This window comes from Chrysoperla carnea, chromosome 2 (genome assembly GCF_905475395.1).
Source record: "Chrysoperla carnea chromosome 2, inChrCarn1.1, whole genome shotgun sequence".
Taxonomy (NCBI): Eukaryota; Metazoa; Arthropoda; class Insecta; order Neuroptera; family Chrysopidae; genus Chrysoperla; species Chrysoperla carnea.
In genome coordinates, this window is record NC_058338.1 from 66,216,246 (window position 1) to 66,355,165 (window position 138,920).

Below are 138,920 nucleotides of genomic sequence, written 5' to 3' on the forward strand. Positions count from 1 at the left end.
CAGTTTAGTCCCAAGTTTGTAACGCTTAAAAATATTGATGCTATGAACAAAATTTTGGTATAGGCCTTTATAAAATGACCTAATTAGTCCATTTTCGGTTGTCTATCCGTCTGTCTGCCAACACGATAATCCAAAAACGAAAAAGATATCAAGTTGAAATTTTTACAGCGTACTCAGGACATAAAAAGTGAGGTCGAGTTCGTAAATTAGCAACATAGGTCAATTGGGTCTTGGGTACGTAGGACCCATCTTGTAAGCCGTTAGAGACAGAACAAAAATTTAAATGTAAAAAATATTCCTCATAAAAAAATAACCAACTTTTGTTTGAAACATTTTTTCTTAAACATCACTGTTTACCCGTGGCGGCGCAAATAATTATTGGGAATATCAGTTATGTATGTGTGACATGCATAGGTATACGTGTAATGTGATAGAGTAATCAACACTGTCTATGAATGGTATTTCAACAATTAACTCATTTAATTGTTTGTTTTCACTTGTTTTTTTCTTCAGTTCAAATTGTAAATGTATTTTATTATTTCAGAACTAGCTGTAGAGACTTCGGGCAACATTTTTTGCCATTGTCCAAGGGTGACACTTTGTGTAAATCCGGGTCTGCTTGATACTCAATAAAAACGCTACGGAAAAGATACAATATTTCACTCGCAATGCTAAATTGGCGGAAAAATTAATCCAGTCTTTTTTGACTAATTATTCCGAAAATTAGTTAATATGAAAAAGCTAATATACTGTCTCTCGACTAATTCCTAGATCACGTAAGAAAAAGGATAAAAAAAATGCTAATGATTAAAAAGTTTTTGATCTTTTGTGTGAAATTTTGTCACGTGATTTAAGTAAAGTCTATTAGTAACAAGTTTTATTTGCAAAAATGATGAAATCTATTTTTATAGCCACGAGTTGTCTATAATTTGCTTTAAAATTGATAATAATATACTTATAAAATTTACATAATCAAACAAAAAAAACCCAATCTAAATATTGCAACATTGTTTAAGCCAAAATGAAAATTATTACAACAAAGGAACTGGACTGGATATCATAATTTTGCATGTATTTTTGAGAATATACAGTACAGCCTTTAACCCTTTAGCTCTCGACGATACTCATACGTACTGATTTCCTATTTTTCCAGGCAACCGAAGCTAGTATGCATAAAACATTTCATACTTATTGTTAAAGAAAATTGCGTACACAATTGGGGGAAAGGGGTTAAATGATGATTAAATTCGGTGATACGAATAAGTACCGTCAGAAGCCAAATAGTTCTGGTATTTAGTATTAAACGCCTATAAACCCTGTTGACATTCCTTGAATAAAGTTTCATAAAAAGGCAATAAATTTCGTGGAAATTTTATATACTAAGACATCTAGCCGCTTGTTGGGGAAAAATACTCAAACATTCCACTTAACCGTTGGTCTGTAAGCATGGATAGAGGTTTATTTCCAAATTGTTCCCAAACGAAAAAAACCAAACCAAGATCATTCAAATTTCGCAATTATTTCGGAACGGAGCTTAAAATTCTTCTTTTTATTATCATGAAAGGGCGTCGCCAGCCAATTGACCAGAGAGGAGCAGGATGGTGGACAGGTAAAATTTATAGTTGTTAAGTTTAGAATATAATTTTAAAATTAAAAAAATCAAATTTGAGGGATTTGTGAAGGCGAAAAATGATACCGCAGTCTAAAAAAATTAAATATTCGGGCGAAACTTATTAGGACCTTGGAAAAAAAGACAGTATTGGACTCTTTTGAACGAAAATTTGCTTTTCCTTATTTATAGTCTTCGTGAATCTACCTGCGACTCTTTTTTCGTATAAGGGCCCTTTTCTTGAAAACTTGTTCACATCACATTTATACTGCTAGTTCCAGTCCTAAAAAAGTATTGGCAAAAATTGAGTTTTGGGGGATCATGACTTCCACGCCCCCCTAAACCCGCGCTTGATACTTGGGATTATTAATGCATTTGGTGCATAATATCAGGAGTTACATAAAATATTTGTTTAATCTTAAGCAGCCAACTTATTGATTGCGATAAAAACTTGGAAAAGTGAACAATGTTTTATAATTGCAATATTACGTGTATAACGTGTTAACGTGTATCATAAGAGATTTTTAGTACATTCAGTGCATTTAGTACAATTTAAAAAAAAATTCCTCGCTAAGATATCGATGTGACAATGGAGAGAAATTTTTGTTATTGTTCTCAAATCAAGACGAATATGCCTGTCAATTTTAAAAGTTTTTTAATATAAATTTTATTTTTAGGTTTTTTAATAACAATTCAATATTTTGTAATTTTTAGTTTAAATTTTAATATTGCCTGATGATTGCCTGTTTTGTTAATTTCTTAAAAACTATATTTTTTAAGAATATCTTCTTTAAACTATATATTTGGTATTGATTGGATCGATACTTGATGAAAATCCATTTTAAACGTAAAATAAAAAACAATTTTCAATTTTTCTTAAAATTATTATTGTTTCGTAAAATTTGATTTAATTTTTTTATAATTTGATTCGATAGAACATTCCTTATAGTTTTTAGGGTGCTGAATTCGAATTCAGAATTTGTCTAATGCATAATGGATTTGAAATATTTTATCTAAAAATGGGAAAAATCCGTTTTTCGGTTAATATATTTAAAATTTTGTAATATTACTAGATAATGTTTTTCTCATATTGAAATTGGAAACCTTCATTTTTCTTCCCTCTCCCTTTAAAATACTTTTTGAATTTTTCCAATATCTTTATTGCTTTTCGAGAAATCATATGATTTTTATTATAATTAAAAATTAAAATATGCATTGTATTACTACTAATATAAATATTTAGGTACAATTAATTAATTCTACTTATAGATTTGTATATTATCTATTTATTCTATTTCCTGGAAAAATATTTTGGTAAAATTTGTAAATTTGGCGTAAATTTTTTTGTGAAAAAAAATTATTTACATGATATTCAATTTAGAGGGAAAACAAGTTTTCTCCATATTAAAGGCGAATCTCTCGAAAACGTAACGTGTTGAAGCAAGTTTGCGCTCAACTTCGTATTTAGCATGTCAAAATCCAGTCAAAAACTCTGGGACAAAATTTGTGTTGACTAGTGTTATTTTTTTGTGGCAATTGGATATTTCATAATTTTACCATGACTGTGGTCTCGAAACAACTGTGTCGCAAATAAATAATTTTTACGAAAGAATAAAAATTATTTTTATTATACCACCAAACATAAAGAAAGAAACATATATTACCATATATGTTTCTTTCCATTACCTTCATTATCATTATGGCTCAAATTTATAATCTACTAGCTGGGAACTACCCGCTTTGCTGGGCAACATCCCCACTTGCACCCCTCCCTCCACATTTCCTTGCGTTGGATAACAGTTTTGTAATGTAAACGTCATGCTCTTTTATTTGATACCCCACTTAGGTATATTTGTAAATATTCGATATTTCCTTCCCACTTTCTCGCTACACCTTTCTACCCTCCGAAGGTTAAAAAAATTTCTAAATGTAATTTAAAACATTCTGACCAAGTTTTGAACTATTAAAAGCCATAATTGAAAAATATGAATTTTTTATTCATGAACACCCCCGCAACCCCCCTTGTGGGTGGAATTTCGTAAAATCCGTTCTTAGCTGACCTCTACTTGGCAAAAGGAATATTCCTGCCAAATTTCAAGTCTCTAGGTCTTATAGTTCCAGAGATATCGTGATGAGTGACTATCTATATCTATAGAAAGTCTCCTATATATTTATAGAAGATTCGTGACGTATTATCGAATTTCGCTATGAAATTCTGGTAGATGCTACACGCATCATAATTTATTACCTTATTATCAGATTTAAATATTTGTATATCGCAGTCAATCAAACTGATGCGATAATTAGGGCTGAGTGAAAAATGATTTGCTTACAATATCAATGGGCTACAATCGAAACTAATTTTTTATAACAAGGTAATAAATAAAATTCAATATTATTTAACATATTTTGATTGAAAAAAATTATCCTTGCCACGAACTAATCCGGACATTATTTAGACCAATAAAAAGTAATTAAGCAATCAAAACATTCATTTAAGTTTTAATTGCAATAATTATATATAAGTTGTAAAAAAAATCAAAAAAAAAAAAGGTTATCAATTTTCATTTTAATCCAAAAAGAAAAAAAAAACTACTGAATTGATTAAATAAAATTTTAAAAATATGTTTATAAATAATTCCACACAAAAAAAAAAATAAAATAAAAATTAATCTTTTTACTGATAAAACTGCGTTTAATTTGTGTACTTTGTTATCAAAGTCAGTCAAGATATTTACAGTGGCTATTAACCCTGTCACTCGGTCAGAATTATGGCACTTTTTTTTCTAAATTAAAACTTCCTACTTCCTGGTTACATTGCGAAATTGTATTTTATGTAATTTGACTGTAAATCGATCTAATAGAATAAAATCATATTGTCGCATATTATCCCTAGGTATAAAAATTCAGACCCTTTAGAATTAACAAAGGAAAATACATAAAACTAAATAAATATTTCGAAATACCTAACACAGAATTTATCGACAAACTTGTCTATTGTTTAAATTTTTAAATAATTAAGAAATTATAAAAAATGAAATTAATAACTTCTACGTTTCAAATCAGGGATCTAAAATTGTACAACTTTATTCTTGACATCGTATGTGTGAACAAAATGGCATATTTTAGATACCGGGTCAGAATTCTGATATATAAATATTTTCTCAGAATTCTATTGAAGAATTTATAAAGCAGAAAAAAATTTTTTAAGAAGATTTTTAAGATTTTCATAATTTTTCGAAATATTTTTATCAATATCCTAGCCAAGATTAAAATTCTCATAACATTTTCAGAATCGCAGAAGTCTTCGTATTTAGGTTTTCAAAGTTTTCAATTCACTTGAAACTCTTTGTCATTTATATTGAGCCAAATATTTTCAACTAGACCGCCAACACTTCAAAAAATTTTTAATTACATGACATATTTTTTTACTTCCTGGTTTTTATATTGTTAAACTAATCAATTACAATCAATATTAAATTAAAAAAAGATAATTTTGAAAAGAAATTTATCAGTTTAGAAACACTGGTTTAATCCTAGAAATAAATTTTAGATTATTTTAATCATTTTTATTTGTTTGTTTTAAGAACATTTTGAATATGGTATGCCTTCACCCGTAAATGAATGTTATCTTCTATAATGAATACCTTATGAATAGCACCAAAGTATATACAGTTGCCTAACCAATACAAAAATAATAAAAGCTTGGTTATCAAAAATTTGTTTATCCCATAAATGAAATACATCAGAGTATATTTAGTTTAGTCCCAAGGTGTTCATAAAATCACCTAATTAGCCCATTTCCGTTTGTCAACCTGTCTGCTCGTGAGAATAATAACTCAAAAATGAAAAGAATTATCGAACTGAAGTTCTTATAGAGTGCTCATGACGTAAAAAGTGAGTTTGAGTTCGCAAATGAATAACACACGTCAATTGGATCTGATATCAGTAGGCCATCTTGTGAACCGTACGAGATAGAACAAAAGTTTAAATGTTAAAAATGTCCCTTATAAAAAATAAACAACTTTTGTTTGAAACATTTTCCCGCAAATTAGGACAAAACTTTGGTTTTTATTTCCTCCAAAAACCAAAGAAGAGGGAGTTGAAAATTTGCAGATAAATTCCAAAAGTGGGTCTGTTCATTCTATTTTCATACTAAATCTATCCGATAATATTAAAGTGATCAAAGATGTCAATTTTCGGGAAATTATTTTTCAAAATGGCTTCCATTTCATATCCTACGTAAATCTTTTTACTTATTTTTTTAACTTAAAATAATCCAAGCACTGATATTCAACACTATCTAAATAAAGTATTTCAACAATTAACTCAGTCAATTGTTTATTATCACTTGTATTTATTATATTTATTAAAAACAAAAATTAAATGTAAAATTAATTTTTAGTCTTAAATTAGAAAAAATTATTTAAATTTTATTAACGCCCAGAATGGTCAGAATTTAGATTGCCAAGTGTACCTTAGTTGATTGGTCTCGATACGTCCTTGATCGAGACGGTAATTGTCCCATTTATAACGAATCGATAAATTATAAATGATAGCCATAACTTTGTTGTTATATTAATTGAAATTCAAAATTTAATTTTAGTAAATAATTATCATTTTACAACTTTTATATTATATGAAAAAATAATATGGTTTTATACCAGGAAAATTGTGATTAAAAGAAGTATTTCCATACTCCTTGATCATAGATTAAAATAGGGAAATCCCGATTTTTAAACTAGTCGCTATTATTATCGTACGCTCAATTTTATTATATAATTGCCCTTTTTGTGCATTTAATACTTTATTCATTATAATATTACGTAGTTTCTTTGCAATTTTGATTTATTTATATTTGTGAAATTAACACTACAAATAATTCGGTTAAAATATTTTTACTTCTTTCCATTATCGAAAATAACCATCATTAGTAATGACTCATTAACTAAATTGTTCATCGCACAATTAATAAAGTTCCCCAAGAGCTATGTTCTATGTGATTGTGGACCTAAACAAAAGAAATTTAAAAAAAAATAATTCAAAACATACCCTTAATAATTAATCAAAATTGAGTCAAATCAATAAATTATGTATCCAAAAATCACTAAAAACCCGTTTTTTTTTTGTTTTGTTTTAAAAAATAAATTGAGGGCAGCAATCTTCACAAGTCACAATACAACTATTTAGCTGTGAATAAAAATCCTGAAAGTTTGACACTTCTGTGTCGTCTTTTTGAAATATATTTTTTTAATATAAATTCTTAAAAAAATATATATACATAAGAATATCGTCCAACAGAATAAAAGGCCATCATTATGTCATAGCGTGTTGAATAACGACCGCAAATAATTTGATGGCCAACTATAAATTTATTATAACAGACCCCATACAAAGACCTACGTGGTTTTTGGGAATACCTGCTTATTCAACAGAAATGTGACCTCTCTCTTTCCGTTTTATTGCATTTTACGTTTTTGAAATTATTTCTTTGATACAGGATGTGCCATCATTTATTATAATTTAGCTACTATACCTACATGTTTTTAAAGGACTGCAACAATGAAGAATAGTCGATCTAGTTGCCTGTTAGATCGTAGTATGTTGATAAATAATATAAGTGCCACATATTTACCACTTTCTCATTTTCCTCGGAAAGGAATGAAAAGTATACTAGTATGTATTCTAATGTGGGCCAAAAATTGAGAAATAAAAGGCTAACATATGAAAAATTTTTATCTTTTCTTGAAAAAAATTCTTAAAAAAGTACTTTTTCCATATACTAAAAATGAATTTTTCAAAAAGTAATGAATTCAACTTTTTAAGTAATTAGTACTATTTTTGGGTCTTCTAACCCAAAAATTTTTCTGCGCTGGGTCCGCGGTGCCTCTTATTACGAGGTGCGTGTATGCTTGTCGAATAATTTTTTCTCATAAATCCCTTATTTTCGCTACTGTAGACACCTTTCTATTCTCACAAATCCTCTTCTTAATTTCACTATACTGTAAACCCGATTCGCCTTGAAATCGATCCCAAGGAATTGATGTAGATCACCTTGGGAATGGCAGCTCTAGAGTAATTTTGACGCAAAAAATATAAAAAAAACTGGTTCATTTGAGGAATGTACGTGTAGTTTTTGAGATTTCTTCAAAAAACGTGTACGGAAGGGGATATCTCGGAGCATTTTCGATATATCAAACTCACTTTTACTGAATATCTTTTTTTTGTTTTCGAGCTATCGTGTTCACGGACAGGCGGACAAACGAATACCAAATATAAAGTTAATATGGGTTTTTGACTAGCATAATGTCTGTGAGAAAAAAATTTGAAAAAATAAAAGATGGGACATCCAATACAATATATATTTAATAATTGAATTTCAAAATATGCCCCCAGCAACGAAAGAATTAAGTGACGCCTTTCATATACATGTATCATGTATGGTAGGTAGGTATATTTATGGTGTGTGGTATGCGCCCTAATGCCTATGCATCTCAAAGAATTGACAATAGCATTATAAAATAATCATTTTAGCATAATTAACGTATACAGAAAAAAATTAAAACAATGGTTTTTCAAATAATCTTTTTATACCATGTATATTTGAAATGAGTATAATAAATTTAGTCCCATACATACTAATTAAAAACTACTGTTTTTTTCATAATTATCCCGTTGAAAATTCGGACGGGAGAATTTATTTTAAAATCTGAGGTGTTTTCCTTCGTATATTTGCTAATTAAATGATTTTATCAATGGCAGATGTTAGTTAGGAGAGAGCCATTAGGTTTGCCCAAAGGTAAATATCGAGGTTTGCCTAAAAGTAAATATTCGAGTTTCTAAAAACGCCAGCCATAACTACAAACCCTTCTCGCCTTTTATTTGCCCTACCCTATTATTATGACATGTTCTGTACAAAAAAATAATTAATAATATTTGAATTGAAGACATTTTTTAGTGTTAACAGTTTATAAAATTAATAGTACAATTAAAAGTTGCTAGATGTCCACAGTTTTTGATAATAAGTTTGACATTTCATTTTGACATAAAAGATTCGCACATGAAATTGATATTTTTAAGACATAACCGCTGTAAATAAAGTTATTATTGATTACATTTGATTAAAACCAAATTAAAAACGAATCTTTAATTGCCAAACAAAGAATAATAAAAAAATTAATTACACTGTATCATTAAATGTCGTTTAGTCTATAATAAATATGGCAAATGATCGTGAAATATTACGAGAAATATGGGAAGGAAAAATTCCTGTATGTTTTCAATTATTTTCCGATGAAGTGTTCGAACTTCAACAACCCGATCCATTTTATTTAATGGTACCTAGATTAAGTTATTTTCCATTAGTTACTGATAAGGTACGAGTATTTGTTTAAATTAATAATCCGAAATAACTTTATACTTTACCTAACAATATCCCGAGAGTTTATAGTGAGTCTTTCTAGCTAAATATTGTCTTATTTTGAAAAGTTTTAGAAGTTGGTACCTAAATTTAAAAGTGGTAATTCTGTTCTGGTTAGAGATTTTAGCCGTAAAGTATAGTATTAGTCGTATTAGGATAATTACCACAGACCCAGATTAGAAAATTTGAACAATCTAATTCAATTTGAGACAATCTGGACACACGATTGTGTGCGAATAGCTCTACTATACAATCAAACCCAAACGTCCATTTTCTCGAGATTTATTGTTAGGTATAAAATTTCGTTACTACATCACTACTATTGCAATTTTTTTTTTGTAGGTTCGAAAACATTTCATACGATTTATTGATCCAGAGAAAAATGATCTCGAAATGTGGCTAGAATACAATGGTTTACCATTAAAATGGCATTATCCAATTGGTGTCTTGTTTGATTTACATATGGCGTCTGATGTTCAATTACCTTGGCAAATAATTGTACATTTTGATAAATTTCCAGATAATGTTTTAATGCGATGCCCTAACAAGTACGAAGATTTAAATTTTCAAAGTTTTTATCCTTTGAATCTTGAACCATTTCCATCATCAAAATTTTTGTGAAAAATGCTTTTTGTAAAACAGAATCCACTGATTCGTTTACAAATTTGTAGCGGATTATTTTTGTGATCATTGTGACGATAACCCAGAGGGGAAAAAATTTTTTTTGTAATATTTCGTATGCATGTATTTAAATTCCAGTACCAAAAATCAAAAAAGCAACCTAATGTGGCTTACAGCAACTTTCGACTTACTTAATAGGGAATATTCATGAAAATTAAATTTGGTTCAAATATTTTTCTTCCGTAACTTTAATGACTGGACATTTTAACTAAACCATTATTTTAGTAATTAATATGTTTTTAATTACTTAAAATTAATTAATAAATGTACAAATTCAGTGAGGACAATTAAAAATTTCTAAAACGGAAATCAAATTTTTATGCGGACGTGACATCAAAGTACGGGCTTGTCAAATTTTTTGACATACTGTATGATATTACTTACATTTTATATGGTATTTCATTAAATTATACTATTCTACGGCTTTTTATTAGAAAACTTAATAATAATGAGAATAACTGCGTTTAAATATCTCAAAATTATATTGTATTTTAAATATTTTTCTACACTTAAATACAGCATTTTTAAGCAGTATTTATATTTTTTACTTAGTTATAACGGTGTAAACAATGAATTAAAAATATAAAAAAATACATGAATATTCCCTATTTGGGCTTTTATTTTGGGCTTAAAGCCCTCGCAATTAACACCATGTTTATAACAAAGTAAAAGTAAAATCATTAGGCTCTAGTTTTGTTTTGTCAAATTTATCCAAACTCATATTTAAAATTATAATAATTTGAAAAATAAGTTTTTTTCACTAGAAAAAAGGAAATTATTCAAAAGAAAAGGTTCTTAAAAGGTTTCGAATTAAGATTTATTCTGTCAACTTGATTTTAGGGAAGTTGTTGAGGCACATTTTATGTGTTGTATAAAAGAGGCAGATGTACTGAAACATCGAGGACAAATTGTTAGTGGAATGCAAAAAAAGGATCATAATCAATTGTGGATGGGCTTACATAATGGTTTGTTTTTTCGATATATTTTTTTAATTGAATAGATTATAGATTAAAGCTTTGGAAAAAGTTCTGAATATCTTATAAATTTAAATTCTCTCAAGGCATATTGTCATAAGGTATAAAATATAGTCGAATTCCTTAAACCGTTTAAAATTATTTAAAAAACAAACTAAGCTAAATATGAAAAGAGACTGACGAAGAAAAGCCGCTGTGTATGCGGAATTTAATTTTTTCCCTTAATTTTGGAAATTACGTTCTTTGGAAAATCCCATATTTTGAAGAGAGATTAAATTTTTTCACTGATTCATAAATACTTAGTATTTTACACCAAAGCTTATCAAAATTCATTAATATTTTTTATTTTTCAATCTGGCAATCGCGATTCAATTGTAAAATTCCAAGACATTTAATATTTAAACGTTCCTTTAAAACAATAAGGTTCGATTATAATTTACATCCCATTTTCTGTGTTTCTAATAAATATTTTTTTTTTGCTGATTGTAATAAATTAATTTAGATATTTGTACTTAACACAGATAAATTTGATCAATTTTGGGCTGTAAATCGTAAACTAATGGAAGCCTCTGGCGAACAAGATCATTTTAAACACATTCCATTTAGATTATATAAAGATGATAGTTATCGGCAGAAACTTGTGAAACCAGTCAATGATCAAGGACAACGGAAAACTTTGGGTGATTTATTAAAAGAAATGTACCCGGATAAAGAAGACAGTAAATATTTTCATTATATTTTATTTTATTTATTTTAACTCAAAAGAATGAATTATTAATAATCAGAAACTTTTATAATCTATTACAATAAGTGGGTTTTTCTAAAATTCAGTCAAGTTAAACATTGAACGCTTTATCAAATCAGGTATTTCTTCGGTCTGTCAATCACGGCAGACAACCGGTTCATTCTCACAAAAAAATTCAACCTTATTTCAGTTTTCGTCGATTTTGACTGGAAGGACTGGTTTTACATTATTGCTCAAATGGTTTGAGTTTGCAACAATTTGATACCAGAACAGTTTTTATAGGACCGATAGTTTCGAAGTTACAGCTTTTCTAAAATCTAATCAATTTTTCAAGCTACACGATTATTTATCCACAGATGATAAGCCAAGCAATGCTGGAGTAAACGAAGTATTTGCGGTACCCGATTGAAACCCCCCCCCCCCCACAGAAAATATCAAAAGACGACGTCTTGAACCAACCAGGTCCATCAAAGAGGGCAAAGTTTGATTAAAATAAACTCAGTCTCTAAATTGATGCAGATTTTTCGATTTTTTTATCGATTTGTTTACACATGTATTTCTTTGTTAAAGTAATTTAGCAATTTAAAAAAATTGTATTCACACCATTCAAGTTTCAGAAGACCTAATATTTCCATGGACACCTCCCTTTCTCTCAATTGACTCTCACCGAAATAAAGTTTTAAAAAAATTTTATTTTTGAGAATGATTCGGTCGACTGTCAATGTTGATAACTTTGATTTAACATTGCCTTTACATTACAAACAATATATATTTAAAAAAAAAAATCTGATTTGATATAGCGTTCACTTTTCATGTTAAATTTGACTGAATTATAGGGTATTCCACTATTTTTGAAAAAGTACTTCAAAATGTTGATTTTGCTAATAAAAAGCCACCAAAAATTTATTTCGGAAATACACTCGCTTTCTTGCCAAAAACTTAAATTAAATTTTAAACCTTTTTTAAACTGTCAAAAACGCGGGCATTCAATTTGATGATGTAATATCGGTATCACTATACGAAATAACACAAATAAGTTTGACTATCATAGACATCTGATTATAACAAATATAAATACTTATTATCTATGTATATATTATACCCAGCTGTTTACACTAAACTAACTGATGGTCTATTACTCATACCGCTATGAAATCACAGCAGGGCTTACCCGCGTTTTAGGTCCCGTGATATACAGTTTAAAAATTACTATTTTTAATTTCAATATTTTAAAAGAAAAATGTGCTTTTATGACTCGAAATCAGAATATTTAAGTATATTTTTACATAAATTTTAACTTTTTTCAAATTTCATAATTTATTTTTGACTAACGATAATACCCTATTGTTAAGTATAAAATCGACAACAGTCGAAACCTCGCCCACTATATACCTAATAAAAATATTGTCGAATTAAAGTTAATTGATTTAATTACTCTTTTTCTAGTAACAGTACGAACACATGGCGTAAGCCCACCGTTAGATACACCTCTACAATGGATGTCTGAGCATCTAAGCTATCCGGATAATTTTTTACATTTATGTATTATTGGTTAGTTGTTATTTTGTAAAATATTTTTTTATATATTATTTGTAAGTTACAGATCTAAGCCAATTTTATAATCAATTTTTTTAAATGTCTCCCTCAATTAAAATTAAGACAGTTCTATACACATTTTTGATTGGCGTGAAATCACTCTTTGATTGAAGTGGAACTTTATTATTTTTTTAAAGAATTTTCTTAAATATTCATTGGTGGAAAAACAATTTTATAAAGAAATGCTATTTTCCAGATAAGATTGGTTAAAGTTACAATTGAATTTCAAGAAAGACTGCGGTTATACCACCCTTTACTCTACAGATTTGAAATTTGGATATGTTATAGATACTCATATTGTACCTGCTCTGATTACTTTTATTTTTCGAAAATCCTGTTAATTTCCCCAATTTTTATTGTTCACATACTGGTATAGTGGAATAAGAAAAAGTACCTGGGTGTGAACAATGAAAATTGGGAAAATTATTTTCGAAAAATAAAGTAACCAGGGCAGGTAGTATATAAATACCTATATCCAAATTTCAAATCGATAAAGTAAAGGGAATAATCGCAATGCTTAAAATTCAATTGTAACTTTAACCATTCTTTTCTGGAATACCAATTTCTTTATAAATTTTTTTTTCCATCAATGAATATTTAAGAGGCGTCTTGAAAAAATTATAAAGTTTCGCGTCAATCAAAAATGTGTATAGAACAGTCTTAAGTCCCGAAACTTAAGACATTATTTTATTAAGAAATAATTTTTCATCTTGAAGTTTTTAATATTCATTTAAAAGGAAATAAAGCACAATTTCTGTAATAAAATATCATTGAAAAACAACTTATCGTGTATCTCAAATAAGGTTTATGTTTTTTATAATAGTGTAATCAGTTTTTGCCAAGTGCTTATCGAGGGCAATATCGATTATTCACGATATTACTTCAAGATATGTTTTATTCACATTTTTTGACAAGTCTTATCAATGTACTGTCATAGTTCGTTGAGAATGATGCTGTGAGACTCACAATGTGAATAGTCGGGAATGCTCATTGTTACCACTGGCAAACATCTGGATCTGATCAAAACCGAACAGGATTACAGATAAATACGATTTTTGACTCGATTTATGTTCCTGTATGATATGGCTAAAGAAACTAGCAATATTAATTTTGTAAATATTTTCTTATATAATCTAGTCATAATTTCTTGCTTTCTGTATTCAAACTCTTAACGATATCGGGATACACAAACTTATCCGAACGTAATTTTATCACATATTATTAAAAATATCTAAAAAAGTATATATTTTCTTTTACAATTTTTCCTATCGTAGTAAGAAAAATGTCACAACTTCGTTTCTACTAAATATATTGGATAATTCATAATAATTCTTATAATATTTTTTGTGATAATGCAATTTTCATTTAAAATATATTGTGCAATCAGAAACTCTTGAATTTAAATCTCTGAAAAATTACTATTTAATATTTTATTTTTTACTGCTAATAATATAAAATAAAAATAATATAATAATATTTATCGAGTATTTTACCTTATTTTTGTTTTTCTACGATTAATTTTACACAATTGTAAAGATAGGCAATGACTATTACATATCGATAGTATCAACTATAAAATATCTTCTTATTTTTTTGAAGTGCGATAGAAAAATGAAAATATACTTTTCTATTTTACATTTAAATACACATTTCCAATTTGTTTAATCAATCCACATATTATACAATTACAAGATTTAAATTAAGAACAATACAATTGTTGAGATTTTTCATGTATTGTTCTTAGTTTAACTCTTGATATTGTATAATTTGTAGATTGCCTGAAAAAATTGAAAATAATCAATGAAACGTTGCAACTTTTGAAAATTAACATTAGTTATTTATTTTGTCCAAGTTCTCAAATAATAAGTTAGTAGTATATATATATAAACGGTTTTTGGCTAATATAAGGGGTCTTAAACAAAATGTAAAAACCCGTCCGTTTTTTTTTTTCTTTGAATAAGTTCACGAAAAACCATTCTTAAGAGCGGGCTAATGACACATTTAACAAAAGGTTCGTTTTCACGTGCAATTAATTTCAGGAATTATTCATATTAGCGTGCAAACACTCACTTTTATAAATGTCATCGTAAAAAAATTCCATACAAATGGAATTGAACGAAACTCCTAAATTATTTTACAAATATGTATTATACAATGTAGAATTCTAATTGAATTGTCAAGAAATTATATTATTCGTTAAAAAACTTTATTCGTTCATCTGGCAAACATATTCTTACACCTAAAAATATGGGGTATCAAAATATGGATTAATCCATATATGGTAATTACCACTTCGTTAATAATTATTTTTATTAGCTTATATAATGAGGTAATGATGATTATGCTTTATAGAACACAATTTTTACTCAAATTTATAATCTGCATTTGAATACGAAAAGTCGTCAGGGGAGCCAAACAATTGCAATATCTTAATAAAAAGGAAATTAAGTTCATCCCTATATAAAATGGAATTTCAGTCTCAAGTTGAGAAGGACGAAGATGAAGACGCCGTAGCTATTAACATTAAAGCAGAACCTAGTAGGTTAGAAGCTAGATATTTAAAAAGATATCCATCAGCAGAAGATACTGATGAAAAGGAAGTGTCTGGTAAAAAATGTAATTCAGATATGGCATGCGTATGTTATCGATTAAATCGATCCAGATCAGCAGATGATTTTTTATTTGGCAAAGCTGTAGGTGATTTTTAAATATTGGATAATTCTATTTATTTCAGAAATACCCGTGTAGGTACCTACATACACATTTACGCTGTCAGCGCAGAGAAACATAAAAAAATTCAATCCTTATAGAAGGTACACCTTTTCACTTAAACTCATACACTCAAGTGTTTCTTTTGTACTCATACGAAATACCTTCGGTCGCACTTCATTTTATTCAGTTACCCAAACGCAAACACTGGTATCGAGTTATTTACCTTCTCTGGAAGCAGTTTAGTCCCAGACCACAGTACGGCTCAGTTACAGCTGATACGTTTCAACCAATTTTTCTAGATAAATTATTTATAGAAAATAGAAAAATTAAAATTTATCATAGAGATGATTTAAAAAGCAAAATTTTAACGTTCAGGTGTAAAGTCTCATTCGATAACCTTCTCTTCCCCCTAAAATGTTGACATTTTAACCTAGGCGCTAAAATTTTTATTTGTAGGTATCTTAAATTTGAGATAGGCAAAAATTCTGTTTTAGGACCTTGATTGCTTTCACCGTTATCGAAAATGTGGACAATAATATTTTTCCGTATCAATTCCAACTCCAAAAGAGCTCAAATTTTCAATTTTGTTATGTTCAAGAGTACTCTCTTAAAAAATTGTTCAAAATTGGGTATTTCGACCACAAAAATGATAAAATCCAGCTCAGATTGTTCACCTTTTAAAATTGCATCGCTTGTGAAATTTTGATTGTGTCAATTCTGTCGCCTCTCAAATTGTGTCGTTATATGTAATTCGTCGCACGTGCCTATAAGACTAAATCAAGCTCTGATGAAGACTTAATTAATTGAATTATTTTGTTGAAGGACTTGTATGATAAAAGAACAGTTGAATTGAAAGAAGATCATTATAAACTAATTAAATTACATGAAGAAATAGCCAAAATGCGAGAAAAAATTCAGCACGATGATGATGATAATGATAGAAATATTTTGATAATGAATATGTAAAGAAAACATTTTTATGTAGAATTCTGCATTTATTAATAAAATAATGATTCATCTCGTAAGTGTGCTGGCAAAATTAACTAAGTCAGAAAAAATGAGATAAAGTGTTTAAGATTCTACTAAGTGTCTTAAGCACGTTTAGAAATTTAGCAAGTCTCAACCTTTTATGACCTGGATCAATTTTGCTAGTACATCGACGGTCTATCAAATTTAATCACCGCAGTAATAAAATTATACCAATGTTAGGTAAACGTGTTTGTTTGAATGGGAATTAAAACTATGATAAAAATTTTTTTTTAAATCTATCAAGCCAGAAGTTTTAAAGGATGTGGAATTGCTGACATTCTACTTTCTGAATTAATTTATAATGAATTAAATTTTTGTGAGCTCTTTACAAATTAGATTCTTCTCAAACATTATAGGCATTATGTATTACATTCACGTGCAGTTCTGTGCATATAGTTATGGACATATAGCGTGTAGTTTTAGTATTTTATAGTAGTCATGTTTTAGAAAGATTGAGTTAATTGTTGAAATACCCTGTATAAAGGTTGTCGAATACCAGACCTTATATTTTTTTGTACATTAGACAACTTTACATAAACATTTATATAGAATAAAATGGCAACCTTCTGGCTCCATTTAGATATTTTGAAAATTATTTGACGGACCCCTTAATATTATTCGATAAGTTTGGTATATGCTTTTTTTATACAATAAGAATCAATGTACTATTTGAAATTGCCTACAAATTTTCAACATTCTCTCTTGTTAATAGTTTTGGATAAAATGGAAACTTATGTTCTGTCCTAATTTGCGTCTTCACGGGTAAACAAAGATATTCACCAAAAAAAGTTTCAAATTTTTTTTTATGTTTTACGCTTTACAAGATAGGATCTACGAATCCTTGGACCAATTGTCCTAGGTTTTTCATTTGCGAACTCAAAATCACATTTTACGTCTTGAACACGATCTAAAGATTTCAGCTTGATATCTCTTCGTATTTGAGTCAAATTAAATCAAACAGCTAGGCAATTGACTTGGATCGATATCGTTTAACTACTTACCTAGCCTAGTCATTTAAATTTAGTTCCACTTTCTGTTACCTGGAGCTGAAACCACATACTGTCAATATTACGTCAGCAGAGAACAATATTGTTGGTGTTAGTATACAGTTTGATTGCGTTTACGCCAAAAGAAAGTGCAATGGAAGTGTGTAGTGACAAAAAGTTGGAAGTAAGTATGGTACAATTAAAATCTGTGTAGGTACTTATAATTGTCTCTCTCATTTTTAAGTGGTAACATCTTTTTTGTCAAAATGCGATTAACGTGGCTACATCTTATTGAACAACTCTGTATTTCAGCATCATTGATACGGAATGTTACTAAATGCTAATAAATTTTCAACTGAACTTTTATCATATTATTTCACTCATTTCTAGTGTTACATATGATGTGATAACCGTCACGTATGTACGTACTAGAATCTGAATATGTACTTAAAGGCATACAAAAATTTAGACACACACTTATTTGGCTAGGTAAAATTTGAATCCCACAAATTTGCTGTAGTCACCCTCCCGAGTATCCTTACCTTGCCCATTTCAACATCGATAAAAAAGGGTTTTTTTTACCTGTACCGTTTATACTCCAGTTTAGAAGTATCGGTGTAGTACAAAACTAATGTTGCTCATTTACAAATTTAGCCTCACTTTTTATGTCCTGAGCACGCTATAAAAATTTCAGCTTGATATATCATTTCGTTTTGAGTTATCGTGACGACAGACGGACAGACGACAGACAGACAGACAGACAACCGGAAATGGACTAATGAAGTGATTTTATAAACAATCATAGAAAAATTTTATTCGTAGCATCAATATTTTTAAGCGTTACAAACTTAGGACTAAACTTAATATACCTTGATATATTTCATATATACATGGTATAAAACCAGAAACATATATGTCCATCCATACAAGTATATTAATAAAGTAATTTATGGTAACCCATGGAAACATAGTCTGAAATAAAACTCATGAACGGTACCAATACTTGAAACTTTTACCACTTGATAGTTATTTGAACTTAAACTTTAAAAAAAAAAAATTATAATTTTCTATTCGGTTAAAATTTACATACTATTTCCCTTTGGACGCATATAGCAAAAACAGGATATTGAGCGAACGTCTTTAATTTTAAATAGTTGAAAACCAGATATCGTTCTCTAAATATATAATTAAGGGTAGACGATCGTTTTGTATTCGAGATGCAAAAACAAGCTATGATATTTTATACGATTAGCAATCAGAAAATAACTTATACAAACCTAAAGAAAAGTTTCTATTTTTTTTAAGATGAAATAGATTCTACATATGATAAAAGTTTTCATGAAATTTTATTTACAAAAATTTTTCCTATTCTAATTCCAAAAAAATATTCCATTTTCATCAAAATAATGTTGATAATTGGGAAGAATTGCTCTGAGTACTAATCACAATACTATTTTCCCAAATTTATTACGTCGTACATTTACACCATTGAAAATAAACCTACCACCTTCTTAGAGAAATTTAAGAAAAATTAAAATAAAAAATTAAGTAGCTTCACACATAATATATATTGAAAAGTCTATATTTTTGGGAAAAATTAACAACTAAAAATAAACAAAACTTGCTAATAAACATAGACAGCTAATTGGTTTACTCCAAGCCAGCTTTTTACTGCCTTACAAGATGCCTTATAAAAAATCGGCCTCGCCTTTTCCGAGTTTAATCGCATAAAAATTGTTGTGATAAAATATGAAAAAACTTTTCTACCCGGAATTCCGCAATGCAATACCCGTGGCTAAAAATAGGCTAGAGAAATAATATTTAAGTGATAAAAAATATCAACAGTAATTTCTTTCTTTTTATCGTGTATAGGCAATTTCATTACAGTTATGATAAACAAATTAGCTCCTAATAACAAAATTATATTTTAATAACCAAATTGATGTGGTATATTTTTAGACCGTGGTTTATTTTAGACCAACACGATAAGCTTTAAAATGAAAGATAAATCATGGAATTTGATAAAAGAATAAGAAAGATCTGGCGGACCCACAGAAAAAGGCTAGAGAAATAATATATTCACAAAGAGGTGTTAGCTTCTCTGCCTCTCAGAAATTGAATTCTGAACGTGAGTCAAATAGTACACGGCTTGTTTATAATTTCAAAACGATTATATCACGCTAATAATAGTTCCGTTTTAATTCAATTCGATTACATTCATTCTTACCCGTCTAACGGCTGAAGCTAGACATATTTTTATTAGTAATTTCAAATATTTTCTTGTCTTTAAATAAAATTTCGTTTTATGAATGAATTCGATTTAGGATCTGAAATTTTGTTTAAGAACAAAATAATTATTATACATTTATTTTAATTAAAATTATTATATTTAAAATGTGATGCAATTAGAAAATAAAATCTTAATCTTTGTTTATTTTAATATAAGGCCATAGGTCTAATATAAATTTTTAAGTTACAATATTATAAAATATATACAACGTGTCTCAAAAGTCATGAATTGCAAATAAATAAGGGGTAGTCAAAATAAACGAAGGGGCCTAAGTCAAAATAAACGTAAAACTTAAACCATTCTAAGTGTAATTACTACAACAATATGTACGCTATGCGATTCACATATAATGACGGTAAAATGATAGGTATAACTTAAAAATAATACTTTAAATGTAATATTTAATTTAGTGATTTTTCAGGATCCCGTTTAAAAATTCTTCCTGAACATAAAAGTGCTGGTTGTCGGTAGGTAACTCGATAGGATATTGTTTAGACTTATGTATAATGTTGACCGAATCGCTTCGGAATAAATTTAATCATATAATTGGGGTCAAAATTAACAAAAAGTGTTCTTAGATTATTCTTTAAATCCTGCAGTTTTCGAATAAAAAATGCATAAAATTTGAAAAAAAAGCGATTATTACGATTTTCATCCCTCAAAAATTGTAAGAAAAATCAGATTTTTAATATGTATTTCTTATTTGTAGTGTAAAGCTTACTCAACAACATACCGCAAAAATTTTTGGCCTAACTGCTTTTTAAGTGCTTGATTGTTAATTGTAAAGAGAGCACCTGAAAAACCACCCAAAATAACGATTTTCTGTACTATACATGCTAGAAAGATAGGATTTTCACCAATCGACTCCAAAATGAAGCCAAATTAATAAATGAAAAAACGTATTTTGCGATTTTCCGGGGGGGTTGCGTTGTGGAAAATGCAATTTTTCGAACTTTTATGTTAATTTGACTTTATTTTGAGTCAATTGATGAAAATTCCACCTTTCTAACATGTATAGAACAAAAAATCGTTATTTTGGGTTTATTTTCGCGCACTCTCTTAACAATGATAATCAACTGCTTAAAATGCAATTAGGGCAAAAATTTTTGCAGTATGTTGTTGAGTAAGCTTTGTACTACAAATAAAAATTTTAATATATGTTAAAAATCTGATATTTTCGTAGACTTTTTGAGGGATGAAAATTGTAAAAATCACGTTTTTTCAAATGTTACAATTTTTTATTTGAAAATTGGAGAGCTTAGACGAAATGTCTCAGAAAATTTGTTCTTAATTTTGACCCCAATTATATGATAAATTTTTTTCCGAAGCGCTTGGGCCAATATTATTTATTTGTTTAAAAAAAAAATTAGTTTAAACAATACCCTACCGGGTTTCCCCCCGACAACCTGCACTTTTACGTTCAGGGGTACGTTTTAAACGGGATCCTACAAAAATTATTCATGCTCAATGACGAATTTTAACTACCGGGGCTATTAGATATACACCGTTTATTTATTCAAATCATTTGAGTGGGTAAACTAGTATATCTAATAACCTTTTTTTTCTACTATACAGAGTGCTCTATAATTGACTGCAGAACTTTCTCTTGAATAAGCTGAGACAAAAAAGAAGAAAATGTTCTTTACCAATTTTGAATCTGAGGCCTAATAAAGGAGATAATTAACCTACTCTTATATTAATCAATTAATAAAAAATACATTCCTCAAAATAAAATTCATCCAATAAAACACTACTTAAACAGAGGATGTGTTTTATCATAATGGAAGAAATGACCTAAATGCAATACCAAGTTTTATTACAATCCTTTTCTTTGTAAATTAAGTTTTGTTAAGCATGTGTTTTATCAAAATGGACCACAGTCCGTTTATCATTGTATATTGTGTTGGAATTGTCAGTTTCTACGATGTATAAGATTTTGTTTTGCAGTTTTTTTTTTTTTTTGTTATTTTGTAGTAATTTTGCATTTAGACACTCCTTCCATTATGATAAAACACATCCTCTGTTTAAGTAGTGTTTTATTGGATGAATTTTATTTTGAGGAATGTATTTTTTATTAATTGATTAATATAAAATTAGGCCAATTATCTCGTAAATTAGGCCTCAGATCCAAATTTGATAAAGAACATTTTCTTCTTTTTCTTTCTCATCTTATTCAGGAAGCGAAAGTTCTACAGTCAATTACAGAACACCCTGTTTATCATATTTAAAAGCTGCTGGTTTTTTAAATAATAAAAGCAAAACAACCATGTTAAAAGTAAAAAATATCGGTAAAAAAAAACGAATAGTAAATTTTCCTCTCCAACTCAAGAATAATGATACAAATAAACTGAATGCGATGATGTAATATACGAATATATTATGATATCAGATATAAAAATGAAACACACAGGTGTACACCAAACAAACTAGTTTTGATTTCAAAGTTAGTTTTTGTTTATGTTTTATTTTTTTTTAAACAAAAGAACATTACTTTATGTAATGGACTAATAATAATAATAATAGCCCTAGAGCCCGTGGCGGTAAAATATACGTAGAAAATAGGATAGGTACAATATGAACTAGGTGAGCCAGGATTAATCTTGACAGAAATATTTTTTTATTTTCTACTGGTGTGACAGATATTTTGATCAAATTTTGAGCTGTCACACCGAGATATTTCGAATGTAGAGCACAAAACGAACAAATTTAAAAGTAATTCCTCGATAAGGGTAAAGTTTAATTGGCTTTATATAATAAAAATCGATGTGACAGACCTTTCTGCCACGATAAAAGCTGTCACAACAAATTTTCCTGAAAATAGAAAAAATTTACAATAAAATGGTCTCTTACAAATCAATTTCAATGAAAGTGTAAAATACTTCTAATTATTGAAAATATAAAAAATATTTCTGCCAGGATAAACTCTGGCACACCTAGTACATATTGTACTTATCGTTAAATAGCATTCATTCATATGCAAAATTTCGAAATCCATGTAAATGCAACTTTACTGTCACGGGCTCCCCGCTTATAATATATGGTGGTGTGATAACATTCATATATGACTCACAAAATAAATTTAACCTTGTTTAAAACGACAAAAAAAAATTCAAATCATATGTGAACGCCACTCGACTTCTATACACAGACTGTACAGTGAATGTAAGAAACATAATCAATTTTGGTTTTCTGATTTTTCACTTCCTCATAAAAGCAAACAAATACTATATTTGTACATATAGATTTTTCCGCTTTAAATCTGACTGGTGAAACATATGCAGGACGGTTCAAGTTATAAAATAGCAGTTCAAGTTTGGCCGAGAATACAATCTCTTACTACCGCACCACACTGTACTAAATATATAGAAGTCTAAATATATATATAGATGTCTTTTTTATGTTGACATATGCTTGAAACTCGGTAAATAAATTTTGTTAGTTTCAAAGGCACACATCTTATACCGACATCGAATTCGATCTAAGTTCTCGGGTTTAACTAAATTCAATTTGGGCACACTCGGTACAACTATCTTATAAGCTAGGTACTTCTGATATGATTTTATATGTAATATTTTAATGGTGTCACCCAATATGCATTTACACTATATCTACAGAGATGGGAAAAAGTTCAGCAACCCTTAAAATTTTTCAAACGGTTCCAGATAAAGAGATGAGTTCAAGAGGGGATTATAATACGGATCGTTTAACGATAATATTACGCAGTCCACTTATGTGAATTTTGTATTTTTAAATGGAACGGAGTATCAATTGAAGGCTAATTTGAAAGGGTTATTAAAGTCGCATTCTACGGATTTTGAAAAAATTCGTTGCGAATTTTGCGAATTTTTCTTATATATGATCTTTCCATTTTTGTCAAAAAATAAATAAAAATATTTTTTTGTTCAAAATCCCAATTCCCTTGAACTCATACAATTTTCATCCTTTTATCTTGAACTGTTTAAAAGTAATTTGAGGGTTGCCGAACTTTTTTCCATCACGCTGTATATACAATTAAATTGTATAACAGTAATTAACGTATCAAACTAATTTAAAATAGATAGGAACACAGCTGCGAGTCAAACAAGCATTGTGAATATCATGTAATAATTATTTATTATAAATCTATTATTCAGTGTGGAAAAATTTATTTTTCTATATAGAACATTAAGAATATGACGTCAACTGAAAATTTAACGTCCAAATATAATATATATAAGCTTTATTAGTACCGAGGTTAAATGCCATTGTGAATCGTGTGTTTAAACCAACTCATCATCGCGTGAACGATGAAATAAGTACAAAGAGCCCAGTTACTTTACTCTAAATAGATGAAATATCACTGATTTTCATAATTTAATTTTATTGAAATGGGTTTTTTGTCAAAAATATGAAACATCTTCAAACAAAAATAAATGTTTTGTTCAATAAAAAAAGGAGAAAGTTGGATGAAAAGTTGACACCCTTCACCAAAAGGATCATCATTGACGCATATCAGTATTCTACCCCCACTAACTCAGTTTGTAAGGGATATGTGAGGGTCTGCAAAGCCTTAAACGTCTTGAAAAAATGTGATTTTCTACTCTCTAACAGAATTTGGAGAAACTGTATAGGTCGTTCAAATCAAAGTGGCATCGACCAAGAGAGAGTGCAGATGTATATGCATGTGCACTTATATCCACACTCTCTCTTGTTCGGCGCCACTTTGGTTTGAGCGACCTATACAAATCTGCACATAAATTTAGGATTCCGTTGCATAAGTACGTATATATGAATTTGAATTGTTACGTTCAAGTAATCAAACTCTGGAGTAGTTTTCAGCAAGTATTAAAATATTGAATAAGGGATCGTAAATGATTTTTCACCTAGGGTGAATATTTTTCGAGATATAAGCTTGCAAAATTATTAATTAAATATGGCTGCTCTCTAACATCCAACGTCAAGAAGAAGGAAAAGGAAGAAAATTATTAAAGACTTTTCTTGAATTATTAGTTATTTAATTATTTTTATTTTCAATATAAAATTTAATCATAAAAAGCAGTTTTAGCAAATATTAGCGCCGAACCTCTGGAATAATTAATACTAACATAGCAACAAAAACCCAACAGTGGCGTCTATCCAACTTTTTTTATAATAAGTAATTAGAAATTTGTAGAAAGACACCTGCAATAATTTATTTTTGACAACGAACGTCATTTTGAGCGCTTACAAATTCCTAAATTGAAAAATATATCTATTAAAAGCCACAAAGTTTTTTTATAGTGTATCATACACCATAGCCTGGCTCCAATGGAAAATTATTTTTATCAACACTAAACTAGCTAACGTAATTTGAACCCCACAAAATTTTTTTTCGGGTTTATTAATTATAAATCTTTTTTAATCCATTGTTCGTCGTTGGTTCTTAATTGTTGATTATTAAAATTATTTTCGATCGTTGTTTATTTATTATATTTATTAAACAATTATTTGTCATTAAGTTAGCCCCCATACTATTGATTTACACTTTTTACTTCCTTAATCAATGTATTTTAAGAAATTATTGATTGTTCGTTTATAATTAGTAATTGTTGGATTATAAATATTTCACATTAATTAATTATTTATTTTTTTTCATTAATTCAATTGCAGACGCTTTTTCTATTTTATTGCGCATAATATCACCACACACTATTTCCCCTTGCCCTTGGAACCTCCGTAAGGCCAACCATATCTAATTGGTTAATTTTAAAATCCTTAGCTTAGTTTTAAAAATTGGGCCAACAAACAAGATCTAAAATATAAGGAAGGGTTCCGTTAATTTAAAATTTCTGCAAAAACATTTTTCTATAGAAAAGTTTATTAGAGGAACTTATCGTTTTTGGGCATAAATTAGAGATGTTGGTGGATAAATTATACTTGGAAGTAATTTTTTATATCGTTTAAAATCAGTGACCTTTCAGAGGGGGAAATAATCTAAGGGGCAAAAGGCAATGCCTCAATAGAAGTTTGAAATTTCGAGAGGATATTGACTGTAGTATGTCATTTAATTTATCAAATTTGTACGAAAATATTTACCAACCGTCATTTTCAAAAGCTTTTATTTAACTTGCAATGTATGTATGTATGTTACGGTGGATTCTTTGAACTCAATTTTGAAGTATAATTTCAAACGATTGAGCTGAAATTTTGCATGCACATTTAGTTTGGATGACAATCTCTTCCACCATATTTTATATAATAAATTTTTTCAGTCTTAAATTAAAAATTTTAATAAAAAATGCAAAAAGCTCTGAAATAAAAACTTTGGATATAAAAATAAAACAAATTTTTTTTACAATATATATATTTTTTAATTTTCAAAAAATTTCCGTTTTCAAACGTTAAATATACATTTTTATTTTATCACCTGAAAGAATATATAATAGAAAAAAATTTCCCTGTAATATATAAATATTTTCTTTTTGTTTTAAATATATATATAAATTTTTCTAACGATTAAAATAAAAATAAAAAAAACACTAAGACTAAAACTGCCTTTAGTTTTTTAAATTTTTTAATATTTTTTTGGCACATATTGATTGAGTTTTAATTAATTTTAATTAATTAAATATTATTATATATCGCAATATTGAAGGCACATTTATTTTACAATTGTTTTTATGAGCAATATCAAAAAAAACAAACATATTTTGCATCACAAATTTTGAAGCTTTCAAAACAAAAAAGGGAATAAATTACCAGCAATATTTTTAATTATATTAAATATTTTGATTGTCTTTTTTAAAATCTTAAAATATCCCCTTTTTTCATACAATTAATTTCCAAATATAAATTTTTTTTTAATTTGACCTATGGAATAATGACCTTATGTGATATATTTGAAAATTAAAAGTATTACAACTTGTTTCAAACATAAAAACACGAATTTATTTAACTTAATAATATTTTTAAGTATTACACACTATTATAATTACTATTTGTCAAAGTCTAAAATAGACTTTCCCATTTAGATGATGACAAACGATATTTTTTTGATTTGTTATAATTATTTCGAGAACACTTGCGTCTGTTTTATTTATAGAAATTTTATAATTATTTCGAACTTAACAAATATACATTATGTATACTATAAAATATATTTACTAAAAAATTGTACGTACAAATTTAAAAAATAATTTTATATTTTTATTAATATTATTTACAATTAAATTTTATTTACAAAAAATTTATCCTTTAGGATCCTGCCCTAAATACTTGTTTATTAAACTATAATTAAAATATTACACTTACAAAATATATTGCAGTGTATGAAGGCAAATTTTTCATTAAACATTATATGTATACCTATATAGGGTGTTGCATTTTAAACGAATGCATTTATTTTGTAGAGTAAATTATTTTTATAGCTTCTTCCAAAAATTGCTCAATTTGAAGGAGGAAAGTTTTGAATGATATCAATTTTTTCACAAGATGAAAAGTGGCACAAGTTTTTTTAGTGTAAACCTAAATTTTTCAAATCAAATTTTTTCTTTGGTAAAAATGTATCTTTCGATTTTAATTTCTTGAATGAATAAACTAACAAATTAATAATTTTTTTATTGAATCTTTCAAAATTCTTGATAAGTTGGAATCTACTATTCTCCTTGAAATATTTGATATCCCTAATATTTTTTACCCTTCAAATAACGTTGGTAAATTTTCTTCTATTGGTAAATTTTATTCTCATTTAAAATTAAACACCCTGTATAAAACATTATTTTAAATTAGTATTACAAACCGGATTGTCTTTCGTTTTTATTAAAAAAATGTTTCTAAGAATTAAAAAAATATGTACATATGTTATTTTTTTTAAAGTTGCACATAGCATACATAGATGGCATGTTATTAAAAAAACCATAGAGTATGACAATTAAAAAGACGCCATCTTAAAAAACAAAACAAAATGGTGATCTTAAAATAAAAAACGTTTAGCTAACTTGAATTTCATTAGCTGATTGAAAACGATCACGTAATTCTTGTTCCTGTTTCAACCATTTTTGTACTTGTCGACGATGTATTTTATATTTACTGGCAACAGCCCGTTGATTACCACGACATGTGTCATCGTTGTAATAACATTCAATGGCACTTAACTTAAAATTCAGACTATAACTTTGACGCTGTTTAATTGTGCTACCAACGTTATTTGTGGTGTTCACATGTTCTGGTACAGCGGAGGGGGGTGGTGGTGGAGATGAAGTTTGTACAATAATGTTATCATTATAATTATGATTACTCTTGATATTTAAGTTATTGTTATTAAAATATTCGATATCACTGGTTCTGGGTAAATATTCGTAGCTATGGTAATACTCAACGTTGTTATTAACGTAACGATAATCGTAAATAATCTCACCTTCTTTTTTCAACATTGCCTCATATGGTATTTCATTTTTCATGATTGTTGATGAAATCGACGAACGTCCCTCCGAACTACTACTTGACGAACAATAATCATCATCGTCCAAATAGGGTTTAAATAATTTAACAGGTTTTTTCGCTGGAGGTGGAACTGTATTTTTATCATCATTCGAACTCGTTACTACCTCATCAATTTTACGCTTTAGACTTGGTTTATTCTTCATTGATAAATCCCATATTTCATATTCGGAGTCCGTACGTAAATGATGTAGTTCAGCTCCAGGCGATACTTGCGTATAGTATGTGGGAGTGGGTAGACTTGGTGGAGCTGGATATGGTGGATACAAATATTGGGATGTAGGTGACGGACATGAACAACATTTTTTCACACTTAGGTCAATTGGATGATAGCGGGGGGGTTCATACATATATGATTCTTCATCCAAATATTCTTGACGATAGTGACTTAACGCATGCGTTGAAAAATCTAACGCTGTCGTATTTGTATCAGGTAAACATCGTGTTTGTGATTCGTCTATTAAGACATGATGATTGTATGGTGTTGTAGCTGCCAGAGAGAGGCATGGCGGGGATCCAGTTGAACTCGGTACACGATGCACCTCAGGGCTGATACAAACGGGCACGGGTGCGGTGGACACCACTAATGTTGTTGTAGTATTCACACTTGTTGGTTGTTGCGAATAGACAATTGGACTCCGTGCTTGTGGAATGTTTATATATGGTACACGTTGTTCGTGCATATGCGGTATATGTCGTGTATGCTCGCTACTGTTATTCATATGTTGTTGTGAATATACAATTGGACTTGTGTCGTCCTGCAGTCTGTGAACGCTCAAGGCCACATCGGACACACATTTCATATTATTTACATCAGGATTCACTTTTAAAACTTGTTGACTTGCTACTGATGTTGATGATATAATCCCATTTGATGTCGTTGATGATGTGGGTGGACTTGTAGCATTAGTCGAGCCCGATGAATTTTTAATTTTTAGGACACTATTTCGTAAATTTGTCTCAACTTGTAACCATTTTTGTATTTGACGACGATGTATACCATATTTTCTTGCTGTAGCCCGTTGATTCCCTTTACAATCAGCATCATTACGATATGAATCCAAAACTTGTAACTTAAATTGAGGTGCAAATATTCGACGTGATCCAATACCTTTCGTACTCCCTCCTTCCGTTTTTGGATGTTGATTATTATTACGCTTAATCACAACTGTATTTAAACCATGAGCCATGGTGATGAACTTTTTTGATAAAATATATTCTTGATAACACAACAAAACGATTATTTTCAAAATAATAATTTACAATACATTATTTGTTTTAAAAAAACTCAAAAAGTTTAATGAAAAAATAATAAAAACACTATAGCAAAACTATAATAACTCATTCGTCACAAACTCACTCACAATTCATTAGAAAAGCCCCCACTATCTTGTTGACTAAACTGTGAATTCTCATTTCTTGGCGTCAAAAAGGCTTTGAGTGGGAGCAGCCGCTCCTTTAACTGATTTTGTAACGACGTACGTTTAGTGGCGCTTAAAATATAAACTCTATTGTGTGAACACATATAAACATATGAAACATATGTCGATACTTAGTACAATGATTATGAGGCACCGACATCCGTTTTTGAAACAAGTTTAGATACATAGTTGCTAAATTTACCACTTATTTTCATTACATGATTTTCAACTGTTTTCGATCAAGATTTTCATTTTTTTATACATTATATCAAAGTACAAACTTAAAATTTATGATTTATGTCGAAAAAATGTTGAAAATCATGTAAAATTGAAAATTTTGAACAAAAGATTTATGTTTTATATGGTCAATTTGACAACATGGCGTGTGATCACACCAGACAAGCTGTCGCCAAGCTAGCAAGTCCAGACAACGCGTCTCTTCGATGCAGTTCATCCGCGCACATACAGATGGCTCACTTGCACATGATATTAAAATAATTGCGGGATTTATATTTAAATGTTCCATTTATTTCCTAAAAAATTTATTTGAAATAAAACAAAAATATATAAATTATTTTATGAATTGTTTTAATTAGCTTAACTTTTTATCAAACTTTTTTTTTAATCACTCATTTGTTTTTAATTATTTATAGATTCGTGAATTAATTCAACCAAAAATAATCCATTTTTATTTCAGTGAAAGGTGTATGCTCCAAAAAAATAACCGTTATGTAAAATACATTTCTTTCTGATCAATGATTCATTTAACTAGAGTTAACCCAAAATAAATGAAAAAAATACCAATACATAAAATAAACCTTGTATAAAAACGTACAAACTTTAGGATTCGAAGATCACGTAAATCCAGTTAATTTGACTATTAGATAAATATTTTCTAAAACTATCGATCCAAGAAATCACCCTACGTATCACACGAAACCATGCATGAAGATCTATATTTTGTAGATGGAATTATATAATTAAAATCCTATAAACATAAAAATAAACTCTTGATTGTTGGATAATTTCAAAAACTTTTTGATACTCTTTAAGTTTTTATAATAATTCCCTATCAATCATATTTCCTGAATGAAAATGGGTCAAAGATAGCGATACAGCTGAAATATCTAGTGATACAACACAATATTCTATAGAAAGGCCAGCCCCATAAAAAATTTCAGAATTCTAATATACAAAATTAAAAATATATATGGGTCGAACTAGAATATGGTCAAACCACGTTCTGTGGTAGACATAGAAGCCATTTGGCTCTTGATGAAATTACATTTTACATACTATTACAGAAATAATAATAACCGTAAATAATGAAGAAAACCCAAAATAATAAGAAAAAAAAACCTTTGAGTTGGCTTTAAGGAGAAATTTAATAAAATAAATTTTTAAGTTTAAAAGAAAAAATTACCTAAAATATTTTCAGAAAATGGCGACATACTGGCAATTTTTTGGAGTTTCTGAAGTCGACGAAAGTTATGAAAATGATGACGCAGAAAGAAAAACTCCACTAAAATTTTAATAATTTAGAATGGTTATAAATCGTTTGTCTGTTTTTGAAATGTATAGAAAAGAATTCTTCTTTAATCGTTTCGCATAGTTCAGTGAAAAACTAAATATTAACTTTTAAAACGATTTAAAATTATTGAAAATCATTAGGAAATGATTGAACGATTTAAAATGATTTTTCTTAACCTAGAAGAAAAATAAAGTGAAACAGCATGGATGGAATGATTTGAAGGGAAAATTAATAATATTTTTGTATAATAAAACTGGTTTTTTTAATAAGCTTACAATAATTATAAAACAAGTATATTGTACAATAGCAAAAACATTGTATAAAATTTGTTAAAAAAATTTCGACCAGATAGATTTAGGACCGCATGTGTAGATTTAGGACAAATTTTAGAACTATTGGAAATTTGACATACTGTTTTCAAATTCTTATAACGGTGTAATTTTCATTACCAGTAAAATTTCTTTTAAGGTGCTGGGAAATTTTAATTGCGCGAAAAGCTTAAAATTGACGAATAATTCATTAAGAACGACATTCAAATAATTATATAATTGAACAAGCATGTTTGCAATACATAATAATTCTTCAGTGTACTGCATTTAAGACGAAGACACCCTCAATTTCACACAGTCGTACAGACTGATGGGTCAAATTATTTAAGATATTTGATCGAAATCTGAACATTAAGCCTACTGAAAATTGACACAGAAAGATTGTAACAGAAAGCTTGTCTAGCAACTTTTTCTAATAGTTTTTTGCTACCATCTCTGACGCTAGATAAAATATTAAGAATTGTCCCTATTTGTCAATTTATAGTAGGCTGAGATTAAAATTCTGATTTCGGCTAAGTATCTTAAAAAATGTGACTCGTCACTCTGTATGACTTTGCAAAATTTCAAATCAACATACTTAAAAAGAACGAAAATATGAGAGTGTCTTCATCTTTAATGCGACACACTGTTTAATGCAAAAATCATTTTGGCAATCACTCAACAAAGCAAATTTTCCAGCAGTAATTTCCAATCGTTCTGCAATATTTATTAAATAACAACGCTTGACCCTAGATCTAACTAATCAGACATAATAATATTTACTCAACCAAAATTAAATTAAAACAATATAAATTATATTAATTAATAAGTACCTAATTAATAAGATATATCCGTTCGACAAATCGTTCATATTCTATATGCGATTTCTTCAATTTCAGTTAGAAAATAAACTCATTACTTTTATCTCTGTTTATTTACTAATACGAAATAGTCCGAAATTGAAGAAATAGCACATTAAAAATAAGAATTTATTCAATCCAGCAGAATAAATTAATGACATTTAGTCTTATAGTGGTGTATTATTACCTTGCAAAAGGTTACATGATTTCGATTTTTTAGTATGTTGTATATTTTGAGATTCTAATCTAAATGATTATTTAGATTTATACAGATTTTAGATTTTACTTTAGATTTTTGCTACTTTAGTATTCAAGACTTTTTTTTCGGCAAAAATTTGCGAGCTACTGCACCTCAAATGTTGAAGAAATAATAAAGTTTCATTTTTATTCACATCAATTCCTAGCTTTTAAGCTGGACTTTTGACACAAATTTCAGTAATTACTCGAAACTCAACGAGATAAAAAATTTCTTCAAATTTAATATGCTGTAGTTCGAAAAATATTCGTTGAACACTTTTTTTTTCTGTCCTAATAGTTTGTTAACTACGCCACGCTAAGTAATTTTTATTGGTCAAGTAAAATTTAAATTCTGAGATATTAAAAAAATTATTTGACAAAATAATGAATAATTTCAAAATGTAGGATTAGGCAATTAATACACAATTTATTAAAAAAATTTAAGGCAAAATATATAATTTATTAAAAAAATTTAAGGCAAAATATACAATTTATTAAAAAATTAAGGCTGTTAGACCTTTCGCAAAATAAAACCATTGCAGTGGACCCCCGGTAATCCGAAACAAAACGTTTTGTAAAGTGGTGTCGAATTATCTAATTTGACGGACTATAGAGTACTGCACCAACCCTCTGTAGTAAGGAACTTTTTGAAAAAGAAAACTTTGTAATTCGAAAAATTACATATCAAAGTGATAAGATTTCAATCATTTTCTAATTTCAGCCACGAAGAATTCATGTATTTATAATAAATCTGCATTGTAATTACCGTTATAGTGATGTCGAATTACAAGGGCCGGCGGATTACTGCGGGTCTACTTTATTTTATATTACAATTCAAATACTGTCTTTGAAAAGTTTTTAAAGCTGCATATTTTAACTTTACACATAACAGTGGTACGCCTTTACACAGACTTTATTAAAACGACGTATTTAAAGTGACTAGAGACTTGTTTACGAAGATATTTCTCAAATACATTCGAATTTTTAATTGTAAGTCAAATTTTAGAGAGCTTTTTTTTACATGTATAAATAAATAAATAATAAAAAGCCTCTCCACCTTATAATCGAGGTATTAAAACGGAAAAATGTTACGGAACGCTGTTATCTTTAAAGGGTTATATCCAGTTAGAATTTTCAAATTAGCGATTTTTTGCATTTTTGGAATGTACATATATTTCAGTATATTCTCTGAAAATTTCAAGTTGATCCGATAAATATTCACAAATGTCGAAACAGCTTTTTCTAAGCCGATGAGCACGATTTCTCCGAAACGGCTCGACCGATCGATTTCGAATTTTTACACAATCTTCTTAGATATTTTCTACAGATACTAATCGAAGGAATAAAATTTCTGAAAATTATTTGAATATTTTAGACAACGTTTAAAATTGGAAATTTTTTGAATAATTTTGATTTTTTTTTCTGTTTTTTTTTTTTAATGGATAATCCAAACCAGAGATGGTGCTCACCACCTGGAGGAGCAGAATTGTATCAAATTTTTGAAATCGAGATCTTAAAATTAAAGAAATGTTCCATAGTTATGCGTTTTTTATTAAAAAAAACTCATAAAAAACGTGCTTTATTGCGTTCGCAACTGGATAAAACCCCTTCAAATATTGAAAGAAAAAAAATTTTTTTTTGAGATAACAATCAGCAATAGTAAAAAGAACCAGGCTTTTGGACGAATTCGATTTTGTATTCATAACTGCAAAATTCGATTGAATTTAAAAAATAAATTAAAATTCATGCTTAGATTTAAAACATTCATCAAAGACTCGGTATTGTGTAAAGGAACCAAATAAATATTACGCATTTATGTTCTGTCAAATAAGCAGTGAGAATTTGAATAATAATAAACTAAAAAAATTAGCACCCTTCAGAAGTGCATTACGTTTTTGGAAATGAAAGAGATAATTAATTTGAAATTTTATTTTAAGAAACCTTCTGGTGAATTAGTTATCAAAAATATAGAGAGAGTTCAAAGAAAGCCGTAAAAAAATATACCAAAAAGTCTATAAAAAGGCGACTAATTTTGGAAGAGTTATATTAAAAATAAAATAATAACTTTTGAACATTTTAAAGTGTTTGCGTAACAAAACGCTTCGATCAAAAATAGCAAGAATAGGCTTTTGTCCACTAAGAATAAACGGGTTGGATAAAAGTTTCTAATGATTAATCATGATATGTAGATAGCAAAACACAAAATTATTTTTCATAAAAAATAAGGATTATTATTATTTCTATAAAATAATTTTAGTAAAATTAAGCATTCAGGCACGTGACGGCAAACACCAATCAGAAAGTCTTGGAAGTATTACATCATGCTATGACGAACGCTATGTAAATAAACAACATTACGTTTTAATAGAACGAAGCAAGTTATTTGATTACAACTGCTTAAAATTGCATACGCAAACATGCTTGTATGCCAAATCGTGATGTCATTCAAGGCGCCATGACATTCTACTTTGTTTTCGAAGTTTTTGAAAATGCAAAATAGATAACGCAAATAGTGTTTTTTTTTTAAATAACACTATTTTGGTGTAAATCAGATGCTAATGTAACGTATAAACCAATTTTTCAAATTTCAGACAAAAGCCTATTATAGAACTACAATTCAACAATTTAGTACATGAAAACTTACTAAAAACAAACTATTGTTTTCACCGGACTTCGTTTTCTTCTTGAAATTACTTTTGAGAGGGATAAATTCCATAAAATACTATTCGTTGAAAGTGCTGAACTATAAGAATTAATTCGATGACTGGAAAACTGGACTAACTATATTCCGTGAAATGGACTCTATCTTAAGGGCGGAAATTAAATGTTAGTGATTTAACGAAAATTTTGTTTTATTTAAAAATTCCCAGTACTTTTTTGACAAAGGAATATAATAAAATAGAAGAGTCATATATAAATTTAAGGTTTTCGTAGATACCAGAATTAAAAATAATTTTATTTCATAATGCGGAATGTAAAAGGGTAGGAATTTCATATAAACAATTTTGTGTTCGCTACGTTCCACCAACTCTTTAAAAATATGAGGCACAATTAGTTTTTTCAATTCCTAATTTTAATTTCAATCACAATTCACCCGCAGACGGTCTAGAAAATCGTCGAATTACAGAACCCACTTTAGCACTAATACGTTTACATCCAGCCGATGCAAATTGTCCATCAAAATCAACATATTCCATAATTTCTTTGATTTGATCACTTGTTGGACGATATACACCACGTAATTGAAATTCGTCTTTGATACATAATTCTACATGTTTTCGATCTAATGGTAAAAATGGTATATAATGATCGATTAAATGTGATTCCACGATATCGGCAAATAAAAATCCACCTAAAATAATAACCAGAATATATATTACCTGTGTAAAGCAATCCCTAACTTTATTTTGAGTGTTATGGATGGGGGATAAGTAAGAGCAAGAGAGGTTGAGGCTATAACCCGGTGCTAGTCAAGTATATATCAAGCTAGTAGAGTATATATGTAAATCTGTGCGTTTTTTTGTTACAGAGAGATACATAAATACAATAAACATACAGACGGGACCAACTGACCAAAATAGTAGAGCTAACAAACAGTATAACTAGAGTAACAAACAGTATCTACTGAATACTGAGTAATGAGTATGCCATGTAGTACCGAGTACTGAAACGTTACTCACGAATTTACCTCGTTACTCGGATTTTTCGTTAGTAAAATTTTTTATTCATAATATATACACTTTGACTTATACAGTTGAATTATAACTGACATAAAATCTTACCAATTGTAATTTTATTAGGTATAATATGAATATGTATCAAAAGTAACGGACAAATATATATCAAAAGTAACGGAAGTCAAGACCCAATTGATCTATGTTGCTCATTTACGAACTTGATCTCACTGTTTACGTCCTGAGTACGCTGTAAAAATTTCAGCTTTTTATATATTTTCGTTTTTGAGTTATCCTGTTGGCAGACAGACGGACAGACAACCGAAAATGGACTAATTAGGTGATTTTATAAACACCACTACCAAAATTTTGTTCATAGCATTAATATTTTTAAGCATTACAAACTTGGGACTAAACTTAGTATATCTTTCATATTACATATATACACATTGTATAAAAATAACAAGTGAAAACAAACAATTGACTGAGTTAATTGTTGAAATACCATGTATAGGCAGTGTTGATAACTCTGTCACATTTCACATACATACATATCTGACATATTTAACTGATATTCTCATATAATGCGCAAGTGTTGATGCGCAATCGTTTGTTTTTTTTGACGTCATGTAAATAACAAAAGATATTCACTTTGATATTCCTATATTAATACATACTATAAAATTTGTATCTAATTAACGCCCTCGTGGGTAAACAGTGATGTTTACAAAAAAATGTTTCAAACAAAAGTTGTTTATTTTTTTGTAAGGAACATTTTTTACATTTAAACTTTTATTCTATCTCTAACGGTTTACAAGATGGGTACTACGGACCCATGACCCAATTGACCCATGTTGCTCATTTACGAACTTGACCTCACTTTTTACGTCCTAAGCACGCTGTAAAGCTTGATATCTCTTTTCGTTTTTGAGTAATCGTGACCACAGACGGACGGACGGCCGGACGGACGGACAACCGGAAATGGATTAATTAGGTGATTTTATGAACACCTATACCAATTTTTTTTTGTTGCATCAATATTTTTAGGCGTTACAAACTTGGGACTAAACTTATAATACTATGTATATTTCATATATACATGGTATAAAAACACATGTTCTATAATTTATATATGATATTGGTTTAAAATTCCAATTGAACAAGTGAAAACAAACAATTGACTGAGTTAATTGTTGAAATACCATGTATAGACAGTGTTGATGCGCAATCGTATAGACAGTGTTGATGCACAATCCTTTTGTTTTTTTTGACGTCACGTAAATAACAAAAGATATTCACTTTTAAATACACAACACACACACAACTGATATTCCTATATTAATACATACTATAAAATTTGCACCTATTTAACGCCCTCGTGGGTAAACAGTGATGTTTACAAAAAAATGTTTCAAACAAAAGTTTTTTATTTTTTTATAAGGAACATTTTTTACATTTTTTAACTTTTGTTCCATCTCTAATGGTTTACAAGATGGGTCCTACGGACCCAAGACCCAATTGACCTATGATGCTCATTTACGAACTTGACCTTACTTTTTACGTCTTGAGTACGCTGTAAAAATTTCAGCTCGATATCTTTTTTCGTTTTTGAGTTATCGTGTCCACAGACGGACGGACGGACAACCGGAAATGGACTAATTAGGTGATTCTATGAACACCTATACCAAAATTTTTTTCGTAGCATCAATATTTTTAAGCGTTACAAACTTGGGACGAAACTTAATATACTATGTATATTTCATATATACATGGTATAAAAATGATATCATTTAACAAAATGAAATTTTTGCTTCGAAAAAGAGGACATTAAGAGTTGATTTATTGAAAAATAAATCATTACATTAAACCACTTTTATTGCTAAAAATCTGTAGAAAAAATATTCGATATTCGATAATAGAGCATCACTCGGGGACCAGGTGTGCAATAATCTTATGGTTTATTAAAGTCATTGGCATTAGTTTTTTTTTAATTACACCTTATAGGAACAAGTAGAAAAAATAACTAACAGAGACAATTGCTTAAAAATTAGATATTTTTAGTTGGACATGAACTATTAATTTTTAAACTGATTAGTCTTGTTTTGAGTTTATAGTAAAACAGGTTCGATTGCAGTGATTTGCCTACACTTTCGTAAAGGGTAAATTTATTATGATATAAAATTCATATTGTTATTCCTGATGATATAAATTATTTTTAAAAGTCAGCATAATTATAAGTAATTTTCAGCAAGGAATCTTATGATGGCGTCGTAATTTTGTCTTTGGAGTTGACCTTAAGGATTGAAAATCAACTTTTATAAATACTCTTCGATACCTTCACATGGCGATCGAATAAATAAAAATTTTTGGATCTTAGTACTTTTCTACAGTATGTTTTAAGAATAATAGCGAACTATTGAATCATTCCGTTTCTTTTGTTTGACTTACCAGCTTTGTTAAAAGATTCAATAAATAAATCACGTTCAAAATGATATAATTTTAATTGCTCTCGATGAAAACCAGCATTTTTCTTATCTTCATAAATTCGTACAATGTCACTGCCTCCCGTATTTAAAATAAATATAAATATTGCACGTCGTACATCAGCTTGCTCAATAAATTTATGTGTATCCAAAAAAACTTTTAACGCATCCAATACACCACGCGGCATTTTATCGATTTCATCAAATATAAATATTTGATTCGGACAATTTTTTAATGCCGTTATTATTTCTCTGTATAATTCCATCTAGAAATTATTAACAAAACATTTATTAATTCTACGGAAATTTTTTAATTTAAAATAAATATTCAAATTTTTAATCTGAATTTTAAATTCTTTACATTTGGTATTTAGACACATGGAAATTAAACAATACATTTAGGAGTAAATCATGGAATTTGATAAAGAAATGAGGAAGATATAGCGTACCCACGAAAAAACACTCTAGAGGTATAAAATGTAAGATAAATTTTGCGAATTTTAACGATACCCCATCAATTCAATGCACGTAAGGTGAAAATTGTGACCGAATAATTGATAAAATAATACCTACTATTTCTTGGTTCCATTTTAGCCAAAGCATAGATTTAATTTTCCTACTTATATACTAGATTATTACCCTATACCTTCCTCGTACCTATTTCATTTAACATCCTTTCGAGATATCTTTTTTAATTTCGGTGACAATGCCTGAGCTTACGAATAATCACAAACAATACATAAAATACATTGTGAGTAAATTCTGCTAGTTCAAGTATCTTTCAATCCGTATTATCCATAATTTTTAGTACCTTTTTGTGCCAATAGGGAATATTCATGAAATTTAAATTTGGTTCAAATGTTTTTTTCCCGTAACTTTATTGGCTGGGCATTTCAACTAAACCATTATTTTAGTAATTAATATCTTTTTAATTACTTAAAGTAATAAAAGTACAAATCCAGTGAGATAAATTAAAATTTCTAAAACGGGTATGACGTCATAGTATGTTGACAGACTGTATGGCATTAATTACTTATATTTTGTATGGTATTACCATAGATATATATATAATTACTACATCAGTCATTACAGCTCACATATTAATACGTCATGGACACAGAGCGCCAAAAGGACTGAGTTTAAACATCTCAAAATTGTTCTCTATTTTAAATATTTTTTTACACTAAATTAAGCATATGAACAGCATATTTGAACAGTATTTATATTTTTTACTATGTTATAAACAATGAATTAAAAATATAAAAAAAAAATATATGAATCTTCCCTATTGTATTGTTAGTGAATTTTCTCGAGCCCTCGGACTGAATTTTTGTATACAGGCACGTATGATATTAAGCCAATAACAATCTAAAACTGAATATATAATAATAACAATATATAGATAATGATAGTTGATTGAAATCTAGTAGCCAAGGGTCGATAATACTCTGATTACAACAAAAATTTTTACAATTTCCTTTACTATTTTATAAAAACAAATCCTGAAGTTCAATTTGAATTACTCGTTCAATAAAATTTTATGATAATTTATCTTCTCTTTATATTTACCTGATAAATTTTAACCCTTTCCTTTTCGGGGAATCTACTGGGTCCATAATAAAAATGTACATATTTACTTTTAAAACCAAGTTTATAAAAACTTTCAACAATAAATTTCGTTACATAATTTTTCCCAATACCTGGTGCACCATGAAAACTAATTGCTAACGCTTTTTGTGGATCATCATTCGTAATATGATCATGCAGAGCATTAAATAAAATTTCTTGGACTATATGTTGACCGTAAAGCGAAACCTTCAAGTTATCTCTAAGCTCTGAAACAAAATTTATTAATAGTGCCATTTTATGAAAAATAGGTTGTGTTTAAGATGCTACATTGAGTTAGAATGTTGTTCTTTATAAAATAAAGAACTTTTTTTGGAAATATTTGTTCGTAAACTGAATAAAATCGAATGCAAGAGTCTGTCTGTACTTTTATGAACACGTGCTTATTTAATTTTTGGTAATAATGATAAGAGGTGGTTTTGTTTAAAAAACTAACAACTTTTATTCATACATTTTTTCGAAAGTTGAGTAGATTTGAGATGCAACAAAAAGCACAGATAGATTTTTGGAATCTTTTTCCCTTTTACTAAGTATACGATATATCAAGTTGAAATTTAGGACGTAAAAAGTGAGTTTGAGTTCGTAAATGAGCAACATATGTCAATTGGAACTTGTAAATTGTTAGAGATAGAAACTCTCTTTTTGTAAACTGTTAGAGATAGAACAAAAGTTCAGGTATAAAAAATGTTTCTTATTAAAAATTAAACAAATTTTGTTTGAAACAGTTATTCCTAAACATCATGGTTTACCCGTGCAGGCGCAAATTAGGGCAAAATTTCGGTGTCCATTTTCTTCAAAACTATAAAAGATATGGAGTTGAAACTAGTGGTCGAAGTGACCAAGATTATCGAAAAAAAGAAAAAAATTCTAGATATTACTTTCGAAATTCTCGAAAACCAAATTGTGTTGGTTTTTTAAATCATAATGCAAACGCTGACATTCAACACTGTCTACACAGGATATTTCATAAATTAACTCAGTCAATGTTTGTTTTTTTTTCCAAGTATTTTTTCCGATATTTTATCAAAAATTTTGAAGAATAATAGAACGCATGTATGTTTGTTTATTTTTACGATAAGATAATTTTAATACAAGGAAGAATATTTTACAAAGATATTAATCAAATGCCTGTTAACCTTACAATCGCAAAAACAAGCATATCAAGTTGTTTTTAACTTGATTACAGAACTTTCTAAATATGAGCTCAGTTGATGCGGTTAATTGCAGAAGCTAATAAATAAAATAAAAACTTTTAACGACTTTTGAAAGGATTTTTATAATAGTACAACACGATTCTAAATGAATATTAATAGGCTTAAGAAATCGAAGCAAACTAAATATAGACTGTCTTTTATTCGGAATTTTCACATATATGTTTTTTTTTCGCTACTTGTGCTATTTGATTTTTTTGTTGTCTGAATTTGAAAGTATTTCCTTATTTATATAATCATAAATTCAACATTTTCTTTACACCCTAATATTATATTCCTTCCAAAATATTATATTCAATAAATACAAGTTATATTTTTATACGTACTGTTCATATTTTGAGGAATATATTCGGAATTACAACATTCATGTAATTTACATGCCGTATTATCAACAAAAGTTTTTCCAATACTCGATAAAATACCACCAATAGTCCATGTATGTACATTGGCTATTAATAATAAAAATATACATATATTTACTGTAACAATCATTTTTAAATCTAAAAAAGAAAGTTTTTTGCTGTTAATAAATCGCTTTGGTATTAATATTGAATATAAAGTTTTTCGAACCTTATTCTATAAATGTTTACAAAAATACTATTAAATACTTTATAAATTATAATACAATTTAAAAATACTACAAATCAATGTATTATTTTAAAAGGAGTATGCTTATATGTGACATTCTATGACTTTTTTTTCAAAAGTCACATTTTGATAAGTAATGAAGTTTAATAAAAATTCAGTTTTTAAAACACTTAAATTCCCCCGAAGATAAGGTGTTATAACTTAAATCCAAGCTTACAACTTTACTGATACAAAACACACTAATATTCTTCTACTTGTATTATTATATATTTCGTGTAGCTTGAACAATTTTAACTAAAGAAATTAGACAAAATAGAATATACGTAAAAAGGGTTCTCAGTTGAAAAATTTTCAAGGTAAAGGATAAGATCATTATTTAGTTTAAAATACAACTTTTGTAGAGACGAATTTTTTATTTCGGTCCCGACTGGTGCTTATTAAGCACCGTTTATTTATTGTTAGCCAGTGTCCTTCAACAAAGCACGCCCTACTTATCTGAAATACACTATTAAATAAAAAACTTGATTAAAAAAATTATGTTTAAATTCAAATAGTTAAAATCTTTAATGGCATTAGAATATTTCTAATCGATAACCAATTCATAATTAAGTTATTATATTTTTCATACATCCGTGCACCAAAGTTGATTTTTTAAAATAAAACTTTAGTTAACGAATTTCCTCATAGTTAAATGTTGGTAGGAGTGATTGATAGGAAAATGTCATTTGAGACAAGTGCTGACGAATAATATTTTTTGAGTGTTTGTACGGTAAAAATTGATTGATCGAGTTTTCAAAGGAAATATTTTTCTAAAACATTTTTTCAATCACTTTTTGTTTTAAAGGTAACTGATTTTCATTTATTTGAATTTGATTTAATTGATTTATTCATTTGTTAATTATTTAATTAGCCACACCCGTGAGTGGCGATCGATGGATTGGCTTAACTTATTGATTCATTTCTATTTTTGGTACTTCAAATATTAGTATAACTTACTTATCTTAAATTTTTTCTAGAATTAAAACTAGGGGCTTAAATTTGACTCCCTAATCTATATTTTAATGTTAAAAGAGGTGGTAAAGTTCTTTGAGAAAAGATAATGGGACAATTTTTTCTTAAAAATTAACATTTTTTGTAATAAATAGCCGGCAACAATATTGACAATCCGATAAATTTTGGGGTTAAATAAAAAATTTGTTTGATGATTAATTATTTTGAGTATGTAAAAAAACTGATAAGAAATGTTTTTAATTTGATAAATTATCAATACATAAAAACTTAGCTAGTTACTCATTGAGCAATTATCAATTCACTGATTTAAATTGGTAATAATTTTTTTTATCTTTTAAATCCAGGAAATAATTTAGAGGTACACTCTATATTTATAATCGTAATGGTTGGCCAATTTAATCTAAATTTTTAACAACACTATTAATATATAAAATGAAATGGATCTATACATTTGACTTTTACTGTTTAAAATTTTCTTTTACATAAAATTGCTTTTGTAAAAAGCCAAAATAAAAATGTAAACTGTGAGAAATTCAGTTTATTTTTCTAGTTTCTCACAGACTTTGATGGGTAGATCAAAACTCTCTACCGGACTGTATGTTTCTAAAATAAGAATTCAGTTGATTAACACCAAAATATGCTATCAGCTAATTGGATTGATTTTAGGAACATTTACCAGTTTATTCGTTACAAATTAGGGCACCACCAAATTAGTTGAAATTTAATTCGTTAATATAAAATTCAGACAGGTATTTAATTTTTTGATAAAAGCTCAAGTTTTTACGATTTATAAATGTATATTTACGTTTATTTAAATATTTATAATTCAAAGAATGTAAAATTCGAATATGCAAAATATTCGATGTACATTGCCGTACAATAATTTTGTTTTCAGATATTTTATTTCGAAATTTTGAAATACAGAAAGTCATGAATTTGCGATTCCTTCTAGCTAATGATTTATTGTTTAGCGGTCTCAAACGGAGAGCCAAAAAGTACTTCATAAAAAATTATCGTAACGAGAGAAAATATAATCATCTCGATAATATCTCTGAGTACTATTTAAATTTTCATTTTCTTATGTCTTAGATATTTTGAGAAAATTGATGAAAAAGTATAGTTTTCAAAGTTTTTCTTCAGAAAATGTAAAAGAGTATTTCTTATAAAAAACTCTACAACTTTTGTACTAAAATAATTTTTCAAAAATCTAATGGAAATGATAGAAATTCGACATAGTATTTTTAACGTTTATAGCTCTGAAAGGTAGCGTTTAGGATGGAAATTTTATTGATTTATAAACACGCCTATGATAGCTCGTCTACAGAAAAGTGTTCATGGCTATTTTTAATTAAATTTTTTTATAACGGCTTTTTTCAAGTAAGCTTATACCGTTATTTAAATTATCTTTCTTCTGATATCAATTCCGATTGGCTAACAAATCGGTGTAGTTACTCATATTGACTTACCTGTTCATACGATATGAACAGATCTACACCGATATGTTAACCGATCGAAATTGGTACTAGAAGAAAGGTAATTTAATTGTAAAAATAAGGGTATAGGCTTGCCTGCAAAAAAAAAACCGTTAATGTTGATTAAAATTGGTGTGTTTATAAATGAAAAAGAAAATTTCATAAAAAAAATGTTCCATCTTTGTTGACTTTGGAATTGAGACATATTTATTGAAATAAATAGCACTATACTCGAAATAAAATGTCTCCTCTGGTTATCAGATGGATGAAAGTCGACCTTACCCCGTCTACTGTCCTATGATACATCCGGTATATTTCATATGTAATAATATTTTTTTTAAAATCTATTTAAGTAAATACTAATCTATATTATCATGTTTGCAAATAATTAGAGAAATTTTTATTTAATTTTATCAATAAAAAAACAATTAGAGAAAACTATTTAATGTGATTATTTGTCTAACCCTGGTATCTATTCACACACTCTAAAATATGTGAAATAGAAAACCCGTTGAAACGGTGTTGATAAAGAGACAATATTTTCATACTTGAAAATCGATGTAGGGGTAATAAATATGTCTCGTAATCGTTGTCTGAAAAGGTAAATAAAATTGTCATTGCAGTTCAAGTTCAAAATTATCTATTTCACTTCAGATTATAGAGAATTTTTTTCTGCGCTAAATTACAGGAGTTATTTTTTTATTTATTTAAATAGGTTCAGTATCACGTACTGAATGTAAATGCACAAAATCCTTACAAAAATAGGCGGTAGAAGTGCCTCCATTTTAAGGAAAATCGTTTTGTGCTATATCTCCATAACCGTGCAATTTTAAAATGGAATTTTTTTGCTCCTTCATCAATCAAATGAAAAAGTATCCATCTTGTAAATCGTTAGAGATAGAACAAAAGTTTAAAAGTAAAAGTTATTCCTTATAAAAAAATTACCGGAAGTATTTTCTGGAAAACTTTTTTGTTTTTCTTGAATGTTTCACATAACCACTAGTTGAAGTTAACCTGAAAACACCTTTTTTTTATAGTTTTGGAGAAAATGGACACCAAAGATTTTTCCTAAGTTGTGCTCTCACGGGTAAACAGTGATGTTTACGAAAGAATGATTCAAATAAAAATTGTTAATTTTTTTATAAAGAATAACTTTTACATTTAAACTTTTGTTCCGTCTCTAACGGTTTACAAGATGGATACTTTTTCATTTGATTGAATGAGCAAAAATATTCCATCTAAATTGGCATATCTCGGTCAATTTTGAAGTTGTAAAAAGAAAAAACGAAGCATAAATAGTTCAGCTAGAAATTTTTATACCATGTATACGAAATATACGAAGGTATACTAAGTTTAGTCCCAAGTTTTTAACGCTTGTCTGTTTGTCTGTCGTCTGTCCGTCTGTCATCACGATTACTCAAAAACGAAAGGAGATATCAAGCTGAAATAATATAGCGTGCTGAGGACGTTAAAAGTGAGGTCAAGTTCGTAAATGAGCAACATAGGTCAATTGGGTCTTCATCTTGTAAACCGTTAGAGATAGAACAAAAGTTTAAATGTTCCTTATAAAAAAATAAACAACTTTTGTTTGAAACATTTTTTCGTAAACATCACTGTTTACCCTTGAGAGCGCATATTATGCGAAAATTGTAGTATTATATGGGTATATCTAATGCATAGTTTTTTTTGTAATCAGTAAAAACCTGATTAAAAGCTCCCTTCTACCCACCAAAAATGGGGGTTTATTAAATTTAATATCGTTTGACTATATTATTTATATCGTAAGTTTACAAAGTAAAAATAAAAATACCTCTTAGAATCTTTAGTGTCTAGCCTAAACTTTTCCTACAGTACATAATCTTTTCAATTAAGTACATCGAAATATATTAACATTTTACGTCGTTTCTTAAATGGAAAAAAATCTCATATAAAAAAAACTTTGATATCGACATCAAATGGGAGACCTTTTAGATTAAAACGAATTCTGATAATTTTCTTTATTTTTTTTCATTCAGTGAGTAACTGAGTCACCTTTCGCCTTATGTATACATATTAATTTATAAAACTTGTTTTTTACTTTTAAGATCGTTTTTGGACAATATTTTTTTTTTTTTTTGAAATGTGAGTATATTGAACAGAGGATATTCAAGATAAATATATAGTATTATACAGAATATACATGTTAAATACCAGCAATGCAGCTAGTCTGCAGTGTATTCAACATACATTGAATTAACTCCAGCGAATATTTTAACTACAGACGATACCATTGATTTATTTGACCGACTTTTGGAGTCAACTACATAAGTATAATACTAACACGAACGTCTCCACTCTACTGTTTCCATTAAGTATAATAAAATCCTATCCATTTAAAAAACACAGTTATTTTAAAAATAGAAATTATTTTGCACTTGAATAGTTGAATTCATTGATATTTGTGTTATTTGTACACCCATGTTATAAAAATTATTTACAAAAATTACTTAATTGTTTAATTAAAAATGTTATAAGTGACCTCATCGACATAAAAATAAACTGAGATCATCACTCTGTTATTACTTAATAGTTAAGCGGAGGTGAATTGTGGAAGTGTTCTTGAATTTGTTTTTTTCGGTATAAAAATATTTTTAGTATTTTAATAATAAAGGGCGTTTCTTTATTATATTTTTTAAATCGAAATATTTTTTAAATAGTATCAAATGTGGTCAAGCGAAGATCTAAAAATTTTTTTTGATAGGAGCAATATGACCTTTTTTGATTTATTAAGGATGTACGAGCTCCAAAGCAATTTTAAATAAAAAGCTTGTTTTTTTTTTTATATGAAGTTGGACTAAGTTTAAATCAATTTTGAAATTTTTTAGGGAGGGGGGGGTTGCCCGATTATTTTAATAAATAAATTACTTCATATTAAAGGTAGTCATATTTAAAATTGGCCTTATGGAAAAACGGTACATGAATGATATGTTTTCATAGATTTCCCTAGAACTAGTCGGTGGAAATTAAAAAAAAAACTATTTAAATAAATAGTTAAAACCTTAATAAATTATTGAAAACAAAAAAAATCCGTTGTGCCCGACTAATTAAGGATGTATGAGCAGTGTAGTGGGAACAATAAATTTAAAAAAAAATATTTTTTCAATTTTGATGTTGAGTTATGTTATAACTAAACAATTTAAGACGAAAAGTAAGAGTAACATTTTTCGATATTTGGAGTAATTTTCAAAATATCGAAAATGGAAAATTTTGTTTAATTATTTAGCTTTCGATATTTCGAAAACCAGGGCAGATATCGAAAAATTTTATTATTAATTTTCGTCTATAATCATGAAGTTATAACAAAATAGAAAATAAGGTACAAATAATTTCAACCCTAAATCTAAAATTATCTTGGTGCTTGTTCTATCTTATAAAAATAATAAAAATAAAAAGAAAAGAAAAATTATAAAAATAAAAATTCTAAACAAGATTTTTATTTATTTATGGGAAAGTAACTTTCATTTTGAGACGACTATGAATGAATTCTAATTTATTAATTTGTTCATTTTTTTATATGAAAGTTTCATTGAAAAGTAGAAAAATAGTAATACAATTTTTTAATTTCAGATATTTATTTTTTAAACATTCGAATAATTTGTAATTACGAAAATTTATCATCATGGAGCAAATCACTCCAAAAGAAATTCGTATCCTTGAAACAGCTGAAGACATTCAAGAACGTCGTGTTCAAGTATTAACACGTTACGGGCATTTTAAAGCAGATGCTCGTGCAAAACGTGAGAAACTTGAAGATTCACGTCGTTTTCAATACTTCAAACGTGATGCGGATGAGTTAGAAGGATGGATCCATGAAAAATTACAAGCTGCATCCGATGAAAGTTACAAAGATCCAACCAATTTACAAGCTAAAATACAAAAACATCAAGCTTTTGAAGCGGAAGTTGCTGCCCATAGTAATGCAATTGTTGTTCTAGATAACACTGGCCAAGAAATGATTAATAACTCACATTTTGCTTCCGATACAATTCGACGTCGTCTTGAAGAATTACATCGTTTATGGGAATTGCTCTTATCGAAATTAGCTGAAAAAGGAATGAAATTACAACAAGCTCTTGTATTGGTCCAATTTATTCGTAAATGTGATGAAGTCATGTTTTGGATTAATGATAAAGGTACTTTTGTGACCACCGAAGAGTTTGGACATGATTTAGAACATGTAGAAGTACTACAACGTAAATTTGACGAATTCCAAAAAGATATGGCTTCACAAGAGTATCGTGTAAGCGAAGTTAACGAACTTGCCGATAAACTTTTATTAGAAGGTCATCCCGAACGTGATACTATTATTCAACGTAAAAATGATTTGAATGAGGCATGGTTACGTTTGAAACAAATGGCAACTATGCGTCAAGAGAAATTATTTGGTGCCCATGAAATACAACGCTTTAATCGCGACGCAGATGAAACTGTTGCATGGATTTCAGAGAAAGACGTTGTTTTATCGTCTGATGATTATGGACGTGATTTAGCTAGCGTCCAAACTTTACAACGTAAACATGAAGGTGTTGAACGTGATTTGGCAGCTTTGGAAGATAAAGTTTCAACATTAGGAGCAGAAGCGGATCGTTTATGTGGTATTCATGGCGATCACAGTGATCAAATCCAAGATAAACGAAATGAAATCGCTGCATACTGGGAAAAGTTAACTCTCAAAGCTAAGGTAGATACTAAATTTAAAAAAAAATTAAATTAACTTGATTTTTGTATTTTAACCAAAGATGTCCATAAATGTCCACTTATCGAAATAGTCTATTAAAATAATGACGTATTTTAAAGTCACTGAATCCATAACTGAGATAAAAAAATAAAATAGCTGGTTGAAAGAAAATTATTTCTGTTACTTTCAAAACTGTCAATTTAAGAAAGTCAACTTTAGAGAATTTTAATCATCGCAAATAAGTGTAGATAAACCCTCTGAGTTCTGAAAAACATTGCAACATTTTCTTTTTGAGATTCACTCAAAGAAAATTAGTAGCTTTAAAATAACTTAGACGAAGTTTTATCCCGAATTAAACAACACATATTGAATTGTTCTTACTCTAAATTTTCGAAGGGATTCACTGAATTAGATTAATATATTATAAATCGTTAATATTTATATTTTATTTATTACCAGGAACGCAAACAAAAATTGGATGAATCTTACTTCTTACATCGTTTTCTTGCTGATTATCGTGATTTAGTATCATGGATAAACGACATGAAAAACATAATATCCGCCGACGAACTCGCGAAAGATGTAGCTGGCGCTGAAGCACTGTTAGAACGTCACCAAGAACATCGTGGAGAAATTGATGCACGCGAAGACAGTTTTGTAGCAACAGCAAAAGCTGGTAAACAATTAGTTGATCGTGGACATTCAGCTGCTGATCAAGTTGAGGAGAAATTAAATAGTTTACACGAGGAGAAAGCATCATTGTTAAAAGTATGGGAAGAACGTAAAATTTTATATGAACAATGTATGGACTTGCAATTATTTTATCGTGATACGGAACAAGCTGATACATGGATGGCAAAACAAGAAGCATTCTTGGCTAATGAAGATTTAGGTGACTCATTAGATTCCGTGGAAGCATTAATTAAAAAACATGAAGATTTCGAAAAAAGTTTGGCTGCACAAGAAGAGAAAATTAACATTTTGGATGAATTTGCTACGAAGCTAATTGAAGGACAACATTATGCAGCCGATGATGTCGCTCAACGTCGTGCTATGGTAAGCTTCATCTTTACCAAGATTTTGTTGTATAATTCATTATTCTACTCTCAAAAACTAGTCTGATCGCCTTCAAAGGAGGTTAAATTTGTACTTCATATGTGACGTCAAATCACATAAAATCAAGTTTCGCAAGAAGTACGAAGTTAGATGGAGATTTCGATAGTTAATTTGGTGGTTAATCGACGTTATTTGTCGAACTTTGGTTTTAAATTCGTGCCCTTTGTAAAGATGTGGAGTTATTGTCATGTAAAATCTTCAAATTGTGTTTCCTATGAAAAATTTTTAATACAGTAAAACATCAATTTTTATTGGTCATTTCTTCATTTGTCTTTCCGGAATGAATTCAAGATGGTCAAAATCATGAATGTCGAAGAAAACAATGTTCTCCACCATTTGTAAGCTAGTTTTCGATTATTAAATAGACGAAATATCCTTCGTAATACTAAATGCAAACTCTTAGTTTAAACATTTTTTTTGAATTTACTGACAATTATTTTTTGAATTGTCGGGAATTTTTCAAGTTACAAATTCCGATACATTTCATTCCTCAATTTCAACTAATTTATTATATTAAAGCAACCGTTTTTTCTTTTAGCTATTGGAACGCCGTTCTGCGTTAAAAGAACGTTCATCCTTACGTCGTGCTACTTTAGAAGATTCCTATCGCTTACAACAATTCGAACGTGATTGTGACGAAACAAAAGGATGGATTAACGAAAAATTGAAATTCGCCACTGATGATAATTACTTAGATCCAACAAATTTAAATGGCAAAGTTCAAAAACATCAAAATTTCGAACAAGAATTGAATGCAAACAAAACACGTATTGATGATATTACTTCCACTGGACATGAGCTAATTGAAGCAAATCATTATGCTGCAGATCGAATTAAAACTCGCATGGATGAAATTACAACTTTATGGGACACTTTGGAACAAGCTTCGGATAAAAAAGGTAGTAAATTACAGGAAGCAAGTCAACAGCAACAATTTAATCGTACGGTTGAAGATGTTGAATTGTGGTTATCAGAAGTTGAAGGTCAACTTATGTCCGAAGATTATGGAAAAGTAAGTATTATTTTTTCTAGAACCTTAGACACTTTACTTCATTGCTACGCTCAACTTATAGGATTTAACATCTGTGCAAAATCTCCAAAAGAAACATGCACTATTAGAAGCTGATGTTGGCTCCCATGCAGATCGTATGGAAGGCATTAAAGGAAATGCACGCCAATTTGTTGAACGAGGACACTTTGATGCTGAATCAATTGAAGCTAAACAAAAGACATTAGAAGATCGATATGCAGCCTTACAAAAACCAATGGCTGTACGTAAACAACGTTTACTTGACTCCTTACAAGTTCAACAATTATTCCGTGATATTGAAGACGAAGAGGCATGGATCCGTGAAAAGGAACCTGTTGCTGCAAGTACTAATAGAGGTATACAATGTTAAACAAAATCATAACTTATATTATCACTATCACGCTTAGATCCAACGTACAGGGATGAGATTTAGGTTAAAAACCATTTGGGTACTAGAGGTTTGCAACCTAAAAGTTGAAATTTAGCATTGGCATGATCAAAGACACAGAGAATGGGCTGTAGAAAGAGACAAAGCTTTTCTATGGTCAATACCTGTTTCTTTTCTATAGGTCTGTAGAAATTTTGGAAAGAGACAACTACTGGCCGTACATTCGCTTTATTTCTCATAATTTTTTGCACGTATTTACTATACAGCTGGGGGACACTCAGTTGATGTCTTTGAGCATGATCGAAAGAATTATTAATAGAATCCTTTCTTATTTAAGAGAATTCATTTATTTTGCATATCCTAATCATTTAAAATTTTTTGCTCTGATGTATAATTGAATGAATCTCGTGAATTCTAATTTTAGCCTAATTTCTCCAATCTGAAGGAGGGAAAGTATTTTCAATGGACAATAGACTTTCACCCTTTTTGGAAATAATACATGTTTTCTATCCACATGGGACGATTAAATTGCTATAAACTTTATAAATTCGATTCTAGGTATACGTGAATTGATTAACCTTTCCAAATTCATCCTTTCTTAAACTTTTGCAGTCGTATTTTTATCATTCAGTTTCTTATTTCTCCAACCTAAGAAGATTTTGTAATTCGCAATATTTCTTAAGCATATTACTGCAAAAAATGTTAATTAAAATATTTTGATTTCAGGTCGTGACTTAATTGGTGTACAAAATTTAATGAAAAAACACAGTGCAGTATTAGCTGAAATTAATAACCATGAAGCACGTACTCAAGCTGTTGTACAAGCCGGTAATCAAATGGTTGATGATGAACATTTTGCATCTGATGAAATTAAAAATCGTACATCGAATTTACTTGCACATTGGAATCAACTAAAAGAGAAAGCATTACAACGTAAACAAGATTTAGAGGATTCACTTCAAGCACATCAATATTTCGCTGACGCAAACGAGGCTGAATCATGGATGAAAGAAAAAGAACCAATTGTTAGTAACACCGATTATGGTAAAGATGAAGATTCATCGGAAGCGTTATTAAAGAAACATGAGGCACTTATGAGTGATTTAGAAGCCTTTGGTAATACCATTCAATCGTTGAAAGAACAGGCACAAGCTTGTCGAGTAAGTAAAAATTTTTTTTAGTCTCAGTATGAGTCTAACGAAAAGAAATGAATTTTTTTAATTTAATTTTTTTTAACAGCAACAAGAAACTCCAGTAGTTGATGTTACTGGCAAAGAATGTGTGGTTGCTTTATATGATTACACAGAAAAATCACCTCGTGAAGTATCAATGAAGAAAGGAGATGTTCTCACATTATTAAACTCAAACAACAAGGTATGTTTTTTTTGAACTCGAATTTCTGATATTATATTGTGTTAAAAAATATAAATTTTCGCTTTGAAATATTTATATTTTTTATCAAAATTTCTTATTTTCCGAAACCTTTTTTATATTTTTTGAGAAAGTAGCTAAATTAAATAAGCTTTTATCCTGAAAAGAATCAGGCATAATGATTAAGATATTTTCAGAATGAATGCACTTGTAGGAAGATTTGGCCATCATAGACTCAGAATAATGTTAGCTGTGATATCCGAAGATGTCGAATTTTGGGTTGTTTAGATCGCAAGATAATCAGCATGTATAAAACTTTCTGTCCTCTCAGATATTTTATACGATATTTAAAAAATTCTCGCGACAGAATTAAAAAAAAAAAAATAGAAGAGTTGAAACTAATGTTTATAAATAAAATTAAAAAAAAAAATAGCACCACGTCGTTTTGTTTTCGAGATATTAATTTTGACGTAAATTAGCCAAAATTGGAAACGCAGATATAATAGGGAATAATCCTGATGTCGAATTTGCCATAACACTCATAAAAATGCAAAACTAGACTTGAAACCATAATAAAATTTGAAAGTGAAATTAAAATTGATTAAATCAGGAAGAAATTATAAGCAATCAAAGATTGCATTCAAAGGTTCTTCTTTTAACAAAACACAGTTTTATATGTAACCTCTATGCCGTATCTTCCTCTTTATTCAATTAAAATTACAACTTCACTTTCCATTTGTGAAATGAAAATTCTTCACCTGAAGTGATAAAAAAAATTTAGTCCGATCCCCTATTATCTCGTGTTTTAAACGGTCAAAATTTCTGAAACGTTTCGATTTAATAGTAAGCCCTATTAAGTTCTTAAATTTAATTTCTCGTTAAATTCTGTCGAAAAAACATTTTACCATAGCTTTAGCATTGAAACTGCAAATTCCTTAATTATCCGAGATAATTTGTTAATTTTCATTCATATTCTCACATTTTGTTCAGGATTGGTGGAAAGTGGAAGTAAATGATCGCCAAGGATTTGTACCTGCCGCATATGTTAAAAAATTGGAAGCTGGTTTATCAGCATCCCAACAAAGTTTAGCTGATGGAAGTAGTATTGCCGCTCGACAAGTTCAAATTCAAGCTGCCTATGAACGATTATTGGCATTAGCGCGTGATCGTCAAAATCGTTTGAATGAAACTGTTAAAGCTTATGTTCTTGTACGTGAAGCTGCTGAATTAGCAACATGGATTAAAGACAAAGTAAATATAATAAAATTGTTTCACAAATATAAAACTTGTTAAATATGAATGTTTTTCACCAGGAAAACCATGCTCAAGTACAAGATGTTGGTGAAGACTTAGAACAAGTTGAAGTAATGCAAAAGAAATTTGATGATTTCCAAGCTGATCTAAAAGCCAATGAAGTTCGTTTAGCTGAAATGAATGAAATTGCCATGCAACTTGTATCATTAGGTCAAACTGAAGCTGCTGTAAAAATTCAAACACAAATTGAAGATTTGAATCAAAAATGGACATCTTTACAACAATTAAGTGCTGAACGAGCAACACAATTAGGTTCTGCACATGAAGTACAACGTTTCCATCGCGATGTTGACGAAACCAAAGATTGGATTCAGGAGAAAGATGATGCATTAAATAATGATGATTTGGGTAAAGATTTACGTAGTGTCCAAGCGTTACAACGTAAACATGAAGGTTTAGAGCGTGATCTAGCTGCACTGGGTGATAAAATACGTCAACTGGATGATACAGCTAATCGTTTAATGCAAACACATCCAGAGAGTGCTGAACAAACTTATGCTAAACAGAAAGAAATTAATGAGGAATGGACACAATTAACAGCAAAAGCGAATGCACGCAAAGAGCGTTTGTTAGATTCCTATGATTTACAGCGATTCTTAAGCGATTATCGTGATTTAATGGCATGGATTAATTCAATGATGACATTAGTTAGTAGCGAAGAACTAGCTAATGATGTGACAGGTGCAGAAGCTTTACTAGAACGACATCAAGTAAGTTGTTTATTATTTTTGTTTATTTAGGTCTGTCTGTCTAGTGAGTGTCACTCGAATGTTTATTCGCTTGTAGCCCTGATAACAGGGTGACAGTCAGTTCTCAAGGAGGGCACTTTGGTCTAATTGCTAGGGACCTATTGCCAATACCCCTCTTTTTAGTATTATGATTATAAAATCTAAAATACAAACAACAATATTTTTCTCTTCGAAGGGAAACAAATCAAAACTTAATTTAAAATCATTTAGAAATTTAGTAAACACTATTCTTTCTTAAAAAGTGGGGTAAAAATTTTTTTTTTTTAGTTATAAAAATATTCAATTTTAGTAAAAACATATCCGAACGAATTCCACAGAAATTACATTCGATTTTTCAAGTTAACAATTTTGACCGCAGTTTTTTTAATAATTTTATTGACTTTTTTTCCAATAATTTTTAAAATTTTAGAATCAAAGATCAGAAATTGATGCACATTATGGAATAATTCCGCAGGTATTTAAAGCGTGTGAGGCATCAACATCGATTTATTTTGCTCTATTAATTGTAAAATTGGCTTTTTTTTATTAAGTAATTTTTGATAGAGTGTGGGCCTTAATAAATTATTGTAAAATTTTACTGCATTCAAAGATAAAATGTATTCAAGCCAAAAATGCATGCCCCTATATTCCTACGAATGAAGGAATGATCCAAAACACCTTCTTTTATCAACGCCGATTGACCGGCTTGTAAATAATCAACGAAATACGAAAATGCTTATTGTAAAAATTCTAAATTGCTTTTTGGTAAAAATTTATCGTGATTACAATCAGTTTGATGAAAGCTTAGCCAATTTTAATAGAGTTGGTACAAATTCTATCTTTATTTAAAGTTAACTCAAAATTTATATAACTGAAATTTAGTTTTGTAATATCCGTGCTTTTAATTAAGGCTGTCCTGACATAACATTTAGTTCAGTAATGGTACTATTAAGTCCTCCATTCAGTTTTCGTGTCAGGGTAACCTTAAGCTTTATTAACCCGACATGTGTATTTTTGCAAAGTTTATTTATAGGTGTTTTTGCTTTTTATTAACGAAAGTCCCGATTTGAATTCCTAAGAAATATTTTGAAGAGCTGTATATTTGTGTTATTCATTTATTTACTAACAGAAAAGCCAGTTTGTTTGTTCTTTTAATGTCAAAACTTTTTGGAATTATTTAAATAAACAATTTTTTCTCTAGGAACATCGAACAGAAATTGACGCACGCTCTGGTACATTCCAAGCATTTGAATTGTTTGGTAGCCAATTATTACAATCTGGACATTATGCTAGCGTTGAAATACAAGAAAAATTGGAATCAATGGCTGAAGCACGTCAAGAACTTGAAAAGTATGTAAAAAATATTTTTAAGTAGAATTTTGTGTTATTTAAAATGTGTATGTAAAATTTTTAGAGCATGGATAGCACGCCGTATGCAATTGGATCAAAATCTCGAATTACAATTATTCTATCGCGATTGCGAACAAGCTGAAAATTGGATGTCATCACGTGAAGCATTTTTGGCATCTGAGGAAGTTGATTCAAAGGGTGATAATGTTGAAGCTTTAATTAAGAAACATGAAGATTTTGATAAAGCTATTAATGCTCATGTAAGTTTATATTTTCATTAATTCAATGTTTACATCCAAATGCGATTTAAAAACATTAATTGAGTCCAATAACCAATACTCTACAACGAACAAAAATTGTGTAATGTAAGTCACTTTTCGAAAACATCTTAACATATATCTAATAATCGTTATATCTCCAAAAATTAATTATTTCCGAAATTAAAAACATATGATATACTGGAAATAAAAGTAATTTATATTTTACAAATTTAGGAAGAAAAAATTGCTGCTTTACAAACATTAGCGGATCAATTAATTGCTGCTGATCATTACGCAGCGAAACCAATTGATGATAAACGTAAACAAGTATTAGACAGATGGCGTCACTTAAAGGATGCACTCATTGAAAAACGTTCAAAATTGGGTGAATCACAAACTTTGCAACAATTTTCTCGAGATGCTGATGAAATGGAAAATTGGATTGCAGAAAAACTACAGCTAGCTACTGAAGAAAGCTACAAGGTAAATTTTAACATCTTGTTACATCCAAAATTTTATTCCTAATGCAAAAATATACGCGGATTTATGTTATTTGCTTTTTAGGATCCAGCAAATATTCAATCGAAACATCAAAAACATCAAGCGTTTGAAGCTGAATTGGCTGCAAATGCTGATCGTATACAATCTGTGCTAGCTATGGGCGGTAATTTAATTGATAAACATCAATGTGCTGGCTCTGAAGATGCTGTACAAGCTCGATTAGCTTCAATTGCTGATCAATGGGAATTCTTGACACAAAAAACAACTGAAAAATCATTAAAATTAAAGGAGGCAAATAAACAACGCACATATATTGCTGCTGTTAAAGATTTAGACTTTTGGTTGGGTGAAGTTGAAAGTTTATTAACAAGCGAAGATGCTGGTAAAGATTTAGCATCTGTACAAAATCTCATGAAGAAACATCAATTGGTTGAGGCTGATATTCAGGCACATGAAGATCGTATTAAAGGTTTGTATTTCAGCTTCAGTTTTAAAATTATTTAATCGAAAAATACCTTATATAGAAATTTTTCTCACTAAAGATGAGAAATGAGGAATACCGATCTGTAGTGTCGATCCATTTTAAATAAAATTCATGATTAGAGAGGGATTGGCGAATTACAGTATAATCTGGTTAAGTGAGACATTAAAGGGCTTGCAAATTTGTCTCACTTATACAGGTATTCCACTTACTCAGTGTCTCAGATTTCCATGTATAAATAAATATCTGTCTCATTAACAGAGGTTTAATAGCGTTGCTTTCTCCACAAATTGCTTTGAAAATTATACCGTTTCTTTTTTTAAACCCTTCCAACCAATCATTGCTGCTACAAAAATTATGAATACCGAGCCTTCGCGGGAAAATTTGTGCCTTTTTAATCATCGATCCACTTACCGGAACGTTTTTATTATGAAGTTGCTTGACCCATGTTAACAAACAGTGTTCAAATTCTGGATATTCTGATAAACGTACACGATTTTGTTTCCCTTGACCTTCAGTTTTGGCATTTTTCAAATAAACAACCGTATGATACTAAAGCAAAACTAAAACTTAAGATCATTGAGGCTCAAAATTAGTTTAGTGCGGAATTTGCTGGTTGACTAAGAATAAGTAAACAAACAAAACGATGTTATCTCAGTTCTCACTTACAGATGTTAATGCATGTAAAATTAACTCGCTGTCTCATTTATAGAGGTAAATATGACGATAAAATCTAAAGCACGAATTCCAGATATAGAGGTCCTACTAACAGAGATAATTCAGTGCCAAAGTGTTGGAACCTCAGCATGAATTCCAGTTATGGAGGTTTCTCACTTATCCAGGTCCCACTTAACCAAGTTCTACTGTATATCAATTTTTATATTTATTTTATTATAGATATGAACACTCAAGCCGATTCCTTGATTGAAAGTGGCCAATTCGATACAGCAAGTATTCAAGAGAAACGACAATCGATTAATGAACGCTATGAGCGTATTCGTAATTTGGCAGCTCACCGTCAAGCAAGATTAAATGAAGCGAACACTTTACATCAATTCTTCCGTGATATTGCTGATGAAGAATCGTGGATTAAGTAAGATATTTTCTTAAATAATTTATCTACATGATCATAAGCTTGTTCTTTTCAAGGATATATTAAATTTTTTTTTCAAACACAGGGAAAAGAAATTATTGGTTGGATCTGACGATTATGGACGTGATTTAACTGGCGTACAAAATTTGAAAAAGAAACACAAACGTTTAGAAGCTGAATTAGGTTCACATGAACCAGCTATTCAAGCGGTACAAGAAGCTGGTGAAAAATTAATGGATGTATCCAATTTAGGTGTACCAGAAATAGAACAACGTTTGAAAGCCTTGAATTTAGCGTGGGCTGAATTGAAACAATTGGCAGCTACACGTGGACAAAAATTAGATGAATCTTTAACATATCAACAATTTCTTGCTAAAGTTGAAGAGGAAGAGGCATGGATCAGTGAAAAACAACAATTATTATCTGTTGAGGATTATGGTGATACAATGGCAGCTGTACAAGGCCTATTGAAAAAACATGATGCATTTGAAACTGATTTTGCAGTTCATCGTGATCGTTGTACAGATATTTGTGATGCTGGATTGAAATTAATTAATGAAAAGAATCATCACTCTGATAGTATTTCACAGCGTTGTCAACAATTGCAGGTATGAAAAGATATAAATACAATTACAGGTATTGAAAAGATAATCTAATCACTTAGAAAAATTCTGCAAATTATGATAAAATTTCAAACTGCCTTTCAACTCGCGTAAACTCTTAATATTTCCTTCATCAAAAACTTAAAAGTGAACATATTTTACGATTACATTTATTAAAGAAAATCGCTCCATGAAAATGGTTCTGATGGAAAAAGTTTAGGAGCCCTGAGATTTGCAAAGAACTGCAACATTTAAAAAAAAATTAATCAATTTCCTATCAAGTTTATGAAGTGGAAATTTATCAAGAAATGTCCTAAAATAACTTAATTTTAATTTTCAGAATAAATTGGATAATTTAAGTTCATTGGCTGCACGTCGTAAATCACGGTTAATGGATAATTCAGCATATCTACAATTCATGTGGAAAGCAGATGTTGTTGAATCATGGATTGCTGATAAAGAAACTCATGTTCGTTCTGAAGAATTTGGACGTGATTTATCTACTGTTCAAACTCTATTGACTAAACAAGAAACATTCGACGCCGGTTAGTGTCACACAATTGAAATTTACAAAATTTATAAAATTCCTGACAAATTTTTCGGGTATGGAACCCTAAAGTCGCATTTGAAATATATCTTAGAACATCCTCCATTAACCTTTTCCTTAAAGTGTTTTTTAACACCTTTTTCTTTAGAGTGTTCTCCAAACTGAAAACAGATTTAGAGGATCATCGCCTTTTTCTTTTGTTTGTTCCGGGTACGGAACCCTAAACTCGCACTTAAGAAACATAGCTAAGAAAACTCTCCATTAAATTACCTTTCAAACGAAACAAAAAATATCAAAATTAATTCATCCATTTATACGCTACGATGCCGCAGATAGACACACGCATAGCGGCCAAACTTATGACACCCCCTTTTTTTGGTTCGGAAGTTAAAAAGTGTATATTTCTTTTGTATATTTTTTCAAATTTTGTTCTCATGAAATGATTTTTGATCCAAGTCCCTTAATTTTTGAAGATAGTTCAAAACATAATGATCATTCCAATTTTTTTTAAATAAAATTTTTTTACAGGTCTACATGCCTTTGAACATGAAGGTATTCAAAATATAACCACATTAAAAGATCAATTAATAGCTGCCAATCATGATCAAACACCAGCTATTCTTAAGCGTCACGCTGATGTTATTGCTAGATGGCAAAAATTATTAGCTGATTCAAATGCACGCAAACAACGTTTATTACGTATGCAAGAACAATTCCGTCAAATTGAAGAACTCTATTTAACATTCGCGAAAAAAGCATCAGCATTTAATTCATGGTTCGAGAATGCTGAAGAAGATTTAACTGATCCCGTACGTTGTAATTCAATTGAAGAAATTCGTGCTTTGCGTGAAGCACACGCACAATTCCAAGCATCTTTATCATCCGCACAAGCTGATTTTGATGCATTAGCATCATTGGATCATCAAATCAAATCATTTAATGTTGGTCCAAATCCGTATACATGGTTCACAATGGAAGCATTGGAAGATACATGGAGGAATTTACAAAAGATCATTGGAGAACGTGATATGGAATTGGCTAAAGAGGCACAACGTCAAGAAGAAAATGATAAATTACGTAAAGAGTTTGCGAAATATTCAAATGCATTCCATCAATGGCTCACTGAAACTCGGTAAGTTTGTAAATTTTTGTTATTTTTTATCACTTTTTAACAGGCTGGCAAAAGTAAAAGTTCCTGTAGGTATCTGTAAACAGGAAATAGAGTCTAAAATGCAAGTTGTTTTAAGTATCCGCCGGAACGACTGAACGGATCTGGATGAAATTTGGTACAGAGACAGATTATAGTCTGGAATAGCACAATAGGCTAATTTTTAATTGGTAAAATTTTCCCGTGGGATAGATTTGTTTTAATTTTTCATAGAGAAAAGGATCGACATGATTTTTTTTGCATAGGTATAGTGGTAGTTTAAGGATAAAAAAATGACAGTATTTTTAGAAGATTTTTAAAAGTTCGTGAAATAGATTTTTAGCGCATTTTTCTCAATAAGGCTTGATTGATTTTCACAGTACGATTAAAATTCTAGCAATCTCTTTAAATCGCGAATAACACTGCGGGACGCAGCTAGTATAGAATAAAAATTTCATGTTCAAGGAAATCACACGGATCAAATCTGAATGAAGGGTAGTTGACAGATAGTATTTATTGGATTTTTTTCTTACTATTAAAGTAGTTCGGTTGTTTGGCCAACTACGGTGAATGTTCATTTTTTTTTTTTTTTTGTGATAAATGATAGTCTAAAGTCTCTTGATCACAATAAACATAGTTTTGAGGCCTCTTGCAGGGCAAAATTGTGAATTATTTCATTTAAAAATTGTGATTTTTAACTCTTTTTATAATGTTAATTGTACAAAAATTAATCGGTGATTGAGTTTCAAAAAAGTTTCCACCATAAAGAAAATTTATCACAGATTCTGTTTATGAAAAAAAAAACAACACCTTACTGCGCTTTCCAAAAAAAATACATAAAAAACTTTGGTTTTTATACGGTTAAACGTCAAAAACTAGTCAAATTGACATATAAATTTTATCTTTTACGATATTTTTAAAGCACTAAAAAACATTTACGTGATACAAATATTGTTTTTATTCATAACATAAATTAGTTGCTAACTTGACTAGTCATGTGACGGCCGAACTACTTTAAGGCCAGTTTTCTGGATAGAGGTTTTTTTATTTAGAGGGGGCGTAATAAATATAAACAACGTAATTAATTTTTTGATAAATCAATTTTCTCAAAATATAATTTTTGGTTATTCTTTAATTAAAATTTCAGATACCGTATTCTTGGCTGGGATGGGTGATTATATTTTTACTTGTTTACTGAATATTGTTTTCAGCATGAAGATTTATAATTTACTAACTAAGTGTGTGATTTGTTTTACTAAAGATTCACAGTTTTGGAGTGACAACGTGATTATTAAAAGTTCATTTGCATGTAAAAGGCATCGCTACATAATTATTTTATACCAGCGTTTATTTTTGACATCGAGTAATTCATATATAAATAAATAGTACCTAATAAGAAAATGATTTTTATTAAGTAATTGCAAAGGAACTCTTATGCGAATGGACTTTAAAAAATCCCAAAAACCTAATCATATTATGTATAACAAATTTCCTTGATAATGTTTTTGTTTTGTTTTCCAATCAAAATGGAGATTGTTCGTGATTTTATTTTATTTTTTAATTTCAAAAATTAATATTATATTTTTGTATTGTGTAGTACATCTATGATGGAAGGTTCCGGTTCTTTGGAACAACAATTAGAAGCCACGAAACGTAAAGCTGCTGAGGTGCGTGCACGTCGTTCTGATTTGAAAAAGATTGAAGATTTGGGTGCAATATTGGAGGAACATTTAATTTTAGATAATCGTTACACAGAACATTCAACTGTTGGCTTAGCCCAACAATGGGATCAATTAGATCAATTGGGTATGCGTATGCAACATAATTTGGAACAACAAATACAAGCCAGAAATCAATCAGGTAAATATCTTGATCAAATTTATTTTTCAACAAGAAAATTAACCAAATTTTTTTTGTCTCCAGGTGTAAGTGAAGATGCTTTGAAAGAATTCTCAATGATGTTCAAACATTTCGACAAAGACAAGTCGGGTAAATTGAATCAACAAGAATTCAAATCATGTTTACGTGCGTTGGGTTATGATCTACCAATGGTGGAAGAAGGTCAACCTGATCCAGAATTTGAAGCCATATTAGATGTGGTGGATCCAAATCGTGATGGATATGTATCATTACAAGAATACATGGCATTTATGATTAGTAAAGAAACTGAAAATGTACAAAGTTCTGAGGAAATTGAAAATGCATTTAGAGCGATTACAGCTGGCGATCGTCCGTATGTTACAAAGGAAGAATTATATGCTGTAAGTATACGAAATTTTTATTTATTAATGAATTTCGTAATACTGTATACAAAAAATTATTATAGTATTATAGCACTTCGTTAATTAGGATCATGTGGGGCTAAATATCTTATCAAAAATTTTGGGATTGTGAAAACGTCCAAACTGCCTTATCAAAAAAGTATCGAATTTATTATCGATGATATTTTTCATATAATTTTGGCGTGGTAGTACAACCAATAAGATGGGATGCATAAATTTTGGTCCAAAAAAACGCCAAACTAATTATTTATCGTCCAAACTGTGCTCTGAAGGGTATTTTTGTTCGCTGATTACGAATCCATTGTCAGATTACACGGATTTTGTCACGTCTTCCAAAAATCTTGCCATTTTTTGACAAAGATAGACTCCGTTAATCTGACATCAGATTTGTCATCAGCGACCAAAAATAACTCCTAGGTAACAGTTTGGGAGATAGTTTTTTTCTTAGTTTTCCGTTTTTATGAAAAAAAGTGACATTTCGGGTCAAAAGTGGTATAATTTTTGGAATACGTGAAATAATTCGTGCAATCTGACATCGTATTCGTATTCAGTGACCAAAAAAAATTTGGCCTTCATACGTCTCCATCTGGGACCCTATGACCCTTTATGACTGGTTTGGTTGGCTGAATGTTTCTTGGGGTCCTATAAAAACGCTACAAAAAGTTTCATAAAAATCGGTTCTGTTTCCCCACAAAAAAGAATTTTCGACACTTTTTCCGATTTATTCATTGAATTATGGGACTTAATTTATTATTATTATCCACATATGAACATTTTTTTTTAAATAAAAAGTAAAGTTTTATCAATCCTCTCATTTAAAAAAATCAGAAATTTTTAAAAAATTATGTTTTCTTTCTTTTTCAGAATCTTACAAAGGAAATGGCCGATTATTGTGTAGCTCGTATGAAACCGTATATCGAACCGAAAACCGAACGTCCGATAGCTGGAGCACTCGATTATATTGAATTTACTCGTACACTATTTCAAAATTAATATTATAAAAATTTAAATCTATGTATTTAGCTTATAAAAAAACAAAAAATTATATGCTATATATTTATATTTAAAATATGTTTATAACTATTTCATTAAATTTTGCCTTAATTCTTAAAGAAAAGCTATGAGTTAGTAGCTAAAAGTTATTGACGAAAAATGAATGGTTAAAAAAATATTGTTTCGCTTTTACATAAAATAAAAATTAATATATACAAAAAATATTCTACGTAATTGTGCATTTATGAGTAAAATTATAAATTTATATAAATGGTTTTTAATTAAATAATTTTAACGCCAACAAGTAGATTTTTAGCTTCATATAATTTTATTTTTTAGCATATATTAAAAATTATATCAAAAATAAATAAATACATTGATTCCTGCTTAAAAACGAAAAACTTATTTATTTTATGTACAAAAAAATTTTTCCATTTAATTAACCCTAATTTCAATTTCAGCCTCTATATATTAATTATTTGTCAGCAGATGCTTTTTAAGGCGAGCACCAGGTGAAAACATTTTTTTAAAACTTTTTGAACACGTTTAACCTAATTAGCACGCTCATTCAATTTGCGTTAATTGATTTGTGCAAACTAATTTTGTGTTATCTGTATTGATCAGCAAAAAAAAAAAGTTAAGGTTCCGTATAGCCCACAGTTCAAGAATATAGAAATAATTTTTTTTCAGCGGGCTGCCGGTCAAAAATTTATAAAATTTTTCACTATCACAGACATATGTATTTTATAACACATACAGGATGCCCAAAATTAACGCAAGATTTAAAATTTACACCATTTGTACACTAGAGTGTTGACAAGGAAAAAGCAAAGACAGTTTAGGGGTTTTAAAAATGGAAGGAAGATACACGAAAAACGAACGTTAAAAAGGGAAAAGATAAATATTTTTAAATTAAAATAGTTTACAAATCATTCTCAAGTACATAAAACATGCTATTTATGACTAAACTCGATATACACACACAAATGCAAATTTACAAATGCAAGAACTCTTTTTTGTACGACAAAACACTTTCTTGGGTACACCATGAATGATGCCTTTTAACACATTTGAAATTTGAGGCTTGTGTTGAATAAATAAGCTTGCTATCGCTCAAATCTTGGAGAAAGGAGGAATTAAGCGTTTTACTAATAAAAAAAACCATGTTTTGTGCCAGCAAAGCCTTGGAATTGTACAAGTCTGACCATATGCTACAAATATTACGATCTTTAATTAAAAACCTATGTTTTCTATCAAAATTAATTCTTGCGTTAACTTTGGGATACTCTTAAGTCTGTGAGTAAAATTAACAAATCTCTTACAATCAATCAGAAAAATAACACACACTTATCATAGAATTCACATGTTTCTTTCATTCAAATTTCAACTCAATGCCGGTTTTTCACTAAACGGATAAACAAAAACAAAACTGAAACTCGTGTCGAAAAAAAACAAAACTGCAACTTTTTAAAAACAGTTTGAAGACTGGCAATGTATAAATGTCCATTACAGTTTTAGTTTTGTTTTTGTTTTCCAACAGAAACGCAACTGTTCGTTTAGTGGAAAATCGGTATTATACGTTCCGATATATTTTAAAATTTAAAATTAATTTGCTTTGTAAATAAATTTAATCACAGTTATTAAAACATACATAATTAACTTTTAAAAGTTCATCAACACTAGGTCGTTTTCGCATTTCAAATATTAAACATTTTTTTAATGTCGTTAATAATTTTGGTGGTATTCGTATTGTATTTGGATAATCAATAACGTGATTTTTATCTGTTAATACAGTAAATTTCGTCATTTTATGTGTAATATGTTGAAATGGTGTTTTACCATATAAAAATTTATATAATATACATCCAAGTGACCAAACATCAGATTTGTAGCTGATCTAAAAAAAATAAAATACAAGTTTCTTAGGAGTCATTCAAAAAATATATTTCGAAAATAGGGGCGAGATAATGCTTAGCATAACGAAATATGACAAGGAGGATAAGACCGATCTTCAGGAATTGTCGTATTCATCGCAGATATCGCTTTTTGTTAACTCTTCTCCAGTGTTTCCTCTACTTTCAATTAAAATCTGTTTGACAGCATCAGTCAATTCGATAGCCTCGCCGAAATTCAGATTTTTTGTTTGATGTAGTCGAAATAAAGACAAATTGAAATGATGAACCGAGTTTAAAATATGTATGGATATCTGACTATTCAGTGGAAATACGTCTCATAAATGAGTACGGGAGGGGTTTTGTCCCTCAAAACACCTCTCGTATTCACGGGCCTGAGAGTCAGTATAGAGTAAAATGCCACGGCCGGTAATTTCAACACACATTAAACTCCGTAACACTATATATCGAGGAAATAAAATATATTCTAAATCGCGATCTTTTACATAATTTCAGATTCTGAGTATAGAGTCTGAAATGATTCTTTTATACGATTTATTTCCAAAATCTAAAGAACTAGTATTTTTTGAAGAATTCACGCAAAATTTGAAAATGTTCTAAAGTTTCGAACCTGTTGAAGAGCATTTATAACAAAATCCACTATATACAATGTACAAAATGTGGGAACAAATACTGTCAAAATAAGTACTTCAATAATTTATACTTACGTTAATATTCATATCAGAATTAGCACTTGAAAAATCACGTGTATCAATTAAAGCTTCTGGACTAATATAATTTAATGTACCAGCTTGTGTATTTTTGATAATTGAAGTGCAATCGTCATGAACCACAGATGCAATACCGAAATCTATTAGTTTTAATCGGCCTTTTACCATTAAAAAATTTGCCGGTTTTAAATCTGAATGTATAACACCTGCAAAAAAAAATTGCAATATTAAGTATCATAAAAAATCAAACAATTATAAAACGAATCAACAAAATTGAAACTGTTCATTCGAAAAGTTTTGCTTCATTTTAATTGTTCATTGATTCAACTGAGAGTATAAAACTGAGGGACAAAAATATGTACACTCTAATAAAAAAAAAATTTCCTTAACATACCATTATCGTGTATACATTTAACAGCGGTCAACATTTCTATCCAATAGTATACAACCATTGCGATGTGTAAATTCTTAGAATTCTCAATTAATTGTCCCAAATCCATTTCACCTTTTTCCATAATTACATATAGTTTATCCTGAATTTGTTCACTAAAAAAATTTAATAATGAACAAATCAGTGATAGAATTTTAAATTTAGCCAAATATTTAGAGGTAAGAGGGGCTACTCTAATGAGACAGTTAGTAAGAAAAAAAATATTTTAAATATACGAAAAGGTTTTCCAAGCAAATGATAAAATATTTGAACGAAATAATTTAAAAAGAATTCGCGCGATTCTTACGAAAAATTTCTTTGTGACTAACTTTCTGAAACTATGTATCCACGGGCGATAAACTATTCTATTGTTAGCGCGTTTTTTTGAAATGTTAAGCCTTTCCAAAATTATCGTAAACACATTGATTTAGGAATGAAAAAAGTATTGAATTGCTTTCTATCACTTTGACAGCCTAATGCGCAGTACAAAACACGCAACGACCGATGGCTAGACCCCTCCCAGAGAAGCGCCATAAATACAGCCATGGGCGCTTATAGCTCGGCATAGAAGATTTCACGTCCTAATATAGATATGATATACAAATGACATAATTAACAAAATTAAACTTAATATTTTTTTAAGCCTGTTTTTTCATAAGTGGTATATTTTTAGACCGTAAGCCTATTTTCCTCAGTACCCAGTACATTAAGCTTGCGATCAAGGGGTTAATCATGGAATTTAGCTAAGGAATAAGGAAGATATCACCTGGCCAGGAAAAAAACAAACTAGAGAAATAATATATAAGATGAGGTCCTGTATAAGTAAGCGGTTCATCAGTTTTATTCACGGAGCTAAAAACCCTTGCTAGAGACCTAAAATTAAGAAATTTAAGAATTAAAAATATATACTTACTAAGCAAACATTTTAATAACATAATCACTACTTTGGAGTTTAGCTAACAATTGAATTTCAGACATATAACCTTTAGCAGTAATTGGATCAACGGCTAAATTCACACATTTAATTGCAAAATTTCTTGAATTTTCAACATTTGTACCTTCGTATACTTCGCAACTGCCACCTTCACCCAATTTCGATTTAATTAAATATTCAACATTCTGTATCTGTAATGTTCGACCAACTAATGTAGGCTTTACTGTACTTGTGAGTAACGGGAATTGTATACTCGGTTTTGGATTATTGTTGAATTGTTCTGGTTTTTTATTACTAGGAGTTGGAACTGAGTGCGGAACAGGTCTTTGTTTTTCATTTATTTGAGGGTAAGCGTTTCCTGGCAATATGTTTTTGGAGTTTTGAATTGGTTTGATATCTGGTTTTTTAAACTCATCACCGGAAATATAATTTTTATTACGATTCGATTCTTCTTGTTGTGGATAATTCTGACAACTTTTAGCTTCAGCAACAATACTTCTTGGTATCAAATCATTTTGTGGATAATTTCTTGTTTGCGGTACTTCATTCATACTAGCTTGAATTTGTCGTGAATTTTGTTGCGAATTTGAAAATTCATGTATTTTATCGATTTGATTATTTTGAGAACTTTTTGGCTCATTAAAATAATTACTATTATAACCATAGCTTTTAATACTGGATTTTGGCAATGTTTCATTTTGTGAAGAAGATTTTTTTGGTTGTATTTCATCCATACTTGCTTCAATTTGCCGTGAATTTTGTTGAGAATTTGATAATTCATTAATTTTACCAAAGTTATTATTTTGACCAATTTTTAATTCGTTAAAATAATTATCTTTTTTAATAATAGCTTTCGACACTGCTTCATTTTGTGGGGCGATATTTTTTGATGGTGCTTTATTTAAGCCGTGCTCAAACTGTCGTACATATTGTTGGGAATTCGGAAATTCATGTTTTTTATCGAATTGATTATTCTGATAAATTTTTTGTTCGTTATTATAATTATCGCTTTTAATACATTTTGGCACTGCGTCGTTTTGTGGGGAAGCTTTTTTTGTTGATAATTCATTCAAATTTCTATCAGATAAATCATTTCTACACCTTTTTGAATCGTTAGAATTATTTTGATCAGAGTCTGAAATTTTTTTAGATATATCATTTAATCTGGCATCAATTTGCCTTGAATTTTGTTCAAAGTTTAAAGATTCCTGATTTATATTGGTTCTTTGTTGAAGTTTTTGTAAATTTTCTTCAGTGCTTGATGAAGTTTGTTGTTTTTGATTTAATTTAAAATAAATTGAATCAAAATTTTCATTTTCTGGTGAATTTTTCCGATCATATTCTGACTGTTTAAAAATGCTCGCCTTTTTAATGACGTCATCAATTTTCTCATTACTTATATCAGTTAAAATCTTCATATTTGTTTTTGGCGGCGAATATTCAATTTCTTTGATAGAATCTAAATGATTTTCTGCATTATCTTTTATTTTCGTATTAAAATTTAATCCTTTTCTGAATTGCTGTGAACCTGATGATAATGGTTTCGAATCTTTTGGTGTTGAATACGAATTAAACCGATCCGAGTTTAATATTCTTTGTTGAGTTAATAAAATATTATCGTTTTTTTGTAATGAGGACATAATCGAATTTTTAACAGGGTTCTCGGCATCTTTTGTAGGTGTTTTATAATGTAAGGCTTTATACTTAATGGCACTAAATAATGAATTTCGAACTGGTTCCTGGCCATCTGTTTGGTTTTCGTTGGTCTTAGGTTTTTGTAGAGGTGTTTGAAATATTTGTTGTGACGAAGGTGGGAAAATTTTAACATCGGTTTTGTTGTGTGCGTTCGAATTGTCTTCAGGCGAAGATGAATAATCATTGTCATCTTCTAAACTATTATCGACACAAAATGAATCATTAAAAATACTTTTCGGCGTTGAGTTGTTTGAATTATTCTGTTCTGATCTTCGTTTGAGAAATTCGGAGACTGGTTGGGGAGAATCTGGTGGCTCTAACGTATATTGAACCAATTTCAAATCATAGCTGCAATTTATAAAAATTTTATATTAGTTTAAGGAATAGCGTGTATATTAAAGGGTAAAAATTTAACGTTTGCGAGTTAAAAATCGCAGAAGTTGTATAATTAAAAATTTTTTTTTCTGTCTAAAAATTTTTGCTATTGTGGGTGAATGAAGGGTATGCCCAAAACAAAATTATAAAAGTAAATTTTTAAGTAAAAATTTTTACTAATTCATTAATATCTAGGAAGTGGTTCTTCTAACGGATAGCCTCTTGATTTGTTTCGCTCTGTTGTCCTAAACAAATAATTAATCTATGGTGTCAAATTAGATTTATAAACAAATTAGATTTATAATACAATTATAAACTTCCGATAGAAATTTTTAATTTTAAGAATTTCTTAAGAACCAGCTCTTAATAAAATCATTATGATATATTATTTTGGATAGGTATTTAAAATATAAATTTTATTTTCCAGAAAATACATACATGCATAAAGCTGTATAATTAAATAATATAAAGTGAAATTTTTCAAGGACCTCTCTAACCTCCATGGGCCCCACATACAATTTTAGGATAAACAATGGGAGCTCTTTATTAACCCTGTTCGAATATAAACCCAAACTGTTTGGGGGTTTGTTACTCGAAAAAAATATAATTATTTACATTTAAATAATAAATACTACAATTTTTATTAATACTTACTTTGGATCCCAATTACCATTTCCAAACGATAATGGATATAATTCAAAGGTTTTATTTTTATCTAACGTTTGTTTCTCATTTTTGGCTGACATTTTAAAAATAAATCACATGCACTTATACAACAAAATTCAAATATCAGTTTATCTAACGAATATTACACATTTTGTTAAAAAAAAAAACAATTTTTATAGTTAAAATTTTTCACTCATTCACTTCTAAAAACTATACAAACTTTTAATAATAAATAACAACTCTAATAACGGCTTCTCTCATCAAATGTCAGTATTATTTTTAATTTGATTGGTTGATTTAAAATTATTTCTTGTTTATGTTCACAAGTCATAAGTAGATGGTACTAGGTATGCTATAAACAATTTAAAAATATCGTTAGTTGCATGGAGGTTATAAAGAAGGAGAACGAACGGTACGCGCTAAAGCATTAGCGCGTCTGTCCGTGAAAATTTGTAGAATTTATAGTTTATTTTTCAGCCACCAGTCGCGCTGTCGTCGGTAAGTAGTATCTGCGAAGTTAGCTGTTTATGAGTACAAGTAGATGAAGTTAGTACCATTCAAATTTATATAGTAGTATAGATTTATAAAGTAGAATACTAATAGATAATTTATAATTTATTCATTAGTAAATAATAATAGTAATTAATAATAATTTCATTATTTGCTTTTTTTTCCTTTGAATGATTTTATATACACGTATATTAAACGTTGATAGATCATTTGAAATTAGCACACAACAGCCCACTTTTAATGAGACAACTTAGCGATCCCGCCTCACTTATTTTGTCCATATTTTGGGGACAATATTTTCTATAGCGATCGTTCTCCTTCTTTATAACCTCCATGGTTAGTTGGATGCGTTCTACTTAGCGTGCATAACACTCAAAATATTTCTACAGCCGGTCTACATGGGTCTACAAGACGACGACAGTTGTTATTATATACTTTAATAGCGTCATTATTTTTGCTCACTTCAAGCTCACAACGATTCATCTGAAGAGGTGGGTCGAAGTGTACGTTTGTCGCCATTTGTAATGTTTACATTAACGCTCAGTTATTTCTTTGTAGCTCTCCAAACGAATCCGATTTTTTTGATACATAATTAAGAACACTCTCAATCAATTCACCTTTCAAACAAAAAAAATTAAATAAAAATTACTTCATTCGTTGGACGGATGGAAAAATAATATTGAGTTAGCACGAGTTGGCCCTTTTTTGGTAGCTTAATTTTTTATTTATATTGGTATAACTAAAATAACATTATATATGCTTTTGGCATTTTGTTTACGTCCAATATAAACATTAAATAATGTAGGTTAATGGGAATTTGGACAAAAAAATTATATTGTTTAAAATGGAACGTGTTTCGTCTCACTTAAACGCCTTAATTTAATTTTTTCATGTTTCGTCTGAATTCACATTAATCTGCATTATTTATTACATCTGCTGTCGTCGTCGACTTCGATTGTAATACGCTCAATCATAAGAGTATTATTTTGCCGAATGATTTTTACAAAAATATTTCATTTAGAATTTGAATATAAATTCAAGTTTTTGTCTGGAGTTATAAACTTCGGCATATTATCCCACGATTATAGGTATAGTGGCATTATTTTACGGATTTTTTTCATTTTTGACTTAGGATTTGATTCGGACATCTCGAAAATTATCTTGGAGTAGCATTATTTTCTGTTTTATCTTCTTTTTTGGAATATTCGATTAGTTTCTTCATTTCTGAAGAAAACGAAATAACTTACTATTACGTCGATACTAAGCCATATTAAAAACTTAAATCTCTTTAAATAGAAAAAATCAATAACAGATCAATACGCAAAATATCCCTCCTTATTGTCTTGGATAGGCAATGGTTCGAGGAATTTTTTGCAACAAGAATTCCATAGAATCCCGATAAAAAATACTATCAGTAATATTATTTTTCATATAAAACAAATATTATTAAATTTATTGAGTACTTTATTTTTAATTAAAATCTATATTAAATACTTATAAATAATAAATATATCAATTAAATTAAACAAACTAATCATCAAATGGATAACGTCTTTTATTTGCAATTGAAACATTTTGTAAACCATGTCGCCCTTTTAAATGTTTTATGAAATTTGAGTCGCATGTAAAGAAATGATTGCACTCTGTACAAGAATATGGACGTTCTCCTGTATGTTGACGTAAATGTACCTGAAAAAATTATTTTTTTCTATTTAAAAAATGGAGAAATTTATTTCCTTGTATAAAATCCATAAAATTACAAACAAGCCGTGAGTAGGGTCTGATGCGACTTTTGCGGTCCACACGATTAACTTAAAAAAATTTAAGATCATATTCCTGTGTCAATTTTATTAAGAAAAGTTCATAGTAACATATATCCGCAAACGCAACGTTTTTAAGATACAGAAATAGAAGTTTAGACTATCAGGGTTGCCTGTTATGAATGGATAACACTCGATCGAAATCCCGTGGTCTCAAAGGCACGAAGTGCTTCCCAGCTCAAGAAAAAACTAATCAAAGCTATCTTCAAAAATTTTTTACCTTAAGATAGTATTTTCTTCTGAATTGTTTCTTACAATAACTACATTCATATGGTAATTTACCAGAATGTATTGACGAATGTATTGTTAATTGCCCACGTCGGATAAATTTCTTACCACACACTTCACATTCATGAAATTTACCTGAATGCGTTAATTGATGCGCTTTCAATGCAGTATTACTTTTAAATCTACAAACAAACATATATATATATATATATTAAAATTACAGCACCGACTAGAGGATAATACATTCGTGTAAGAGCCTGAATGAACCTTTAAGATAACATATCCTAAAATAAAATTGTAAAACCTCCTAAAGATCGTACAGTACAAGTGCAAGCGCGGATCCACGGTCTATTGAGGTCGGTAGGCTGATGATATTATATCCAATGCGTTAATAAAATAAAAAAAAAAGTATTGAAACAATTATTTTCATAGACGACAGAGCAAGCAAAACAGTTGGATATTAGAGTAATTTCAGAAATCAATTTACATACCTTTTTTAAATTCGGTTATTAATGATTTGAAACAAAGATTGTCTTTGAAGGTACTCGACCTATTTCATTTGGGGGTATTTCTCCCTAACTTAAATATTAGTGTCAGAAATATTAATTAACGGTAGAGAAATTAACTGTTGCAAATGAATACCGACTATGGGTGGCAAAATAGAAAAGGGAATGTGAAAAAAATTCCGACATTCCAGAATCGGAAAAAGCTCATCTCATGGAAGCGTGCAACCAAGTTTTGTACCCTAACATAGAACTTTTCTTTACAAATACTGGAAACTCTCCCAGTCGTAGCGTAGCTACTGTAAAGATATCGTTTTATACTCTTCGCAGAGTAAAATCTTTGTTGTGTGTCTCAACGAAAGATTATCCGAGCTAGCTATTCTAAATATACACAAAGATGTGAACCTGGATATTAATTAAATGATCTATGTTTTCGCGAAAAAGAAACGTAAACTTGAATTTGTAATTTATGTACGCAACTAAACATGAAGTATATTAATAAATATTAAGTATACTAGCGTTTGATTTAATTCGATATATTTGAAGTTGTAAAAAATTTCATCAAAATCAGTTCAGTAGTTTAGAGTCTAATTGTGACACTATGAGTTGCAAACAAACATGCGTTTACTTTTGTAATTTTCTTGAGCAAAGAGTATATACAGTAAATACATTTTACAGATGTATTAAAAATCTTGACCAGGGCGTCATATATTTTGTAATTCTCATTTGTAGGAATGCATTATATCGATCATGAGCGAGTTTATACTCCGACTCGCACTTGATCGATTTTCTGGTGTCTACAACCTTTTTTGAGGGCTAGATCATTGCCTATACAAGTGTACAACGATCGATCATAAATTCGTAAACAAAAGGACTAATTATTCTAGAACAATCTTTTATTTATAGAATCGTATTAATTTGATGACTCACCGTTTAGAACATTCATCACAGGTATATGGTGTATCCTGCGTATGTGATATTAAATGAGAATTCAAATTACTCCTACTTTTAAATACTTTTCCACATTGGTCACAAATATAGTCTTTTTCATCTGAGAAAATTAATAAAATCAATTATTTTATATTAATAATAAACAGAAACGGATTAATCAATATGCCACTGTAGGCACATTCAAAATGGTAACACTGGAATGAACCATTTTGCCTATTTAACAAGAACTTGAGTTTACTAAGGGAGCGTCCATAAACTACGTGGCTCAATTTCAGACCCTTTGGAACCCCTAACTCCCTCGATGTAACATACCGTAGTCTTTACTAAGATTCCCCTCTCGGATGGAACGTAATTTTTTTTTTTATTATCATGTCAGGAAGATTGTACGTGCTAATTCCCTAGAAACCGTATAATATATGAATGCAAGTCACACCACAATATGGCATTGTAAAAATATAGCGCTCTTAAAATAATAAAGTTAACCAATGTTTGAAATTAAATATCCATACATCGCAACTTAAACTGCAAATTATCTGTGCGAAAAAAAATATATTAAGAAAATCACGTGATTTATGAACCATTTCTAGAAAATTGTTAAACGAAATGTATCTCGTTGCCACCTAATAAATTCTAACAAGGTCATATCTCGAAATAGATCGACAATACGATAAAAAAGCCTGCTTCTTTTGATTTTTTCCCAAAAGAGTATATTCTAGGATATACTCTAACCCTAACTTTCTAAGGCTTGGTTAATAAGTTCCTAGGTCAATGTGGCGCATTTTCTCTCATAGGACATGTATATGACAGAACGGTCATTTTCGAGATGGAGGGGATCTGGAAGCAACGGCAAGGCAAAGCATCCATTTTTTATAAACCGGGTAAAATAGTACCAGACAAAATTTTATGATGGTTTCCGAAGGGAATGATGTAGAAGTAAAGCGGAAAAAAGTAGATTTTAACCGGATAAACTCAAATACGATTTTGTTATTACAACATAAATTTTTCTGGATAAATAATGGCAGACACCGCAGACTGGCAGTATGACGGTAATTTCAAATCAACAGTATAAAATAAGAATAAACTGAAAAAAAATAACTACCAAAACGATCGCCCAAACGTTACACAATACGGGCAGACATTTACAACATTCGATAAACCAATATTTTCTGACAAAAAATCGGTTCCGAATTATGCTTAAATTAAAAATCGTGCGAATTGTATAGTTAAAATTTCTTTGGGATCTCAATTGCATGGTAGAAAAATAAACCTAATAATTTGGGACAGACAAATTTTGAACGGAAAATTTTTTAATCCGCTTCTGATCATTAATATTTATTTGTTTGAATTTTGGACTTCTATTGTAATAATTTGTGATTATGCCAATTTTTTTTTATCCTTAAAAAAATAATTTTTGAACATTACTTTCATGAGCAAGTTGATGACATTTATATTTCTCGATAGCAACAAATTTTCGATCACAAATTTCGCATTTATATTTATATTTTTCATCTGGCGGAATATGAGATTTCATATGACATTCTAGCAAATATTGGTTTTTACATCTAGAACAAAATTAAGATATATTTAAATATTTTCGAATAATATCGATTAGTGAAGGCTTGAAAAGTTCTAGCGCTCTATCGTATTACTCTTTTATTGATTGATTGATTTTGATTTCAAGTAATCGTTGTATTCGAGCTATTCGAAGGAATAACTCGAATACTTTTCAAGCAAACACTAATAATGACACTTTTATAAAATTACATTTTATCACACTGAGTACATTTGACTTCCAGTTCATCACTGCATTCTAAATGTCTACGTTTATGTCGTAGTAAATATTGTTTTAACCGAAATTGATGTCCACATTCCTTGCATTGAAATCGTTTTACACCTACAAATTATACATAAAACATTATTAACAGTGCCGTAGCAATTATGTTTTGTGAAGAGGGGGTGGCAAAAAAGAAATGTAAGAAGAAATGGAAAAGTACAAACTTTTTGCAGTAATCGAAACTTTCCCATCCGGCACAGTAGTGTGCGAATCATCCTTTTCGGTCTTGGCATGACTCATGTGGCCTCAACGTATTAGCATATCGACTGATAGATTGAATAATTTAGCGTTTCTGGCATTTGAGCAAAAGCGACTTGATTCTTTACACTTACGCACGGTTTTTTTCACGATTGAATACACTAAAATATTGCAAAGTGCAATTATATTAAAAAATGTGTGCAAGGGCAAAGCCCTTAACCCCTAGTCCCAGGTTGCTACGGGGCCGATTATTAACTTTTATTTGATCACGATATGACCCAACAGCAGTGTAAAATAAAATAATCTATCAGTTAAATGTTTGAGCAGGCAGAGGAACTATGCTGGTTGCTTGTAATTGGGAGGTTATAAGCCCAGTATCGGCAATAATTAATAAGCAGTTTGTATGAAAAAAGACGATGGAAAACGCCAGAAGAAAAAATTTTCGTAAAATATTGTGTGACGTAATAATTTTAATTGTGTATATATATATGTTTATAAAATAGGCTTTTGTGTTTTAACATTTGCTACTTCACGAACATAGCACACTGTGCCTAAATAACGTTTATAATCTTTGAATTCTTTTTTGTTTTTTATTTATTTTAATTAACGTATGTTTAATTATACGTAGCTTTTAAAAAAATTTTCGTAAAAAGGCAGAAGTTCAATATTATTTATGATAAAAAAATACAAAAATTGATTATTATGTTTTATTCAACAACCCAATTTCTTTTCGTTGCAAATTATAATTAAATAATTAAAATCAAATTTTCTAAGCAATAAAGTCAATATATCTAATTTTTATACTTCACTTAAAAAAATAGAATCATAGTTACGACACTCATTTTGAATCAGATTTATTTTTTTGTTAAATAATTTGATGCCTTTGAAATTAAAACTATCTTATAAAATATGTATATTCTTTTAAAATTTGGGTTTCCTAAGGTTAGTTATTTTGTAATTTAATATCGAATTTAAGTCCTTTTTTTTCTTGGATCAACGCTTATATAATCAAACTGGACTTCTGTATAATAAGTTTAGTGTAGATAGAGTAAAAATACCTGAATGAGCATCCTGATGTGCAATATAAAAAACTTTTCGGCTAAATTGTTTTCCACAAATTTCGCAGGTATAGACTTTTGATGATTTGTTTGTAAAATAATGCTCGTAGAAATGCGATTCAAATTCTGATAAATTTTCAAATAATGCGTTACATTCAAGACAAACGTATTCTGTTTTTGATTTATGTACATTTTCAAAATGATCTTGTAAACATTCATCGGTGCGAAACATTCCCTCGCATTTATAGCATTTAAACTGAATCTTTTTCAATTTATTTGGACTATTTGTAGGAATGGCAGGACTCTCCTCGGCTGAGTTCTCTAGCTTTGTTACATTTGGAGAACTTTTATCAAATGTGTTTTTAAATTCTGAATCAGATTCTTGTGTTTCATTTGCATAATCGTTTAAAAAATGATCAAAATTATCGTAGTCATCATCTAAAACATGCATGCAAAACATTTTTTATAATGTGTCTATTTACAAGTTAACGTTTAAATAATTTACACGTTAACGTTTAAAATATTTGTTTTATTGGTATAGGGTGGCGAAAAATGAACGTTAAGTATGTTTTGAAGTTTTTATAACTTTACTATAATATTCATTTTGCGAAACTCTCAGGAATTTTTTCTAATCAGAAAATATTTGATCGAAATTAAACAAAATAATTTTGTTTAAAGTAACTCTTAATTCAATTTTAATTTCTTAATTAATAAAGATAATTATGATGACATTTAAATTCAAAAATACATTTCGAATTATAGTGATAAGTAGCTTTTGTCATCAATTTAAATTTTTTGTAAAAACAAATAATCTGAAAGTGTTTAAAACAATATATTTCTACACTCAAGAAGAAAATGCAGATCACACTAATTTTATATCCGCTTAAATTCCTAGGAACGAAGTCTAGCTAAACTGTAGACATCAAATTAGCGACGAATCAAATATGACTTCAGAGAATAACTACGATTAGCCAATGCATACTGATGAAGATTGCATTTTAGCCGAAGTACGTGTTTCTAACCAAAAAAAATTGACCTAGAATTTGAAGAAGATTTGAAATTTTATGGTGTAAGCTCTTATAAAGTTTCGATTTTGTCGGTTCCCAGACCGACAAAATCTAACAATCGTTTCTTATAGAACTCGGCGGTATAAAATTTAAGAGACATCAAAATTAAAAAATTTAGTAGTTTTTACTATGGTGATTGTTTCCAGGACGGAAAATTTTAACGGGAAATCTTTATGTAACATAACGACATAGGCAAAAAGTAAAACTGTGAAAATTTATATAAAAATGCATGTATAAATGTGTACATCAAATTCGTAAACAACTATAGAAATGTAAGTGAATATAGGCCTCTGTGCATGAATATTTTACGGTTTTCCACTTCGTTTTTGACTAGATAAAATTCCTCAACTAAAAATAACTAGGACTGATCATACCCTCTAATTCAGTTTTAACATTATCCGATTCGACTTTGCTATCGACAATTTGTTCATCTGAATTCAGCGTCTTATTAAGGTCATTATTCTGTTGATGATCCTGTGAATCGTGTTCTAATTTAATATCTAAATTATTAATTGCAGGCAAAGAAAATATGTCACGTAACTTTTGTTGTGCATCTTTAACTTTGTTTAAAAATTGATTAAATTTTGTTAAAATTTTACAACATAATTTACAAGCATTTTTTGGAAACTCATCGTTATCAGTAATTTTTATTTCTAAATATTTAAATACGAATATAACTAGTTGATCATTTTTTAATTTATTTGAATTTTTTATTGATGATAATGAAAATTTTGTAGCGCAAAAACGGCAATACGTTTCCACTGACATGACTACTAAGCCACTGAATATTTATACAAATATGTCAGTTGTCAAAAATTAAATGCAACATATAATTTATTGGGTACGTTCACAAGAACTAGTTTAATCCATTCCCATTTCAAAAGTTCATTGATTTTTACTAGGTTTGGCCCTCACCAAGACTTAAGACAACGTAATTCGATCTTCAATTCGTTTTTGAGAGTGTCATATGCAATAAATAGCTTATTACACAGCCAATCTATATATTATTTATTTGAACGTGAGTGTGTACCATAAAATTACCTATGGTTGCCACCTGAAATTTCCTGGAAGTGGGGAGATAGAAATTAATCTAATTAAATCACCGAATTATAATAATGTCCAATATTTTTTGTTTGTTTTGTGTACCGAGTTTTTTCATAATTAAATAAATATGCTTCAAGAAATTTAAAATAAAAAGCTGCTCAGAACTGTCAAATTTACCTGAATGTAAAACAAATAATCAAAAAATATCTTTTTTTAACGAAGTCTATAGAATTTATGCTGATATCGGGAGTAGGGAGAGATTACATGATTTCGGGAGTCTCCCGATCAAATCTGGACAGAGGCAATCGTAACATTAGCGATGAAATTTTTTATCAACTGTACACGAATGTACTTGTTTTCGATATTACTCTTTGGTCATCGAAACCACTAAAGCTCTTATCAGTTTTGAATAAATCCCCTTTAACAGATTATGTTCAAGCTGACGCTAACCTCATAGCCCGATCCTAGCCTCATAACCCAATCCTAACCTTATAATCCAATTAAGATAGAAACAAGGCTACTGGTTGGGTTAGTTTGGAGGACTTTGATTTTGACTCATGAAAACAGTCGACACGCAAGTTTTACAATCGGTTTCAAAATTCATTTTAACGATAATTTTAAAAATAAATTTATATTCCAAAAATACATACCGTTATTTTCTGCACTTACCTATTACTGTTGCATTAAACACATATTTTTTTATTTACGATATTTTTTTTAAAAAGATTGTGTCCTTTTTATTGCAAATATGGTTAATCAATCATATGTTTCGAGTATTGGTTGATCATTGATACACTAACCAAAAATTATATATTTATGTCCTATGACCCCGAGGGGGGCGCAGGGCCTCAACAAATGCTCGCCAACGAACTCGATTCTGTGCCATGGACTTGACTTCTCCCCAGGATTTGTCTTCTTCAGTAATTTCTTGCTCCAGGGTTCTTCGCCAGGTATGACGAGGCCGGCCCACCCTTCTTTTTCCTTGGGGGTTCCACTCAAGTACTTCTTTGGCAATGCTGTTGTTTCGCCTGAGTGTGTGATCAATCCAACTATACTTGCGTTGCTTGATGATGTGTGCTACTGGAGTTTGGTGACAGGTGTCCAGCAGGTTTTCATTGGAAATCGTGTTGGGCCAATAAATGTTGAGGATGTGTCTGAGACAACTGTTTATAAAGACTTGCAGTTTTCTGGTGATGCTTTGCGAGACTTTCCAGGTTTGACATCCATACAAAAGAACACTTTTAACATTAGTCTCGAATATTTTCAATTTAGTGTGTCTTCTGAGTTGGTGTGATCTCCAGATGGGTCGAAGTTGCGCAAACGCTGCCTTGGCTTTTCTGATTCTTTGTTCTACATCTTCATCAGTGCCGCCGTTTTCAGAAACAATACTTCCGAGGTATTGGAACTGTCGTACATGCTCTATGGGTTGGTTGTTAATGATAAGATCTTTGTTGTTGGCGTTGTTTATTCTCAACTCTTCGGTTTTTCCTTCGTTGATTTTCAGTCCCACCTTGTTACCTTCTTCGACTAGGTCGTTTAGTTTGCCTTTAATGTCATTGATATTATGTGACATAATGCAAAGATCATCAAGTTGGTTAATATCATCAAGAAAACTTACGAGGGGTATGAGTCAGGTTATACACCAAAACCAAAAATTAATGGTAGCAAATTATACTTTATTAAATTGTCTTATTACATTCTTTTGATTCTTAGAACATAATTATATTACATTTGAAGTTATTTAGAAAAAAAAATTATTTTGCTATGGCCACCATAAAATATATTTTACAAATTCACCATTTAATTGGAATTCTGAATACTATTTTTTTTGAATATTTTTAATTTTACACAGCATTTATTTTACAACATTTTATCAATTTGGAGTTATTTTTATTTCACGTTCAATTAAAAAAACTTATTAGTACAATTTTTAATTTAATTTAGGAAATATTACATTTAACATGCGCAACAGCAATCATTTTATCCATCATTCATTTGATTCCAATACGCTCGTTCATCCCTCAACATAATAATACACCAAATATATTCGAAAGTAGTCATCATATTTCGATATCTTCAATTGCTTTTTTTCTTAAAACTAAAAACTTACGGTATTCGCCAACGAAATCACTGGTTGAATTGACAGCTTTTAATTTTCTCAGTATGTAATTCGCATAAATTACAAGTTTATTTTCAAATTAGATCGAATGATTGGAAGATGCACTCTTAAAGCAAGATGGCAAGTTAAAGCTCCGTAAAGATCGTTTGTTAATTGGAGGATTTTCTTCAATATGTCATTAATTTTATTAAAATGGATTTCATTAATTTGAAAGCCCACATCAAAAGCTCCCACGCGCTGATTGTGGGAGCTTATATGACTATACTTTGATTATGGGAGTTAATATGACATATAATGGTTTATTGGAGACCGAGCAGTAGAAGCTAGTTAATAAGTAGAGAAATCAAACTCTCTAGACCTTCCTTGAAAAACTTTTATTTTAATATTTTCTTGGAATATTCTGTAGAAACACTTTTTTAATCCATTTTTTTAACAGAAAAAAAGCAAATGAGGATGATTTTTCAGACTACATTATAATTTGGAGACAAAATTTACATAAAAAATTTATTACTATTTTTCTTAATTAAAATACACTTGAGAGAAAATAAATAATAAAACTAAAAAAAAATCTATTAAATTTTTTCCGTTATCAACCAAATATTTACCAAAAATATTTTTTCCAATGTACTCAGTAAATTGAGATATTTAGGTGTAAAATTTTCCCATAAAAAAAAATTATTAAGCACATTTTAAGATGCTACTTCATCCACACACTGGGTCTAAATTGCTCAATACCTTTTGATTTATACACAAAACCGAAGCATCCAATATTATGTGGATGTAAGTTATTGGGAGTAATAGAAGCTAGTCTAAGGAGTAATTGTGTATGTAGGACCTTATTTAAAAAATTACCATTTATACTTTGTCAAAAAGAAACAATATGGAGGACTAGAGAAAAAGAAGTATTTTTCTTTTTTTAAACCGTTTCTAAATTCATTTTTGTTATTTCAAACATAAATTTATTTGAACATTTTTTTGTTTTTCAGCTTTGTATTTATAGCTTTATTCCAATCGATCAAATCTTTAGCTTAGTAATTATTCGAAACTATATTTTGTTTAAAAACTAAATTAGTTTGTTATAAATCGATGAACAAAATAAGAAGAAAATTGTTGCTATAATGATTAAAATTTAAAATAATGGTTGGCAGCAATTCAATAAATTTTCATACACGTACGCGCTGTGTATGTACACTCACATCTATTGCCAATGAAAGTTATAGGTATTATAGCGAATTCCACCCTCATCTTAGTTACCAGATTTGCCTTGTTAGACGATTTATAAAAAATCAAGGTTCGGTCAGAAAAGAGATATGCATAGATCATTTATGTCATGCATAATTAATCGGTGCAAGTGGTTTGGTAATCATTGAATAACATGGAGTGGAGTAAAGATATTTCGCATGGCAGTAAGTGAGACGTATGAGTGAAGTGAATATCGTATACAAGCTCTTTGTATATATTTAGATTCTTACATCCATAAGTATGAGAGTTCATATGTACATAAAATGTGCATAAGAAAGATATACTATTATATGTTTGTGTATTATCATATATCCATGCGTATGAGAGAGTTCATATGTACATAAAATGTGTATAAGAAAGATATACTCATTGATGTAGGAGCTCAAATGTATAATCAAACAGCCTGTATAATATATATTGTATGAGCGTAAGTGAAACAAAACAATTCATTGAACTTTATATATATTGCTTCTTTTCTTCTGATCGACCCCTTTCGTATGTTCTTTTTGCATCGATGTAAGAAAGAATAGTGGCTAATACAGTATTACAAGATTATCCCTCTTTCTATTAACACTGTATGCTCATCGATCAAGTTTCTAAGAGGACAAAAGACAATTACTTTTTTATACGAAAAATCCATCCTACATCAATGTCCCTGTGAGAAGAAGGTTGTAGTATACCAAACTTCAAAAAATCAGATTATTGACGATTATTGAAATTTTTTTTATAAATCCAACAATCTCTATTTATTGAAAAAAGAACGTTACTACATACAAAACGTTGAAAGCCAATAACTAAAAAAATTTTTAAGCCTATAGTATTATTCTTTATTACAAGCTGCGCCCCACTATGTTACCCATGATTAAGAAAGATTTCGAGAGTTTTTATTGTTACTGTATAAATTAATCAAGCCTTTTTGAGAAAAATGCGTTAAAAATCGATTTCACGAAATTTTACGAAACCCTTTAAAAAACACGGTTCTTGTATGCTATCCTATAGGAACCGTGCATTTTTTCCAGGAAAAAAATTAACCTATGCCTGATCTCTAAACTACCACTACCTATGCAAAAAAATTAAAACAAATTTACCCCACGGGAACCATACATTTTACCGGGATAAAAAGTAGTCTATGTGCTATTCCAGACTATAATTTATCTCTGTGCCAAATTTCATCCAGATTCGTTAAGCCGTATATAAGTGTTTTTAAAGGTATGTTTTATTATGCAACAAGGCAAATTTTCTTAAGATTAACTTGGAAAAAAAAACATTAGTTAAAAGTATGGCAAATATTTTCCTGAAAAGAAAATTAGCGGCACTCGTTTTTCCATAAAATACATTTAAAGTTAAAGAGAATTGAAAAAAATACACTCGAACTAGGACTTGAACCCGGACTTCTTGGATTCATGCTAAGCGCCTTACCAATTGGGCCATTCGAGCTCTAGACACAGAGTGCAATTTTTCCAAGTAATCGATTTTTTTTTACTTTGGTAGAGCGGTAAAACTATGGTATATATAAAAAAATTTTACTTTAAATTTTCGTCTAATTTTCTAAGTTCAAACAGAATCCATCCTCAAACTTTGAATCATAAGTCTCAAATATTTACATACACTCATTTTTTTAGGAACATCCTTAATGTGCCCCATACCTTACGAATAAGGACTCAATCTGTATAGCTGGAAATGAAATTATACAAAAATTTTATCGTTAAAACCATAATTGAAGCAATCAAAGTTGAGATATAAATTAGGCTTTTAAAGATTATAAATAATTAAATAAATTAAATTCAAAACAATTTCTTTTATTAATTTAATTTTCGATCCTTTTCAGATCAAAATACACTTAATTTTTACGAAACTTTCACCATCCACGCTTAGCCCGTTTTTGTAGTGAGAAATATTCCCACATGATCCATACTTACAATTAGATAAAAAAATTATTTTTATAAGTTTGTGATATCTTATTTTTTAAATAAATTTTTTTTTTAAAAGATTACTTTTCAAATTAGAAGCAGAAGTCGTCCGTTTCATATTGATTTTTATCGATTGGAATATTTCTATTTTATTTAGACTAGGCTTATATTATTAAATAACAACAAAATTAATCAATTAACCAATAATTAAAAATAAAAAGGGCTGAATAAAAACTTGAGCGCATGGAAAGCTTTCTTCCTTCATAGAATCCGTTCTAAATTTTAGGTAAAAAAGTAAAGGGTCTTTCATTAACAATAACCGAACAAATCAAGCAACGATCAATTGATCGCAAAAGTACGAAATGCCGACCATGAAAATCACGTAGTAACGGTAAGTAGCACGACTTGAGCATTTGATAAACAATTTCAATATTTTTCATACGTTGCTCAACACTGTCCCGTGAAGTTGCGGATGGAAAATTCTTTACATACTCAAAACTAAATCTCTCGAAGTAAGTTTTGTGCAATTTTTCATAATGAATGCCAGTTTTTCGTAATGTAAATAGAATGCAAGTATAGTCTTTTCAACAATATTCCCCTTATCCCTACCTCACAAAAGCGATTAAGTTCATTCCCATTGTTAGGCTAGCTTATCCTAACAGCAGAAACAATTGTTTATTTTTATATTTGATTGATTTCTTTTGTTCATATTGGCATTAAATGATGCTTAAGACGATCATTTAACTATAAAGAAATTAAATAAGATTGCACCTTTATATCTTCATTAGTTCTTGCACGTTGAATGCACAGACACGTAGTAAATTTAATAACGGCTAATGTATACTCGCTCACTTTGCTAAACAATTCCAAGTCTGAAAGTATTATGAAGTAGAAAAGCATTTCATTTGAGCACTGTGATCATATTGCACATTAAATACAGTATAAAACAACCACTAGACTGATACAAAAAAATTAAAGTGACCAAATTATCATAAAATTTAGTTTTGAATGATCAGTGAATAGTGATTTTTTTCTCGATATCTTCAGTAGTTTTGGATAATGGGGGAAAAGAAAATATTTTTAAACGTGAATAACTATCTAAAATTTAGAGGGTTTTCTACAATTACAGAAAAGTAAACTTGGCATGGGCTCGTTAAAAATTAAATTAGAAAAGAAAAATAAACACAAATAGGTTTAGGGCTAGGCCTGGTATTTAACAGTTATATCTGCATGGCTGGAAATTTGAGAAACTGATGTCAAAAAAATTGTTCGTTTACGAAATTTTTCATAGGCGGAAATTTCTTCTCCAAAGTGCTTGGAAAAGTAATGAATATTTATTGAGAATGAAATTCAAATAAAAAGATAAATAGAAAATGCAAAAAATCATTTTTCTCGACCCTCGAATGAATGAGATGTCCGTTGTCCGATACCTTCAAAAACAATTTTAAAACTACTTCGTTGAGTAAACAAAAAATTATTTATGCATCTTTTAATTCAATTAGTTTATATTTGAGTTATATGATATTCATCAATTTTTAGCTTGCATCTCAAATTTTCCAGGCCTATTGAAAGAAAAGTCCTCGGCTACGAAATTTTATAAGTGGAAAAAATTGTTAAAAAGTCTCAAATTTCTAGTCGTTCTGATATAAATGTCTGGTGAATACTATACCCCTAGTCCTTGACCTATTAAACACAAACAAGCAAAAAAATATAAGATGATTTATGCTTTTCTTTATAAAGGAGGGTTTTCATTAAATAATCATCAGAATTATATTCACATATTTATCTTAACACAAGATGTATATAGGGTAGGTAAATTAATAATATAAAAACAAGTAAAATATAATATTTCTAACGAAAACCATAATCATCAAATCAAGATTATTAATTAATAATATTTCTCATGTATTTTTTTATTAATTGTTTTTCTTTTTTGTATATTTTTAATTTATTTCATTATTATTTTTTTTTATTATTAAATTGCTTAATAAATCTTTGTTAATCAGAAGTATCCTCTGTCTCTAGGAATGCAAATTTGTTGGATGCAGCAAAGTTCTGTAAAGAAAATTTTTGAAATTGTAATTATTTTTTATTTTGAAAAACAAAAAAAATTAAAATTTTGAATCTATTATTAGTGAGCGTCGTGGCTAAATACTTAATTCGTGTATAAGGAGTACTTTAATCGATAATGAGAAAAATTTTGTATTGTAACTAAAATACAGAAAAATTCTTCTAATATTTGAAATATATATATCACTTAAGAAGATGCTCATAAAAATAAAACTAAAAACTTTTGTTGGAAACATTTTTTTATTGCTGAGAAAATTATTTGATACCAGAGAGAGTTAGCGGGAAGCTTCAACTAAGAGAGAGAGATTCTAGTTATGGGATTTTAAGCCATACCTGTTAGACTCAGCTGATTTTTTCATTGACTGATAAGACAAAATATATCTACTTCATATTTGCTACCCTAGTCTTTATAATTCCGATAGTTTTCCTACTTTTTAATATAAATTATATAATTTTCACACAAATTTAAGACAATAAATTTTATAAAAAATTACACACACCATGATACACACACTTACTTAACCCAAATTAAAATAAAATCATTCATTTTTGTAGTCAAAAATTGTTATAGTAATCTCTTTTATTGTGTATGGTATGCAATATACAAAATGTTAAACAAAATTTCCGTTAAATATTATATATCTATGCGAGCTAGCACATAAAATTCTTTTTTCTATCGCTAGTTAGTCTTTCTTAGCGTTAAAATCCCATATCTGAAATTAATATGCTAATCTCTTACGCATAGTAAGGGAACGTTCAAGTATTACGTATTACGTAACATATTAACCCGGGGGTGGGTTTCAATCAAACGTTACTCTGTTATGTTTACTGGGGTGGGTCCAAAATATATTGTTACGTAACTTTATAACTAATTATTTCTTATTAAGTTATTTTTGGTTTGCATTTTTTTTTTCGATAAAACTAAATATTTATTTTTGTTGTTCTGTATCTTAATATTTATAATAATAAAAAAAACTTTTCTGTATCGAAAGTATTCTTTGTGCATTACTTTATTGCACAATGATAAAATAAAATATTTATTTTTTTACATTAAACACGTTAATAATGTTATGTAACAAGTTATGGACAGGGGAGGGGGCAAAAGAAATTGCCAAAAAAACGTTACGTAATAATTGAACGCTCCCTAACCAGTTTCTTAAATAACTTTTGGCGTTTTTATATTTTATAAAATATATATTACGCAAAATATAGAAATGATTATTCAACACTCCACACTAAACTTTATTATTGTAACTACACTAATGTATAATGCAGGCAGGCATTGTGTTTTTTAATTGGTATTAACCCCAACTTTAGTACTACTTAGAAATCATGAAATTAAAATATATTTACCGGAGCCTCTTGTTCTTTTAATTTGGGCATACGATCTTCAACATTACGTTCTTTTGTTTCAACATTATTACGCTCTTTATGTGGTTTGTCGTCATAACGACTTTTGTTTGATGTATTATTATGTGTATTACGTTGAGGCGGTCGTGGATCACGTTCTCCGCGTTCACGATCACTACCACGTATTGGCGGGTCTGATCGGCCTCCTCGATCTGATCGTCGATCATCTGCAACAACAACAAAAATTGAATTAATAAACATAAATTTTATTGTTAAATTATTATCAAGTTTCATTAATCTCAAGCATAACGATATGGCTTAGATCGACTCTTTGAAACTTTTACAAATATGCTCTTATAACGAAAAAGTAAGCCTTTAATATGTGACAAATATAAAAAACACAGGCCTTCGAAGGGCAAAGAATTCTGCTCAAAGTTAAGTAATTAAAAATAAGACTTACCACTGGCCAAACGAAAAATAACTGATTTTCGAATTATTCGACTTTCAACAAAATTATGTCAATTATGTATTGCCTATTACATATTTTTTAAAAAAGGTACTTTAGTTTCATAGTTAGCCATTTTATTCACTTATTGCTAACAGAGAAATGAATAGATTTCAATTTAAATAGCATTGGTAGTAATTCTAGAATTGAATATTCCAATGAATTGGTAGAATCTTCCTCTATTCTTAGATACCTGACAATGCCTATAGCAATAGGTGAAGAAAACTTAGGAATAAATTTGTTTCGCTGTCTAAATGCTTAATGAGATTCGTAATTTATTTTTAGCCTCCATTTCAACATTAAACCAATTTTTAGCTCCTTCGTGCAATCAAAAATTTGCGTGCACTGTGAAAAAGGATATTTTGCTTAAGTGATTTTTCAGGGAGAAAATATTTGTTACTCTAAAAATACATCTAGAGGTATATTTTATCAAAGACAATGTATCCAAGACAAATGTACAAACAAATTGTTTTTATTAAAAAATTTTATATAAAAATTTGTTTACATTAAAATATTTTTTTAATTAATATATTCATCTGTGACAGAATTTGAAGCTACTTTATTTTGTATGTCTTGATCATCATCATTGTCCATAACACTATCTTTAATACGTCCAACATCCATAACACATACGGTTGGTGTATACTGTTCAACTTTTTGTAATAATGTATCCGGGTAACCGGGTGAATAAAATCGAACAATTTCCTCGGGGAAACAACTATTTACACATAATATATATTCCATTAAAGTTGAACCAGGATCGGCTGGTATTTCTTGTACTTTTTTCAAGCTTCCCGTTGTAACAAATAATCGACGAGCACGTGGATCATTTGGTAATATTTTTGAGAATTGTCCAAGAACATATTTTAATATTTCTGTTGGTGTATCATGTAATAATGGTTCCAATGCGGACAGAACTAAACATTTTTGTAATGACTGTTTTAGGGCGATTTTACATTTTAGTTTTAAATCTTCACCAGATTTTGGATCTGTGTATAATTTTAATAGTTTTGGATATACATTTGCTTCAGCTAAATAACGTGAATGCTCTGATGAATGTTTTCCTTAAAACCCCAAATATTATTCAATTTTATTAAATAATTTGATGATGCTTGTTTCAAAAACATTTTGAAGATTATTCTATTTGGAAATGATATTTAAATTACAACACCATAATCTGCACTTTAAAATTGGTGGACTATTTTAATCGACAATGAGAAAAAACTTGCAAGTGAATAAAATGCATAAAAACTTAAACAAAAAATGTTGCACGTAATGGGGAATATATTTTAGAGCCCTGAATACTTGACAGAGCACATACATACATATATATTATGTTCCAAAAATCCTTTCGAGAATCAAATAATTTCAGTGGAAATTCAATGCGAAAATAGAAAAGTTTCACTATAAAGTTGAAGGTATTAACAATTAGAGGCAATAAAATATTCCCAACAAACTTTGTTAGTTTCTTAAATATACAGGATGGCTTTTTTAACTTTACATTTACAAAAAATGTATTCAAGAAATTTAACTAAATTCTTAATAATTTCGTGAACAGCTGTCGCATAAGAAATCAAAAAAAATTTCTGTCATTTTTAATATGCATTAAACAAAATTTTTTTGAAATAAAATTTATCCTTTTTCCTCTATAAAATACGAACCACCTACAAAAATATAGGGATCCATTTGAAAAAATGAAGTTGGTCATCATTTAGCCTGAAACCTACCTATCCAACTAAAAATAAACATGCATTTGGAATTGATCGAGGATTTATTTAATTATTTTTTAATTTTTTGAAAATGTCAAGTTAAAAAAGACACCATGTATATGAAGACGTCCCCGCATAAAAAAACTAAATGCTGTGGTTTCATTCTCCCTAAAAATGAGAAGATTCGTGTTTTATGATTTTACATTCAGTTTTGGAATATAAACGTGAAAACTTTTTAAAAATCACCTGTGTAAAAAACTAAAAAGATGTTTAGGTTATATGTTTTGATCTAAAGTTGTTTCTCCCATCAGTAACTAGTTCGAGGTAACATGGATTACCCTAAAATCAAGGTCAAATTGAGTTGATTACTAAATTATTTTTCATCATACAGGTGAAGAATTCTCACTGCACGGACAGAAAAGTGAAGTTGGATTTTTAAAATTTTAAGTACGCAAAAACATGAACGTTTTAAACTCCTAATTAAACAACAAGGAAAATACTTTAAAATTGACGTCACTGTTGAGTATCTCCATAGAGATTACATATAAAACTCTGTTTTGCAAGAAAGAGCCGGATAAAAATCTTTGAATGCTTATAACTTCTTCGTTTTTTAATCAATTTTAATTAAATTTTCAAATTTTGTTATGATATCAAGTCTATTTTTACATTTTTATGGGTAATTTGGCAAATTCAAAATGCCTTTATGGTAAGCTCAATATTTTTTTTTTTTTTTTTTTTGAAATTCCTTTATATTTTAGTTATCCTACAAAATTTTTTCCCATTATCGATTAAAACGGCTTTAAGGCGCGATCGCGCAATAGGTCGATCGTGAATGTACAAATGCTGTTACCATTTTTAAGGGGGTAAAGAGGGATGTTAATTTGACTGTTCAGTACCATTTTAAAATATCAAACAAAAAATAAATACCTATCTGCCCTAATGTCCAAGCACATGTCGCTAATAAATATTGATCTGTAGTCGATTGTAAACATTGGGATAAAGTAGTTACAGCCCCTGATTTTGCCACAACTAATGCCAGTTGCTCAGAATGTCCAGCTATATAACCAATTGCTGCATATGCTGACAATTTTGAATTATCATCGAGTGTTTGTAACAACGCAGCAATTCCACCTTGATTTACAATTAATTGTGCCAACTCAAATGAATGTTTAACAATATCACGAACTAAATTACAGGCAGCTTTATGTATACTAGGACAACCGCCTCCATACTCATTTGGACATATATGTAACAAAACAATTGGAAATATTTCAGCTTCGACACATGCCTCAGCTAAGTCTGTGTTATGTGTAGCAATCGCATCCAATGCATTTAAAACTTGACATTTTAATTTAACATCTTGATTATCTAATGATCTCGATAATAAAACCAAAGACCCAGAACAATCAACAATTGTTTGTGCTAACTCTTGGCCATGTTTTGCAATATCCGTTAAAGTACTTGCTGTCACTTGTTTTAATTGTATTTCTGGTTCTTGTAAACATAATATTAATAATGGTACTGCACCCGCATCAATTGTTGCTTGTGCTAAAAGTTTTGAATGCCGTGCAACGTACCCAATTGCCCAGACGGCTGATATTTTAACATTATAATCAAAATCTTCCATACATAGTATCATTGCCTCTAATCCACCGTAGTTTACAATAGTTTGGGCTAAGTCTTCGTTATGTTTTGCTATTGAACGCAATGTGTACATCACGGCTTTTTTATAATATTTAGATTTTTTGTCTAGAATTGTGGATTATCATTTAGATGTACTTTATGATCTAGATTATGGATTACTCCATCGAGAATGGATTTATATCGAGTTATAGAATTTAAATTGATGCGTAAATTTTTTAAACTTTTATTCGTGTGCTCATTTACGAAGTTCGAGAATTTTCTGAGCAATATTTCATTTATCCAAAAAATTTTTCCACTAAGAAGATTCTAAATTATTTTTTGTCTCAATTAGTGGTACATATATGAATGAAAGGGAATAAATTTTCATAATGCGGCAAATTTCATGAGAAGTATATCTGAATTATATTTTCCGACTTTCTAGAATAATTTACCTTAAATATTTCAGCTCGCTAAAAATGATAGATTCAGTTTCATTAAAAAGCACAAGGCCAATAAGCCGTGTTTGCAGAAAAAGAAAAACTTCGCTGAAATCAATTGCTGAAAATTATTTTCTTCGGAATTCCTATTTCAATAAATATAAATGAATAAAGAATAATAATAAACAATAAAAGAAAAATTGCAATAGTGTCGGAGGTACCACAAGATTTGTGGGGTCTCCTGAGCTAATCAATAAAGAATAATATTTAAGCGTATGCGTTAAAAAATGCGAGCGGCAATTATAACCGAATTTCAGTTAAAAAATACAATAAATATCATCGATTAAATGCAGTCTTTTTTTTTGCACAAATCATCCATTAGTAAACTTTGGGTTCTTTTAAAAGGTTATTACGAACATTATGTTTCGTTATGTAGGTTTAACAATTCTCGATGGAGTCACATAGTCTGAACACTTACCCAAATCAGCTAACAATAATGTTATGTCTAATTTTTGTATTATATTTTGAGCCATTTGCTCAGAATGATTTGCTAAACGTCCAACAGCTATAGCTGCATATTGTTGTACCGAAGGTGAGATATCAGTTAATAATTGTTGCAATAAACATACAACACCGGCATTCTCTAATACTGGAATGTTGTATGAGTATGAAGCTAGATGTGCAACTTGTTCTACAAATGATATACGCGCCTTTTGATATGTATCAAATACTTGTAATATGTTTTTCGACATATTTTTATTTCTTGTAAACTTTTTATTTTATTCTTGAACCATATTCTTGCAAACAGTTTCAGCACTTTCCCTACTTTATTTAATATAAACAATTTTTTTTTTTTGAAAATAATAAAAATGTATGTATATTTTTTTTTGACAATTTAACTGTCAATAATATAAATATTTGAAACACCAAACATTAGCCACTTGATTTTAATTGTTTACTAAAATATATTAACTCAGATTTGTACCGGAGCTGTGTCAGGAAAAAGGGGACAGTGAAATATGTGTTGTATAACTTATTCCACTAAAATTTCGCATAAATGCTTTATTTTTCGATTTGCATTCTTGTTTTAAATTAAGAAATGGTGTAGGCGATACACCCGATTTTATATCTAATTTGCTTTAAAGTTTTATTCTTGTTAAAATAGTCAATGTTAATGGTCATTTTCACAGCTATTAATCCACACACACTATATTAAATAAATAATTCTTAATTATTATTAATTTTTAATAAAGTAATTAAAAAATATTTTCAAAGTTTAATTAAACGAAAAAAAAAAAAAACATAATTGATCGGACAAATTATAATATCAGCAATAAAAAACAAAATTTTGGGTACTTTTTTCGTATCCGCACATAAATGATTAATCGACGACGATTTCTTCAATATCGAGCACTCTCGGTAATCTTCGGTTCGCTCGTGCGGCGTACAAGAAGAGTCTAATTATCGCACGAGGAATTTTATTTTCATAGACAATAAGTAACTGCCTGTAAGGTGACTTTAGAATGTTAGTAATGTACTGCCTAGCCCAATTACAAATGAATTGTTCCAATTTCGTAAAAATTATTTTAATTTCTTGCATTTTGGTAAAAAAAACCCAGTTTTCCCATCTTAAATTGATAAAAATTGGATCATTTCGCTATACGAATATCTAATGTGTACAATCTGTCGAAATTAGGGCAATTAAAAAAAGATATGGGATATTTTTTTATCAAAAAATGCGTAAGACTGATAAAAAAAAATCCAAATTTTTTTCTAAACGGAGCAGTTTCAAAACTTTCAATCATTTTTAACATGAGAAACACTTTTTTTTTATATATATGGATTGGAGTTTTACTCTGTAAATGAACTTTTTTTTACTAAATTTATTAAAACTTCGAACCATTCGTAGTACCCAGCATTCCTTGGAAGTTTTATTCGAGTTAGGTGATATATTAACTTACGTTCTTACATCATTGTCTGATGAAAAAAGATAAAAATTTTTTTAAACTTTACTCACTGCTTTAGACTGTAGGGCAAAAGTAGGTGGAATGAATTATCTAAAGCCTATTTTTTCCGAAACGTTTCAAAAGCAACGATAATTTCTATAGTAATCATCAAAGAAATTTCAAGAATCCTTTGAATTATATGGTGACTTCTCACTATATCCACCTTTTTATGAAAAACGAGAAAAATCAAAAAACAAAAACACAAAGACTAAATTGAGCTTGTTTCCAATAATTTTTCTTTAAGCGTAAACAAATTTTTAAATCTTAATTTCTAAACTCGTAAACATTTTTGTTATATATTTCAATGGCAATTCTAGTGGCAACTTCAACTTATCATTAAAATTTAGATCAGTTTCGGTTTAATCTCATCAAATTTTTTCCAAGTATATTACAAATGTATTAGATATATACGTATACAAAAACTTACCGTTTCTACGTGCTGTTGGTGGGCCGTCCCGTCGTCGTTGTGGAGAATCTCTTCTACGTATCGGTGAACCGTCTCGACGTCGTGGTGATCCTTCACGCCTACGTAACGGTGAATCTCTTCTTCTTGATGATGGAGAATCGCCTCGTCTACGTGATGAAGGTGAATCACGTCTACTACCGCGTTGTGGTGAGTCACTTACACCACTAGCTCGCTTAGGTGAATCACGTCGTCGTGAATTATCTCGTCTTGGTGATTCGCGCCTTCGTACTGGTGATGAATCTTTTTTTGTATCTTGATTATTTGTTTCCTTTAAAACATCATAATCAATTTTATTTTACATAATTATTTTCAAGAGGGAGGGGGAGTGCCTAAACTAAAACCGGTCTTTTAAATCATTCTAAAATAGACCTTTTTCACTTTTATTTATTATTTATTTTTTAATTAAAATTAAATTTCTTGATAAATGGGCAAATTTTTTTCCCCGATTATTTTGGAGCCATATGACCGAGAAAACAGATAATGAAAATCATTAAAATTCAAATTGACAAACACGATCCGGAAACACACGAAGTTAGACGAATGTCGTTGTGACGTCATTTAAGGTTGATAATAATGATATATTACTGTTGACACTGTTTTATTGTCATTGCTTGTCGGATTGACATCATAGATTACGTGTGCGGTAAAGCAAAAAAAAAAAAAAAAATCGTTTTAAATTATTTCAAATATTGTGAATTTAAAAAAATTTTTTTTATTGTGTTTTTATTGTTAATAATGCGTTATTTTCGAGTTACAGGCTCTACTCGACCTATATTTTCATAAAAAAAAGCATTTCTGTTTTTCATGAAAAAGGTCTATTTAGTTCCGCTAAAAAAAACGCGAAAATCTACAAACAAAAATTCACTAATAACTCGATTTCGATGTTTACGACGAATGTTTCGGGTACGGGACTTGAAAAATAGCTAAGAACACTCTTCATTAAATTACCTTTAAAAACAAAACAAAAATGGATTCAGTCGTTTAGAAGTTACGATGCCACAGACAGACAGACACACTCATAGCACGTTAAAAAATAATTATTAGGTAAAATTTAGTATTTTAATATTATAATTCCTTCACCCATTATTGAAATCGATGGTTATTTAATTGAATTTTTTGTAGGCTCTTATTTTTTTACGGAACTATGCTTATTTTTCGCCAATTTCGAAAATTGAGTATCGAAATCTAAAAAGTGTAAACAATAATAACACAAATTTTCGATAATTCCTAAAATAATTTTAAAAAAGTAATGTAATTTGACAAACACTATCCGAATTAAAAACGAAACGTCAAGTTTCTTGTTTTTCTTCTAAAAAGGGCTCCTGTTGAAGGCCATCCTTGCCGTATCTTTGAAAGGCCAAAACAAGAACTTAAAAGTAATTTCTTTTTCTTTCTAATTAAATAATGAATATTTCTTTTGATTGAGAAATTACTTACTTCGCGTGCAGTTCTCCAAGAATTTTCTACTACAGGTGGACGACTAATTTCTTTTTCTGCTTCTTCTTTTGCTTTCCTGAAAATTTTCATAAAATTTAATACAAAAAAAGACGATACTAAAAAAACGAATTTTCTTTGGAACTTACGCCAATTCCGCTTCTTTTTTAATCTCAGCTGCTTTCAGTTCACGTTCTTTAGCCAATCTTTCTTCAATCTGCCGTTCTCTAGCACTAGTATCCACTGGCTTAGCTGCACCAAATATGGATGGCGCAGCTGGTGCTGCAGGTGGAGGTACTGGTTCTGCTGCAATTGGTTCTTTTCTAGGTGCCAATATTAATTTTGGCCGTGTTCTTGGTTCTGAACTTTCTGAACGATTATCATCATCACGCGAAAAGTTTCGTCTTGTAAAACCTTCATCACGTTCACGATCATTGTAATTTCGTCGACCACCGCCATAATCTCTATCCCTACCTCCACCACCACCACGTCTGTCATCTCGATTGTCACGATTATCACGAAACGCTGGTGGTCTATCGTTTGCTGCATCACGCCATGCACCTGGTTTATTACTTGATGGTGGTTCATATGTGTCACGATTATTAAAACCACTACGTCGCTCGATAGGAGCAGACTCTTGAAATGACGATTCTTGCCTTGGTCCTGATCGCCAATCACCTGAAGTTTCTCGTTCCGGACGATCGCGTTGCATATCCATATTACGATTTCCTCCCATACCACCACCCATACGTTTTTTTTCATCATTTGTTGACACTTCAATGCGCATACGTCGACCTTTTAATGACTGGAAAAAACATCCCACAATTAAATATTAAACCTCAACACTGGGAGTCAAATAATGTACGCTTTGTTTCTTCCAGACAGTAAAATTGCGGCATCTACAGGGTGTCTTGTGACTCGATAGACATAGCTTAAGAACGTATCCTTTGGACAATTTCAAATCGAAAAAGCCTTGTATAATTTTGTAAAAAAAATTTTGATTAGATATCCTAGCCTTAAGGTTAATTTTTAGTTTTATTTCGCATAGATTCAAATAAAATCGTCTCTGATAGACAGATAGATTAGTGTCGGAGTTAACTATTTTGCTAATTTTAGGGCGGAGCAATAAAAAATATTTTTAAGCTACAGAAAAAAAAAAACATTTTAGGTATTTATACGGGCTATTGTCGTAACGTTCTTAGAAATTAGAATTTTGTATATAAAATTAAATTAAATAATTTACTTACCGTATCACTAAGTGTCATTGCCTGAATGAGGTTATTTCTATCAGCAAACTCAACATATCCAAAACCTCTTAATTTTCCTGGTTCTCTATCTTCACGTGGCAATCTTATATTTGTAATCTATTCGAAAAATATAAATTATTATTATTTAAGCAAGATATAAAAATTAAATTATATGTATAATATTCTGAAAATTGAAATCTCTAGACTTTATAACCCATTTAAAAAATACAAATCTTTCACACATTAAAAAAATTCTCATTTTATCTGACCAATCACCCAGCTTGCACGAATGCCATCTGCTTAAGAAAATGACAGAATTTTTAATTGTGTGCTTCGTGCATGTTTTTTTGCTAGCGCTGTCAAAACTTCTGCTATGTGCAGCAGGCTTTATAAATAATATTTGAAACAAGAATAATACCTTTAAATTTCTAAAAAAATCTTCTAAATCCTTTTCATCCACATCATATGTCAAGTTTGAAATATATGCCACATATGGTGGATCTTGTGGAATATTTGCTTCATTTGAAACTGGTACCCTTGCTGCTCTCGGAGCCGTTGGCAATACAATATTTTGTTTTGGCCGAGGTTCAAAAGCATCTGAAAATAAAAATATTAAAAATTCTAGACTAAAAAAATTATTTTATTGAAATTATTACACAAGTCTATAAAAAATAAATTTAAATTTTTCAGCTGCATGGGATATTTCTGGCAACTTATATGTATTCATTTCCTTTTAGCACGTCAGACTTTTTTGCTAAACTAATTTAAAAAGGCAAAATTCGAAAATTCCATTAATTGAAAGGGTATAGAGATGATATTAACCCCTTGAATTGCTAGTCTTTGAAACATTTTCTTTATATTTTTGATGCTTCACTAAGCACGTTTTTCGTTTGATATTTTCTGTTTCCCTCATGGGTTATCATTAACTAATCAGGTATTGTTAATTTTTTGGGATATAATCCTCCTAAATTCCTGGATTTTTCGATTTTTCAAATTAGTTTTGCAAAAAAATATAATAAAATTTTTTTAATATGTTACCCATCTAGATTCAGTGGGTAAAATCCATAAGAAACAGTTAAAAAATCCTGTGCAGCCTTTTAGTTGGTGACCTACGTTATGTACACGTTATGTTCACAATAAGTGAACAGTCATTTTAAAAATAAATTTTGCCGGCATACGAAAAACAAACCAAAGTTTTTCACAGAGCGGCAAAAATTATGTTACTTATGTAATATATACCTATTGTTTATTTTAAAAGATCATGTAGTATGGCATTTCTAAATTTGCCATTTTGGCGCCAGCTGAGTTCTAAACTCGAAATCTCCGTCAGCGTTTCCAACTTTCATTTCTCAAGTCGACTAAACAGACGATAGAAAACCACTAGACAGTAGTGTTACCAAAATTTTTATTTTTATCACAAAACTTTCAATAATTAGCATAAATGATTAAAATATTAAATAATCTTTTGAACAAATAGAAAGAAACAAATAAAATAGAAACGTAATCAATTACGTCTTAGAGCACATATCTGGAAGACTCGAGTTCGAGTCCCGGCTTCTGTGTAATTTTTTCGTTTCTTTCTATTTGTTCAAATGTAAATACGTAATGTGCGTTTTCTATTGAAGTGTACAGCCTCACTCTCATACGTTAAGTGGTATAATGTGTTAATATAACAAAAGTTATTAAAAGTAACATGTATGAAAGACTTTAACTTATGAAGTGCACAACCAATAAATGTAAAAATGTTTAGTTTCATAAAAAAATATTTAATAATCTGCCCACTAAAAAAATGAAGAGTTAAACCGCTAGTTTTAGTGATAAATCCACTGACTTGGCAACTCTGATCTCCTTAAAACGTGCATTTCAATCGGCGTTTGTGTAAGTGAAGCCTAAATAGTTAATAAAGGTGCCCCTTCCCTTTTTGGTTTACGCTCATTATAAACAATCAAAAGAGGAGTTAATATAATGGAATATCTTAGATATGCTATTTCTTATATTTTGTCTACATTCAAAATACTATGTGTATTTCATCTGACCCCAAGATTGGAATTACTTATTTAAAAAATATATTTGCTTGAAACTTTAATCTCATTTGGCATATTTATATTAAATTTCAGATTATATGGGTTATGTATACTTTGAACACATATAGTTGAAAATTGATTTTTCAGATAAATAATTTCGAAAAGTTTTGGCGCTTTTTTTATGTTATAAAACCTATAAATAAAATAAAAACCTATAAAATACAGTAGAATCTCGATAAGTTAAACCTCGGTAACATAAAAACCTTAGTTACTTCAAAAAATACTACGTTCCCTTCCCATCAGAGCCCAAAACCTCTATAGCTTAAAATACGCAACCTCTATAACTTAAATAAATAATTTCTGTTAGGCCCTCAGTAACTAAAAGAAATGTTTCCACAACCTCTATAACATAAAATTGTGTGAATGAGTCATTTTGAAAGAGTGTCAAAACAAATGGTTTCGATATTTATTGCTTGCACGTTTTTACTTGTTAACGTAAACAATAACATTACCTATTGTTTGCTTTATCTAAATTCTTCAAAGCTTTGCGGTGGTTAGCTTTGTGACAACGACTTTCTTGCATCATAAGTTTTTTGATTGTTGTTCTGGAAACATCGCTTTACTTACTGTGTGATAAAACTGTCTTAAAATGAGTACAAAAAGAAAACTAACAACCCTCACCTACGCTGATAAATTAAAAGCTATAGAAGCAGTGAAAAATGGATTGAAAAGGAAAGAAGTTGCGGCTCAATTTGGAATACATGAGAGTACATTGTCTCTCATCATTAAAAAAGAAGCTGAAATCTTGAAGAAACAAGAATCAGGAGGAAATCTTCAATGTAAAAGACAAAAAAATGCCGAATTCCCTAATTTAGAACATCCCATCCTTCTGATGCATTCAATAACATAGACCCTTGATAACTAAAAACCTCTATAACTTAAAATATTTTTTGTTTCCCTTGGACTTTAACTTATCGAGATTCTACTGTATATAAGTTAGCTTAGATTTTTTCACAACAAAGTTATTCTTTAAAAGAAAATTTTCTTTTCATAATTAAAAATTCTTAAATCGAGATATAACATTAAAGTGCTTAAGTTCCACTCAAAAAATTGAGAAGTAGAATCATGTGACTACATTTAGTACATATCAATAAAACTTGAGATCAATTGAAAACCCAAAATTAATTTCATAAAAAAATTCTATTATACGTCACATTTCTAAACGCCACTGTTATACTTTTCCCAGATGTTTTAATTAGATCGAGGACAATCTAAATATAATATTATTTATATGATTACGTAATTTTGACATATGTTAGAACTTTAAAAAAAAATTTGACATTGGCAATCGAAATCAAAAAATCATTACATACCTGATTCATCTTCAACAATATCGGCCCAATCGGTTGTTGATTTTCGAATTGGTGTTTGTGGTACATCTTTTAAAAACTGCTCTAATGTCATAGACACTTGCTTTTTCGCCTTTTTATTTTTCTTACCTAAAATCAAATTAACATATCAATTTCATTATTATTTTATAATCATATTTTTTAGTTGATTATTGCCACGAGGTTTCAATGCTTTCACAATATTTTTTTTTTTGCAAAACACAAATTCAAAAATTATTCAAACAAATTGACAAACTGTGATCAAAATTAATCAATTTCGATTTTCATTAAATACACTTGTTACATATTTATATAATTAATAAAATATCAACAAATTTAAAAAAATCATAAATGACAAATAATTATGAAAACTAACCTGAAGAAGCCATTTTGTATTGTAATGAAGTTTACTACAAGTGGTACTAAAATTACTGGAATTTGGTGTATTAACATTTCACCCCGGATCCTTCTGACAGTAGACGAACACGGATAGCAAAAAAAAATTATTTTTTCGCAAAAAATATTTCTTGCCACAAAGCGAGAATATGTTATTTTCTAAAATACCAATACTAATACGTTTACAAACTTCATTACGGAAATTTTCACAAAAAATTATTGATTACAATTATACTGTTGAACAATTTCCAAAAATTTATATAAACAGCCCCTTTTCAATAAATATACAACCAGTAGATTGCCATAATAATTTCAATAATAATGAATTAAAAATTAAACTCATAAATAATAGTAATTCGAATGCTTCGGTTAGTTGCCATATTTCAGACAATCGAGTGACTATTGTTGGAGAAATTACAAATGATGATGATTTTCAAAATTATGAAGAATTACAGTGCTTTATTGAAGCGCCAATTCAATCAGGTTTTTATTTTATTTTTGATTATTTTTTGCTTTTTTTCTATTTCTTTCGCTATTTTGGAACTTTTAATAATTTATATCAGATCTATGATATCTGTGGGTAAAAAAAATGATTGCGTTTCTTCATTGCGCACCAAAATTCAAATATATCTGGCCCTGTTTGTACGTCCTTAGAAAAGGTAGCCAAATCCTGAAATGTAAATTACGCTGTTTTGCTGATGGTGTAAATAAATCAATAATCCGCCATTTAATCTCAAAGCTTTTGTTAAAAAATCATAAGAAATTATGAAATCCATTTTTCTGATAGCTCACTTAATTTATGCCTGATATTTATCACAGCTTAAAAGAGAAAATTTCATAATTATTGATTACTCAAGAAATACACTAATAGCACGGATGGGCACAGTTGCATTTATTCAAAAATCAAGGGAAGCGAAAAGTCCAAAGAGCGAAATATAAAAAATTCTCCAAAAATTAAAGACCAAACACTCAATCCATTGTTATGTTTATACGTATAATTACCCCAAAAGCAATAACCTTGAATTTAGTTACTTTTGGGGTACGATTGTAAACCGATACTAAAATGGTTCAACGGGAATCATAATCGAGCTCTCTCCTCCCCAAAATTAACAATTCCAGAAGCGTTTAGGTTCCAAAATACAATAAATATTATTTTAATGTCCTTGTTATAGATATATTTGGAACATTTCGGAATAATTCATACTGTAAGTTAAAAAATTTATCTAACGATAACATTGAAATAAAAAGTGATAATGGGAAAATTATTTTGGATAATATTAAAAGTGGAAATGTTATTGTCGAAAGTGGCGGCGGTTCCATAACTGGCAGTGGATTATTACAAGCTGATAATATTAGATTACAAACCGAGTGCACTGGGGTAATTGAAAATAATAATATTTTATATCAAATAGTGGTGATAAAATAGAAAAATTTAAATTCATAATGTTTGTGAATTATAATTAAGAATCAAAATGACTTATCACACTAGAAAAATTGGCGATTAAGTTGCTAATTTTGAACAACATTACTTCCCTCAAATAAATAGTTTATTGATTTGTTTTTGATAACTGCGGGAGTTGCAACCCTCAAACTGGCGATAATAATTCGTACTAATTAAAACAAGAAGCAGATCCGATTTTTGTAGTTCCAATTTAGACTACCAGATGGCAATACTCGTACTCAGTATTTTTAAAGGCCAATCAAAATATTCAAATTCGAATAAGATAAACTCCACCAGCTAGCGATAAAAATTTGTACTAATGAAAACAGGAAGTGTAACACAAATACCTGCAACGCCTCTATTAAAGGATGCGGCTTCTTTATAGTTAAAGCTGGTCTCTGGACTTCCAGAATTATAAAAATTTCCATAACACTGAAAAATAGAAAGAATAGAAAAATTTTTACATTAATGCACTAGAACATTTGTTTGACTTTTGAAGCTGAATTCGAATTTGGCTTCACAATTTCAAATGCTTCAGAATGTAATGCCTGTATGTAAGTGCTCTGTAATTGAATAAATTTATTGATTTTTTATTAATTGATTTGTTTAGTCAGCTCGGAAAGTACGCATCAGATCGAAATTTTATAAAAAGCTTTTTCACGCGCCATGTTAAGCTTAATTCAGTAGTGTACTTTTCTACTACCAATTATAGAACATTCTATATACAGTGTGTCCCCTGATAGAGATAACTATACTTGTAAATTTTCTTATTTTGCATTTTAAGAAAAAAAGTCATTCTTTATAAGAAGTTTTGCTTATTAGGAAAAGAATGTAGGAATATTTAAAACTTCTAAATAATGTATAGGGTAGCCAAAAATTTGGTATCATTATTTTTATTTAATTTTTTTTTTTTTGGGTAAACTACCCTTCGTTTTTAAAAGTTGACAAAATGTTACTAAAAAAAACTACTCGAAATTAACAATTATGACTCTATACAAAATATCGAGAAGATCTTTCCAACTTTGACAATTCCATCCTTATTGAATGTTTATCCGAGAAAATAAATTTTCTTTTTAATTTTCTAAACTAGTCCACAAAAAAAAAACACTCTCGGATAGTACATGTTAATTGATTTATTATTATTTTCTTTCTTACGTTTTTTATAATTAGAGCTTTTGTTCAAATAAAAATTGATATTTTGTATAGAGTCATAATTTTTAATTGCGAGTAACTTTTCTTAGTAACATTTCGCCAACTTATAAAAAAGAAGAGTTGTTTACCAAAACAAAAAATAGTGATTCCAAATTTTTGGCTACCCTGTGCATTATTAAGAAGTTTTAAATATACCTACATACTTTTCAGAATAAGCAAAACTTCTTTCTTAAAATGCAAAATAAGGAAATTTACAATTATAGTTACCTCTATCCGGGGACTATATAATATTATATATGTAATATTATTACATAAGTAAATACATATTAATGCATTCTTAATCATTTTATGCAATACATATTACAAAAATGTAATAAATATTGCATAAAATGATTGGTATAGCTCTATAATACACACTCTTGACTGGGAAAACATTAAGCGTCTAATATATTATTATGACAGACTCACAGACTTGTTGATTTCATGTTTTGAGTATCGTTTATTGTCACCGCTTCATGTTCCGGGGTGAATCTTAGCTAAAATAAACATTTTAATAAGAAAGACTGAAGTGTTCGGAAAAGATTTAACCCAAATATTTTCAATAACGTCGCATTAATTCATTGTACGCCACTGGTTAGATGGTTGTACTTGTACTAAAGATTAAATCATTTCTTCTACATTATTATTTTTATTAAAAGGATATTAAAATCAAGAAAATCATATCAAATGCATTAGATATTCGATCAGAAGATGGTGAAATTCATACTGATTCATGTTATTCGAAAAATTCCTTAATTCAAACACAAGATGGTAAAATTGAAATGAATAACGTACATGGAAATTGTAAAATAGTTGGAAATGATTTACTAGGATTATTTATATGTAAGCAAAATTTCTTTCTTCATTTTCTAAGGTTTGCAGTTAGAATTTTTCTCATATAATAACAATTATTAATTCACCTAGTGATAATTTTTTTTTAATGTTATTAGTTTATGTGATTCTAAATAAAACTTACCATTGATAGGTTTTCAAGTTATTCGACCAGACTTGTAAGTATTATATAAATGATCATGAACTAACAATGAAAGTATATACTAAAATTTATGTAATTGACCACTGCAAGCGCTGCTTAACTTACAAATGGTATAGACAAAGGGCTTGTTCAGAATACATTATCTCTTACTAACTACAGAAACAATATAACGGATGCTAAATTAACAGAGCATGCGGACGCTTTTTTTTTGGACATCCGCACAAAATCGAATGCGCATTGTTATTCTGAATAAGCCCAAAGTTAAATTTATATATATATATATATATATATATATATATATATATATATATATATATATATATATATATATATATATATATATATATATATATATATATATTTTTTTTTTTTTTTTTTTTTTTTTTTTCAGCTGGATTCGATGGTGCTTTAAAAACTGAAATCAAGAGCAGTAACGATACAAACATTAATATATCACAGATAGTTGCTGATTCATATGTTGAAATTCATCAAAGTAATAAAAAACCAATAAAATTTTCTGTTTCAAAGCATGTACAAGAAAATTGTGATTTATACGTGAAAGCGAGTAAATTAAAAAATAATTTAGAAGATATACAATTATGCTCGAATGAACATAATATTTCTGTATTTAAAACAAATATTCGACAACAGAACAAGCATCAACTGATTGTTACATGTCCGAATGCTGAAGTTCATCTAACAGAATTATCGTGGGCCGAACAATTCTTTAAAAATAAAAATTATATAGAATAAATTTTATAGTATTATATTTTGTGTTAAATAAAATTATTTGTTTTATAATTAAGTCTTGTAAACTTTTTTTTGGAACCATGTAGTAAAGGGGGCGGATAAGGTCCGAGTCCGTGGCAGGAGTATCTAGTGTGTTGAACAGAGGAGGCTTCACATTGATCACCATTTTTTATCTTATCACCAGAATATTTCTAATTACTAAAAAATATTTGCTATACCCTGTATGTTGAAATAAATACAGGGTGAGTCGTGAGGAATGCACCGAACTCCAGGACTGTCTTCTACACGTGAAAACAATGTAAAAAAACCAAATGTTCTTGTCCGATTTTGATTTTTTGAAACCTATTAAGGGTAGGTTTTTGGATATAATTTAGATAGAAAATCGATTTTTATTGATAACTCAATCAAATTTTATCCGGTCTGAATGGAATTTTTCCCATAGGACAATCTATGCACGAAGAAGTCATGTTGAATAAATTTTTTTATCACTTCAGGTAAAGAATTTTCACTTCACGGTGAAAAAAGTGAAGTAGGTGTTAGAAGTTTTTAGAAGTAAACAAAATATGAGATGTTTAAAATTCCTAATTAAGCAAAGAGGAAGATATAGGTTATTGACGTCATTGTACGATATCACCATTGGGATACATATAAAATACATACAAAACTTTGTTTTGCTAAAAGGAGATGGGCAACAACCTTTGAATGCTTTACTATAACTTCTTCGTTTTTTAAACAATTTTAATTTTACTTTCAAAGTTTGTCATGGTATCAAGTCTAGTTTTACATTTTTATTATTAGTAAAATGGCAGATACGACATCAGGCAATTACCTTATGTCAGTGGACAATAGACCTTTTTCACATTTTTTTTCCTTTTTTTTTAATGAAAGTAAAAGTCTTGATAAATGGGCAAATTTTTTCCCCCGATTTTTTTGTAGCCATATGACCGAGAAAACAGATAATGAAACTAATTAAAATTCAAAATGGCGAAAATGATACGGAAACACACGAAGTTACACGAAGGTCAGTTTGACGTCATTTAAAATTGATAATAATGATATATTAATAGGACTGTTGACACTGATTTATTGTCATTGCTTGTCGGATTGACATCACAGACCATTTGTGCGGTGGAGGCAAAAAAAATCGTTTTATAATATTTCAAATATCGTAACTTTTTAACAATTTTTTTGATAGTTTTTTTATTGTTAAAAATGCGTAATTTTTGAGGTACAGGCTCTACTCGACCTATATTTTCATAAAAAATTATCAAAAAGCATTTCTGTTTTTCATGAAAAAGGTCTATTGCTCTTTGCTTCGGGAAGTATGTCAAAAAACTATTAAAATGAGGAAATTTCATTTTTTTCTATCTTTGTTGAGCAGCTCAGTTGGCAAAAAATTTTTACAACTATCCGAAATAATAGACCTCTTTATTTGAAAAAAATGATTCTTTCTTGTTTAGGGCAGTATGTCAAAAAAATTATGTGATAAACTGAATAACAAATATTTTCTATCTTTTCCCAACTGATTACTGTCTACCCGAAACAATAATGAATCGTAATTGAAATGAAAAGGTCTAAAGTAAATCGATAAGCAGTAGTTCCACATGGTTGCCGATAGAGTACATTCTGCTAAACGAATGTCAAATATTTTGACAATTGACTTTTGTAAACATTTTTATCTTGTTTATTAGTGGCGATAGAAAAAGAAAATGTTAGTTGAAACGTATTGTTGTTTTTGCGCTGAAAAATTTTCATTCTCATCTAATAAAAATTCAAATAACTTGAAAAATGATCGACTGGTTGAATTCGTATTTAAGTATTTAGAAATAAAAAATACAGATGAGTATCAAAAATATAGTTGCGATCTATGTTACGAAATTTTAACAAAACTTAATCAATTTCTAATTAAAGTCAAAGATGCACAACAAAAGATACGTGAAATATTTTCATTGTCTGCAATTAATAATTTAGATATTAAATTAGAACACGAATCACAGCGCCAGCAGCAAAATAATGACGCTACGACGTTAAACTCGGAGGATCAATTTGTTGATAGTAAAGTCGAATTGATTGCCGTTAAAACAGAATCAGAGGGTATAAAAAATTCTTCTTTCTACCAAAGGGGTTTTACTTAGTCAGAAATTAAATTCTAAAACATTTACCGTTAGAATTTAACACTTAATTTTCATAAAATCTGTTAAAAGTGTAAGTTTTAAACAAGTGAAAACAAACAACTGACTGAGTAAATTGTTGAAATACCATGCATAAATAGTGTTGATTACTCTATCACATTGAACATACATATACAATTTATATAATACATACTATACAATTTACGTCTAATTTGCGCCCTCACGGGTAAACAGTGATGTTGACGAAAAAATGTTTCATACAAAAGTTATTAATTTTTTTATAAGAAACATTTGTTACATTTAAACTTTTGTTCTACCTCTAACGGTTTACAAGATGGGTCCTACGGTCAAGACTCAATTGACCTATGTTGCTCATTTACGAACTCGATCTCACTTTTTACGTCCTGAGTTTTCGTTTTTGATTTATCGTGCCCACAGACGGACGGACGGACAACCGGAAATGGACTAATTAGGTGATTTTATGAACACCTATACCAAATTTTTTATTTTAGTATACCTTGCATATCTATAAATATATAGGAGACTTTCTATAGATATAGATAGTCACTCATCACGATATCTCTGGAACTATAAGACCTAGAGACTTGAAATTTGGCAGAAATATTCCTTTTGCCAAGTAGAGGTCAGCTAAGAACGGATTTTACGAAATTCCACCCACAAGGGGGGTTGCGGGGGTATTTATGAATAAAAAATTCATATTTTTCAATTATGGCTTTTAATAGTTCAAAACTTGGTCAGAATGTTTTAAATTACATTTAGAAATTTTTTTAACCTTCGGAGGGTAGAAAGGTGTAGCGAGAAAGTGGGAAGGAAATATCGAATATTTACAAATATACCTAAGTGGGGTATCAAATAAAAGAGCATGACGTGTACATTACAAAACTGTTATCCAACGCAAGGAAATGTGGAGGGAGGGGTGCAAGTGGGGATGTTGCCCAGCAAAGCGGGTAGTTCCCAGCTAGTTACATATATGCATGGTATAAAAAGTGCTCAAAGGAACAAGAGTAAGATAGAGATCTAAACAAGTTATTAGAGTAGGATAGAGAAATTCACAAAACATCCTTTTGTGTTTATTATTAGTATTTTGTGGAATTTTTTTTGAGCCAAACAGCCATGTAGAGATTATGCACCTTTATCTCTACACTCCATAATATCTTTGAACCTATATCAATGCGATCATGCTCAAAAATATCAAATTTGAGCTTATTTTATGAATAAACTATTTCCGATTAAGTATCACTCCTAGCACATATATACATAAACTTAGCACATAGAAATATGTTTCCATTTTTTAGGAGATGACTGTGATTACTACGATTATGCAAATGAAACGCAGGAATCGATTTCAGAACTTTCAAACACATTGACGAAGACTACTGCAAACGTAGTAAAAGTTGAAAATACGTCAGCGGAGAGTATTCCCGTTGCTAGAAAGAATCAACGTAATTTGCTAAGAATTCAATTTAAATGTTATAAATGTGGTGAAATGTTTCGGACAGATGAACTTTTACAAAATCATTTTAAAAATGTACATAACTCTAAAACGGAATACGTTTGTCTTGAATGCAATGCATTACTTGAAAATTTATCAAAGTTTAAAGAACATTTATTGTATGTCCATTGTTTTAAAAATAAATCATCAAAAGTTTTTTCATGTAAAATTTGTGGAAGATTATTTAAACGGAAAGAACATTGTATGTCGCATCAATCAACTCATTCAGGTATCTATTTTTTAAAGAGTAATTCAAGAGGATCGTAGTATACACTGAAACAAGCACTTGTGTAGTTAACCAATTAAAAAATAACTTCATGAGGGGGACATCATGTTCTGACATCTGATTGGGCCTTTTTCGAAAAAAATTTTATGAGGATCAACTTTCGTCTAAGTTATTTTTAGATTGGTTAGCTACAAAACGAGACAACCAACTGGAAGAACATCATCTTTCAAAGCTACAGGCGGCAAGAACTACACCCATCATTTTGGCTTTGTGTCAAATCGGATTCGTTTTCGGCAAATGTTTTGAACAAAATATGTTGGTATCTATATCTATGAGAAACATTTTTGTAATTTAAGGTTTTGCTCTACCATTAATACCAGCAATTTTTATTGAAAAGTTTTCACTTGTATGTAAAAGCTTGTTTCAGAGTAACCTACCGGTTGCCGCCCGCTTAAACCATGGCCAATTGGTAAAAAACACTATGTTATATGACACAACGATTTTATGTGAAGATGGTGCAAAATGAAAGTTATCACATGAACGGAGTCAATTAGGCAATAACAACATTGTCAATAAAATTTTTCAATTTGGCAATGGGAATTTATCCGGGTCCTCTATATATCCGATCTAGGACGCAAACAACTCGCGTCACTCCTGCTTCGAAAACCCAAATATTTTAGACCGCCCAAAAGCTTGTGTAGCTATATAGTATTGAAATAAGATTGCCAATTTCTCCTCCATATTTTGACCAACTCACCAATATTTCAATATTGAAAATTTGTCAATCTACCCACATGATCAATATAATACATTACCTGATATTTCTGATAATATATTTTTCGTGTTAAATAAGTTTTATTGGCTCTGAGAAATAGTGTCAATATTATTAAAATAAAATTCGATGCTTATGATTGATTTGATTGATTGGCAATTGATGAATTGTTTCTACAAAATACTGAATTAGAATTGAAAAGTAAATTAAACTATAGTTATACAGAATTAAAACGCAATGTTCATTTTGCACCACTCTGTATTTTTATATCATAATACTATAGTGTCTGATCACTTTTTATGTTGTAGATGATAAAAGCTTTTCATGCCAAAATTGTGGAAAATTATTTCGCTTAAAAGAATACTTGTCAAGACACAAACGTAAAAATCCAGAATGCAGAGATGAATTAGAATTCAAATGTACTCACTGTGATAAAATGTAAATTCAATATTTAATAATTGTCAGTGTTGGCTCGAAAAGTATTCGAACTGTTACTTGCGTGATCTAAATATAAAATATCTAATTGTATGTATATACATCATGGGAAAACTTTTGAAGATATCAATATGTACCTAATTTTTTTTAATTTCTTTGTAATAAAAGCGTCTTATAACTCATACATGCTTGAAATTGCTTTAGACTCGATTGACTATGCTCTAATTTATTTATAAAAATTGAAGATTCTCAAACAAGGATCCAAAATACTGCGAGCCTTCACTAATCAATATTATCCCCATTGGCTTAACTGGACTTCCATAAACATCCAATCTCTAATTGTTTTTATATTCTTGGAAATGCAGCATTAAAACATTTTCGAATCATCCCATTTCTAAATTAAAATTCTAAGCAGTTGAAAGATTCGCTTAGCTTTCCGTGAATGGGCATTCTTTCTTGCTAGATACGCCACGCCTTTCTCCATTGGTATAGAGCAGGGGAGGCGATGTATCAACGTTCCATTTTTTCTAAATAAATGTTAAATGAGGCTATAGACGTGCCGTCAGATAATTTTGACGAAATATCCTTGATGTGCTGAATTATCTAATCTTTATTATCGAAAACATCAATCTTCAATATCTTATCTTTATTGCCGAAAACAGTGTACACGCGTATTCTAACCAGGATTCCTTCAAAAATTCTCCCTCTTGAAAAGGTAATCATAGACGTGCAATTAATTCCTTTTGCTTTGGTTCGCTTTTTTGACTAACGGATTTGTGATTTGTTTCAAAACTACATTATACAAATCAGTGTTCCAGAATATAAAACACATACTTCTTTGTCGCTTTTACTAATCATTCCATGTTTCTCAGTATACCAAGGTTGAAATTCTCTGATACGCTTACTATCCTCCATTAATTGTTTTTTTGCTGAACTAATAGTTAAAAATCGTAAATATAACACAAAAAGAAATTTTAAAATACAGTTGTGTCAACGAAATTGACTATTATGCTATGCGTCATTGGCAATCGTATTCTACGACGTAACTACTCTAACTACTCACTCGCGTTCGTTCTTTATATAATAATATTTTATAGTGAACTTTGTGTTCGGTGGCGTGCCCAGAATATTATGTCGCGTGTCATGAATGGGACGTATGTCATCGGTTCGCCATCCCTGGCATAGGGCAATTATTTGTCATGGTGTTTGGCATAAGTTTTTCAATTTTTTTAAACTGATCAGAGATGAGTTATTTACGGAAGTCTAGTCATTCTCCTAATTTTTTTAAAACTATTTATTATTTTTCTAGATTTAAAAATCAATATTCCTTAGATTGCCACATGAAAACCCATATTACACCAGATCAATATAAGTATAAATGTGAAGTATGTGGTAGAAAATTTCATGCTATCGTACATTATAAATGCCATATACTTGTGCATGAAAAGACTGCAAGTAAGTAACCAAAAATTATTTATGGATGCGAATAGAATATTCTCTAATATTTACAAACTCACTAAAATAGCTAAAAAAGTAAAAAATCAATGAAATCTCACCGATAGATGGTATGATTTCATCGCTTTACAAAATTGGAAAATATTGGTTCCCAAAAAGATCAAGGGCACACCGCTATATATGAGATACATTAAACGGGTGCATTTCATGAAGAAAACATACTTTTCATGGAATGCATAATTCAGAAAAAAGAAACAGTTAAAAACATATGTTCAAGGTGTGACGTTTTATTTTACTACTCTAAGCGTAATTTTCTCTGTTAATATTAAACTTCGTTACGATCTTGAAAAATGTTAATCAAAGAACTTTTTGTCTTAGAGTTTCGTAAGAAATTCGCAGTTCTTTTTGAACACACTGAATATTACAACCCTAAAACTACAGTTTTATGTTATATTCAATAATTATTTTTAAATTATATTTTTTAGAATAGATGAGTGCCATTATTTATTTTATAAATTTTCTTTTAGGTGTAAAAGATTATATTTGTGATCAATGTGGGAAAATATTTAAAAGTCAACCTCTTTTGAACTCACATTTAGTATCACATACACAGGGTTCCCCTTATACTTGTGAAGTATGTTCTAAACGGTGAGTTACCCATCTACATTAAGAAGAAATTAATAAATTTATCTACATTAAGGTAGTCCGGCTGTTTGAGCAAGTATTGTGAATGTTCATTTTTTGTGGTAGATGATAGTTCCAAAGTCCCTTGATCACAATAAACACAGTTAATAATAACAACGTCAATTATACAAAAATTAATCGGTGATTGAGCTGCAAAAAAGTTTTCATCATGAAGAAAATTTATCACAGATTCTGTTTATGCAAAAAAAACTTTACCTTACGGCGCTTTCCAAAAAGAAAACATAAAAAACTTTGGTTTTTGACGCTTTTACGTCATACAAATTGGCTAGTTTACGATATTTTTAGAGCATTGATGACGAGAGCTGCTCGTTGACCAGTCACGTGACGGCCGGACGACTTTAAGAAGAAATTAACAAATTTATAATAATAGTGTAAATATTGTAGATTACTAGGCCAACAGAAGTAATATTTGATTTTCTAAATTCTGAAACACAAGTGGATTTTAAAAGCACACTTCCCAATCCTTTTTACACACTCTTGGTTCAATTGTAGTTTCCTACTAATCACAAAACTCATAACGCATTTTATTTATTTCTATGATTATTTTTATCTCCATTGCATTGGTTTCCCCTAGATAACATACAAAATTGGGCGCACTATGATAGAGCGCGTATTTTCGCTTGGCAGTGGCACACTTGTCAGTTAGTGTTCAGTTGTTCCTTCCTTCCAGTCAGGAATCTAGAGTTAAATTTGGGGCGAGAGGAGATTGAAATATTTCGGAAACTTTATCATCAAACATATAAATAATAAAAAGAAAAATATAGTTTCTTAGGAGAATTATAAATTAATAAAAATTTTTATTCATATTTGGTTTGGGAGGGGGGGGAAACTAATTTCCCATTTTTGGAATTTCAGTCTGAATGCATATTTTCCTGTGATTATTCCGGTGCCAACCTTCTTCAAGAAAGTCTATGACCTTCTTTAACTCGCTGAAAGCAGTGAGTCTACTACAACTCATCATTACCTATGATCTTGTCTTTTTGGATACTATGACCTTGAAAACAGCCTAACTTAAATTGAGACGTTTTAAGTCGATTTGCTACTTTTTCTTTATTTTGGACTACTTAACACTACTGAATATGCTCCTGCGCTTTTTCTCCTATTGTATCAACGATCCATTAGCCACCAATTGTCGCCATTAGACAGTTTTTATTCATATATTAACTAAATGAGACTTATTAGCGTTTCGAATGAATATTATCCGATGCATATGCATATATGTTACTTTTTCTCAGCTATAAAAATAATTAAATATTATTTGCGACTCCAAAATACTGAGCTGACCTCTACTGATTTAAATATGAAATGCGGAGAAGGGTGTAAACATTATCTTAAAAACATAATTAAATGACGTAAAAAGGGAATTTCTGCTAATTAACTTACGAACTTACGAGTTGTGAATGATATAAAATAGATTAAATGTTCTAGTATCTTTTGTTTGTTTATACCATGGAGACAAATATTTGTACCTTCTTCAACCGCTATTAAAATGCCAACTATACCACTAGTTTGATTTACATCTAAGCATATAAGTATCACGAGTATGACAGAGTATATGCGTTAAGCAATGCATCTAGGTAAGAGGTATTTTAGATGTTATATGAAATGTGACTTGTATCGTGGCTTCGATGTCTTTTAAGCTACACAGTTCTTCTGTTGTGTGCCTGCAGAAAGTGGGGGTCAACACATGTATATAATATCTCTCTCTTAGATGCATTGCTTAACGCATATATTCTGTCATATTCGTGATATTTATATGCCTAGATGTAAATCGAATTAGTGGTACATAGTTTCTTAGAGTCACGAATACACAGAAATTTTTCTATTTCAGATATAAATCTACTGCCGCTTTAAAACAACATCAATTAACGCATTCAGGTAAATTTCATGAATGTGAAGTGTGTGGAAAGAAATTTACTCGACGTGGGCAATTAACAATACATTCGTCGATACATACTGGTAAATTACCATTCAAATGTAGTTATTGTAAGAAACAATTCAGAAGAAAAAGTTATCTTCAGGTAAACAATTTTTGAAATTATCCTTAAATAGCAGAACCGGTGCATAGATAAAAGGATTTTACATCGTGTTTATACAGTGTTGGTCCATAATTTATATAATATTTTTTTTCAACTCGATTGCTTAGCTTAAGTTAAAGGCTATGATTTGTTGCATATTTGCTTTTTTAAAATAGCATTAAAGGTTAAAACCATAATTAAGACGATTTTTAATATAAAAACTTATTCTTTCTAGATACATTTACGTCAACATACAGGAGAACGTCCATATTCATGTTTGGAATGTAATCACAGTTTTACAAATGATTCAAATTTTATAAAACATTTAAGAGGACGACATGGTTTACAAAATATTTCAATTATTAATAAACATCGTTATCCATTTGATGATAACTAATTTAATTAATTTATGTAATTTAATTAATAATAAAGTGATTTAAACGATAATGTTTGTTTAATGTTTATATGATTACTAGAGTAATACCCTGCCGCTTCGCTGGATTTAAAAGTAAAGATTGATAAAGATTGCTCTCGGTTATCCCCTTTCTATAACACTCGAAATAATGGTAAGGATTGTTTTACACAGGTAAAATATATCTATAGATTTCTATTTTTTTAACTGTATAATAGTAATTATTCATTGAGTAAAGCAGATAAGATGGCCGTGAAATATTTTATGGTAATGTCAAATGACTACTTTTACAGAAATCTGTAATTTATGGTAATGTCAAATTAAATTAAATTTTAAATTTTTTTAATTTTCTATTAATATATCTTTATAAATTATATCTCATGTGTTATTCTGATAAATCAGCTATATTGCTGTACAGTTTCATTTAAAACCATTCGCTAGTTTTATCGCGAAACCGTAACAAACAAACAAACATGCTTACTTTCGCATTTATAATATATATAGAGATGTACGTTTTGCAAGCCTAGAAGCTATTGTATTTTAAAGTTAAGATACAGCGCCACGGTGATACAATATTAACTAACATTGTAAAGCAGACACTTATTGTCAATTATATTGTGCTTCTTCCAAAAAATTTCTATAATAGAGTGTCCAATTTTTGAACGCAAGCGGCTAAAAACTTCAAAACCCAACCAAATCCTCTAAAGCCGACAAACTGAAACCAACCAACTCGTAATTACAACAATAGACCTTTTTAAAATTCTTTTTTTTAAAATGAAAGTAAAAGTCTTGATGTCGATTTTTTGGAGCCATATGACCAAGAAAACAGACAATGAAAATCATTAAAATTTAAATTGGCGAAAACGATACGGAAACACACGAAGGTCTGTTTAACGTCATTTAAAGTTGATAATAATGATATATTAATACGACTGTTGATACCGATTTATTGTCATTGCTTGTCGGATTGACATCACAGATCACTTGTGCGGTGGAGCCAAAAAAAAATCGTTTTTAATTATTTCAAATATTGTAACTTTTTAACAATTTTTTTGATAGTGTTTTTATTGTTAAAAATGCGTAATTTTCGAGTTACAGGCTCTACTCAACCTATATTTTCATATAAAATTACCAAAAAGCATTTCTGTTTTTCATGAAAAAGGTCTATACTCCGGGCCTATAAAATTTTCGGTCCATTTTTCCGATTACCATATCAGTCAAATTTTTTTCAATTATTTTTTACTTTTTTAGATGTTTTGGTGAGATTTATTAGTAAATACCGTAAAAGTATTATTATTTTAGATCCATTATTATTTTTTGAATACACGATCCTCTTGTCTTGTTAAACAACACACAGAAGGAGCGCACCATTGGTCCTCCTTAATACCTCTACCCTCCATATGTGGAGGGATACCTCCATATTCTAAATCTTTATTAGATTGTTATTAAGTGTTTGTTTATAACCTAATTCTTCTTTGGACATTATTTATTTGAAACAAAAATAATTGAATAGAAATATGACATCCGAAAATTTAGCAGAATTTTGTAGATTATGTGCAGAAATTTATCCAAAAAATACATTAATTAAAATAAATAGTGAAGAATTTATAAATTTAAGTTTAGCTGAGAAAATTGATCAGTATTTTACAATAAATATTAGTGAAAATGATACGTTACCTAAAGATATTTGTAGTCATTGTTTTAAAAAGGTTTTGGACACATATGAATTTCATCAATGTATACGAAGGGCACAAAATACTTTACAAAAACAGATTGAAATTAAACATGAGCAAATAATTAAACAAGATGATATTAAATCTGAAGATGATTCTACCTCTTATGATTTTATGCTTGATACAAATCCCATCATAGGTAAAAATTATAAATTGTTTGACAATAAAACAATTCCGATATTTTCACAATGTGAATTTTAAATCACGAAAAAATAATATGAAAAACTATAATAAAGCTTTAACATTATTAAGAGTTGCTAAATAATTTATGAAACAATCAATTTAGTTCTGTAATCTTAATTTAATAATGCTAATAGTATTGAATTTGTGAATCTCCAGAAGATCACCTTAAATTGAAATATAAGTACCTATAATTCGATTTAATCACACAAAATGGTTAGTCAGACTTTGGCCACTTTGGGCTGATTTATTTTGCATTTGAATTTATATTACTCTGAGTTCTAAAATTTGATTCGATCCTTTTTATGAAATTTAAACTCTCTAGTCTTGTTTACTTGAAGTACAAAAAATTAAAAAAAAAAGAATAAGAATTGCAATCTAGATAAAACAAGTGAAAACAAACAATTGACTGAGTTAATTGTTGAAATACCATGTATAGACAGTGTTGACTACGCAATCGTTTGTTTTTTGACGTCACGTAAATAACAAAAGATATCCACTTTTAAATAACCACACACACATAACTGATATTCCTATATTAATACATACAATAAAATTTGCACCTAATTAACGCCCTCGTGGGTAAACAGTGATTACAAAAAATGTTACAAACAAAAGTTCTTTATTTTTTTATAAGGAACATTTTTTACATTTAAACTTTTGTTCTATCTCTAACGGTTTACAAGATTGGTCCTACTCACCTATAGGTCAAGACTCAATTGACCTATGTTGCTCATTTACGAACTCAACCTCACTTTTTACCCCCTGAGTACGCTATAAAAATTTCAGCTTGATATCTCTTCGTTTTTGTGTTATCGTGTTGGCAGACAGACGGACAGGCGGACAGACAACCGGAAATGGACTAATTAGGTGATTCTAGTGAAGCGTTACAAACTTGGGACTAAACTTAATATACTATTGTTCCGCCAAAAAGAGTACTCGATTCAAATACAAAATGATTTCAAGAGATTGCTTATTTTTGGGTATGTTGTACTTCTGGATGTAGTACAATAGCTGAAGCGTAAAATTTGTTTGTTATAAGCAGTTCAGTTTGTATCAACAGAAGCCGTTTTGAGTATTAACTTTTTATCGAATATTACTACAAAAAAACAACCCGAAAACAATTTCAGTTGGTTGGTTTTTACTTATATTGTGAATTTGATCGTTTTGAAAACTAAGTTAATTCCACTGCTAGAATCTATTACTTATCTTATTAAATTTTCTTGTCTAGATGATTTTGAAGATGAAGACGAACCTCTTTCAAAACGTATTTCAACTAAAATAGAAGGTAATTTATTTTACTTTTCATGTTTCTTAAATTCGGTCGTCGAAGTTTCAATGAAATATAAAAAAAATATTGATCAAAAACACCATTGTTCTTAAGCTTTTTATCATATATAATAAATATTTATTTATTTATTTATCTAGATCAGGGCTTCTTAAACTTTTGTAATTCACGACCCCATTTATGATTGCGAGTTTCTTGACGACCCCATACAAATATAAAAGAAAAATAAATTAATATGTTTTGATGATTTATTTATTGGGTAACAATATACATATACATATGAAAATATATAAGTTTAGAATTCGTTTTGAAACATCTAAAATTAAAAATTGCACAAAAAATTATAAAATAGTATTTATTATAGTTTCAAAAATAAAAATGGATTCTGACCGTCTTAATTCTCTCAAATATATTCAAGTAGTTGCATGGTAAGTATTAAATAAAAGTATAAGTTAAAAATTTAATGAGATGGATGTGCCTGTTTTTTATTGCTGGGCGTAAGACCTCTTCAACATTTTTTATCGCTGTACGATATTGGGATTTAATATGGGTTAAAGCTGTTTCTTTAGCAATAATACCTAGAAATTTTGTTGATAATTATTTCTCGGGATTATTTCGGCTTTTAGAGATTGACAAAAATAAATTTATATTTTTTATTAATTCCAATAATATTTCATAATTCATAGTAAATGTTATTCAAGTTATAATAATACTCTTAATAGAAATGCAGGTACAAACAATCTTTCCGAACTAGAAGATTTTATGTTATATTTATCTACGATAATTGTTATTTTATCTTTATAACAATAATTTTACAAGTTAAAAAACATTTTCTGTTTAATTGTATTTTTACCTCTCGCGACCCCAGAATTTTGCTACGCGACCCCAATTGGGGTCGCGACCCATAGTTTAAGAAGCCCTGATCTAGATGATTTCGAAGCTGATTATAAACCTCTTGCAAAACGTAGAACATCAAAAATAACAGGTAATTGTCTCCAATTTCAACATAAAAACAAGTGAAAACAAACAATTGACTGAGTTAATTGTTGAAATTCCATGCATAGACAGTGTTCTTTGGTGGTTCTTTGTCACGTTTAATGAGAATTTCATTTACTTGCCTATTTTTATTGTTTTCCAGCGTTTCCATAATAAAAATGCAATAATTTTCTACGCAGGACACAAATATATTTTAGTTTTTTCATTTTTTGTTTAAATTTTGAATAACTAATCCATTCATCTTTTATAAAATTTAATAATTCTGAAGTTTATTATTTTCTAGATAGGACGGAAGCGGAACCTTTAAATATTATTAATAATAATAAAAAAACTAAAGGTAATTTTAATTTTTGAGAAATAAGAGAAAAACAGCATGATAAGTTTTATAATTTATAGGAATAGGAGATAAGAAATTTTCAAAAAAAGAAAAAAAAGTTCATGAAACAATTGAAAATAATATAGCAGTAGTTTCACAAGAAAATCGACTTCAAAATAAAGAGAGTAAAGACGTTGGAGGTAAATATATAAATAATTTAATGAAACTTGGTATAAAAGATAATTTTTATATATGTAATTATTTTTTGGGTCATAATTACTTTGAAAAATTCGCAGATATGAAAATATGGTCTGGAACGACAAGTGTCTGAGATATTCCCCGGGATATTAGCATAAGATTTTTGTAGATATCTCAGAAACTATTCGGCCAATCGCCAAAGATATTTTTGGGCCAAAATTACTCCGGAAAATTATTTTATCCTAATTGAAGACAAACAATTTTCTCTTTTTTGCAATTTTCTTAACAATTGCCGTTAATTCTTGAGATATCGCCTAAAGTCGCATAAGTTAAGCTTTTATTTCGGAACAGGTTATATTTTTCACTTTAGTAAGATAATATTTTTGATTTCTAGAACGTAAAAAGGTTATGTGCGAAAAATGTGGTAAATATTACACCAGTCCTGCGGATTTGCGTCGTCATATTCACACACATAGTGGAGAGAGACCATACATATGTGATCTATGCCCTAAAGTGTATGTATTGATAAATCCGCCATCTGTTAACATTAGGTTTGATAATATTAATTGATTGATATAATTAAAACACAATTTAATTTTAGGTTTAAGTGTACAAGTGGATTACGTAAACATAAATTACATGGACATGCTGGTATAAAACCTTACCAATGTACAATGTGTGGAATGAAACATGCTTCAAAATGGGATTTGAATCGACATGTTATATCACATTCCGATGAATTAAATCATGAATGTAAATTTTGTTCGAAAAAATTCAAAACCAAATACAGTCTAAGGGTAAATTTTTTTGAAAGCATAAATTATACAGGACATGAAAATTTTAAAAATCTTACTTTCTTAAGGTAGTTCCTCCGCGACCGTCCAGTCAAAAAGTTTTGGACTAATACTATCATTCAGTGCATTAGCTGTGCTATGACTATTATACATATACCATATATTATTTTCAAAAGACTGTAGTTCCTCACTACTGATTCTAGTATACATATAAACACACACACTATGACATATGCCTTTAACATTAGTCTTCATATCTTTTCCACAAAAATCATCGCTAAAACGAGTTATTTATTTAAGTTTTTTATCGAAACTATATGGTAAATAATTTTTATTTTTATTTATATATTTTCTAAATATAGTATTCTACATTATATTAGTTTTTCATAGAGATGGTGGACGTCATTCATTGGTAAATAAATATAATATTTGTAAATTTGTGTATTTTTATACACTTCTCCCATGTACACGTACAAATTGCGTCACTTTTAATTGCTAATATCTCATGTATGGCATGGTAAATCATCTTGTAATTTTAACAGCAAGTGTATTATGAATTAAATATTTTATATTCTGAGTTTTGAGAAATTCTTGGAATATCACTTTCGTGTAGGTACTACCTTAAGTAGTGATATTAAAGTTTAGACATATCCAGTATACCGCGGTTTGGGTTAAATCGAAGTCCAAGATAATTTTAATGATAGATATGGGGGGAGGCCACAGAAATTCTTCAGTTATTTCTTTATCCAACATTATCCTCTAGAATTATATGCGGAGTGGCCATCGTTTTAAATTTTAGAAGTGAAGTCAATAGACCTTTTCATTTTAAAAAGTGATTATCTTTTGTTTCGGACAGTTTGTCAAAAAACTAATGTGATAAAATGAATAACAAATATCTTGTATCTTTGTCCAACTTATTACTGCCTGTTCGAAACAATAATGAATCGTAATTGAAATGATAAGGTCTATCATTTCACTAATATAGTAATCACTTTTGTAAAATTAAATATATCCATTCATTATTATTGATAAATGTTTCCTACAAGGTTATATCTTTATTAATAAAGGTTGTTAGCGTTTACTAACTTTAACATTATATCCGAAAAATTTTAGTGTTTTTGATTTGACTATTTAGTACATGGACATACTCTTATGCTTCCTAGTCGATCCTAGCGGAGAAAGCAAAATTGTCGTTTATTAACTACTCCCGATTCCGAAATATCAATTCTTATCCTATTATTGCAAACGTCCCTTTCACCTGAGCCTCCGTAATTTACCGAATCAAAGAATGGTTACGACAAGCCCATTTTGATTGCTATGTATAACCACAGCTCGGCCATTCGACTGTACTCGTCTGAAACTTACAAGAGCACAGTTGAAAAGGGTGATGGGACTCTTGACAGGACACTGTCGATTGAACTATCACATTCATAACATGGGGATCTCTAATAATCCCACTTGTAGAGTCTATATGGAGGATGGCGAAACCTCCATACATGTTATTTGCACCTGTAGAAATTTGTATGGCGTCAGATTTAGAATGTTCGGATTCGAAACCTTGGATCCATCAACCTTGGGAGATCCAGAATCCTATAGCTGTATCCATTGTGGTCGTGTATAACTTACCCGCGAGTTCTTCACAAACGTACAAACTCCACCGTAGCCGTAGCTAAATTAAATTGATTAAAATCAAATGCTCAAAGAGGTCAAGGACCGCAGCTACTTAGTGCAACTAACGTGCGTATTTCGTTTTAAATATATTTTGGTTTTAAAAATCGTTGGGTTTTATAGATACACGGCAACAAACACGTGGGGTTAAAGTACGTTTAAAAACCGAATATGAAAAAATACGTTTATAATATTTGTTTTAAATTATTTAAATTTATAATGGACATGTTCTTAATGTTCCAATTGATATAGATGATACCAAATATATATGGATTAATTGCATAGTTTTTCTAAAATAGCACCAACAGTTCAATCCTTATAGTACTAATATAAATGATCATATTTCAGTTACATTTACGTCAACATACTGGTGAACGACCGTATGCATGTTTAGAATGTAATATGCATTTTGTACGTGGCACAAATTATAAAGTACATTTAAAAAGGCGACATCGTTTATTAAATATATCAATTACAAATCGACATCAATATCCATTCCCACCTGAAGATAATAGTTAATAAATCATTAATTTCAATGGATTGATTAATTATGCAATTTATAATTATTGCTTCCCAGGGCTAAAGGTAAGTTGTATATAATTTTATTCAAATTATAAATAATTTTAACAAAATATAAATTTGTGTAGGTCTTATGAAACATATTTTATGGCTCTGGATATTGCTCCGGAAGAAAATGAATGGTATAAAATAACTGAACAAAAATTGTGGTTTTGCGAAAAGACATGTAGCAAACTTTATTATTTATCCGATTTGTTTGAAAATTATTTTCGGTCGATTTCTTGGAATTAAGTTTACGGTTTTTCATTACTGTTTTATTGATTTATTATTTTTAACATTATTAGTACTCAAAGGGTCTAAGGTTAATAATTATTAGCATTGAGCCTAGTGAAATTTTTATCCCATGAAGTATTATATTAAGTTATTGTTTGAAATTTTGATGAAAATCGGATATAAACTTGCAGCAATTTTGCCAGTATATACTGTATATGTACTTAAGTTAGTTTGGACGTAAACCGTCTTTTTTTTAAGAATTTGAAACTAAAATCTGAAAAATCGATTTTAAAAATGCCTCAAAAAACGAATACTTAATAAAATGATTAATTAGGAAAATTTAGAAGTGAAAATATTTTTTTTATCGATTTTTTGGAAAGACAAACAATAAACAATTTATAAATAAGCAGTTTTGTGTGTGTAAGTTTTTGTATACTTACACTACGTCTAAGTATTATGTAACGTAACATGACTCTTGTCACAAATAGTGCACGTGACGAACTTGACTATAATAACCAAACTACCTTAAGATGTTATGCGCTAATATAACTGCCAGTATATATTTTATAAGTACTTAAAATGAGTATGTGCTAATTAATTAGCTGAGTTTTATATTGAAATTAAATTTATAAAAATATATTTTTTATAGACGTTAAGTAAGTGTTTTTTTATTCCTCTATTTGAATTTTAGAACCTTATTATGATTGAATTATCGAAAAAAAAAGGATATAAGTGGAATAATATATTTTATGTTCAACTAGCTTTCCTATGATTTTTTGAGAATAGGTTCTAAATACCAGAGCGGCCTAAGCTGCTATCTTTAGTCACATAAAGATGGATAATTCATCATTTTGATGGAATCGTTTATGTATTAATCTCCGAAAAAAATGATTTGATCAATCAAAAACCAGGATTTATATACCTTTCCCAATTCGATCGTAACGTAGATAGATAGATCTGAGATGAACGTCTTCGTTTTTATACCATGTATATATGAAATATACATAGTATATTAAGTTTCGTCCCAAGTTTGTAACGCTTAAAAATATTGATGCTACGAAAAAAATTTTGGCATATGTGTTCATAGAATCGCCTAATTAATCCATTTCCGGTTGTCCGTCCGTCCGTCCGTCCGTCCGTCCGTCCGTCCGTCTGTGGACACGATAACTCAAAAACGAAAAAATATATCGAGCTGAAATTTTTACAGCGTACTCAGGACGTAAAACGTGAGGTCAAGTTCGTAAATGAGCATCATAGGTCAATTGGGTCTTGGGTCTTGTAAACCGTTACAGATAGAACAAAAGTTTAAATGTAAAAAATGTTCCTTATAAAAAAATAAAAAACTTTTGTTTGAAACATTTTTTTGTAAACATCACTGTTTACCCACGAGGGCGTTAATTAAGTGCAAATTTTATAGTATGTATTAATATAGGAATATCAGTTGTGTGTGTGTCTATTTAAAAGTGAATATCTTTTGTTATTTACGTGACGTCAAAAAAACAAACGATTGCGCATCAACACTGTCTATACATGGTATTTCAACAATTAACTCAGTCAATTGTTTGTTTTCACTTGTTTTTCTTAAATTTTTGTGAATGTTTTTACAAACAACGGCTATTCCGGTTTTGACAATTCACTCCATTGCCTCCTACCCCCACTTCCCTGCGAGTGGGAGGTGATGGTATTTTCATAGAAATAGGCACCAATATATATCATATACGATATTTTTAATCTCGATATTCGATATTTATTTTCGAATATCAAAATTTGTATCTAATTCTATATTTTTTAAGAGCTTTGTATAAATACGTCGCATGTATCCGACCGCGAACTGCTCCGATCGCCGGTACTTTTAGATACTTAACTAAAAGTCTTTTGGAGTAAAATATCGATATTAAGCTTTACTCAAAATTTATTCCCATATGATACATATTATACAGAGTTTCCAAAAAGTTTCGGTACCTTCTCTGATCTTAACAACTAAGAACTTTAAGCAAAAATGGTCCAAAAAAATTTTAGCTTTGAATTTGGTAATCCAATGCCAGTTTTCCACTAAGCGGGCAGTTGAGTTTTTGTTGAAAAACAAAACTGAAACTGTAATGGCCATAACATTGCAAGACTTCAAAAGTTTCTGTTTTGTTTTTGTTTGTCCATTTAGTGGAAAACCGGCATAAAAATCAAATCATATTTAAAACTGATAAGAGATAAAGAAAAACTTTAAATTAGAAAGTTTTTCCTTAAACAAAATTTTTATAAGGAAAACTTTCTGATTTCATATTTTTCTTTATCTCCTACTTTAGTTTTCTACATTAGAAGGAGACTCAATACTTTTTGAAAGCCTTGTATAAACACATAGTAGAGACGATAGACGGTTGTTGATAAATAATTTAAGACAATGAATATAAACGATTCAAATACTTATAAAAAGGAATTAATCTTTGATCGTACTATTTTATTTATTTTCTTTTGAATTATTTAGCAAATAAGAAACATTTTATCCATCATTTATTAAATTAAATAACGTGCAACTATATTTCATTGAAAATGTTATAAAATTCTTATTTCAATTATTTATTCATTTTAAATAAGTGCAATGATTTGGTGTGTAGCTCAACCAAACAATACCTACATTTTTTTCCTGCGAGTAACGTCACGAAGTTTTATACTAGATGTCCTTATTCTTTGGAAATAAAGGATTTTAAATATAAAATTTTGATTAAGTAAACTGTTTTAGATATTCTACAACAAAAATGATAGGTACACTTGGTAAAACTTGAGTTACTGGGTTTATTCAACTCATGCCGTCGAATTTTCCGGATAGAGCTTCTTGACAATCTATCACAAACCTTGATCTGTACATCTTTGAGGCTTTGTATTTCATTATAGCTTGGCCATTTGATTAATTTATGGCAAGTGGTCTGATACTTCTATTCTATAAATTTCGATATCTCTTTTATTGTGTAAATTTCTACAAATATAATCATTCATCGATCTATGCGATTATCGAACATTTCTGAGTTGGTGCTTACGTTAGTACTCGAAAAAATTAAAGAGGCATCGTATAGACATACTAATTTCAGCCTCCTAATCTATTCTCGCAATATAGCCCAAAATCGGGTGAACATCGAAAATGTAGCAATTTGCATATGGTTTCTTGAGTCTAGTACTCATCCCGTTTCGGCCGACTGTGATAAAAAAAACAGTTTCTTTACCTGAGTCAAAGGGAAGTAATGCACGGAGAGTAGAACAGGCCAACAATTTTTTATGGTTTCTCACATACTCCATGGTGGAAAAAAATAAAGTCTGAGAAATTCTAAAAAAAGTCTTAGGAACTCTGAAAAAGTATTAGGTACTCCGAATAACTGTTTAAAATAACATTTCTCAATGTTTTTGGACTGATTAATTCAGAGTTATCCAAACTTATTAAGTCTGGATTAGACAGTCCAAAAACGTTGAGATATTCAGAGTTCCTAAGACTTTTTCAGATTTTCTAGGACTTGCAAAGACTTATTCTTTCCTCAAATATTTTTTCACCAGGGCTACAATAGTTTGCTTAACGATAGTATGGAAAGTAACGTAAGTTAATGTTAATGTTACTATTTCAGTGTCAATCGTGACACTGAGTTATTGCCAATTTAGAGTGAGAGTGTGATGCGAAAGGTGCTTCACCTCAGCTATTTTTGACGAGTATACTCGGCGAGGATACTTTAGTAGAGTGTGGATCACGAGTTTCAATCATTAAGCTGTGTAAATAAATGTTTGTGTACAGAGCCCTAATCAGCACATACTTGTGTATGTGTGCTCGAATTTTCGAATACGTATAAAAAGTATGATACCTACATTTGATACATGACTCGTTTGCACGAATTCTTAAACATGAATCCTACAAGTGAGAAAATAAAAAAACCATATTTATCATTAAATTATAAGCTTCTAACCTTAGGAGGAATTAAACATCCTAATACTAACAAATTTGTAGTAAAAAAATGTTTTCAGTTTTATACAATTATCACTGTTGTAACCGTTTTCTTTAGTTACACTGTAGCCGAAATAATAGGTAAGATTCACCAATTTATTTTTATTGTAGCAAACAATTAGCAGCCGGCTCATACTGTCAGGATTGATGTCAAAAATAACACTTGACTGCGTCAATGATGAAAACATAAAAGTGCTGATTTCATTTGAATAGTCTTGGATTACAAACAGTTGTGACCCACAATCCAAAAACTATCAAATGAAATCACGACTTTGATTTTATCTTCTATTTCATGATTGTTTTCACTTTTTACGTAGTGGGACTTTAGTTTTTAACTTTTATTTTACTAAAATTTATCATATTTTAGATCCGGCGTATACTTAACGTCAATGCTAATATGTAATTTTTAGAATTTCTCAAAAAGTTTATTTTATTTAAGAAGGAATTCGTTTAGATTACATAGCTTCTGAGTGATAACTTTATACTTATTGATTCGGATTGATGTCACATCTTATATTATGACGTAAAATATTCTAGGAATGGCCCGACATTTAGACGATATACGTGTATTTACAAAATTAATGGGATTTACTTTATCTCATGTTATGGGCGCCTTCAAAATATGGATCTGGTATTCAAAAAGTAAAGAAATTAATGAAACAGTTCACTTAATTGAAGATAGTGAAATATTTAAATATGAAACTACTAAAACATTTGAAACGGACACGATTACAATGGCAGCCATAAAAAAAAGTCGTTTTGTTACTTGGGTTGATTTTATTTTAGGTATTACAAGCACAGCCTAACAAATTTTATTTGTCTTCTAACATTTCAGTATAGAAATAAAGAGCGACATTCAACCGATTAATGCAATTCACTACTAGTAACTACGAAAAAGCATTAAAATTAGACCAGTTTCAAAACACTGAAGATTAAGAATTTATCGCTTTCACTAAATGGAATGATATTATATGTTATCAAATGATATTATAATTTATCAAATATTACCAAATATTAATACTCCAAAAGTTCACTTTCAAACATTTATTATAACTACGAAATGTAAATAGGAGCCATTATTTGTTATGTCGCAGCCAACTAATTTTATTAGCCGTTCAATTAAGCAAGGGACGTTCAACTAGAGACCAAAACTATATTGTAGCCATTCGATCAAACAGCTAAGCAAATGATTTGCCTTTGTGTAACGTTTAAAAACTTGCTTAGTCAAGTCATTTAAATTAAGTCACACTTTGTACCACCTGGGGCTGAAGCACACTGTCAATATGGCGTGAGAAAATAACATTATTGTTAGTTTTTCTTACAGTTTGATTGCGTTTACGCAAAATAAAAAGTACAACGGAAGAGTGTAGTGACAAAGAATTGGAACTAAGTATGGTCCTATTAAAAACTGTTTTTCGCGGCAAGAGTTGAAGTACTTAGATACAAACTATATTATGACGAAATTTCAGAAAGTCCAATTTCTTTGAGAGAGGCTGTGGAAAGTCAGTCACCTTTCGGTGGCCAGGAATTCTAAAAATGTAATTGTAGATTGTAGAATCATTATCCCAATAATATTATGTGTTTGTTTTAAAAACAAAGTTCTTTCCGAATCCAAATGCCATAGTAGTTTAACTTGCGTTAGCAAATAATTGTTTAATTATATATGTACACTGAGTTACACTATATGATCTCAGTATTACCAAATAACAATATGTTATATTTTAAATTACGCAAATACACAATTTTTTATATCAGATATTTTATTATTCAATTTTTGTCGAATAGTCACTCTATTCCATGAATAGCCTAATCATCAGCGAGCCAGTTCATTAAATATTTTAAACGCTTTGGTTGAATATCATTCAGGCCGCTAATTGAATGGTGCCGTTTAGTCAAAAGACTAGACTGTTAACTGAGCGGCTAATTTAGCTAGTTGGATGCGACATATATATTACGGAGCAATTCCTCTGTTTTTTCTACATTTAAAGCTTCCGAATGTCTCGAAAAGATCAGCATCGTTAAAATATTTTTAAAAAGGTAAAAATATGAATTTTAACTTGTAGGAACTGCATTACCAATAAACGCTTCTATAATTGCTTGGCGGACACCTGCTTTTGAATATGTGAATCCATCAACAAATACTACATTACAATTACGAACGTTACCATATGATACTTGGTTTCCTTTTGAAGCACGAACAATGCCATATTATCCAATTGCATTCTTCTATCAGGTTTATTGCGTGTTTATTTTTGCAACGGATATCACAACTTTAGACACTCTGTACACCAGTTTGATTATACATACTACAAATAAAATAAAAATATTAAAGATGGCAGTTATCAGTTTACGAGATCGTTTAAATGTTAGGTATCAAAAATTATATGCTGGTTAGGGAATAAAATGTTCACGCCTCTAATATCCAAGACAGTCTTTTCTATACCATCCAAAAAAGGTCAGTCCGTGTAAGTCCAAAACCAAAGTTGGATAACACGTAGTATATCTTTAAACACACACAAAGTTATTGAACGTTTTGGGTTCTGCTACTATCCAGAAGTTTTTGAACATTACGGGCGTGGACTTTTTGTTTTAGGCAGTTTGTACCCCTCCCGATTTCCATTGTAGGTCTGATCACTTATACGATTCACCTGAAGTTGAACAGAAAATGACAGAGGGTTTGAAGAAATGTATAATACATCATCAAACAGTTATCGAGTAAGTAATCGTAAAAATGCGTCCAATTATGATTTATTTAAAGCGACACGACTTCACGAAGTTTTGCTACTAAAATTATTCTTGAAATTCACTGTTTGAACTTAACTTGCTACGTTATGCATTTTGTTAAAATATATCCCCTTAAGGACCCACAATAAAAATATTTAGCTAGATTATAAAATTATTAATTAGCTAGACCGGTTTCGATTGCTTTGGCAATCCTCTTCAGTAGCATTAAACCTCTTAAAATTAAAAAGTCTTAAAATTAAAAAATATTTACAAATCCGAAAAAAGAACCGCATCAATCTGAAACAAATAATAATAAAATATTACCCTTAAAATTAAAATAAAATTATTTACCCGATTATAATAATAATAAATCTTTATGTTACACCCTCTAAAATAATGTAACTGCCTGCTTTCACCTAAAACACAATAAAATATTAAGTTTTAATCCTAAGATAGGATTATCGTTATGAAAATATCAGAAAACTAAGGGATTAAGCCTGAAAATAAAATGTAAGATAAGAAACGTTGTAAATATAAAATAAAAAACACAGAAATAAAAATAAAGAGAAAATTAGATTACCAACAAAATAAACATTTTAATCCTCGGTATACCTAAAACAGAATAAATAATTAGAATTTAGAAAAACCTGCAACAAACCAAAATAAAATTAAATGAAAATAAGCAAATTAAAAACAAAAATTAAAAAATAAAAATAGAATTAATTAAAGAACAATAGAAAAAGTATTACCAAATGAAGTAAAATGGTGTACCTAAAACAGAAGAAAGTATTAATTAGCGTACCTAAAACAGAAGAAATTATTAATTAGCGTACCTAAAACAGAAGAAATTATTAATTAGTGTACCTAAAACAGAAGATATTATTAATTAGCGTACCTAAAACAGAAGAAATTATTAATTAGTGTACCTAAAACAGAAGAAATTATTAGTTAGTGTACCTAAAACAGAATAAAATATAAAATAAATAAAAAAATGAAAGTGAGCAAAATTATAAAAATACAAGAAAATAAGTTGAAAAAATAAAAAATTTTACCAAATGACAAACTGAAACAAACAAAAAATCAAATTAAGTAAAAATGATAAGCAAAAATAAAAAATAAAAATTAAATCAAAAAATAATAATAGGAAAGATAAATAAAAAAGATGAAAAATAGCATAAAATATCAATTCTCGAGACAACACAAATGAAACAGGTAACTCAAAGAAACCCTGCCCAAATTGTGTTGTTTTTCGATCACCATTCAAATAAAACAGGTAAAAAGTGTACACCACAAGTATAATTAAGCAATAAACTTAATCGTCACATGTACTCTAGTTAACTGTTTTAGGTACACTAATTAATAATTTCTTCTGTTTTAGGTACGCTAATTAATAATTTCTTCTGTTTTAGGTACACTAATTAATAATTTCTTCTGTTTTAGGTACGCTAATTAATAATTTCTTCTGTTTTAGGTACGCTAATTAATACTTTCTTCTGTTTTAGGTACACCATTTTACTTCATTTGGTAATACTTTTTCTATTGTTCTTTAATTAATTCTATTTTTATTTTTTAATTTTTGTTTTTAATTTGCTTATTTTCATTTAATTTTATTTTGGTTTGTTGCAGGTTTTTCTAAATTCTAATTATTTATTCTGTTTTAGGTATACCGAGGATTAAAATGTTTATTTTGTTGGTAATCTAATTTTCTCTTTATTTTTATTTCTGTGTTTTTTATTTTATATTTACAACGTTTCTTATCTTACATTTTATTTTCAGGCTTAATCCCTTAGTTTTCTGATATTTTCATAACGATAATCCTATCTTAGGATTAAAACTTAATATTTTATTGTGTTTTAGGTGAAAGCAGGCAGTTACATTATTTTAGAGGGTGTAACATAAAGATTTATTATTATTATAATCGGGTAAATAATTTTATTTTAATTTTAAGGGTAATATTTTATTATTATTTGTTTCAGATTGATGCGGTTCTTTTTTCGGATTTGTAAATATTTTTTAATTTTAAGACTTTTTAATTTTAAGAGGTTTAATGCTACTGAAGAGGATTGCCAAAGCAATCGAAACCGGTCTAGCTAATTAATAATTTTATAATCTAGCTAAATATTTTTATTGTGGGTCCTTAAGGGGATATATTTTAACAAAATGCATAATACAGCCCACAGAAATGCTCATCTTAATTTGAATAATTGCTACGTTATATTAAATTTTATAGATTTACTGATTTTAGAATGACAAAATCTGTGGATAATATTATACGGTTTTTATTGTTCGGACAATTTTTTGCATCCATGTTCATTTTATGTACAAGTTTACTATCCTTATCCATTGTAAGTTGTCAATTGTAAATTAACACTTCACGCCATGATTCCATTAAAATTTTGTAGAATAAAGTCGGTAGTATGCCATTTGTGAATGAGGTCTCATATTTATTGGCTGTGTTATTTCAATTATTTGTATATTGTTGGTTTGGTAATGGAATTACGGAACAGGTAAGTCAATTAATACTGTTTACATGACTTTTTATTGTTAGTGCTTAAATTATATTTACCAAACCTATTCGTCAGACTGATCTGGGTAGCGGGCCTCTCCAGTATTAAAAGAAATGAAACAGCGAATTCGTTGACACGGGAGGCGACGTTTCAAACGCTCTTTTTACCTGAGCCTGTCATTCCCATAGCAAGATGTTCCGTAATTTACCGAATCAAGGAATGGTTATGACAAGCCCATCTTGATAAATGGGACTTTGAGCAGAGTATGTGCGTATAACCAGAGCCAGAACATTCGACTGTGCTCGTCTGAAACTTAGTAGAGACCAATTGAGAAAGGTGGTGGGAATCTTGACAGGAGACATTGTCAATTGAACTACCACCTTCATAACATGGGGTCCGAAACCTTGAATTCAACAATCCTGAGAGAGATCCCGACGATGAAGTTGTGGACTTTCTACGTAGCGTCTACCCTCGGCAGAATCCTATAGCTTCATCTGGTTACAAAAGCATCTCTTATCCGAAGACGTCTCGCTTTTGAGTGGCAGGTAGTTCTCAAGAAGGGCACAGAGGACCCCTTAGTCTAGGTGCTAGGTACCCATTTGAGGTAACCCTCTTATGTTTTATTAATATCATTATTATTACCAAAACTAATTTTTTTTTCTAAAACGCACTGTATTTATTAACCCCCGAACTAAAAAAAAAAAGAGGTGTTATAAGTTTAACCACTATCTGTGTGTGTCTGTCTGTATGCCTCTCTGTGGAGCCGCAGCGCCTAAACGGATGAACCGATTTTTATTTTTTTGTTTCGTATGAAAGGTAATTTAATGGAGAGTGCTCTTAGTTATGTTTAGGGTTCTGTACCCGAAAAATTTGTCGGGGATTTTTAAAATTTTGTAAATTTCACTTGTTACTTTTGCAGAGTTCGAGTGTGCTACAAGCATTATACGAATGTAATTGGTTTTCATCACCAACCAGTTTTAAACGATCACTATTAATTATGATGAATCGTACACAGCGTCCGTTACGATTGAATATTGGAATATTTGCACCATTGACAATACAAACTTATGTTACGGTAGGAAAATAAATCTATACGTACGATAATAATAAAATTTAATGAGTGACAATTTAAAACATTCCTAAATTTTTTCCAGAACATCTAGCTTACTAAGAATTTTGTAATTCCGAACACATGCAATTAATTCAATAATTAAATTTTTTTAGGTACTTCGAGGTTCATACTCATATTTTGCTGTATTAAAACAAACTAATTTACCTCAAGCGAATGTGGATGAGTAAATTATAAATATGTCTTAACGATTGTTTAAAGTGGCGACTTTCGATAACAGTTAATAACTGTTTCCATTAATCTTAAAAAATGGTTTTTGTTGTTAATTTTGATAACTACAAAAAGATAAAATATAGAAACGAGCGAAAGCTAAGAATTTGTAGCCTACAATATATACTTTTTCTTTTTTAAATTAAATTCTGATATTATCAAATTTTGATAGCTTTAAAAAATATATTGAAAAAAATTTAATTAATCGAAGAATTATCGACACCTACACAATTGGCTGATATTTCGAGAAAATTATATCTGGGTCAGTTTATTTTAATATATACAGGGTGCATATAATTTTCTTGTAATCATTTTTCATCTTTAGCAAAAAATTTTTATTCGTTTATGTAAGAAATTCTGGTGTATGTTTGTTATTGGTGATGTTATATTAATTGTTAAAGAATAACATATTAAAATATTAGCCATTAATATTTAACTTATCTACCTGTCTCTTAATGAGTGTTTACATACAAATTTTCGAGGAAATTCATAAAGAAAATTTATTTTATAGGGAATAATCTTAAAATAAAATAATATAATAATACGAATTATTTATAAATTAAAATTGATCTGAATGTATTTTATTCTGTTTATTGTTTGTTTAACAAAATGAATATTTGTAAAATGTCAAATAAAAATGTATAATAATAATAACAATAATTAATTAAGTACATAATTAATATAAATACCTATAATTTCATTATTTTAAGTACCAAATATTATAAATTTAAAATCATTTTATATTGAGTATGTTTGTTTGTTTAATATTTAAATGCACTTAAGGCTCAAGAGTTCAACTAAACTTATAAATAAACAAATCAATGAATTTAACAAAAGAATATTGATGTATTTTTTTTTTTTTTTATTAATTTTTTATTCATTAAATTATTGAATTAACATCACATGCAATAAATTCCTCTGCATCTTCAATCTTTTTTCCAATCTAGATACAACAATAGGCTGCTACGAATGAGATATGCATGAAAAAGATTAATTCAGTCTATTAAAATCACTGAATCAACGTAAAATGGATTTTTAAATCAGTATGAACATATTTTTCTTGATAGGTTTTCTAAGATATTGTTTACAAAATCATTTCTTGTATCGTTAAACCAAAGTAAGATTATTTCACCTTTTATGTCAAAACGGTAAAATTGACAAATTAAAACTGGCATTATTTTATGATATAGAATAGTCCATTTCATAATAAATTTAAAATGTTTTTAAATTTGAAGTCATTTTAATGTAAATTAATATGACTTAAATATTTAAAGAAACTATAAATTTATGATGAAATAAGCCGTTAATATACTTTCGTTAAAATCATAGTATTTATTTATTTATAAATAATCAATTTAATTAAATATTGTAAAAATGGACGGACGTAATATGTAGCCATTGATTTATAATAATAATTAGAATACTTTGTTTTTTTTTTTATCTTAAATTTTCGAAATATCTCAAAAAATACGAAAAATTAACATAGTAAAAACTTTTTATTTTCAATTGGGTGCTGGTACTTTTAAATGTCCTTTTAAATTTTAAATATCATTTTAACCTAAAGTCGGTGAGCCATTTGTACTCTCAAAAGTTGAGAAGTGTTGCTTTTTTGTTACGTATTTCTTGGTATATTTCGACGCCCCAAGATAAAATTTCACACATTGCATCAATATCAATAATCTTGTATCACAAATATTATTCATTTTATTATATACTACTAAAACTTCTCGTCTATCAAAAAACTAAATAAATAATGAATTAATTGATTAATTACTTATTTATAATATTGATTATGGTCGGATTCATTGATTAAAATTATTACATACATACTTACACATACATACATGCATACTTACATACATACACACTGTATCACTGATTAATTACAATAGTGAAACATTTTACAAAATTGTTAAATTGGAATACAAAAATTAATTATTTCAATAATTTTCATTGTTTAAATATTTAAAATTAGGATTTGAATCCTTAGATAAACACTAAAAGTCTGGAGGGTAATTACTAGTTGGTAGTGAGCCATGTTATCGTAAAGACAAATGAAATAGCAATCTTGCTCTCTGAAACCATCCATTTCGCTGTGTACGAAATGGTCGATTGAGAGGTACTTTTCATCATAGCTTAACTATTCAATTGTGTTTGGTTAAGTTTAACTAGCGTTCGTATGGATCGAGATTCTAATAATGTTATTTGTTAAATGTACAGGAATGTATTGTATAATTGGGTACAAAACCTGGGAACCATTGGTCAGAAAAAATATCGCAACATCTCATTATTGTAGTGAAGCGATAATATAATTATCAAGTAATGATGGTTGCAGTAGGTTAACCAGTTCAATTTAAAAATAATTTAAATTTAACAAACGTACTAATCACGATTTCAATTAAACATACAATTATTTTTTTAATTAAATAGTTATGGAATTCCATAATTATTGTTCAAGTAACTATATAAACATCTGTATTTAACTTATAAATAATATTTTGTTTAAACTTACGTCCTAATTAATTTATTAATTTTAATAATTATTTCTTTGGGTTAAAATTAAATACTAAATTAAATAAAGTTAAACGCCTAACTAAATACTTCATCAATATGTACGTTGTTTTTTAACTACAATAGCCAACGTTTTTATAAAATCAACGTTTCTTTTTTCGTTTTTGTTGGGTATTTCATAAGATCTGATAACCTGTGCCTTCAATAATTATGCCAACGTCCCAATTTCGATCAATTTACGTCAAAATTAATATCTCGAAAGTGAAAATTAATTTCTAAATTTTTTTTTTAGAATTGTATTGTATAAACATTTTTTTCTACTTTTTCTTCAATATATAATAATATCATAAAAAATAGTTGGAGAGACCGGACATTTTACATGCTTTAAATGGGACATGACCCTCAAAATCGCGAACTTTGTCTTTAAATATCTCGCGATCTAAACGGTCAAAAATTATGAAATTTTAGGAATTCATAAATAAAGCTATTATAAACCCGAGAAAAAAAATTCGGCCAAATCTGTCGAAAAGTGATTTCATGCTGGTACTACCTTAAGAAAGATTTGTGAGATTTAATGACTGACAATTATTTACCGAAATATTACAAATTCAAAAGTTTGGTTTTCTTTCTAGCTTAAAAGTGTCACAAAACTTAATGCACATTATATCGGTGAAATGTCTGTTGTAACTCTTCCTTACTACAAGCCTCAAAATTTCTTACTTTAATTAGTGGTAGCCTATCTTACCGTTAAACTCTACAAATCTCTCTTAATTAAACAGCACATTTGATATAGGCTCTCAAAACGGACTCCCTTGTTTCTCATCCTTTATTTTTCACTATTAACCCCTAGCTCCATTAGGTCTCATTTTTAGGAAGTATGCAAACCTTGACAAGTATGAAAATCTCTTCTTTTTATAAACAAAACTCATTTTAACTTTGCTGTTTTGAAATTCAATTGCAAATTGAGGTACAAGGGAAATATACACACGTCGCTAGAAAAGCCATGTTAGGCGAAGCCTTCCTTATATAGACTTTGTTTCAAAGTTTGCCCTTAAATCACTTTTTTTAAATGCATGTTAAGTTTGTAATAAAAAACTAAGAACTAGTGAGCAATTTTTTAAGTACATTTATTAGTCTAATTTGTAGTTAGT

General features: G+C 29.3%; 12 protein-coding genes across 15 annotated transcripts; 7 read left to right on the plus strand and 5 right to left on the minus strand.

The window, feature by feature from the left end:
- Positions 1–8,674: 8,674 nt before the first annotated feature.
- LOC123292299 (autophagy protein 5) lies at positions 8,675–13,067 on the plus strand. Its single transcript, XM_044872894.1, has 5 exons — positions 8,675–8,985; positions 9,372–9,577; positions 10,551–10,675; positions 11,206–11,403; positions 12,876–13,067. Exons 1-5 carry the CDS (start codon positions 8,830–8,832, stop codon positions 12,983–12,985), a joined length of 795 nt encoding a protein of 264 aa, XP_044728829.1. The 5' UTR covers positions 8,675–8,829; the 3' UTR covers positions 12,986–13,067.
- A 2,160-nt stretch (positions 13,068–15,227) lies between these two features.
- Positions 15,228–18,089, plus strand: LOC123292849. Its single transcript, XM_044873562.1, has 3 exons — positions 15,228–15,718; positions 16,560–16,654; positions 18,065–18,089. Exons 1-3 carry the CDS (start codon positions 15,491–15,493, stop codon positions 18,087–18,089), a joined length of 348 nt encoding a protein of 115 aa, XP_044729497.1. The 5' UTR covers positions 15,228–15,490.
- A 9,721-nt stretch (positions 18,090–27,810) lies between these two features.
- LOC123292190 lies at positions 27,811–29,869 on the minus strand. Its single transcript, XM_044872754.1, has one exon. It carries the CDS (start codon positions 29,687–29,689, stop codon positions 27,989–27,991), a length of 1,701 nt encoding a protein of 566 aa, XP_044728689.1. The 5' UTR covers positions 29,690–29,869; the 3' UTR covers positions 27,811–27,988.
- Positions 29,870–35,108: 5,239 nt separating this feature from the next.
- Positions 35,109–42,447, minus strand: LOC123293566 (torsin-like protein). The gene is made up of 5 exons (XM_044874428.1): positions 42,421–42,447; positions 42,177–42,350; positions 40,583–40,848; positions 38,979–39,279; positions 35,109–36,208 (listed from the first exon to the last, which is right to left on the minus strand). Exons 2-5 carry the CDS (start codon positions 42,340–42,342, stop codon positions 35,940–35,942), a joined length of 1,002 nt encoding a protein of 333 aa, XP_044730363.1. The 5' UTR covers positions 42,343–42,350; positions 42,421–42,447; the 3' UTR covers positions 35,109–35,939.
- Positions 42,448–48,527: 6,080 nt separating this feature from the next.
- Positions 48,528–64,878, plus strand: LOC123293564 (spectrin alpha chain). Of its 4 annotated transcripts, XM_044874424.1 has the most exons (21): positions 48,528–49,641; positions 50,098–50,694; positions 51,293–51,766; positions 51,828–52,140; positions 52,899–53,332; positions 53,412–53,546; positions 54,534–54,794; positions 54,857–55,567; positions 56,016–56,060; positions 56,787–56,935; positions 57,000–57,195; positions 57,430–57,678; positions 57,760–58,165; positions 59,075–59,270; positions 59,356–59,878; positions 60,213–60,417; positions 60,948–61,551; positions 62,714–62,737; positions 63,164–63,426; positions 63,490–63,827; positions 64,713–64,878. In XM_044874424.1, the coding sequence occupies exons 1-21, from the start codon at positions 48,580–48,582 to the stop codon at positions 64,839–64,841; spliced, it is 7,314 nt and encodes a 2,437-aa protein (XP_044730359.1). In that variant the 5' UTR covers positions 48,528–48,579; the 3' UTR covers positions 64,842–64,878. The 4 variants fall into 4 exon arrangements, with proteins under 4 accessions (XP_044730359.1, XP_044730360.1, XP_044730361.1 ...); XM_044874425.1 differs by lacking the exon at positions 62,714–62,737; XM_044874426.1 differs by lacking the exon at positions 56,016–56,060.
- A 1,577-nt stretch (positions 64,879–66,455) lies between these two features.
- LOC123292137 (serine/threonine-protein kinase MPS1) lies at positions 66,456–71,759 on the minus strand. The gene is made up of 5 exons (XM_044872694.1): positions 71,553–71,759; positions 68,808–70,871; positions 67,859–68,010; positions 67,462–67,670; positions 66,456–66,738 (listed from the first exon to the last, which is right to left on the minus strand). Exons 1-5 carry the CDS (start codon positions 71,642–71,644, stop codon positions 66,469–66,471), a joined length of 2,787 nt encoding a protein of 928 aa, XP_044728629.1. The 5' UTR covers positions 71,645–71,759; the 3' UTR covers positions 66,456–66,468.
- Positions 71,760–73,604: 1,845 nt separating this feature from the next.
- LOC123292850 (zinc finger protein OZF-like) lies at positions 73,605–80,501 on the minus strand. The gene is made up of 7 exons (XM_044873563.1): positions 80,108–80,501; positions 78,667–79,104; positions 77,341–77,470; positions 76,999–77,138; positions 75,556–75,676; positions 74,115–74,304; positions 73,605–73,763 (listed from the first exon to the last, which is right to left on the minus strand). Exons 1-7 carry the CDS (start codon positions 80,499–80,501, stop codon positions 73,605–73,607), a joined length of 1,572 nt encoding a protein of 523 aa, XP_044729498.1.
- Positions 80,502–85,916: 5,415 nt separating this feature from the next.
- LOC123293911 (eukaryotic translation initiation factor 4B) lies at positions 85,917–102,795 on the minus strand. Its single transcript, XM_044874904.1, has 9 exons — positions 102,684–102,795; positions 102,293–102,418; positions 99,314–99,492; positions 98,896–99,012; positions 97,798–98,453; positions 97,652–97,727; positions 96,176–96,482; positions 89,472–89,695; positions 85,917–88,103 (listed from the first exon to the last, which is right to left on the minus strand). Exons 1-9 carry the CDS (start codon positions 102,694–102,696, stop codon positions 88,047–88,049), a joined length of 1,755 nt encoding a protein of 584 aa, XP_044730839.1. The 5' UTR covers positions 102,697–102,795; the 3' UTR covers positions 85,917–88,046.
- Positions 102,698–107,082, plus strand: LOC123293912 (protein FAM185A). The gene is made up of 4 exons (XM_044874905.1): positions 102,698–103,186; positions 103,876–104,081; positions 105,995–106,178; positions 106,721–107,082. Exons 1-4 carry the CDS (start codon positions 102,853–102,855, stop codon positions 107,080–107,082), a joined length of 1,086 nt encoding a protein of 361 aa, XP_044730840.1. The 5' UTR covers positions 102,698–102,852.
- Positions 107,083–108,060: 978 nt separating this feature from the next.
- LOC123292851 (zinc finger protein OZF-like) lies at positions 108,061–116,732 on the plus strand. The gene is made up of 8 exons (XM_044873564.1): positions 108,061–108,100; positions 108,919–109,173; positions 110,528–110,953; positions 112,031–112,160; positions 113,467–113,612; positions 114,140–114,260; positions 116,149–116,338; positions 116,571–116,732. Exons 1-8 carry the CDS (start codon positions 108,061–108,063, stop codon positions 116,730–116,732), a joined length of 1,470 nt encoding a protein of 489 aa, XP_044729499.1.
- A 4,667-nt stretch (positions 116,733–121,399) lies between these two features.
- LOC123293736 (zinc finger protein 177-like) lies at positions 121,400–124,709 on the plus strand. The gene is made up of 5 exons (XM_044874638.1): positions 121,400–121,460; positions 121,853–121,973; positions 122,060–122,255; positions 124,269–124,505; positions 124,568–124,709. The coding sequence occupies exons 2-4, from the start codon at positions 121,867–121,869 to the stop codon at positions 124,437–124,439; spliced, it is 474 nt and encodes a 157-aa protein (XP_044730573.1). The 5' UTR covers positions 121,400–121,460; positions 121,853–121,866; the 3' UTR covers positions 124,440–124,505; positions 124,568–124,709.
- Positions 124,710–129,227: 4,518 nt separating this feature from the next.
- Positions 129,228–135,218, plus strand: LOC123292852 (odorant receptor 4-like). Its single transcript, XM_044873565.1, has 7 exons — positions 129,228–129,474; positions 130,752–130,921; positions 131,282–131,403; positions 133,658–133,757; positions 133,815–133,919; positions 134,839–134,994; positions 135,144–135,218. Exons 1-7 carry the CDS (start codon positions 129,228–129,230, stop codon positions 135,216–135,218), a joined length of 975 nt encoding a protein of 324 aa, XP_044729500.1.
- Positions 135,219–138,920: the final 3,702 nt, after the last annotated feature.

Bases quoted from the DNA above. Each gene is read 5' to 3' on its own strand.
- LOC123293911 (XM_044874904.1), bottom strand. The intron at 99,493-102,292 runs GTATGTAATGAT...TTTTATTTTCAG, and splicing joins TATTGTTGAAGATGAATCAG to ATGCTTTTGAACCTCGGCCA. The intron at 89,696-96,175 runs GTAAGTTTTTGT...TTGTTGTTGCAG, and splicing joins ACCAACAGCACGTAGAAACG to ATGATCGACGATCAGATCGA.
- LOC123292851 (XM_044873564.1), top strand. From the start codon at position 108,061: ATGGCGAAAATGATACGGAAACACACGAAGTTACACGAAG. The intron at 109,174-110,527 runs GTATAAAAAATT...TCCATTTTTTAG, and splicing joins CGTTAAAACAGAATCAGAGG to GAGATGACTGTGATTACTAC. The intron at 112,161-113,466 runs GTAAATTCAATA...TTATTTTTCTAG, and splicing joins TGTACTCACTGTGATAAAAT to ATTTAAAAATCAATATTCCT.
- LOC123292852 (XM_044873565.1), top strand. From the start codon at position 129,228: ATGGCCCGACATTTAGACGATATACGTGTATTTACAAAATTAATGGGA. The intron at 130,922-131,281 runs GTTTATTGCGTG...TTTTTGTTTTAG, and splicing joins CAATTGCATTCTTCTATCAG to GCAGTTTGTACCCCTCCCGA. The intron at 131,404-133,657 runs GTAAGTAATCGT...TACTGATTTTAG, and splicing joins CATCATCAAACAGTTATCGA to AATGACAAAATCTGTGGATA.
- LOC123292850 (XM_044873563.1), bottom strand. From the start codon at position 80,501: ATGTCAGTGGAAACGTATTGCCGTTTTTGCGCTACAAAATTTTCATTA. The intron at 79,105-80,107 runs GTATGATCAGTC...TGCATGTTTTAG, and splicing joins TGTTAAAACTGAATTAGAGG to ATGATGACTACGATAATTTT. The intron at 73,764-74,114 runs GTAAAAAATTTT...TAATTTTTTCAG, and splicing joins GAAGAAAATACTATCTTAAG to GTACATTTACGTCAACATAC.
- LOC123292137 (XM_044872694.1), bottom strand. From the start codon at position 71,644: ATGTCAGCCAAAAATGAGAAACAAACGTTAGATAAAAATAAAACCTTT. The intron at 68,011-68,807 runs GTAAGTATATAT...AAATTTTTTTAG, and splicing joins GTTATTAAAATGTTTGCTTA to TGAACAAATTCAGGATAAAC. The intron at 67,671-67,858 runs GTATGTTAAGGA...TTTTTTTTGCAG, and splicing joins TAAATGTATACACGATAATG to GTGTTATACATTCAGATTTA.
- LOC123293736 (XM_044874638.1), top strand. From the start codon at position 121,867: ATGTGCGAAAAATGTGGTAAATATTACACCAGTCCTGCGGATTTGCGT. The intron at 121,974-122,059 runs GTATGTATTGAT...ATTTAATTTTAG, and splicing joins TGTGATCTATGCCCTAAAGT to GTTTAAGTGTACAAGTGGAT. The intron at 122,256-124,268 runs GTAAATTTTTTT...ATCATATTTCAG, and splicing joins AAACCAAATACAGTCTAAGG to TTACATTTACGTCAACATAC.
- LOC123292849 (XM_044873562.1), top strand. From the start codon at position 15,491: ATGGAATTTCAGTCTCAAGTTGAGAAGGACGAAGATGAAGACGCCGTA. The intron at 15,719-16,559 runs GTAGGTGATTTT...ATTTTGTTGAAG, and splicing joins ATTTTTTATTTGGCAAAGCT to GACTTGTATGATAAAAGAAC. The intron at 16,655-18,064 runs GCACGATGATGA...TCTGTATTTCAG, and splicing joins AAAATGCGAGAAAAAATTCA to CATCATTGATACGGAATGTT.
- LOC123293566 (XM_044874428.1), bottom strand. From the start codon at position 42,342: ATGATTGTTACAGTAAATATATGTATATTTTTATTATTAATAGCCAAT. The intron at 39,280-40,582 runs GTAAATATAAAG...AATAATTTCTAG, and splicing joins AAAGGGTTAAAATTTATCAG to ATGGAATTATACAGAGAAAT. The intron at 36,209-38,978 runs GTAAGTCAAACA...TTATTATTTTAG, and splicing joins TGAATCTTTTAACAAAGCTG to GTGGATTTTTATTTGCCGAT.
- LOC123293912 (XM_044874905.1), top strand. From the start codon at position 102,853: ATGTTATTTTCTAAAATACCAATACTAATACGTTTACAAACTTCATTA. The intron at 103,187-103,875 runs GTTTTTATTTTA...TCCTTGTTATAG, and splicing joins TGAAGCGCCAATTCAATCAG to ATATATTTGGAACATTTCGG. The intron at 106,179-106,720 runs GTAAGCAAAATT...TTTTTTTTTCAG, and splicing joins TTTACTAGGATTATTTATAT to CTGGATTCGATGGTGCTTTA.
- LOC123292299 (XM_044872894.1), top strand. From the start codon at position 8,830: ATGGCAAATGATCGTGAAATATTACGAGAAATATGGGAAGGAAAAATT. The intron at 8,986-9,371 runs GTACGAGTATTT...TTTTTTTTGTAG, and splicing joins TTCCATTAGTTACTGATAAG to GTTCGAAAACATTTCATACG. The intron at 9,578-10,550 runs GTACGAAGATTT...ACTTGATTTTAG, and splicing joins TTAATGCGATGCCCTAACAA to GGAAGTTGTTGAGGCACATT.
- LOC123292190 (XM_044872754.1), bottom strand. From the start codon at position 29,689: ATGGCTCATGGTTTAAATACAGTTGTGATTAAGCGTAATAATAATCAA.
- LOC123293564 (XM_044874424.1), top strand. From the start codon at position 48,580: ATGGAGCAAATCACTCCAAAAGAAATTCGTATCCTTGAAACAGCTGAA. The intron at 56,061-56,786 runs GTATTTAAAGCG...TTTTTTCTCTAG, and splicing joins ATTATGGAATAATTCCGCAG to GAACATCGAACAGAAATTGA. The intron at 62,738-63,163 runs GTGATTATATTT...TGTATTGTGTAG, and splicing joins CGTATTCTTGGCTGGGATGG to TACATCTATGATGGAAGGTT.